Source organism: Callithrix jacchus, chromosome 1 (genome assembly GCF_049354715.1).
Source record: "Callithrix jacchus isolate 240 chromosome 1, calJac240_pri, whole genome shotgun sequence".
Classification (NCBI taxonomy): domain Eukaryota; kingdom Metazoa; phylum Chordata; class Mammalia; order Primates; family Cebidae; genus Callithrix; species Callithrix jacchus.
The window spans coordinates 26,420,283-26,564,461 of record NC_133502.1 but is presented as its reverse complement, the minus strand read 5'-3'; the positions used below and the strand labels follow the sequence as shown (position 1 = coordinate 26,564,461).

Genomic DNA, 144,179 nt, shown 5'->3' with positions numbered 1-144,179 from the left:
CCAGACATAAAAGGCCACATGTTGTATGATTCTATGTGTGTGAAATATTCAGAATAGACAAATCCATAGAGGCAGAAAGCAGAATTGTGGTTGTCAGGAGCTAGGGGAAGGAGGACTGGGGAGTGACTGCTAATGAGTATGGAGTTTCTTGTCGTGCAAGAAACATGTTTAGAAATGAGATAGCGGTGTGGCTGCACAATTTTATGAATGTACTATACTACACTGAGTTGTACACTTTAAAAGGGTGAACTTTATAATGTGTGAATTATATTTCAATAAAGCTAATTAGATAGATAGATAGACAGATAGATAGATATAGATAGATGATAGCTAGATAGATGTAGTTACTACAGGTGGCAATTTCTTTAAAAAAGAATAGTACAATTACCACATGACCATGAGGGAGTGTGTTCTCTTTCCGGGTCCACGAGGGGGCATAGTTTTAAGGACAAGAATTTCCCAGCGCCATGTCCCCCTCCCATCTCTCTCCATCGGGAGATTTAACGGTTTATGTCTGAATTTCGCGGGCGTGGGAAGAAACTAAAAGTCAATCCCCCAGCAGAAGTTTAAAGGAACTCCTTTCATTGGCCAGAGGAACTTGGGAAGGCGGGAAAGTCTCCCAGGATAAACTCCCCTGCTCCTTCATCCACGCTGGATTTCCAGCTCTCTAGGATCCCCTCCCACATGGTGGGCGCTTCGCTTCCTTTCCTCTCTGAGATTTCCCCTCTGGAATCCCCTTCCACGCTCTTCGTGGAAGTCTTTCTCTTCTTCTCCTTTTCTTCTCTTTTCTCTACCTAAATAAAATCACCTTTCTGCAACACCTCTTGGGTCTGGTATTTACTTTTGCGAGTATACAGTGCACCTGCAGTGGTCCCATTGCTTATTCTTTAAGAGACTGAAGGCCAAGAACTCACAGTATTCTCTTGGGAGAGCTGTGCCTCACCAGCACCCAAGAAAAAACACGGTCAAAACCAAACAATTGCACTTGTATGCATTTATCACAGAGAACTGAGGACTTGAGTCAATGGAGAAACCTGCCTACCAGTGCTTACAGCAGTTTTGGTCACGGTAGCCAAAAGCTGGAAACAGTCCAGATGTCCTCAATGAGTGAATGTTTAAGGAAGTGCTGGTGCATCCGCATCACAGAAGAGTAATCACCAGTGAAAGGGAACACCCTACTGATACAGGCAACAGGCTGGATGCAATCTCCAGATAACTATGCTAAGTAAAAAAGCCAATCCCAGGAGCTTATAGCCTGTATGATTCCACATGTAACGTTATTAAGATGTCAAAAGTTACAGCAATGAAGAACAGATTAGGCTGAGGAGGGGCGGGGTGGGAGGGAAGTGGGTCTGTCTGCAAAAGGCACTATGAGGAATCCTAGTGGTAAAGGAAACGTCCTTCATGTTGACTCTATTGAGACGGGGCGGGGGTGGCAGGGGAGCCCTGGAAGCCTCTAGAGCCCAGCCTCCTCTTCCTCACCGGGAGCCCTCGATGCAGTTGCAGGGGGCTGGACTGTGGATGCCCTGATCTCCAGCAGGCGGGCTCTGCTGCCTCCCACTGTGGAGGCCGGAAGGAAGGACACCTGCACTGTTTCCCCTGGATCTACTGGAGAGTAGATCCCTGGGGTCCTACCTACCTATCCACACCTCCACCCTGCAGCGACTTGGCCTCATTTTCTGGATGAAGACGCAGCACCTCTATGGTGGGGCACACCCACCCCTGCCACGAGCTCTCCTTCATGCACAACCCCAGTGTGAAGCCCCCACGTCATCCATGCTTGGCTGTTGTTGGTTTTTGGGACTCTGGCTCCCTAAGGGGCCAGGCTGTGCATTCACAATGACTGAGAGTGGGTCCCAAGCAGCTCGTCAGAGGCCTTGACCCATCCCAGCTCCCACCCTCCAGACCTTCAGGCACCCCCTGGGGTCACACCCCGGAAGCCCTCCATAACCTACAAGTCTGACCTAAGTACTGGTGACTCCTACATTCCAATAGAGTTAGAATCCCTAAAATTGAGGGTGGCGTTTGCTAGGGTGGTTTCTACCCAGGATCAATCCCTGGAGCAACTTTCTGAATAAAATAAAATTAAAGTTGGCTGCATGGTCAATAAACTTGGAACTTTTCTCTCGGAGATAACACAACATGCTGTAATTTCTAGGAAAACCTGCAGTGGAGAAACCTGTTTCAAATTTCTGATTTTGTGAATTTTAAAACTAAAATTAAATTAAATTTTTATCCTAAGAATTTCTGGCTTTTGCCATGGATTCATTTCTGCATGGCCAGGACTCCTGACTGCCCCTTTAGGTTTAATGGGAAACCACACCTGAAGGAGTCAGATGTGGGTTCAGATAACCAAAGCCCCGTGCCTGTGACTTGAGTGGTGCCACTGCCTTTTCTACACCGAAAGTTGCAAATCTAATTTCCTGGTTTCTGATTATGATTAAATAATTTATATGCTATACTACATTACATCGAATCCTGTCAGGCCCTACCCCCCAGCAAATGAACTGTCACTTAATAGAATATTCAAAAAACAACCAATGCGTCTGAAAGATAATTGCTTTCAATTTTCTAAGTTTTCACTTATCCAGCATAAAAAAGGCAAACAGACATGACCTGATTTTTTATAGACAGTTCTCCCCAACATCTGGCCAATAGTATCTAAATATTTCCAAGTAAAAATTAGGCAAAGAAAAAAGAAACTTTCATTGTCCAAGTTGATTTCTTTCTGATGCTCATCAAAAGTTTAAAAATAAAATACCTTGCTAACTTTCTAGTCATTCTCGTTGCCACACTGCTTCAGCCGGTGGTGTCAAGGAATTCCGGTTTGACGATGTTTTTCTTCCACAGCTCTCTTACTCCTGCTCCGTACTATTTTAGAAGTTATCTAGAATGGTAAATTAAATATGTAAGTGTAAACCTTGAAAGGAGAGAGAAAAGAATAAATATATGTAAGATACAAAAATCCTCACACTTTACAACCTTGAATACCAAGATAATAAAATGCTCTCTATATTTTCTGTGTATTTCAGTTTAATTTAATAATATTGCAAAAAACATTTTCTGAAGGGGATACTAAATAATAGCAATGACATTGTGACTTTATAGATGTACGTTTGCCCTAGTTTTTGCTAAAGAAACAGTTCTTTTAAAGTGACAAATATAAGTTATAACACGAACCGCTTAAGATTAAGAAGACCAGCGAATTATGGCATCTTTTAGCAAAGAATCATTCTCCGCTTAGGCCAAGGACAGACGCTGATCATGTCCAGACTTGGTTTTATGAGAATGTGTGCTATAAGAGCAAATCTTGAACGACGACACTGGCTCCTAGCTATAATCGAGCAAATTACATGTCCACAGATGTACATTTTTACAGAATAGACTTTACTGAAATGCTCTTAGGAAAGAGGACTTGAATAGATGAGTGCATTCCTTCGATAATATGTTTAAGCACCTTTCAGTGTCAAGTTCCTGAGTTGAGTGCCACAGGGAACACAAATTTACCTACCACAGAACCTGCTCTCAGGGAGCTCACAGGAGGATGTGGTAAATCAGCGAATGAAGGAGGTGATGAATTATGTGTGTCACCTGAAATGACAGAAATGATCAGAATCCAGTTTAAAAAGCTTATTCTGGTGAAAAGCTGGAAATGGCCATCCAGAAGACAAAGACACCAGAGAAATGGGGTCAGTGCTTTGAAGTTAAATGTTGTTTTGCTTTTATATCTAGTGTCAGCTGAAGAATCAAGAGGTTTATAAATTTGGAAAGGAGAGCTTTATTTCTCATAGAGGGTTGCAGCCTGTAGGCTGGGCATCCTGTAGGCTGGGAAGTGTAGCCTCTGGCAGAAGCTGGAAGCAGGCACTTCAAGGGAGGGAAGGATAAGACAGAAACTTAAGTTGAAGAGGTTGGCTAGGTATAGATATTCTACAGGTTACAAGAGGAGCTCTGAATATTTACAAAGGGGAGGCATGGGCGTGTGTAGTAGACTAACATATACGTAACCTGCATCCCACGTTTACTTTGGGGTGGAGACAACATTTAAGTGTATTATAATTAGATCCTATACAACAAAAGGTGAAGCAGAGGACCTGACGGCCGTCAGTGTGCAGCCTCTTTAAACTGGCCAGAACCACTCTGTGGCTGCTGGTCTCTCATCAGGAAGAAATGTTAATCAGCTGCTGTCCACCAAACCAGGGGCAGTGTCAAGCGGTTGGTTGGTTGAAATCAGCAGTCAATAAGTCTTTCAAGAGGGCTAGTTTTTGTTTAAATCTTAGGAAAAGAAAGTCTAATTGCACTTAGCAAAGGAGGGACTGTCATGAGGCGCATCTGACCTCCTACACCATCATGGCCGAGAGATCAGTTTTTTTTAAGGTTTCTCTGGGGTCCTCTTGGCTGAGAGGGGGGTCTTAGTCACATGGGGGGCTTAAGATTTTATTTTTTATTTCTCATTAGGCAGAAAACCAAGAAGTTTTGGTAGGATTGTAACATTTTCTATGCAAGACTGGATTATTACTTGCAAAAAGTTAATTAGTGCAGTTTGCTTTTTTCTCCAAGTGGCCTGTTTTCTTCTCTTTATGGGTAGCTTTTGTTTCCAATTTAAAAGTGCACATTTAACATTTTATTTTAGGCAACGCGATAGCCAAAGTCTTTGTGTGAGAAAGGTAAGAAGGACACTAATCTACAACGAAGATCAGTAGTGAAGAGGGAAGGGGTCTTTTTGTCACCCTTTAGTCATTTGCAACATTTTCAAAACACTGTAGGTAAGGAAGAAGGCTGATCTATAATCAGACAGATACAGATTAGAGCTGCCTGTTTTATGAGTCAGATCCCATAATCACATTTCCTTAAGACTCAAAATATCTTAAAGTTTCAGCTTTTGAATTACATATTTTCACATGTGAAGCTAAAGTTTTACAAAAATTCAGAGAAGGAAGCTATGATATTATGAAGTACATATATTTGGTCTTTGCCAGTTTTCCTGGCATCTGACTTTTAATCCTTAGAAACTTCTAAGTGCTGTCTTTTTGTTTCCTAATGTTTACTGGTAGCTTCAGGGCATGGTTTGCCACCAGAAAGATAAAGGCATAATTAGAGGGTTAGGACTTTCAATCCCATCTCCTAATCTCTAGGAAGGGAAAGAAGCTGGAGGTTATGTTGATCATCAGTGGCCAGCGGTTTAATCATTCATGTCTACATAATGAAGCTGCCATATAAACCCAAGAGGACAGAGTTCAGAGAACTCCCAGCTCCCTGAGCCGGGGGAGGTCCTGGATGTGATGCCCAGGGAGGGCGTGGAAGCTCTGCGCCCTCCCAGTATTTCAGTCTGCACCTCTTTGTCTGTATCCTCGATGGATGCATCCTTGGAATACACTTTACAATAAACCGGTAAACACAAGTCGATGTTCCCCTGAGTCCTGTGTACGACTTCAACAAATTGAACTCAAAGAGGGGTCCTGGGATCACCAGTTTATAGCCAGTCAGTCAGAAGTTTCAGAGCCTGGATGTGCCACAGGCATCTGAGGGCAGGACAGTCAGGGACTGAGGCTCAACCTGTGGGATCTGAGGTTACCTCCAAGTAGATAGTGTTAGAACCAGATTAGAGGGCACCCAGCTGGTGTCCACTGCTTGCTGTGTGGGGACACCAACCCTGCCACATTAGGTCACGGAAGTCTCCTGCGTTGCTGGCTGCTGTTGTGTGGGAGGAGAGGAAAACCAGGGTTTGAGAGACTTTCCTAAACAGCTGAACACATGAAGGTTCCTGAAGGGCGGCATGCCCTTCTCCCATGCCCTGCCCTGTGCACCTCATCATCTGTATTCTTTGTAATATCCTATGTAATAAACTAGTGAACATAAGGGTTTCCCTGAGTTCTGTGAGTGGCTGTCACAAATTAATTAACCCAAAGAGGAGGCCGTCGGATCGCTGATTGACAGCCGATCAGTCAGAAGACAGGTAAAACAACCCGGGGCTTGCGATTGGCACCAGAAGTGGAGGCAGCCTTGTAGGACTGAGCCTCATTCTGTGGAGTCTGATGTTATCCCAGGTGGTAGAATCAGCACTGACTGGACTGGAGGACTCCCAGCTGGCGTCTGCTGCAGAACAGAGTGATTGCTTGGTATACGCGGGGAAAACACACACATTTAATCATAGGTCTTCTGTGTTGACTGTGGGGTGAGAGCAGAGGAAAAGCAGCCTGTTTTTTCCCCTTCACAAGCCTAAGTCCAAATAGGAACGGTCACTTACTCACTGAACACATCCTTAGCACCTATCACGAGCCAGGCATTGATCTAGGTACCGAGGATACAGCAGTGGACAATTTAGAAACAGACTCTGTCCTCCTGGGCACTGTTTGAGTGGAGAGACAGACAAGCCCATAAACAAAGATGAAATTGGATGCATTTGGCAACCCTGGGCAATGGAGAAAAGCAAAGGCAAGCTAGAGACAGTACGAAGGAAGACGGTGTGTGGAAGGAGGTCATTTTACATTGGGGGAGTCACTTAGAAAGGCTGTGAAGAGTCTGTGTGTGTTTATGTGTCTGTGTGTATATGTGTGTACATGCATGTATGTGTGTCATGTATGTGTGTATGTGTGTTGTATGTGGATGTGTATCTGTGTTGTATGTGGGTGTGTGTCTGTGTCATGTATGTGCACGTATGTGTCTTGTATGTGGGTGTGTGTCATGTATGTGCGTGTGTGTTGTATGTGGGTGTGTATCTGTGTCATGTATGTGTGTGTTGTATGTGGGTGTGTATCTGTGTCATGTGTGTATGTGTGTTGTGTGTGGGTGTGTATCTGTGTCATGTATGTGTGTGTATGTGTGTTGTATGTGGGTGTGTATCTGTGTTTGTATGTGTGTGTATGCGTGTTGCATGTGGGTGTGTATCTGTGTCATGTAAGTGTGTGTGTTTTATGTGGGTGTGTATCTGTAACATGTGTGTGTATGTGTGTTGTATGTGGGTGTGTATCTGTGTCTGTATGTGTGTGTATGTGTGTTGTATGTGGGTGTGTATCTGTGTCATGTATGTGGGTGTGTTGTATGTGGGTGTGTATCTGTCCTGTGTGTATATGTGTTGTATGTGGGTGTGTATCTGTGTCATGTGTGTGTATGTGTGTTGTATGTGGGTGTGTATCTGTGTCTGTATGTGTGTGTATGTGTGTTGTATGTGGGTATGTATCTGTGAGTGTGTGCACACGTGCACACAGGGCATGTTGATGATGTAGAGCCCTTACGTTTGATTGCTGTAAGTGAAGGCTAGTGCTATCCATTATGTGCCACCAATCTCCTTTACAAATAGGCGCACGAATACATGTCAAAATTTGATGACCATAGAGAAGAAACGTCTACATTTATTTTCAATTGACAGGACTAATCTTTGGAGAACAATTCAAATTATTAAATCATTAATTGATCTTTTAAAAAATGTTTACTTCCAAGGTTTATATTCACGTTTAAATTTTAAACAAGTAAACTCATGAATGCTTTGAGGAACAAAGGAAACTACTGTAATTAGGTTATCGCCACTTTAGCGTAATTAAAGAATTTCTGCATTCTTTAAGCTCAGAATGAAAAATCTGAAAGATTATTCTACCACAATCATTGCTTTGTAATCTGCCACTGAACAGATTAGACTAATTGTTTATACGCTGTTTATCTGCTCTTCATTTAAACAGAAGAGCTAGTTTTTACAGACGACACACCAATGTATCTTGGCAGCTGGAATGCAGCCATATTTTTATCCATATGAACAATAAGAAAACATAAACCATTAGAACCTTGGACCGTTCAGACATCTTCAGAAGTTATGAAAGCGTCGCTGCATCTAAGGGCAAAGCGGCACACAGTCACTCCAGCCACAAACACGAAGAGCTTGGTGTGCTTTAGAATATAGTTAACCTGTGAGAAATATGGAGAGAGGGAAGAGCCAAGGTCAGAATCTAATTGCAATATGCTTTTATTTTATTGATGCATTTTCCACTCGTTTCTTTTTTATCTTTATGTCAAACACAGAAAGAATTGAGAAAAAACTTCAATATAATTATATAATAATTTCTCATCAACTGTTGGACAAATGCCAGTGGCTCCTTGCCAAAAGCAGAAATGAAGAGGGCACTTTTCTTAGGAAGGGAATTAATTTCTAAGAATCAGTTCCATTAATACAGACCATTAAAAATTCCAACTTCAATTTGCCCATCATGCAGGCAGCTACCGAGAGATTTCTGCTAAGAGAAATATCCTAGAGAAAATAAAATGGCAGCTGGACCAGGGGAATGGGTGACTGGGTCAGATTCTCTGTACAGCAAAGGACGATTTGCAAGATAAACTTACAAATTATAATATTCTAAGATGGATGCCATAAAAATGCCAAGGCAGTAAGACATTATATGGTAAACATTTGCATTTTTAAAATTATTAGCAAAACAGTAAAAGAAACAAAACAGCAAGAGTCTAAAAGGAATCCGTAGAGATATTCCAAAAAGCAGTAACTGCATTATTTACAGTCCACTGACCTTCAAATTCAAGGATGTTAATTTTTTTAGGGTGTTATTAGAGCATTTAAGTAAACACCTGAAACAGATGTGAACATTTTCTAACTTGAAAGCAGGAGAGCTTGATTCTACTTTCCCCGACTTTTTCTGAAGCACGGATCCTTTTTGTGGGGGTACTTTATCTCAAAATCTCACCACCCTCCTATTTACTTAACACTGAATTAACTTGATCTGTTTGCTTTAGTCAGTTTTTAGGGGTCAGGAACAATGTTAGCTACAAAAAGGCATAAGGGTATGACTTCCGTTGTTTAGTAATGCATGAGAGAAAATGTGGGTTTCTTAGGTAATGCTGCCTTTCCTTCCAAAAGTAATTAGAAACGTCCCCAAATTTTGAAGTGCTTTCCAAATTAATAATTTAGAATACTGCTAAATTTGGATAGCCCTCTAGTTTTGCCTGTCTTTGCATTTCAACATAAATACAAATGTAAGGAATAAAAACAAGTATATTTTCTCACCCTATGCTAGGTTCGTGCCTGAGGCTCCTCCTATAAGATAGATTAACAAGAAGAAAGCATACAAGTGTATTTAACACAATTTGCACATGACATGGGAGTCTTCAGAAATAAAGATCCAAAGAAACAGGGAAACACATTTTTCATGCTAGGTTTGAAGAGTGGACAGTCTTGGGGAAGTATGGCTGGACAGAGGGGGTGTGACCTAACAGTAATAACTTGGGGGGCAGGAGGGGCTTAGCAAGGCCAGTGTGTTCAGATTGTTCTGCGTCCCTGTGTCTTCAGAGACTGGAATGTTTCTTTTCTCTGGGTAAGGGGTATGCACTTTTTGAATGAGGGTCTTAAGATCTGCTTCAGGGTAGAAGGGCAGAGGAGGATGAGAGAGACCTTCCTGCTTCTGCTGTTCTTTCAAATGTCAAAGCGCCATGCTTTCGGTTAGTGTGTCCTGAACCCCATTATGAGCTACAAATAAAATATACACATAAAAGTTGGATATCATTTTCTGCATTGTTGCACTAACAGCCATATCTTTTTGATGCTAAAAAGTAAAATCACAGATGCTAGACTGAGGCAGATTTTAAAGACATCATACCAGAAATGGCAAATCCCAGATGCCATTTGGAAGTTTCCCTTTCATCTTGTGGTTGAAAATTAGCCAAGCCCAGAGGCAGCTGGGCAAGCAGGCAGTGCAGGGCTAAGCCATGAGCTTCCAGGAAGGAAGACAGGAGAAAGCCTTCACACATGGAATGAGCTCTGCTGAGCCATCAACAGAGACACTGAGAGGTCCTTGAGACTGGCAGGAGCCCAATGCAAGGAAGTCCCTGAGGAACAGCTCTGGACAGAGACAGCCAAGAGGAAGACGCACCCCTTCCAGTGGATCCAACTCCTAGCAGGAGGAACTGGAGGTCGAGGTGCGTTCAGGCTTCAGGTCCCTACGGAGAGTGCTGCTCTCACACCAGCACCATGCCCGACTCATGCATCTCTTGTGTTTGCAAAAACCCAGATCAAACAAAAGTCCTGGGTCCCGTTCCAACTTGGGTTCCCTTACCGCAGCCCATGGACAGAGTGCGGCAGGGGACAGGAAGGCGGGGCTGGGAGGGGCTCTGCGAATTTGGGATGAAAAATACTGTCACGTTCATTTTCAACAATCTTTATTTGAAATTTAGCTCTTCCTTCAATTATAAATGCGACTAAGAAACCACGGTATCTGTGCCTTTGTCACCCACAGAAACCATACATTTCACAGCACGTGTTAAGCTGTTGCAGGTGTTTTGAAATAGCCGCTAATCCTTAATGTGTTAACAAAATAAGCCCACATATTAGCACATCACTGACTTGATATTAAGTTTGGAATCACTGCATGGAGCAAAGTTAAGCAGAGTTCTTTCCAAGGGAATTTTTTGGAGCCTGCACTACTGCACAGAGGAGTGTGAGTGCGGAGGGGAGATGAATGTGCGGAGCTGGCATGGAAGGAGGTGGCACTCTGAACTCAGCCCCCTCTCCTGCACTACTGCACAGAGGAGTGAGAGTGCAGAGGGGAGATGAGTGTGCGGAGCTGGCGTGGAATGAGGTGGTACTCTGAACTCAGCCCCCTCTCATCACCTCAATTTTAGAACATACTTTGCAGGTCCCCACCTGACTCTGGGGAGTACCGCAGATAATCAGAGGGTGGGTAGACCATGGTCCTCAAGTTTCACTGCACAGCAGTCCTACCACGGGGCTCTGAGAATCCTCATCCCTGCATCAGTCCACATTAAAACTCCTGCAAGGCTCTCAAGGGTATACAGAGAGACATGCAGTGTGAGAGCCACAGGGCTCCGCTTTACCCCAGTGACTCCATGGTGAACAGGAGCACTTAGACCTAGCAGACAGAGAGAAGCAAGACTCAGAAAAGGATGCTGGAAGCTGAATCTCAGAGTCAGACCAATGACTTGGTCTAAGAGGCCCTCCTGACCTGCAGAAACTTCATGTTTTATTTTTAAGTAAAGGAAGTAGCATTTCTTTAGATAGATGTTCAATAAAATTATCTTAGTCCATTTCTGCTGCTATAACATAATGTCACAGGTTGGGTAATTGAGAAAGAAAAGAAATTGTTCTGATTTTCAACAGATCTGGAGGCTGAGAAGTTCAAAATCAAGGTGCTGGCAGATTCAGTGTCTGCTGAGAACTGCTCTCCGCTTCCAACATGTTTTCCTGGTGCTGCATCCTCACCTGGCAGAAGAGATGGAAGGGGCAAACAAGTCCCTCACACCTCTTTTGTAAGGTCACTAATTCCATTCTTTTTTTTTTTTTTTTTTTTTTTTGAGACAGAGTCTTGTTCTGTTGACAGGCACCAGGCTGGAGTGCAGTGGTGCAATCTCGGCTCACTGCAACCTCCGCCTCCTGGGTTCAAGCAATTCTCCTGCCTCAGCCTCTCTAATAGCTGGGACTACAGGTGTGCACCACCATGCCCAGCTAATTTTTGTATTTTCAGTAGAGACGGGGTTTCACCATGTTGGCCAGGATGGTCTCGATCTCCTGACCTTCTGATCCGCCTGCCTCGACCTCCCAAAGTGCTGGGATTACAGGCGTGAGCCACTGCACCCAGCTGCTAATTCCATTCTTAAGAGCTTCATCCTCATGACTTAATCACCTCCTAAAGACCCCACTTCTTAATATTACCCGATACGTTTTGGCTATGTCCCCACACAAATCTCACCTTGAATTTTAGCTCCCATAACCCCCACTTGCCATGGGAGGTACCTGGTGGGAGGTAACTGAATCTTGGGGCAGGTCTTTCCCATACTGTTCTCATGATAGTGAGTAAGTCTCATGAGATCCGATGATTTTATAAAGGGCAGTTCCCCTGCACACGCTTGCTTGCCTGTCACCATGTAAGACATGTCATTGCTCCTCCTTCACATCCCACAACGATTGTGAGCTCTCCCCAGCTATATGGAACCTCTTCTTCTTTATAAACTACCCAGTCCTGGGTATTTCCTCACAGAAGTATGAGAATGAGCTAATACACTACCCCATTGGCAATTAAGTCCTAAACACATGCATTTTGGAGAGACAGATATAGACCTAACATTTCTATCAAGTGAATGGTTACAATCCACACAAATTGCTATTTAAAATGGACTGTACACTTGAGGAAATAAGATATTTCAGTCCAAGACACCGCCCACATTAGCCATACTGAGGAACAACTAACCTACATAAAAACTGAAAAGATAAAATCCTCAAGTTTTAATTATGTAAAGATCAAACATATAATGCGATTCTCTTTACTAACTTCCTATGGTAAATACATTATTTTGAGTAAATTAAAGAAAAACTTCACTAAAATTAATCAAGACTAAATAAAAGCTTAGAAATGTAGAGCCCATCAGAAAACCAAACAGCAGAGAATTGCAAGTAAATAGGAGAAAGGCCATAGACATTTTAGACACAGAAGTCAGTTCAAATTTGATCCAGTGTTCTTTTTAGATTAATGTAACAGCGGATAACGTACTGAACACTTCCTATCTGTCTGACTCATCCTTACACATACACGATATCCTATGAAATAGGCACTACCATATGCAAATCTGAAAGATGTGGAAGGGAAGGCCCAGGGAGGTGAAGATATTTGTCCAGTATTCGGGAACGAAGGCCAAGAGTCAGATCCAAATAATCTGACTTCAGAAGCCAAATTCTTAACCGTACCCCACAGAGATTAAAGCAGTCAGATGAGTTATAACAAGACAAACTTGTACGTGATGTAAACCCACCAGCATGGCAGTACTAAACATAGCAGGCCAATGCAAAGAACACATGTGCTTTATGTCAAGAAAGATTAATTTTAACTCTATCAATCACAACGCATTTTTTAAACATCCCACAGGTGAAAGTAGTGAGGCAAACAATAGCAGTTGAAGTAAAAAGTGTCACTTGAGCAAAAGACATTAGCAGACAAAATGATGAGGGGTCTGGAACTTCCCAAAGCTCTACCTAAACCCAGATCTTAAGTGTCAGGATCGGTAATTGCAGAACCTTGAGGAAGAGACAGAACAGAGAAGAGCAGAGAGGAGAGAGAGAAAGAATGCTAATGTAGGAACATTTGGGGAATGTAAGGGAAGAGTATTTAGAAAATCTTTATACAATTTTTGCAATGTTTGTGAAAGTCTGAAATTATCAAAATAAGCATTTTAACTATTATGACTTTACAGACAAAGAAAGATTAATATCTTTAAATGAGAATTTGAAGTGCTTAATATTCTGTTGAATAGATATGGACTTTATATAGTGGTTTATCTTTAAATAACTGAAACATGAAAGTTTGTCTTACATTTTTACATGTATTTAACAACGTGTTATAAGAGTTCAAATCATCAAAATGAGAGTGAGCATAATACCAACACATGATCCAGACGTCACCAAAGAAGAAGGCTACATGAGTGTTCTGTTTTCAGGACAAATGGAAGAGCACACACAGCGAGTTAAGGTGGTCAGTACAGCAGAGCACACTGCACAGAATGCAGAAAATAATGTGGGACTGGGAGTGGTGGAGAAAGGGATGGGAATGGACCTATGGAGACCACACCTCACAAGTCAGGGATGAGACCAGAAGCATTTGGACATGAATCAAAATTTTGACACCAATGCTTAGCCAATAATAGCAGGCTCTGAGGTCTTGTGACATACCCTCAAAGAAGCATGCAGAGTTGTTTCATTCCCCAATTGCTCCATGAAACTGAGTAAAGCTGTATTTCCCCATTCAGTTTCAGCTTCAGCTCATGTGTCCTACAGCAAACAGCAAGGGAAATTTTCATACAGAGGTGTATGCTACACAAGCAGACATACAGTGTGCATTGCAGGGGACAAAAACACTTCCTCCACCTGCTTTGGTTCAGTGGCTGGAGCCTGTGAACAAAACTGACAAAAGACAGATTGACGGGAGAAGAAAAGCATAAAGGTAGTATTAATATTTTGAATTTTATGTGCACAAGGGCTTCACACACAAAAAAAAAAAGTTTAAAAAAAAAAAAAAACCAGGCCAGGCGCTGTGGCTCATGCCCATAATCCCAGCACTTTGGGAGGCCGAGGTGGGTGGATCACGAGGTCAAGAGATCGAGACCATCCTGGTCAACATGGTGAAACCCCATCTCTCCTAAAAATACAAAAAATTAGCTGGGCATGGTGGCATGTGCCTGTAATCCCAGCTACTCAGGAGACTGAGGCAGGAGAATTGCCTGAACCCAGGAGGCAGGGGTTGCGGTGAGCCGAGATCACACCATTGCACTCCAGCCTGGGTAACAACAGTGAAACTCCGTCTCAAAAAAAACCAAAGAAGCAGTTAGACTTAAGAGATTGCATACCATTTTAACAAAAGGCAATAAATTGCAAGGAAATGATTAGACAAAGGAGAGAGGTTTTAGTCTTCTAGAGGTGATAACTTTCGGGAAGGTGACTAGGAAATTTATCAGGGAACAAATGAAACTCAGGGTTATTTTAGTAAGGTCTGTTTATACTGACTTGTCTTGGTGCTGGCTCTCCATCTCTGGTGATAAAGGTAGCTCTCTTCATCCTGGTTCAGGAGAGGGAAAAATTCATGTCATTTTCACAAAGACAAGTTTATGCATGGCTTTTAGGCACAAAAGAGCAGAGAATTTTTCCTGCATCTGTTGATTCTCAATTGCCCTCAGCTCAAAATAATCCTTATGCCAAAGAGGGTTTTTTTTTGGAGTGACATGTTCTGGACCCTTCAGCACCTTTCCGCTCATGTCTGAAACTCCAGGTTCATTATCCCTAAATGATTGCACTGGCCTGTATTTCTGGCATGAATTTGATTTTGGAATCGACTTCATTCTTAGCTTCTCACCAAAGTGAAGCATGGTTTTTCCTCCCATGTTCTCGTTTCTTCACCACAAGCCTCAGTTGAATTGACCATGCCAGCCAGCTCTAAGAGCTGGAATTACATGTGCCTAGGACAGATCAATCGAAAGGAAATCAAAAGTAAAAGCCCAGTGTCTTACTCTGTTTTTGCTGCTATAATAGAATACCATAGACTACTAGGTAATTTATAAAGAAGAGAGATTTGTCTGTCTCAGGGTCCTGGAGACTGGAAAGTCCAAGATTGTGGGGCCACAGGTAGTGAGGGCCTTCTTGCCACATCCTAACACGGCAGAAGGTATCATATGGTGAGGCAGGGCGCGAGACAGAGAGAGAAGGAGGCTGAATTCCTGAGATAACAAACCCACTCCTATGATAATAGCATTAATTTATTCATGAAGGCAGAGCCCTCATGACCTGACTCTTAAAGGTCCCATCTCTTAATGCCATCACAATGACAAACTTTAACATGAGTTTTGGAGGGGACATTCAAACCACAGCAGCCAGAATATTTTTGCAGACCTCTTTGTGTAAGACAAGTTTGCACTGAATGCCTAGACTACCTGAAGACCCCAGAACAGCTCTGGATTTCTGTCTCAGGTACACAAAGGCAATGAAGCGAATTTTATGAGCAGAGATTAATGATGAGACCTATTAAAATGAGTCATTTGGTCTAATCACCTCTAAGAGCTACTGGACTTTAAAAAATTTTGGCTGGGCGCGGTGGCTCAAGCATGTAATCCCAGCACTTTGGGAGGCCGAGGTGGGTGGATCATGAGGTCAAGAGATCGAGACCATCCTGGTCAACATGGTGAAACCCCCTCTCTACTAAAAATACAAAAAATTAACTGGGCACGGTGGCGCATGCCTGTAATCCCAGCTACTCAGGAGGCTGAGGCAGGAGAATTGCCTGAACCCAGGAGGCGGAGGTTGCGGTGAGCCGAGATCGTGCCATTGCACTCCAGCCTGGGTAACAAGAGTGAAACTCCATCTCAAAAAATAAAAAATTGAAAATTGAAAATTTCAAATTGTTGGTTAAATGTTCAATTTCAAATGAAAAAAATTCTGCATTTGCAATGGTGTCTCAGTTACCGTTCACTGCCTCCAGTTATCATATGAATTCATTTCAATGTGATTTTAAAATGCATTGCTTTCTCAATTAGCCAATAAGATGTGTAAGGAAGAACTGGGTAACATAAGTAATATTTCTAGAAAAATATTACCATATCTAGCTCAGATGATTGTTCTCTTAGTGCTTAATTAGTACTTAATTTTCTTGAAGCTATTATTTTTTTCTTTTTAAGTTTTAAGCTGTTCTACAATATGTTTTGTGTATTATATTTGGCTTTGTCAAAACTATTTGTTAATATTTTTATTGAATTTCTTATTTTTATTTAACAAGAAGAGACCAGTACAAAACAGAACCCAGAAAAATCTAATTGAGTTCAGTTAACACATCAGTACTGATTTGTCTGGGTAAATCATGGCTTCCTTTAAGAGCTCTGCAACTTTATGTAACTTGTTTTAAAACTAAGTATATTAGTCCATTTTCACACTGATGATAAAGACATGCCAGAAACTGGGAAATTTATACAGAAAAAGAAGTTTAATGTACTCACAGTTCCATGTGGCTGGGGAGGCCTCACAATCATGGCAGAAGGCAAGGAAGAGCAAGTCATGTCTTACATGGCTGGTGACAGGCAAAGAGAGAGAGCTTGTGCAGGGAAACACTCCCTTGTAAAACCATTAGATCTCATGAGACTTACTCACTATCTATAACGATCCAAGATGGCTGATCGCTAACATCTCGGGATTGCAGCTCCCAGTGAAAGCACAGAGAACGAGAGGACGCCACACTTTCAGACAAATTTTTGTTGCTTACAGACCAGAAGATTCCCAGTGGAGGAGACCCACGGGTCGCCAGTGCGACTCTTGTGGCCAGCACACTGGTTTTGCTGGCACCTCAGCACGGCAGCTCTTGGTGCAGAGTAAACAGGACTGCTTCCCCTTCTGACCGAGGTTTGGAGCTCCAGGAAGGCAGAGTTGCCTATTACGGACTCAAGAAGGAAGCCAGACTGGAGATTCCCAGGCAGAAAAGCACCATCAGTCTTAACGCTGCTGTTTTGGCCGGCACAGTGGGTTGCTCAGATTTTGGCCCTGGGAATTAACAACTTGGACGTCCACTCAGAGACCTAATTTGAAAATTGGTAATTACAAAGATGACAGGTGGATAAATTTACAATGATGGGAAGAAACCAGCATAAAAAGGCTGAGAATACTCAAAATCAGAATGCCTCTCCCTCTAAAGAGGATCACAGTTCCTCATCAACAAGGGAACAAGGCTTAATGGAGAATGAGTGCATTCCATTAACAGAATCAGGCTTCAGAAGGTGGATAATAAGAAACTTCTGTGAGTTAAAAGAACATGTTGTAGCCCAATGTAAAGAAACTAAGAACTTTGAAAAAAGGTTTGATGAAATCCTAATGAGAAGAGACAACTTAGAGAGGAATATAAGTGAATTAATGGAACTGAAGAATGCAGTATGGGAGCTCCGAAAAGTATTCACAGGTTTAAACACTTGAATTGATCAAGGAGAAGAAAGGATATCAGGGGTCGAAGACCAACTTAATGAAATAAAATGAGAAGACAAGAATAGAGAAAAAAGGATAAAAAGGAATGAGCAAAGTCTCCAAGAAATATGGGACTATGTGAAAAGACCTAATTTACGTTTGATAGGTGTACGTGAATGCGACGGAGAGAATGAATCCAAGCTGGAAAATACTCTTCAGGATATTATTCAGGAAAACTTTCCCAACCTAGCAAGGTAGGACAATATTCAACTCCAGGTAATACAGAGAACATCACAAAGATATTCCTCAAGAAAAGCAACCCCAAGGCACATAATTGTTAGGTTCACCAGGGTTGAAACGAAGGAGAAAATACTAAGGGCAGCCAGAGAGAAAGGTCAGGTTACCCACAAAGGGAAGCCTATCAGACTTACAGCAGATCTCTCAGCAGAAACCCTACAAGCCAGAAGAGAGTGGGGGCCAATATTCAACATCCTTAAAGAACAGAACTTTCAGCCCAGAATTTCATATCCTGCCAAACTAAGCTTCACAACTGAAGGAAAAATAAAATCTTTTATGAACAAGCAAGTACTCAGAGATTTTATTACCACCAGGCCTGCTTTACAAGAGCTTCTGAAAGAAGCATTACACATAGAAAGGAACAACCAGTATTAGCCTTTCTAAAAATACACCAAAAAGTAAAGAGCATCAACATAAAGAAGAATTTACATCAACGAATGGACAAAACAGCCAGTTAACATCAAATGACAGTAATCCTAAATTTAAATCGACTAAATCCCCCAATGAAAAGATACAGCCAAAACCCAATGGTATGCTACATCCAGACCCATTTCACATGCAAAGATACACAAAGACTCAAAACAGGGATGGAGAAAGATTAACCAACCAAATGGAGAGCAAAAATAAATAAATAAATAAATAAATAAATAAATAAATAAATAAATAAATAGCAGGAGTTGCAATTCTTGCATCTGATAAAATAGATTTTAAAGCAACAAAGATATAATGGTAAAAGGATCAATGCAACAATAAGAGCTAACGATCCTAACAACCAGATACATAAGACCTATAAAGAGACTTAGACTCAACGAGAAAGAAAATTAATAAGGATATCCAGGACTTGAACTCAGATCCGGAACAAGTAAACTTAATAAATATTTATAGAGCTCTCCACTTTAAATATACAAAATACACATTCTTGTCAATACCACATCACACCTACTCATAGGTTTAAATGAAACATTGATCAGCCATTATTAATACCCATTTTTAGTATAAAGCAACATTTCCATTCTCTCTCCCTCTTTTTCTTCCTCTTTCTTCCTCTCCTTCACTCCTTTTTTTTCTTTCCTTCTCTCCTTTAAAAAAAAAAAGAGAGACTTACTCACTATCAAAGAGCAGCATGGGAACGACCTGCCCCCATGATTCAATTACCTTTCTCTGGTCTCTCCCACAACATGTGGGAATTCAATATGAGATTTGGGTAGGGACACAGACAAACCAAATCATTGAACTTCTAAACTTATTAATTGTTGATAATAGAAGGGAGATGCCAAAGGCTTTTGTTTTATTGCACATAGAAATGTATAATCAATCTGATTTCCTGTAACAGCAACATAGTAACCTGATCTTCTCAGAAAACATACTCTATGATAAGAAACGGAAAATAAATGAAGGAAAAAAGGAATGAAGTATGTATAAATGTTTAGATGGACACAGAAAGCTTTTAGATTTTCTTACAAAGCTTCCACTGTTACTTCCTCAGAATAGACAGCATTCCCCCTTGACATTTCACTTTTGTCACCAACACTTAGAATTCCTAGTACAGGAATCTCTGAAATGCAGAGGTATTATGGACCATTTAGGTCAAGGTTGATGAGTTCAAGAAGACGTCATGCACCAAGTGGCCTTGGTCTGGTCAACGGCAGGTCTTCATAGACATTTCTTATGGATCCTCCCTGGGCAGTAAGGACCATTGGCCACAACCCTACTAACCCTACTGTTAGGCCCTCCATAATGGACCTAGCTCCTTCTGTCTTTTGAAGCAGCAGTGTAATGTCTCTGCAATTAATCTGAAAAGCACTAGAACTTTGTGATTCTGATACAGTTAATCATTCCCAGTCTCTCTATTCAATAATTTCTAAAGATAAAAGTTAAAAAAGACAATTAAATGGGTTACAGAGACCAGAGTAAAAGAAGCTTGGAGAAAAAGAGAAACTCAAAGTGCCAACAACAATATAACATAAAGAGACCAGCGAATAGTAATGCAATTTCCCAGCTAATAGTATTGCTTAACACCTGAATACATTCACATGCCTGATTAAACACTAACAACATATACTCATAAAGAAAGATTATAAGTTGTTATATGTCTTTGCAAGAAGCAGCATATTAGCCACTGTTTATACTTCTCTAATTACATTCCTTTAAGTTTTTCATTTAGAAAATAGTTTACATTACAATAGCCAGCATCACTTCTGTTTTTAAAACAATTGGTCACATGTGTATTGCCAAGTTACGGGTCTACAGGATGTTTTCATAAGAAGAAACAAGTGCAAATGTGCTTTGTAAATGATCTTTAATTGAGGAGTCTGTTTACATAAATATGCACAGTCTAATAAGCTCATCTCTTCCCAGTGGGTTGAAACACTCTACTTTTTCTTATCATGTTTTCTGGGAGAGAGATTTGCTCTATGAACTTGGGAATTCAAAAAAATGTGACATTATTACAGCATCTTTTCTTTTCCACCCTCTTTTCCCAACTCCATTTCCTTAGGCCATAGAAAATGAGGCAGTCTATACAATCCAGGCCTCAAACTCTTGCTTAGAATAGGGTATCAGAATGTGAGGAGAAAACAAATCTGACTTGAAGAAGATTGGAAGAGAATCAAGTAGTCTTTCACTGTTTATCATAATAATATCTGAGAGACATGCTCAAATATGAGCAAGGAGAAAAGACATATGCTGACTAGCACAAACTTACTAAAACAATAGCAATCGAAGGAAAAGAATACCAGGCAAAAGGCCAACCAAAACAACAACACAGAGGAACCGTAATGCAAAAGTCAGAGGAAAGTCCTCTCAATTCTTCATGGGATGGAAAAACTGACACATTACAAAGGAGCCCAAAGATGAACAAAACACAATAGAATTGATATAGAGGTGAATAATTAAATTGAGGATCTAATAATATCACAATAGCAATAGTAGAAACTAGAAATAATATAGATATTTCTAGGAATTAAATGACGTGCATAGACAAAAACATAGTAAATAGAAATGAAAATGACAAAGGAGTAACATTAATCGTTGAAAAGCTATTAGACATTGAAGACAGACAAAGTTCACTATAAGAAAAACTAGTGTCCCTGAGTCAAGAACCAAACAGATACCTGATGGTACATGGAAAGATTAAGATAAGAAAAGTTCTTGAAACTAAAAGTTTAAACTTGCACATCAAATATACCCTTTTTTTTCTGTGAAACTTAATAGGGAATAAAAACACCAAGATAAACCCTAATTATGTGATTGAACTTCAAGATAAAGAAATAATACTTCACATGTTCAACCGGCAAAGTAAATCTCACATGGCGGGGAACTGTAATCACATTGGCCTCAGATTTCTCCATACCAACATTCAATATTTCCCTAAAATTTATGAGGAGGCTTATGGAAATTTTTCCTCAATTTTTCTGTAAACCTAAAACTACTCCAAAAAATGAGATACTAATTTTATGAAATTCTGAGGAAAAGAAAGCCTGAGCCAAGTGTCTCATTCCCAGTTGTTTATTTGTTAGAATATAAATTCAACAGACCTGAATTCTCAAGCATCAGTGAAGTCACACATTATAATATCCATGAGCTTATTTCAAGGGAAATTAAAATGTAATAATAAAACATAAAACCCAGTGAACTGATTTTGAATAAAACAAAAATTTCGAGGTGAAAAATAATGTCTAAAATGTGAAAGTCTTTTCAGACCCCCATATCAGCAATTAAAAAAAAAAATGGAATTCGGTGGCTCAAGCCTGTAATCCCAGCACTTTGGGAGGCCGAGGCAGGTGGATCACGAGGTCAAGAGAGCGAGACCATCCTGGTCAACATGGTGAAACCCCGTCTCTACTAAAAATACAAAAAATTAGCTGAGCGTGGTGGCACGTGCCTGTAATCCCAGCTACTCAGGAGGCTGAGGCAGGAGAATTGCCTGAAGCCGGGAGGCAGAGGTTGCGGTGAACCGAGATCGCACCATTGCACTCCAGCCTGGGTAACAAGAGCAAAACTCCAACTCACAAAAAAAAAAAAAAAAAAAAATGGAATCAACAACCCCTGGTGGACAAGCCATCCTTAGGGTCCTGACCTGGTCTCAGGGACACTGTTTTACATTCACAACCACTTCTTTGTCCCTCTGAGATTTGAGAACTATTCACCCGGGAGCTCACTCCTGGCCCAGGCTAGAACAGGTACCCTACTCTGAGCCCTGAACATAGGAGTCAGTCCAGGAATGAGATGGGATCCAGGGGAGCCAACCAGAGTGACTCCTTTGGGGTTTTGTCACTGCACTGATGGAGAAAGCTCTAGAAACTCTAGGAGATAGAGCTGGGAAGATGATAACATGGAAATGCAGCCATATTCTCCTCTCGTGGTGAAAGTCTCACTTCCAGAGAGAGATTGGGCTGATGCTGAGAAAGAAGATACAGGGGAAAGGAGGCTGAACCCTGCGTCATTTGTTTCCTCCTTCATGACCCTGGAACTTTGAGGGTAGGGGAGAGTGGAAGGGGACATGGGGCCACGTGCCTCTGTTCTTCAAGGCTCGATTTTTCAAGGGGCCTTTAAGAAGAGATTAGACCTTCTGGATCTGTCAGTTCTGGCACTTGCTCTGTAACTCAACGACCTCTCCAGCATCCTTCAAATACACCTCCTTCCATGGGAGCAGATTTTGTTCACTTTTGGCCACTGGCACTGAGAGTTCTAATTAGTATCTACCCCTTCAGTCCTCAGGGCCCTCAGGATGAAGGAAGTCACCATAACAAGCAATGAGAGAGAGGATCTCTGTTACCTTGAGATCCCCACCAGCCAACTCCCTCCTTCCCAGTCACAAACTGGATAGAAACCCTGCCCACCCCAGGCAAGATGCCAGCTCCCTTCCTGGTTGTGAGGTCACAGGTCCTAAATTCTTCAATGTCCTGGAGACCAAGGCTAGGAAGCTGAAGACCTTCCAAAGGTCCTTCTCCCTCAGCTAAAGGGAGCATGGCAGTGAGCCAAGGAGACGGGACCCTCTGCTTTGTCCTCCTGCTGTGCTGCTGGCAAGAAGTAAGACCCAGCCAACAGGAATGAATTCAGATAGTGTCCCAAGTAGACGTCTGGGAAGACAGAAAACCATGGGTCTGAATCAGGCCGGTGACAGTCTCTTCTCCCATGAGTCCTTCTCTGCTGTGGTTTGAATGTGTCCCCTCCAAAATTCAGGTTTTGAAACTGATTGTGATAGCATTAGGAGGTGCGACCTTTAAGAGGTAATGGGTCAAAAGGTGTGGTCCCTCATAAATGGGATTAAGGACATTATGAAAGAGGCTTTTTGCAGCATTTGGTTCTCTTGCCCTTCACCATGTGAGGACACAGGGTTCCTCCCCTCCTGAGGACTCAGGAATAAGGCACCATTGTGGAAGCTCAGCGCAACCCTCACCAGACAGCATACAAGCCAGTGGCTTGATCTTGGACTTCCCAGCCTCCAGAGCTTACAAAATAAATTTTTTATACATTATGCAGTCTCGGGCAGCAGAATAAACAGACTAAGATACCATCCTTCCCTATCTCCCTGAATTTTTTTTACCATTGGACATTTATTCCTTGGTCAATGTAGGAATTTAAGAAGATTTTCTGTCTTTGAAGCCCCTTATAATTTCAGAACTCCATGTGTACATTCTATTTTTTAACTTTTTGTTAATTTATGGAAATGTTGTAACTTACGGGAAATCAAGGAAGAATACCATGAACATCCATATATTTGTCCTTCAGTTACAGTAATTGTGCACATTTTTCCATCTTGCTTTTCTACACACACACACACACACACACACACACACTTCTGCCATTATCAGGAATATTTTAGCACTGTTGCAGGTGTCTTATCACTTCATGTAAAACATTTTCTTGCTAACAGATTAAAGCACTGTTTTTTACATATCTACAATGTCATAATCACACTAATAAACTAACAAAAATCCTTATCGCAGCTAATACCCAGTCCATATTTTAATGTCTCCCCATCTCTATCACTTTGCAGTTGGTTGGTTTGAGCCAGGACCCAGAAAGGCCCCAGTGCCTTTGGCTCTCATCCCTTTTGTTCTGACCATTTGTGGAGGAACAAGGATGGGGCAGAAGACACAAAAACAGGGCAGAGCCTCCTTGACCTTCATCCCTCCTCCTTCTCAGGAAGTGACAGGCTCAGGCCCCCTGGCTGCTCCATCCCCTCCATCTTCCACCTTCATCAGAGGAAACCAAAGACTAGAGCTCAAAAAAGTGGCCCCAGTGAAGGTCCCCCAGGTCCAGTTCCCAAAGTGAGGAAAAGAGGTACTAAGTTGTCACCACATGGTTCATGAACACACACTGCTGTGGCTTCCCAAGAGCAGGGTGGGCTGGGCTGGCCCTGAGCTTGGACCTGCTCTCTCCCTCCCACCCATGGCAATGCCAGAGCAGCTAAGGGAGGAGAGTCCAGCCTGGCCTCGGGTCTCTTGGGGGCAGGCAGTCACCAGGGCCTAACAAGGTCATGAAGAACCTTTTCCAACTCCTCTTTCCTAGAGAAAATTAGTTTTGAGGCCACCTCAAAGGCAAGTGCACCGGCGATGCCAGGGCTGAAGGGTCCCTAACAGGCCTGGAACCTTCTCATTCCTGCTCACACTGTCCCCATTCCCAGCTCTGCCTCATCCTGGGACTGGCTCAACCTGCATCTCTCACTTCATCTGTCGATGAGGAGCCCAACTCTATAAAATAATTTTAAAGAGGTTTATGCTGAGCCAAGTATGAGTGACCAAGGCTTGAGCCACATTCCATCCCCAGGAGCAGCCCTGGTTTGGTTCAGAAACGTGGGACAACTCAAAGGGGTCATAGGTGGATTCATAAATGTTTTGATTGGCAACTGGTTGAAAGAGTGAAGTTATTACCTAAAGGTCTGGCTTAGAGAAAGGAGTGCCTGGATCAAGATAAGGGGTTGAAGAGGCCAGGCCTGGAAGAAGGGGAGATCTACTCATGTTAATAGAGATTCTTTCAGATGCAATCTTCCCCCACAAGAACGACTTTGCAGGCCATTGTAAAATATGACTAAGAAGAATAATTAGGGTGAAATACATTCATTTCTTTCTTTATCTGTCATGTGACGTTATGCCAGAGTCAAGTAGGACAGTGAGCCATGTTACACAGCGTTGAACAAAACCCCTCTGATGGGATTTTATGATTTACAGGGTGGACTCTCCAGACTCTTTAGATAGAAATTTGGGTAAGAGAAGAAAAAGGTCAGAGTTTAGTCCTCACCTCCCAAGACCTCACTTCCCATCCAGACAGTTGGAAACAGGTGATCCTCAAGGTCTTCACCAGCTTGAAGACCAATTAAAGGATCATTTCTAAATCACTTTCTCAGGAGAAGCATCTGGTTTTCTTACTCTCCTCGGGCCTTACTGCCTCAGTGGGCCCTTCAGCCATTTGCCACAGAAATTGAGTTGACCGTGTTACATGGCTTTCTTGAGATGCTGAACCTTGAGGGAGAGAAGAGAGCAGCCAGCGTGGTCCTAGTGATGGAGGAGGGTGCAGTGCTGTTTTCCCCAAATTAACCAGAGTGAAATCTCAGAACTCCACAGACACCAGTGTGTGCATGATGTAAATATCAAGAAAGAGCAGTGGATACTCACGATTACACGGCGTGCAGCCTCTTACAACCGGGAGGCTGAAGTCAGAGGTGACACAGGAAGAACATGGCAAAGCCGCTCCACTTGACAATGCACTTTAAAACCCACGCGAATGTTATAAACCCAAATACTTCACTGCACATCTTACTGGCTGACTTACACAACGCTTCCATTATAATTATGGGACAGACACAAAATGAAAAGAATATATTTTTAAAATTTATTTTTACTTTAGGTGCGTACTATATCTGGCATTTCTCCCCATGTTATCCCTTCCCACCCTCCTCTCCCTCCCCACACCCTGCTTTCTCTCCCCTATCGCCCCAACTGTCCCCAGTGTGTGATGCTCCCCTCCCTGAGTCCATATGTTCTCGTTGATCAACACCCACCTATGAGTGAGAACATACGATGTTTGGCTTTCTGTTCTTGTGTCAGTTTGCTGAGAATGATGGTTTCCAGATTCATCCAAGTTCCTACAAAGGACACGAACTCATGGCTTTTTATGGTTGCGTAGTATTTTAACAAAGCACTTGCGCAACGCAGCTGTACCCATTCTTAATGATCATTAATGTCTCATCCAAAGAGAACTGTACTTTGTTTCATTTACTGAAGGTCAGCATAGTGGGAAGCAATTGCCATCACATCTCAGACCTTTTTGCATATTTTCCCGCATTGTTCTGTGCCTGCAAGTGCGCAGACAAGTCCTTTGGTATGCAGATTGTCCGTCATTAAAGCCATTTGGAAATCAGCTTTGTCATTGGTTTGGTGTTGGAACTTCAGATCCTAGCAGAAACCACTGGAAATCTGTGCAGGGCCCTGCGGAGCCCAACCTCAGGGCTGGAGGAGAAGCTGACCTTGACCTTGAGTCTAAGCCCCAGCACACTGAAACACCATGCCTCCAATAAAGAAAGCCCGTGAATGACACAAGCAAGGAACCATTGTGTGGGGGCTAACAAGGCGAAAGCAGTATTCAGAACCACTACCCATTGTTGGGGTCACTCAGCACAATCAGCTCCTGTCAGTGAGGCAGCCGAGGCCACGGGGCCTGTGGACAACCCACATTCCAGACCTCGGGATTTCACCCACATGACTCCACCTCTTATCTGCAAATGGGACCACCCTGAAATCGCTTTGCTTATGAAGGAGGAGAAAGTGGGGTGGTCCGTCTCTCAGAGTCCGGACCTTCCTAAAACAGAGCCACAAAGCCATGGCTTCATGATGGAGCCATAGCATTGCACGCCGTTTTCCCATTTCCCCAGAACACGTTTCGAAGCTTCAGGGTGTTACTGGAAAGGGGTCCTGATCCAGACCCGACAAGAGAGTTCTTGAATCTCACACAAGAAAGAATCTGAGGCGAATATCTAAAGAGAAAGTAGGTTTATTAGGAAAGTAAAGGGATAAAATAATGGTTATTCCTAGACAAGGTAGCCCCAAGGGCTGCTGGTTTCCCATTTTTATGGTTATTTCTGTATTATATGTTAAACAAGGGGTGGATTTTTCATGCTCCCCTTTTAAGATCATATACAGTAACTTCCTTACATGGCATTTGTGAACTGTCACGGTGCTGGTGGAAGTGTAGCAGTGAGGATGCCCAGAAGTCACACTCGTCACCATCTTGGTTCTGGTGGTTTTTGGCCATCTTCTTTACTGCAACCTGAACTGGATCTTGTCCTGACCTCCTATCTCATCCTGTGACTTAGAATATCTAACTTCCTGGGAATGCAGTCCAGCAAGTCTCAGCCTTGTTTTACCAAGCCCTTACTCAAGATGCAGCTGCTCTGGTTCAAACACCTCCAACAATCCCCGCCCCTTTTTATAGAACCCTTAATCCTACGCGTTGTAGAGTGTCAAAGACCATCTTTTGTAACTTTTTTAGGCTGAATGGGGCAATGATCTTCCTGCCTAACTATTGGGTTTCTTGCATTCAGGGTAGAAAGGAGTTTAGTTAGAAAGCACTGGTGTGGCGAGGGCCATTCATAACTTTTGAGGTCAGGCAAAAGGTGATATCTGGAAGATTAATAAGTGTTTTTAAGAAAACATTCGGTAAGGTTGTTCTGCTTTTTACACAAGGAGTACAACAGCAATATATTTTACAACAGTAAAATAAAGTAAGTAAAATTATCCCAAGCAAACTAAGTTAGACGGCTTTTTTGAATGGGGCAATTGTTGAAACTGAGCTGATAGGAGGTTGCTAGCTGATTTTAATACATGCCCAAAGTTAGAATATTGATTCAAACTTTTACATTACCCATCCCTCTTTTTTCTTCTGAGCAGCAGTTAGAGATCACTAGTTGGTTCACAGGAATAAGCAAAGTGAGTCCAAATTGCAGGAAAAACTTAAAACAACTGATGAGACTAGAATTTAATAATGGGTGTACCACAGTTCTTGAAACATGATTTTTTTTTCTTTTCAGTCTCCCATTTTTACCAAAGATAAATTGTGGTATGACTGTTTTGCTTTATTATACTTGGCCTGATTATTTGTATAAAGTGCAGCAAGAATAATTATTTTCCGCATAGGCTTTTAAAATTGGCTTTGTTGGAACTTTGTTCCATAGAAGGAATCTCAGATAAGACTTTTTTTTTTAAAGCAGAGCTAAGACAGGGGTTTGTATCCTCAAATACCTATATGAATTGAGTGATTTTGTTTTTCTTTTGAGGTTTGAAGATAACTTGGGGCTCCTGGGCCTGTCAGAAAGTGACATTTTTTACATAACACAGGTCAGGAACCCTGTACAGGGACTGCGTAGAAAAGGTATAAGGCCAGTTTTACCAAAAGGATATTTTTTCTTTTAAGACAAGAGTCTTGCTCTGTTGCCCAGGCTGGAAAGCAGTGGTGAAATCTTGGCTCACTGAAGCCTCCACCTCCCCAGTTCAAGTGATTCTCATGCCCCATCCTCCTGAGTAGCTGGGATTATAGGCACATGCCACCATGCCCGGCTAATTTTTGTATTTTTAGTAAGGATGGGTTTCACCATGTTATCCAGGTTGGTCTCAAACTCTTGACCTCATGTGATCTGCCTGCCTTGGCCTCCCAAAGTGCTGTGACTATAAGGCATGAGCCACAGCACCCGACCAAGGGGTTTTTATTGGTTCTGTAAGTTAGGTTTGATTCCTTAAAGGAAAGCACAGTGAAAGGCTTTCCAGCGAAAGCCTTGGTAAAATAACCAGTTTCTTTCATTGCGTGCTGTTGCAAAATAAACCATTTTTATTGTACTTACGCAAATAACTATATTGCCGTAAGTTAAGAATACTTACAAATAGTTTCCGAATTCTGGAGAAATCAGGTAGAAATAAGCAAATATGCTTCAACTTTTGTTCATTGGAGTATACTTAATTGTTAAAAACTGTAAATAGCTTAAAAGAAAAGTTTCCTTGACTCCAAAAAACAAAGGATGAAAGACTACTTTAGAGTTCTGTTAGTTCAGTCCATGCATTTAACTCCTGTTTGATATTTCTGAACATTTTAACTGTTCATGAGTCCTGAATTTTTTTTCCTCTGTTCTAGTGTTACAATATTCAAAGTTATTAGAAATCTGCATTTAAGCATATCTGTTAAAGTCCTATACTTGATTATAAAACCACCTTTTGAAGGGGATTAACACAAGATAATTGTTTGTGGATGGCAAAGTCTTAGGGCAGCCATAGTCAAAAACACAATTGACATTTTTTTTTTACCTCTGTGGCACACAATAACTTAACAATTACAATTATTATTGATAATGTACACTAAGTCCTATTAGAATCATAGGAGTTTTCCATAATTTTAGAACACATGCCAATATTTAGTGCATGTAAGATTTTTCATTTGCTCGTTTTTAAACTGGATTACTAGCTTCAGGGTGGAGTCCTTGGAGGAATGGGCCTGGGAAAACTTGCAGTTTCTACAGCCTAATAAAGCAGGCACAGCTGGAAAGAAAACAAAAGTGTCCCATTTTTACATCAAATATTGGATTCCAAAAAGAAAGAATTAGCCCATTCTGTGATTAGTCTATCCCCCATGGGAGTCTTATCTCTTGGTATGTTTATGGGAGGGGGGATGTTTCCATAACTTTTAGGTGGCCAAAAGCATGCTTCTCTGATCCAAATGTGCAAAGAGCAGCATATCCCCTATAACTGCCATTAGTCATTCATAACAGTACATTTTTACCTAGGTATTATACACCAAAGCTTTCTTATAATGTGAAGTAATTTTTGATACCCCCCAAAGTCATAAATATCAGATAACACAGTGCAAAACAGAACAGAGCCTTAGATTTTGAGAGGGGCTTATTCATTCTTAATTTCTGGGGTTTTATGGGAAAACAGATGTTTTTTCCTAAAACAGGGTTTGTGGTGCCTCCTCTGTTTTTCCCAAGGAGTTCAAGGCAGTTAGAAATTGAATATCTGGTTTTAATTAAGCTGACTTTTAACCATAGAGCTCTTTTTTTAAAAGTCCTTTAAAATTTCTTATTACCCAACTTTAGCCAGGCCAAATGGCCAATATTTCTGGCTTTTGAACTTTACCAAAGGTAAACTCCCAGGTGCTTAGAGAAAGGAAAATTTAAGACTATTCATGGAGAGGAAGAGAATTAACAAATGTTTACACAGATATTAAACCAGAAAGGACTCATTTTTTGAGCCAGGAATTGAACCCTGAACCTGGGCTGCCACTGTGAAGAGAAAAAGTCTTAGCTGCTGAGCTGCAACCTTGGGCAGTCTCCATTGCTGTTCCCAGAAAGAGCCCTGAGCAGCCAATTTTGAGTCTGTGAAGGCTTTTAACTGCTTGAGATGATTTTTAGGGCTAACTGATAGGAACCCCAAAAGTCCTATCTCCACATGACAGAGACCAAGAGAAAGTACTGCCATGTGGTCACAAGGCCAAGCTCCCAAGGATGTGAAACAAGATGAGAGGAAAACTTTATTCAGTTTTTTTTCCTCAGGGACCTGCAGCAAAGTTTATTACTGACCAGTTTGCCAGGCTATTGTGAACAGCAGGCTTATGGGGACCTAGGCCCACATTCTATCCTAAGGAACCCCTCTTTAATATAGAAAAACACAGAGAGATACACAATGCTCACCAGATTTACTACAGCTCAAGACTAGCCTTACGAATCCCTTTTCCTATTAATCAAAACTTTGCAGAAGTGATAAACAGTGATTTTTACCATTCATTCAATGGGCACAGAGAGAAAGAGTAGTTTGCACAGAGAGAGAGGGGGACCAAAACTCTGACTGGTAAGAAATCCTTTCCCTTTTGCTGCCATGCCAGGCTTCTGGGTTCCCATTCCCTGAATGGCTCTAGTGACCTGGGTCACTGCTACGTAGCCCTGGGGGCGAAGCTGCAACACAAAGAAAAATTATCTTTTTCTGTTCTGGCCAGAGCAAAATATGTGTGAAAAACATGGACATTAGCATTCAATTCAAAACATGGATTCTGCTTAGCATTCAATATCAAACTGGCTTGAGTGGATTCTGCTTAGCATTCAGTATCAAACTGGCAAAGCTCAAGCTTGCCCCCCATTTGGGCCCCATCACTGTTAATCCAACTTCCAGCCAGGAGTTTCAACTTGTGGTCTCTGGGCAAGATGGCCACCCTGAATAATAGAAAAGATAAGAAAGGAAAAGAAGAGAGAGAAAAAGCAATGCCTGTAGCATGGTAGAGAAGGTGAAGAGCTCAGAGAGGCCAGAGAAAGTCTCAGCCATGGCAGTGACAATGAAAAGTTCAGGCAGCCACTTGTCAGCAGCAAAGGAATCTTTTCCAGCAGTCCCATTAGCTCTCAAGTTGCCCCCTTTAGGCAGCAAAAAGCACCTCATGTCCCATGATTCTGTACATGCTTAATTCTGTCACCCATAGCCATCAGCAAAGAGTGCAAGGCAGATTAATCCAAAGAGCATAGCAGTTAACATCCCTTAGAGACAGACCTGTGCTTAGCCAAGAGGGACTTTACTAGAGAGGCCTCTAATCCCCTAAATCTTAGGAAGGATTCCAACCCTCCTAAGTTGAGCCTCGAACCCAAGTTTCCTCAAGTGTCCTTGCCTTTTATTAAGAGGGGCCTTTAAGCTACTCGGTCTTAGGAGAAACTCTAACTCCCCTAAGCTGGGCCTCTAACCCAACCCCGTCCTTCACCCTGGTAAATGCAAACCACTTCCCCAAAGTCAGCCAATCAGTGTACAGTTTATTTCCTTCGGGTTTGGGGGGCTCCTTAATATCTCTTCCATGGTTCACCAGAAAGATTTTGGCAGAAAGGGGTCCCAGTCCAAGCCCCAAGGGAAGGTTCTTGGATCACATGCAAGAAAGAATTCAAGGCAAATCCATAAAGTAAACACAAGTTTATTAGGAAAGTGAAGACAGGAAAGGCTATTCCATAGAAGTAGCCCTGAGGGCTGCTGGTTGCCCATTTTTCACGGTTATTTCTTGATATATGCTAAACGAAGGGCAGATTAGTTATGCCTCCCCATTTTAGACCATATAGGATAACTTCCTGACATTGCCATGGCATTTGTAAACTGTCATGACGCTGGCGGGAGTGTAGCAGTGAGGACCACCAGAGGTCACACTCAGCCCATCTTGGTTTTGGTGGGTTTTGGCCATCTTCCTTACTGCAAACGATTTTATCAGCAAGGTCTTTTTGACCTGTATCTTGTGCCGACCTATCTCATCCTGTGACTCAGAATGTCTAACCTCCTGGGAATGCGCTCCAGCAGGTCTCGGCTTTATTTTACCAAGCCCATACTCAAGACGGAATTGCTCTGGTTCAAACGCCTCTGACACAGGTGCATGTTCTGCGGGAGCCGTTTGTGAAGGAGGTCAAAATGTGGCTTTCACAAAAGGAGATGTGCTTACCCCAAAACAGCTGGGTGAGCCTAGTCATCCTTAGGACTGAGACATTGTCTTGGCCTCTCAAGGGCTGATTCCAGGGACCAGGAGGGTAGGCTCAGCTCAGAGCTCCTGGGCAATCGTCCTCCATCTTTACAGGTACTCCGGGGGTGGACATTTCCCCCCATTTTCCAGATGAGAAGCCCAAATCACAGAGAACCTTCCCAGGGCCATCTCTTAGGGCCCTACCGGAGGAATGGAACTCGGGCAGGGCTCCTTCCTCTAGAGGGGGCTGGTGGGCACCCACAAAACCATATCCATTTAAAGAGAAGCAAATGCAAATTCAATGAACATTGTTAAACTATAGGGCTTTTATTTCCCCCTTAGGTTCAAGTTCTGGACCGCCGTCAAGTTTGTCAAGTTTTAAAAATATAGATGATGATATGGCCACAGTATTTGGTAAGGAAGCCCCTCCTATCAACCTCTGGCCTGTACATGAAGGGGGCTGGATGGTTATCTGTGGCTGTTTCCCAGATAATCTGGTACATGCTACAGAGAGTGGAGGGAACTGACTGGTTTGAGGCTAGAATCACACCCCCAGGGCCCAAAGCTTTAGTGCTGACATCTAAGAGTCAAACTCAGGAAATTAAGGAAACCATTACACCTAGAAAGTGCCTGGGAGCCTGGCTTCTCAAAGTGAGGTCTGAGGACCCACAGCATCTTCATCACCTGGGAGCTTGCTAGAAAGGCCCAGGGGTAAGCTGGGCCCAGCCCTCCAGCACCAGCACTGCACTCAACCTGACACCCCTGATTCCTGTGCACCCGAGAGGCACCGCGGCTCAGCCGTCCCCTCCTCCACGGCCTCAGCCCTGCCAGCCCCCTGGGGAGATGGTGGAAACCATAGACACCCTGGCCTTATCCCAGGCATGCAGACCGTGCTGCTTGGGCTGGGCCTGGTGCCTCTGTGCTTCTCTAGAGCTCTGCAGGTGATGCTAAAATATGGCCGGCGGAGAACCTCTGCCCTGGGCCAGGACTGCCCATTAGAAACAGCGCAAGCCGCAGATGTGCTTTTCATCATCTAGTGGCCACATTAAAAAGACAGATGAGCTGGGAGTGGTGGCTCAAGCCTGTAATCCCAGCACTTTGGGAGGCCGAGGCAGGTGGATCACGAGGTCAAGAGATCGAGACCATCCTGGTCAACATGGTGAAACCCCGTCTCTACTAAAAATATAAAAAATTAGCTGGGTATGGTGGCACGTGCCTGTAATCCCAGCTACTCGGGAGACTGAGGCAGGAGAATTGTCTGAACCCAGGAGGCGGAGGTTGTGGTGAGCCGAGATCATGCTATTGCACTCCAGCCTGGGTAACAAGAGGCTCAAAAAAAAAAAAAAAGACACAGATGAAACTCACTGTAATAAGATTTTATTTCGTGGGATGATTTCAACATGTGATCAACGTGAAATTATTAATGAGGCATTTTCAGTCTTTCCATCACACGAGATATTCACAATTCAGTGTGTCCTTTGCACTTCACGTCTGTGGACAGCCACGCTCCAGTATGTGAACGTGTGGCCAGGGTCACCTCATGGGCAGTGCCCACAGTCCTGCTCCAATCTCTCATTTTACATGTGGGGAAACTGAGTCCTGGAGTGCTGGATCTCAGAGCATGGGGTCCTGACCCACGCACACATTGGTGCCGGTGGGAAGCAGTCACCTCCCAAGACCTCTCTGCCAGTGTTGCCTGTGGAGTGGGGTCAGGAGTAGAGAGTGGGGCCTCCTTCCACCCGACAGTGTCTGGACTGTGGCTGTGGAGGCTGCATGGCCTGGGACAGGGGCTCCTGTGGGAACACAGGGGACACCAGGTGCTGGGCCCCTTCCAGGAGCTGCCGCGGTCGGGAAGTCAGGCTCTGCTCCATTTCCAGGTCTGGGTGGGAAAGGCCCGCGAAAGCTCTGTCTGCCTGTGTGTTTGGTGGTTACCTGGATGGATGAGTGAGCGCTTGAGTGATGAACAAGTATTCCCATTCTTGCTTCTGCTGCCCCGTCCACCTTCTGGGTACTCAAGGGAACTGCCCCAGGCAGGAGTTAGGCTCCCCGAGGTCAAGGAATGGCTGTGACTGGAATTCCTGGTGAATCTGGCAGTTGCCGGATTCAGAGCATTTCAGTCCTGAGACCAGCACCTGCTGCAGCCGGTCACTCAGCCAACCCCAGAGAACCAAGAGCCTTGGAAAAGGCTTCAGGAAGAGCAGAGTGGCTGGGGTTTCTGATGCTTTTCCTGGGTCCCAACAAACTCAACCTAGAAGGGGACAACAGCTCTTACCCCCATACACACCCCCAAATTTCTTCTAGGTAGAAAGCCAAAAGTGTTGACAGTGAGAATTCAAATCCCTGTGGAGGTCAGTGAAGCCCACCCAGGCAGGCCAGGCCGAGGCTGTCTGTTCAGAGCTTGCCTCAGCCGGGGAGTTGCCACCATCATGTGCAATTTCAGAGCCTCTGAGTCAGGCAGGGGATGGGGCCTCACTAGGGCGAGGGAAGCCCAGATCCTCTGCAGGCTTCAGCTGGGTGTGCTGGGGGCAGCTCGTCAGACGGGCAGGGAGAGGGAGTGTGTGTGGCTTTCTCTGCTCAGCTCTGAGTCGGAAGCAAGGACAAAAGCCAGAGGAGCTGTCAGTGACGGATCCAGCGCTGGCCCTCCGGGGCTGGCTGGGACAGGGTGCGGTTTGGCTGCCTGAGTTGTTGCTGCAGGAGGTCTGACTTCTGCAAGTTTGACTGTGGAGCAGGCGGGTCCCCTGGACTAGCTGCTGTGGATGTTGTCGGCCCTGCTTTGATGGATGGGCTGGTCATTGTTTGTATGTTTCTAAAGCGTTTTTCTATCCCTGACCAATCTCCCTGTGGGTGGGGAGGCTTGTGGAAGGGTCAAGGCAGCCTTTAGCCATGGGCGGCTCACCGTGGGTGGCTCAGCCTCCCGCCTCTCTTTGGCCCCCAGAGCTGTGGCTGCTGCCTGGGCAGGGGCATGCCTCACCACAGCTGGGCCACCATCCGCCCACCTTGAGGACTCCCAGGGTGTCTGCAGTTTGTGGAATTTGGGGTCCCCAGGGGGCCGCTCCTGGCTTCAGGCATGCAGTGGATTGGTTCACACTGAACCAGGTCAGGGACTGTGGGTGCAGTTGTTAGAGATGGAGTGTTGTAGAGACAGCCCGTCCGCCATGGACAGGAGTGACCCCCAGTAACGATGAGGTAACTGAAGCCAGGGTGGGCCAGGATGTTCAGACCGTGCCCCAGAAGGGCCCACTTCTTAGAGCTGGTCAGCTGAATCCCGACCTCTGCCTGCCCCCATCTGCCCTGGGGCCCATCCGCCCCTGGTGGGTGCTCTGTTCCTGCTGACCTGCTGTGCCTGGTCACGGCTGTAGAATCCTGCCCCCTGGATATGGCTGGCTGGAGTGGGACAGAGACCAGGGACCGAGGCCGGGCCATCCTTGGCCCCTAGCACCTGTGCAGTGTCTGGTTCAGATGGGTGCCTAGTAAGTGCTTACCATTCAAATGCGTATCCACTCTTCTCCAGGCCCCCGTATCTCACTGGACACCACGACTGTTTAGGAACTTGGAATTCCTAAGATTGGTGCTCTGTCCAATCCCTGGCTAAGGTCTCCTCTAGGTGAGGTGGAGATCAGTGTTTCCCAGGACAGTGCCCCAGCTGAGACCGAAGCTGGCCCCAGCGGACAGAGCCTGAGAGGCAGCACCCAGCCCCTTGGTTGAGATCCTGGGGCACCTGCAGCTAAGAGGGAGGTGGCGCCAGGCTCTGGTCTGGCAGTTCCACAACATGAGGCCGTGTCCCTGGGGTCATCCTGGCCTCTCCTCGAGCTCATGCCTCATGATCAAGGATGGTGCCTGCAGCGCCTGACGCCTCATCCCCTCCCAGGGCAGGAGGCCGGGGTGCAGGCCGGGACACTGGTTCTCTTTCGTCAGGAGGAGCAAATTCCTCACAGAGCTGGTAGTCCTGCCTACCTTATGGGGCCACAGGGGCCTCCCTGGGGGCAGACATTGCCAAACCCAGCTTCGTAGGTGAGGAAGAGGGAGAACGTGACTGCTGGGCAGGATACCAAGAGCCCAGGGAGGAAGCATTTTTCTCAGGGGTGTTGGTGGCATCTTCATTTCCAGTGGCATTTTCGGCCTCTTCCTCTTTACCCTCGAATTCCGCATGAGCTGGCTGTGGGGTGACCAGCCACCTGCTTTGCCTGGGGCTGAGGAGCTCCCGGTTGAGGGACTTTCCATGCTAAACCCGGAGGGACCCAGCAAAGCAGGACCCACCACCCTGCCCAGCACTGCAGCCTGGCCTGGGGACTGCGCTGCAGAGACAGCGGCGACTCTCAGCTGCTGCGACACCTGGCCATGGCCCAGGCTCCGTGCTGAGCGCCTTCTGCATACACTGCTTCACTTGACCCTCAGAAAAGCCCACAGGCAAACACACAACCCTGCTTTACAGACAGGAAACCGAAGGTCAGAGCCGTGAGGGCACTGGTCCAAGATGACACTCCGGTAGGGGCAGAGCCCGTGTGTGGGTCTGGATCTGCTGGACACAAAGCCCAGGGCTCTCTTGGTAAAAGCTCCCTAGGAGGGGCCACAGGGACGTAAGGAAGAAAATGAGGCCACGCTGATGCAGAGATCAGGAGTGACGCTCGCTCGCACAGGGAGGGCAGCTTCGGGAGAGCCTCAGAGATGGGACAGAGGGACCCAGGGCAGGAAGGAGACTTAGGACCAGGTCTGGGCTGAGCATCATTACCATTGGGGGCAATATTCAGTGTCCAGGACGTCCAGATGGTCTCGGTTGTTCTGAAATTATTGAGGGAGGCAGCGGCCTGCCCACCCAGACAAGGTTCTTTTGAAAGTCAGGTCCCACATCCCCTAGGTTCCTGTTCCCAGTCACTGTGTGCACAGTCAGCCTTGGGGACAGCAGCACGAGGGCCAGCCCTGCGGTCCAACTCTAACATGTTCTTGTGTGCTTCTCCCAAGATGAAATTCTAGTCCAGGAGATTTTGGATCAGAGCAAAACAACATCGACTGAAATGCCAAGTACAGCATCAACATTACTAACAGCAATACGTAAGGAAAAAAGCAAGATTCCCCTTTTTAGCCCTCGAATTGCACTATTCCTAGAGGTCTGCAGTGTTGCATATGTGACCCTGTTATTTGGGCATTAAGACCAGCTATTTCTGGGGCAAGGGCACATGGATATGTGAGCACTATGGTGTCCAACACCGTTTCTGCAGCTTCCCGAGGCGGAGAAAGTCAACCCTAGCCTGGCAGGGATCATTCCCTTTCCTCTGGGATCTCTGGAGAGCACGTTCAGGCAGGTTCTCGCCCTCGGGAGCCACTGCAGGCACGCAGGGCACAGGCACATGAGTACAGTTCAGCACTGAGAGAGCAGGGCAGTTATCAGGACCCCATTTGACAGAAGGCAAACCGAGGTCTAGGAAATGACTTGCCCAGCGCCACACAGTGAGCCACGAACAAACACAGACAATGCACTTTCCCCAAGTGCAGCTTCACGTGGTCAAAGACACATGCAAGTAATAGGACAGCTCGTTTAAAACCAAGACAGCGCATTAAATCAACAGCTGCCCAGGAGAGAACTGGGTATCAGAAATCCCCACTCAGTGCCTGAAAATGCATTCAGCAGCGGGAAAGTTCAGCACTCTTTTGAAATCTTGCATCCAGATGTAAATTCTAGTTCCCAGGACTGGTTCACCCGCCATCGGCCAAAGCCGACCCGACACCACTGGTTCAAGGGGGTCAGGAAATGCCTGACTCTGCTTACACATTAACTTGCCAAGACACATTTCCAAATAGAGCTTGCAAACCGTATTAGCATCCCGTCCCTACACTGTATAATAAAGTATGGGCCAAAAATGTTCATACCTGTGTAATAAAGGAAACCTTTCCCCATTTTTTCCACGTCTTCATCAAAGAAGTCCGTATTAAAGAGGGTTATTCCCACAGCACTCCTCAGAAACATCAGGAAAAGCACCCCTCTTCTGGGAATACAGGCAGGTTTTCCTTCGATGGTAATTTCAGCCTTGCAATTACCCCCGCCCAAGTCCAGATGTAACGGGACAGGCAGGCGGCAGGCGGAAGCAGATGCAGGTGGAACCATATCCTTGGTGGAGGATAAATCTTTGGTGGGAGAACGTGCCTGCTTCCCCAGGTTGGGCAGATCTCCCATTCTCTGTGGGAACTAAAGGACCCCCAGCACCCCTACCCCCTGCCATGGGGCTGACCCTGGAAAAACCACAGCCCAGGGAAGCACAGCAGAAATGTCTCAGGGGCAGGCAGATGCCAAGACAGGGAGGCAGGTGCTGCCACAATGGCTGGCCCCTTCTCCCAAAGCTTCAGCTAAGTCATGTCTCCTCCCCACAACAGGTGCAGAGAGAGCCAGAGTGCCCCTGGAGGGTGGTTCCCCCAGAAGTGGGGAAAAGCTTCCCTCTAATAGACAAGTTTGCTAGGAAAAATACCAGTGTACAAAGGCTCAGAGGGTGAGGCACTTAGACTCCATAGGGTGTGAAATATCTCCTCCTTACCCTAGAGATTCAAATCCAGAAAGGACACATGTGCAGGATGCCTGTGGTATACCCCACATGCAGGACTAGGTCACAGCTCCCAACCAGGGAGGAGAGCTTATTAAATACACAACCTGAACCGGGCATTTTTGTTGGGGTCCAGAAATCTGCAAGCCACTCCATTCCCCAAACAGTCCTCCAGTGAGCCAGCCTCTGGAGCTGAGAAGGATCGAACTGGAGATTGGCCAGGCTTATGCAAGAATAAGATTCTATTTAAACCTACCATTCCTAATATCTCTGAATTACTCCCATTCATTGGCTTGTGCAAATTGCCTGATAGTAATGGGTTAAATATCACTGGGCATCTTCTTAGCAGTTGGCCTCATGCCAGGTAAGGTCACAGGCAAGTCTACAGGAGGGGCCTTGGGACCCATCTCTGTGCATCAGACTCATGAATGCACTGAAGGAATGAGAGGAAATAAGAACAGACTGAAGCCCTGAGGCCGAGGCTGAGATGGAGGCAAGGGGGGAAAGGTCTGAGTCCAGAGAAGCAGTGGAGCAAGAGGAGACAGCGTAAGGCACACCTGGCTGTCAGAGAAGCCATGGAGAATGGTGAGCATGAGGGAAGCCCAGGAAGTCAGCCCACAGCATCCTGAGCCCCACCATGTCGTCGATGCCTCCTCTGCTCAGCCCTACAGGCCGCTTCGAGGCCTCCAGGTAGAGCCTCCCTCTCTACGCAATTCCTGAGCTCAGGATAGCACCAGACTCCTTCAGGCCTCAAACGCCACACTCTAGTATAAATGAATCAACTTAATTGAACTGTTTTGCTCCTAACCACCTAGCCAAGACCAGCCGCGTTAGGGACTGAGAGAAAAGAAAGGTAAGTGAGGAGTTTGGGATGACGAGAAGAACCCCGCTAGGAGGGAAGGTGGGAACACACAGAGGCTAACGTGAGAGCCCAGCAGGCCTGGGAGAGGGAAGGAGCGGTGCCCAGAGATGCCAAGCAAAGGGAGGGCAGGGGAGATTGGAGAGGAGGGTCCCCACATAGGGTCTGCGGTGAGAAACAGATACTCGGTGACATGGTGTATCAGTCTGTTCTCAGGCTGCTATAAGGACACACCCAAGACTGGGTAATTTATTTTAAAAAAAGAAGTTTAATTGACTCACAGTTGTGCAGGGCTGGGGAAGCCTCAGGAAACTTACAACCGTGGAGGAAGGAGAAGCAAAAACAGCTTTCTTCAAATGATGGCAGGAAGGAGATGTTTGAGCAAAAGGGAGGAAAGCCCCTTATAAAACCATCGGATCTCGTGAGAACTCACTCACTATCACGAGAACAGCAGCATGAGGGTAACCGCCCCCATGATTCAACTACCTCCCAGTGGGTCCCTCCCATGACACATGGGGATTATGGGAACTACAATTCAAGATGAGATTTGGGTGGGGACACAGCCACACCATATCATACAGCATCGCAGAAAGCCACCAGTCTGCAACAGCTGCTCGGTGGGCAAATGACAGCAAATGTAAGATGTTAAGTGGCTCTGTGGCTACTTGGACTTTTTGTTTCTCCAAATACGTGATTGCGGTGGGCTCCTCTACCCTCACAGTCACCAGGGACAACAGGCTGCGGGCCCTGGGCAGCAACAAGGCTGGTGGTGTCACATACCTGTCTTACACATGGGGACACATGGCAGAGGCCCAGGCCCACTATGCTGGGGGTGGCCTGCCCAGGAGCACCCATCACAGCTTCCCATAAGAATAGTTCCTGTGGGGACAAGGGAGCAGGTGTAGCCCTGTAGCAGGTGGGCCTGCAGGAGTTGCTGTTGGCATGGTCAAAATGGCCCAGTGCCTGCCACTCCCCATGGCCTGTCCAGCCCTCTGAGGCCTCTCTGGGCAGTGTTCCAGACTCCCCGAAGGGTCAGGTCCCCAGGCCAGTGTCCACTTTGCTTCTCTCCACCCTCGATTCAAGGAGCATCCCAGTTCTGTAGGAGCAGATGTAAATCCCAGTGCTCCCGGCATCACAGACAGGGTGTTTTCTTGGCTGGGCTGCCCCTTCCAGAATCCCACTCCTCCTCTTCAAACAGAAGCACCTGGCAAACACCTGGCATGAGGACGGCCTCCCAGCAGGGGGCTTTGTATCCATTTATTCCACAGGCAGGGCCATCCCAAGGATCTTGGTCCTCACAGTTCAGGGCCAGCCTGAGCTCCGCTAACTGCTCCAGAGAGAAACAGTGCAGGCTCCGCAGCACTGGCCCTGGGCTCCACACCCTGCAGTTATGAGGCAGAGAGGGCTCCAAGGAACAAAAACCTCTCCATTGTCACAGCAGAGAATACCCTACGGACACTGACCCGCCATGCCCCCCAGGCCAGGTGAGCTTCCCTACATGACAGAAAACGCTGAAGACACTGACCTTCTCTACTCCCCAAGCTAGGAGAGCTTCCTTACAGCATGGAAAACCCTGCAGACACTCACCTGCTCTGCTCCTGGGGCGAGGCTGGTTTCCTCACATGGCAGTGAGGGAAGATGAAACCTATCTGTAACTCCTTGCTCCGAGGTCTGGTCTTTTTGGCATTGTCTTTTACATTTGGTTTCTTAATCACCTCAGTCATGTTCGAATGGACGTTCCATGACTGGTCTCGGAAGACAAAGGAAAAGCCGCACACAGCAGTGACTTGCTGTTCACTTGTCGGTGAATAGACAGAGGGTGTTAGATCTCCACTCTCAGATCCAGCCAGTTCTCCTGGCATCTGCTGGAGGTGATGGGAGCAGAACCAGGTTTATGGTGGCTCTCCGGGACTGGGCAGGCTCGAGGCTAACAGCCTGGGTCTAGAGCCCTCTACAGCCTGTTCGAAAGGAAAAACAAGAGCTTGGAGTTCACCCATCACTTTTTGTCAAATCTTGATCGTTGTCCTTAATTTTTCCCACAGAAGAGGAGAGAGAAACAACGTATCACATCAAAAGCCTCACAGCTCTGGGAAAGGTCATTGACGCTCTTTGAACAGCTTTAGGTAAACAGAAAGTGAGACCCCTCTGATGATGGATCAGTGCACAGAATGGTTCCTGCTAGGGGATTTGTTTTCCCACTCAAGGCACAGGTGTGTCTCTGAGCACTCCAGGAAGAGCAAGTGAGCCCAGCCCCCAGGTGGACCCACCTGAGCTCCAGAGGAGCCCCATCCAGATGTTCACCTGACCCAGCAAGTCCAAATTCAAGGAGTTGTGGCCCATGGCAGCGAGAGCACACTCTCCCTTCTCAGCCCAAGAATAATCAGGACTCACAAGGCTGCTGCCACCCATCCATCAAGCGTCTCAACCACATGGTGGCTGGAGCCTGCTCCCTTGTGACAGGCCCAGGAAGGACCCCCATACCCCTTTCAGGAGGCCCCGCACTTTCTCATGAGGTGGACCCCCAGTCCAGCCCTTCCCCACTCCCTGTTCACACAGCTCCACCACTGCCTCACTGGCTGGATCTGAGAGTGGAGACCTAACACCCTCTGCCTGTGGTCCCAGGCTTCTCCTCCGAGCTTTCCAGGAGCCAGTCCGGGGTGAGGCTGACAACCCTCCTGCTCTCCCAGCCACCCTGAGTCACATGGCAGCCCAGCATGCCTAGACCCTCCCCCAGTACCCTGCAGCACACGCCCGTCCACACAGCCCGAGACCATTCATCTGGAGCGCGTCATACCATGAATCCCGAGCTGCTGTCTGTGAATGCCAAGGGCTTTGGCACATGAGCTGTTGCTGAGCCACACGGCTGGCTTTTCAAAGCCCCAGCACAGGGCCAGACGATGAGACCCCATCACCTTCATTCTCCTTCACTGGTGCTTCCCGAGCACCCACCACGTGCCCGGCACTGTCCTAGGCTCTGGAGTTTCTCCCATAAAACAGAGAGCCCTGCCTGGGAGTTCACCCACTAGAGGACGGTGAGGTGGGCCTCCCTGTCCCCTCTTAAGGCATTGGGATTCTGACTTTTCCATCCAGCTTGTCGGCTGCTGCTCCCAGCCCCTCACTGTCCACAAACGTGGGTAGCCGGCCAGCTGGTCCTTTGTTAAAATGCTGACGAGGACGGTCCTGGGACACGTCCCTAGAGGCCTCCCTGCTGCACAGGTTGTCATCGAGCACAGGCCAGGAGCTGCTCTGAAGTGGGGCCCCCAGCCCCCCACATTCAGACTTTGCCAGCCAGTGTCCATCCCAGGACCACAAAACCTCAAGCCACAAGGTCTGTCCGTGTCCGCAGCAGCAGGGACCAGGCCCACCCATGTGGTGCAGAAAGGGCAGTGAGCGGTCGTTCAAGCTACAGACAATTTCCCAGACTGTGCCGCCATCCAGGCCACACTCTGCTGCTTTAGATACGGATTTCATGAGAGACCTTGTCAAAGATCCAGTTCTCTGGGACCTGACTGTTCAGCAATGCTGGACAGTGAAGGACCAGGAGTCTCCAACCTCCTGGTACTGAATCCCAGGAATGGGCCCCACAGCCAGCTGCCGTGAGGGGAGGAGGAGGAGGACCAGCCCCGCCAAGCTCGGAGTTATTGATGGGTTTTAAGGGAGAACCAGGGGGAAATGACACTGGACAGAGTGGACCTGCAGGGAGAGCCAAAGGCAGCCAGACATAGCCAGTGCCCTTACCGTCCTCCTGCCTGGGACACATCCATAGGGCTCTCCCTTTTCTCCCCAGCTGAGGGCCTGGCTCCTTCTCTCCCCTGGTGTCCCCCCATCCTGCTGGTGCCCATCTCCCTTCACCCTGCATATTGCCAGGCTCATCTGCGCCCCCTCCCCGGGCCCGTCAGGGAACAGCCTGGCCCTCTCTGGGCCTCTGGTATTCCAGCACACCCTGAGCATGCCCAGGGGCCATCCCAGCACCTCCCACTAAGACAACCAACCGGCCTTGTTCCCTTCGAGGTGCCTCTCCCTGTCTCTCCTTCCAGTTACCCAGCGTCTTCCTGGGAAACAGGAAAGCAAGAATTCTGCTCCCTCAGCCCCACACCCACCCATGGACACAGAGGATCAGGCTCTGCTGGGGGCTGGATGGGGCTAGAGCGCAGGCTTAGAGCCGGTCTGATCTCGGTTCCAATTCAGCTTGGCCCCTATGAGCTGTGTGACCTTGGGAAGACCTTGGGCAAATGGCCACATATCCTAAACCTCTGCTTCATCTTCAAAGTGGGATAATCACAGCACCTGTTCCGGTGTTGAGGAGATGGAAGGAGATGCTGTCTGCAGGGGGCTGAGCACAGGGCCCGGCACGCAGGGAGTGCTTGGTTCTCACTCCCTGCACCTGGGGGGACCACCCCTGTGCAGCCCTAAGAAGGGGTCTGTGTGGGGCATGGACACTCAAAGGAGGGGAGTCTAATGCCACCAGCCACACGCGCCGGCCTCACAGCCCCACCATTCAACCCCATGCTCACTGGTGGAGTGAGCCACGGTGGTTCTGAAACACAGGCTCTAGGGACAGTCAGTGAAACACCCACACTTCCTCAAGAAACCCTCCTCTTTCCAACAGGAGATCAACAGGAGCAGAAGAGAAGGCCGTGTGAAAGCATGAAAGGTGAGAGCCGGTTCTGACAGGGGTGAGCCACGCCCGGGCTAGGACCAGAGCCACCGGCACAGCCTGCACTCACTACCGACTCCCACCCCGGGGAGTGCAAACCGAACTATGGAACATTCTGTATAAAGGAAAACTGTCTTATTCAAAGAGTACCAAGTAAAATGAACATATTTAAATATTAAGTTAGAGGCAATGTGTTTTTTTCTTAATAAAAAGAAATTAAAACCTAATTGACCCTGAAAAATATCAGCATTCAAAGCTTGCTATTGTCAAATAGTGTAAGCTTTGAAGAAACATAACCTCAGAGCCTACGTATTTGTCAGTGTTCTCCTGGGAAACCAATAGGGTGTGCGTGTGTGTGTGTGTGTGTATGTACATGTATGTGTGTGTGTGTACATGTATGTGTGTGCGTGTGGATGTGAGAGTGTATGTGTGCATGTGTATTTGTGTGTGAATGAGTATGTGTGTGCATGTGTGAACATGCATGTGTGTGCGTGTGGATGTGAGTGTATGTGTGCATGTGTATTTGTGTGTGAATATGTGTATGTGAGTATGTGTGTGCCTGTGTGTGTCTGATATTTATAAGGAATTGGTTCATGTGATTATGGAGCCTGACAGGTCCCAAGACCTACTGAGTCTACACACTGGAGACTCAGGAAGAGCTGATGTTTCAGTTCCCGTCTTAGGGTAGGAGCTGCAGGCAAGCAGGCAGGAGGAGCTCTGCTTATTCAGGGCAGAGCCAGCCTCTGTCCTGTTCAGGCTTTCAGGGGTTGGAGGACACCCACCCACCTGGGAAGGCCCATCTGCTACACTCAAGCTACAAACTCAAATGCTAATCTCTTCCAAAAACACCCTTACAGACACACTCGGAAGAATGTTGACTGAATATCTAGGCACCCTATGGCCCAGTCAAGTTGACACATAAGATTCACCATCACAGCCTGTGATGGATTATGTCTAAGAACAGAGTCCAGGAAAGTCCTCCCTCTCACCCTCTCCTACTGCAGCACGTTGCAAAACACACATACACAGGTGCAGAATACCTGTGCACACAGAGAACGCCACTGCCTCCTGGTGCTCAGCAAGGGCCCTCGGCACATTTGTGGTGTGGAGATGGAACAGCATTAGCAGACTGTCTGGGCTGAGTGCCATGGAAAGCCAGTGTTCATATTCTGCCTGTGCGGTCAGGCTAGTCACAACCAGGGACCAAACTCGAAGATTGTTCAAAATTTTGAATATCAGCCCTGACTGAAACCAAAGTCTCTACAGAGAAAAAAAATAAAAAGCTTTGCAATCCCCAGGAAATGACTCACTTTTAAGAAACTTTCAATGCATTGAAATTCCAGTTTATCAAAAGGGAGCATGCTGTGGTGAAGAGAGAACGGAAGGTCTTGGGAAGCTGGCAGAGACTTGTACAGATAAACCTTGTCCTCAGTATTTCACCTGCAAAGGATTCAGCTCACCAACATTCTCTTTCTTTCAACAACTGTCAGTTTGCTGTAAGTTTTTGTATGCAAACTGGTTCTGGCTGTAGACGAGCTATACCTACCTCTGTTCAACACATCAGTGTGATGGGGCTGGGGGGTTACTTACACTGAAGTATGAGATCTTTCCCATTTCTCCAGAAAGGAAGAAGTTTGGAAAAGCTCATGATAATATCTTAGAGCATCTCTAGATGGAGAACTTCTGTTCCCTATGGACAGTCTTAGCAATGGATTGGTGTTCTTCTAAAACACAATTCTAAAGGCAGTTAGAAATGGAATCAAATGATGCCATTTTATTTTTAATTGCTGGCTGTGCTCTCTTCTGAAGAGACACAAATGTCCCACCACCTGTTTCCACGATGTCATACTATCGACTTACTCAGTAACTGGTGAGTCACTAGTCACTGCCTCAGTTTTCTCATCTGGAATCAAGGGGCTGCATGAAAGGCCTGGAAGGCTATTCCAGTAAAACCATTCTATGATTCCCTCAGTCCTTTGTGTGCCCTTCCAGTAAGTTGGTAGCAGGCAGGATGCAAATATTTCTGATGCCCAACACTATCCTATTTCTACTAAACCATTCCATAATTGTTTAGCAATAAATGAATCAACAAACGAATATTTCACTTTTTATTTTGACACAGAGTTTCGCTCTTGTTACCCAGGCTGGAGTGCAATTGCGTGATCTCGGCTCACCGCAACCTCCACTTCCTGGGTTCAAGCAATTCTCCTGCCTCAGCCTCCCAAGTAGCTGGGACTACAGGCGCGCACCACCATGACCAGGTAATTTTTGTATTTTTAGTAGAGATGGGGTTTCACAATGTTGACCAGGATGGTCTCAATCTCTTGACCTCATGATCCACCCACCTCAGCCTCCCAAAGTGCTAGGATTACAGGCGTGAGTCACAGTGCCCGGCCCAATATTTCACTTGTTTTGTTCTTCTTTTTTAATTTTTAAAAATTTTCCTCACCCTATCCCTCAACAAATGGATATTTCAAAAAATGACTATTTCAATGTGAAATATTTTCTTTGTCTTTTGGCTTTATACTTGACTTTCAAGAAACATTTTAGACTGCTTTGTGATTGATGAATTGTTCCCATGCACATAATGTCACTGAATCCCCAGCAGTGCTGTCAGATAGGCATCACCTCCACTTTACATGAGTAGGACTGGGGACTCAGAGGTAGTCAACAGCTTCTTCACTGTCACAGCACCATGTGGTCAGTGGTCAGTGGGAATCAATATTCCAGCCCAGGCCTTCCAATCCAGAAGCCAAATCTCCCCACTAAATGCTTTTAAAATCATGACCACATCATTGTTTGCCAATCAGGATATTGTGATGAAATCAATTTTCCCACAGAGAATGCTCTGGCACGGGAGCACTAACCCTAGATAAGACTGTATTCGTCAGATTTCATACTGCTGAAAAAGACATATCTGAGCCTGAATAAGTTATAAAGAGGTTTAATGGACTCACAGTACCACGTGATTGGGGAGGCCTCAAATCATGGTGGAAGGCGAAAGGCATGTCTTACATGGCAGCAGGCAAGAGAGAATGAGAGAACAAGTGAAAGGGAAAATGCTTTATAAAATCATCAAATCTCATGAGACTTATTCAATACCATGAGAACAGTGTTGGTGGAACAGCCCCCATGATTCAATTATCTCCCACTGGGTCCCTCCCATAACACACAGGAATTATGAAAGCTACAATTCAAGATGAGATTTGGGTGGGGACACAGCTGAGCCAGATCAAAGACAAACTACACAAATTCTCTTTCAATATCTTGCTATAGGTTGAACAAGTATGCTTGACCATTTCCTTTCCTGTTCTACTCCTAAATCATTTTTTTTTTTGAGATGGAGTCTTACTCTGTCGCCAGGCTGGAGTGCAGTGGTGCAATCTCGGCTCACTGCAAACTCCGCCTGGGTTCAAGCAATTCTTCCACCTCAGCCTCCCGAGTAGCTGGGACCACAGGCGTGTGCCACCACACCCGGCTAATTTTTGTATTTTTAGTAGAGACGGCGTTTCACCATGGCCAGGATGGTCTCGATCTCTTGACCTCGTGATCCACCCGCCTTGGCCTCCCAAAGTGCTGGGATTACAGGCGCGAGCCACCACACCCAGCTACTCCTAAATCTTATAACAGCTCTCATTATAGTAATTTTCAAAACTAAAAGTTTAATAACTTAATATTTTGGTCACATAAAAATGTTTCCAATCTAAGCAACAGTATTAAAAAACAGCTGAATCAACATGTTGGGTCCTTGGCAGCTGAATTTTCATTCTCACCCAGTGGCAATGAAGGAGCAATGCTAGTGGTGATACCAGTCACTGCCAAGTTCTGCTCCTCCTTCCCATACTGGTAGGGCCCAGCAAGGAAGTGAACATCCACCCCCACCCATACCTACATGCAATGCATACATAGGTAAGTGCCTGTCCAAAAAGACTGAAGAGGACCCAGAGTCTTATGACACAATGCTGAAAATGTTCAGGTCATGATTTCTGAATATACCAGGAACTATGATGATCACAACTCAAATAGAAAAGACAATTAATAGATCCTTGAGTGGGTTGAAACAGTGGCCCACAAAAAGATAAGCTATGTTCACATCTTGGAACCTATAAATACAGCCTTATTAGGAAGTAAGAGCTTCATAGATGTGATTAAGTTGAGGCTTTTGAGATTTGATAATCCTAGGTTCCAAACTCGCCAGCACATAGGCTCCTAAGAGAAAGGCAAGGGGAGATTTGAGCCAGAGAAAAGGAGAAGGTCATGTGAAGATGGACACAGAGGCTGGACCTATGCAGCCCCAAGTCCAGAAATGCTGACAGTCACCAGAAGATAAAAGCAATGAATGCAATTTACCATGGAAGACCCTCTGGAGAGAGCATACCCCTGCTGACACCTTGATCTGTCTTCTGGCCTCCAAAACTGTGAGGGAATAAATTTATGTTGTTTTGGGCCACTCAGTTTGTGTTGTTTTGTTACAGAAGCCCTAGGGAACCAACACAGATGTGAACACTGAGATGATATCTGACAAGATTTTAAAGAAACAATTCTAAAAAATGCTTCCATAAGCAATTATAAACACTCTTGAAACTAGTAAAATATAGAAAATCTCAGCAAAACAAATAAATAAATGAGAATCAAATTGAAATTCTAGAATTGGAAAGAATTTTAAACCAAAAAAAAAAAAAACCTCATTGGAAAGGCTCGAGAGAGACTGGAAATGACAGTTGGAAGAACCTGTGACGTCAAAGAACAATCAATAGAAATTATCCAATCTCGGTGACTGAGAACAGACTGGAAAACAACGAGCAGAGCCTCAGAGATCTGTGGCACAATTGCAAAAGCTCTAACATTTCTCCCATGCCATCCTAAACAATAGGAAAAAGAGTATGAGGCTAAGAAAAAATTCAAGGAAATAATGGCTGAAAATTTCTCAAACTTGGTGAAAGACATAAATCTACACACTGAAAAGTTGAGAAAATTTCAAACAGAATCAGCCCAAAGAAATCTATGCAAAAATCACATCACAAGCAGACTTTTGTAAATCAAGACAAGAAAATTAAGACAACCAGTGAGAAACAAGGCATTACCTTTAGGAAAGAAACCATTCAAATAGCAAATTTCTCTTCTGAAACCAAGGAGGCCAGAAGGAAGTGGTATGACATTTTTCCAGTGCAAAAGAAAGTACTGTCAATCCTATATTCTATAAGTAAAAACATCCTTCAGGACTGAAGGAGAAATAAACAAACTAAAGAAATTTGCTGTCAGTAGACATACCCTTAAAAAATGACCAGACGGAGAAAGGAAAGATGAACAGGCAAAGTCCTGAGACTTTGGAAGGGAAGAAAAAACAATGAAACTCATAAAATTAGAGATAAATCTAATCAATGATCCTTTTCCTCATGTGTTTTAAAAATAATAATTGATGGCTGAAGCAAAAATTATAACATTATCTGCTGGGGTATACAATGTATGTAGAGAAAATACTTCAGTTTCATTTTAAAAGTGGGGAAGCTAATTTGCATATCTATGTTCATATACACATTATTTGCAGTAGCCAACAGTAGAAGCAACCCAAGTGTTCATTGGCAGATGAATGGATAAACAAAATGTAGTATATACACAGACTGAAAGAGTATTTAGCCTTAAAAAGTAAGAAAATCCTGACACATGCTACAACAGGATGAACACTGAGAACATTATGCTACATGATGAACATGTCACAAAAAGACAAATACTGGATGATTCTATTTATATGAGGTGCCTAGAGCAGTAAAATTCACAGAAACAGAAAGTAAAATGGTGGTTGTCAGGGGCTGGGGGCAGACAGCTGGGAAGCTGCTGTTTCATAGGTATAGAGTTTTCGTTTTGCAAGATGAAAAACATTCTAGAGATTGGTTGCACAACAGTGTGAATATACTTAACACTACTGAACTATATACCTGAAAATGGTAAAGTATAAGTGTTGTGCATTTTGCCACAGTTTTTTTGGAAGCGAGAAAGAAAAATGGACATAAATGGAAGTAAGGCTTTGACATTTCACTCAATGTGATAATATGATGATACCAGACAACTAGAAAAATTACATATGCATAGTGCTGTAGCTAGAGCAACCACCGTAAAAATACATAAATATGCCAAAACATAATACAGATCAATCAAAATGGAATTCTAAAACATGTTTAACCCACAGGAAGACAAGAAAAATGAAGCAAAGAAATGAGAAACAGAGGGAACGAAAACAAAAAATAAAAGGGCAGACACAACCACTAAATTATCAATGATGCTAAACGTAAATGGTATAAATACACCAATAAAAAGATAGAGACTGGAAGAGCAGATTTTAAAAGTAACCCAAATACATGCTGTATATAAGAGACTCTTCAATTCTGCCAATCAAGTTCAAAGTAAAAGGAACTAGAAAGAGTTTCCGTTTTGCAAGATGAAAAGATACATCACACAAAAATTAATTCTATTAAAAAAAGAGTAGCTATATTAATATCAAATAAAGTGGACTTCAGAGGAAAGAGCTACCATAGACAAAGGGAGACCTTACATGAAATAAAGGGTCAACATATCAAAAAGATGTAGCTATCATAAATGTGTATGAAACCAAGTAAAATAATATAGATACACATTATGCAAAAAGTGATAGGACTCTTAGGAGAAATAAATTTACAATTATATTTGAGAACTCTGACGTTCCTTTCAGAAATTGATAAAACAATTTGACACAAAATCAGCAAGGACATAGAATTGAATAACAGCATGAGCCAACAGGAGCAAACAGATAGTTATAGAACACTACGCTCAATAACAGAAGAATTAACATCCTTTTCAAATACACATGGAATATTCACCAAGATAGGCCATATTCTGAGTCATTAACATAAACCTTAACAAATTTGAAAAAATTGAAATTATAGGCCGGGCGCAGTGGCTCAAGCCTGTAATCCCAGCACTTTGGGAGGCCGAGGCGGGTGGATCATGAGGTCAACAGATCGAGACCATCCTGGTAAACATGGTGAAACCCCGTCTCTACTAAAAATACAAAAAAATTAGCTGGGCATGGTGGCACGTGCCTGTAATCCCAGCTACTCAGGAGGCTGAGGCAGGAGAATTGCCTGAACCCAGGAGGTGGAGGTTGCGGTGAGCTGAGATCGCGCCATTGCACTCCAGCCTGGGTAACAAGAGCAGAACTCCTCCTCCTCAAAAAAAAAAATTGAAATTATATAGAACCATTATATATGGGTCAATCATAATGTAATCTACTTAAATAACAGAAAGATAACAGAAAATATATCTCCAGTTGGAAACTATAAACCACACACTTCTGAATATTCCATCAGTCAAAGAGAAAGTCTCAAAGAAACTTTTTTAGTGCTTAGAAGTGAATGACAATGAAAATATACCATATCAAAATTTGTGGCATGCATTAAAAAGGACAACTGTATTAGTTTGTTCTCACACTGCTATAAAGAATCGCCTGAGACTGGGTAATTTATAAAGAAAATAGGTTTAATTGACTCACAATTCAGCACAGAACTCAAGAAACTTATAATCGTGGCAGAAAGCGAAGGGGAAACAAGGCACCTTCTTCACAAGGCAGCAGGAAGGAGAAGTGCCAAGCAAAGGGGAAGAACCCCTTATAAAACCATCAGATCTCATGAGAATTCACTATAACCAGAACAGCATGGGGGAAGAACTCCCATGATTGAATCACCTCCACCTGGTCTCTCCCTTGACACATGGGGATTAGGAGAATTACAATTCAAGATGAGATTTGGGTGGGGACACAAAGCCTAACCATGTTAACAGTTTATATGATTAAAATGCTTATCTCATAAAAAAGAAAATGTCTCAAATCAATAATTTAAGATAACATCTCAACAAAGTAGGAAAAGAAAAATAAATCCAAGACAAGAAGAAGAAAGAAAATAATAAAGATAAAAGCAGAAATCAGAGAAGTTGAAATGGAAAAATACAGAAAAATCAATGAAACAAAAAGCTGATTGTTGGAAAAGATCAATTACAGTGACAACCCCTAGAAAGACTGAAAAGATCAATTACAGTGACAACCCCTGGAAAGACTGACAAAAATAGTGAAGATACAAGTCATCAATATCAGGAGTAAAAGTTAATATAATCACAGGTCCTGTAGCCATTCAAAAGATAAAAAGAGAATATTATGAACAATTTCATACATATAAATTCAGCAACTTATATAAAAGGGAACAATGTCTCAAAACATACAACCTACAAAAATTCATTAATTATGAAATAATCTACATCATAGTATAACAAAGAAATTGAATTCACAATTTACTTTAAAAAAAATCTCCAAGACTAAATGATGTCCCTAAAGAATTGTAGCAAAGATTCAAAGAATTAGCAGAAATTTTACACTACCTTTTCTAGACACTTAAACGGGTGGTAAAACTTCTCAACTCATTTTATAAAACAAGTATTACCCTGATGTCAAAACCAGATTAAGATATTACAAAAAAAATTACAAATGGAGATCTCTCATGAACATAATCCCAAAAGTCCACAAAAATTTTTTTACTGAATCAAATCCATCAATGTATAAAAACAATAATACACCTCACCCAAGTGGAATTTATTCCAGGTACGCATGGTTGATTCAATATTAAAAACAAGTCAATGTCATTCACCATATTAACAGGTTAATAAAAAAATCACATGATTATATCAAATCAAAAAGTTCTTGACAAAACTCAGCACCTATTAATGAGAAAAACTCTCAGCAAATAAGAAAAAACAAGAAGCTTCCTGAACTTTATGAAAAGCATCCATAAAAATGCTTACAGCCACACCATTAAGAAAAGGAAAAGAGAGCCCAAAGAATAGAAGAAAATTTCTGTATACTGTATATCTTATCAGAGACTTATATCTAGAATATATAAAGAGCTATTACAACTCAATGGTATAAAGACAAGTAACCCAATAAAAAAGGGGGGGATCTGAATAGACAGTCTACCAAAGAAGAGATACAAATAACCAGTAATCACGTGAAAAGATGCTCAACCTCCTTAGCCATCAGAGATGCAAATCAAAACCACAGCAACGTGCTACCTCACACCTGCTAGGATGGATATCACTGAAAGACAAAATAACATAACAGAAAATCAGTGTTGGTGAGGATGTGGAGAAGCTGGAGCTCTCACACGCTGCTGGTACGATGTAAAATGGTGCAGTTACTTTGATAAACAGTCTGGCAGTTCCTTAAACAAACATAAAGTTACCATACTACCCAGAAATGCCACTTCTAGGGAAACCACCAAAAGAAGTGAAACACATGTCCAACAAAAATTTTTCCACTTTGGAATAGTTACAAAGTGAAAGCAACCTAAATTGACGCACAGGTAAAATGTGATAGATCCATACAACGGCATATTTTGTCAATAAAGGTGCAGCATTGACACATGTTACAGCATGGATGAAACCTGAGAACATGATGCTAAGTGTGAGATGCATGTAGCGTACGATCCATTCACATGTTCAAAAGAGGCAGATCCTTAGAGACGGAGAGCAGGTGAGCGGCTGCTTGCGCTGAGAGTGACGGGTTGGAGGACTGACAGCTAAGGGGTGCAAGGTTTCTTTTGGGGGTATGAAAATGTTCTAAAATTGATTGAGGCGATGGTTAAACAACTTTGAATATTTAAAAGCCACTGCAGTGCAAGGTATGTAAATGACCTCAGTAATGAGCTTTTTTAAGGAAAACAACGTACATCTAATATACTAAGTGATGAAAGACTGCACGCTTTCACCCTAAAATTGGAAAGGAGTCCAGCTATTCTGTCTCACCACCTGCATTCCACATGGTACTGGAAAGTCCTAGCCAGTGCAATAAAGCAAGAAATAAAGCAAAAAGCACACAGATTGAAAATGAAGAATAAAACCAGTCCTATTTGCCAATGACATGATAACCTTTGTAAGAAATTCTAAGAATCCTAAAAAAAACCCTACAACTAATAAAGTGAATTCAGTAAATGCACAAGATTCAAAGTCACAGGATAAAAAAATCAATTATATTTCTATATACCAGACAAACACCTAGAAAATGAAATTAAAAACAGAATGTCTCTTCCAATCACTAAGAGAAAAGAGAAAGAAAAACGTTTAAATATAAATCTAAGAAAATGAGAGATTCTGTATGCTGATACTTACAAATTGCTATGAAAGAAATCAAGGACCTAAAGAAATGAGGGACACGTTGAAAGACTCAACATAGTAAAGAAGTCACTCCAGGGCCGGGCGTGGTGGCTCATGCCTGTAATCCCAGCACTTTGGGAGGCCGAGGCAGGTGGATCACGAGGTCAAAAGATCGAGACCATCCTGGTCAACATGGTGAAACCCCGTCTCTACTAAAAATACAAAAAATTAGCCAGGCACGGTGGCGCGTGCCTGTAATCCCAGCTATTCAGGAGGCTGAGGCAGGAGAACTGCCTGAACCCAGGAGGCGGAGGTTGCGGTGAGCCGAGATCGCGCCATTGTACTGCAGCCTGGGTAACAAGAGCGAAACTCCATCTCAAAAAAAAAAAAAAAAAAAAAAAAAAAAAAGGAAAAAAAAAGAAGTCACTCCTTCCTAAATCAATCTATAAAGTGTAATGCAATTTTTATCAAAATCCTCTTAAGATTATTTGAAGATACAGAAAAGAGTATTCTAAAATTTTTATTGAGGTTTAAAAACCTATAGTAGGTAAAACAATTTTGAAAAAGAATAACAAAGCAAGAGAAGTCTGTCAAATTTTACGTCCTATTACATTGATACAAGAATCAAGACAGTGGGATAGATGCATGGAGAAATAGAACAGAACGGAGAACCCAGACCTAGACCCATAGAAATATTTCTAACAAATACGCAAAAATAATTTAATGGAGGAAAGATAGCCTTTTCAACAAATGGTACTGGAGCAATTGGCATCCATTTTTCCAATTCAACTGGCAAAAAGTTGAAACCTGACCTAAATTTCACATGATATAAATACAAATACAAAAATTAGCTGGGTATGATGGTGCATGCCTGTAGTCCCAGCTACTGAGGAGCCTGAGGCAAGAGAATCACTTGAACCCGAGAGGTGGAGGTTGCAGTGAGCCGAGATCGTGCCACTGCACTCCAGCCTGGGGGACTGAGTGAGACTCTATCTCAAAAAAATAAAAAACAAAAAGATGATGAAAAAAAGTTCAGACTAGGAGAAAGTATTTGCAAGTGATATATCTGAGAAAGTCTTATATCTAGAATATATACAGAACTCTCAAGACTCAACAATGAAAAGTTAAATGATACAATTAGAGAATGGCCAAAAGCATAAAGAGACATTCCTGCAAAGAGAAGATACAGACGTCAAACAAACATAAAAAATTGTCAGGATCATCACTAATTAGCAAAATGAAAATTAAGGCCACAGTGAAATACCACTACCTACTGGGAGAAACAAATTTACCTGTTCAAACCCTAAGAACGGACTCAGAGACATGCAGAGCAGCAGAAGCAAGACTTTTAACGACGGTCTTGCAAGATCGGGTGGGCAGGGACGACTCGTCTCCCAGTGCGCAGGTCCTCCCCTAGTTCCTCATAGGCTGAGCACTATGAGGGGGGGGGTCACACCCTTACCAGACGCTGCTTATTGGTTGTTGGGTAGAGACTTTGGATGTATTCTTTAGGGTTGTCTCGCGGCATTCTATTGCAGCCCACGGTGCACTGCAATGATAGTTAGTTCAGAGGCTTTTAAGTGCTTGACTTACAACCTAGGTAGTCAGGCAAGCTGGTAAGAATGGATAAAGCCAGCTATTTTGCAGGCTAGTAAACTTTTATTCTAGACTAAACTTCTTTGGTTCAGTTGAGGGCAACTAAAGGGCCCCGACGAGCAGGCTCTGGCCGATAAAGCAGGGGCTTCCTATGTTCTGCTCCCTGGGAGTTTGCAGACTACCCTCCACCTCTCGGGTTCAAGTCTATTTGATGCATTTTGTCTTGGACGTGGACCACTGCATACATTATTTCCTTCCATTTTCTCCTCTTTTTCTTTTTACACTGGTTGGTCCCATTTCCACATTTATTTTTGTGTTCTTTGGCCCTTAAATTGTTTTAAAAGCTGTTGACTCTCTTTATTATAAGAGAGTAGGTTTGACTGGGTTTGTAATAACAGCACTGGGTTTGTAATGCCCACATGTTATGGGCATTTGTGGATGGCCATTTTTATGAACTTTTGGGTTAACCTTCTAACACAAGGGATAATGCAACACCCTACAGCTGTTACGACTCCAGCCACTATTACAAGGGATGCAAGAATGGAAGCCACCACTTCTTTTTATTTCCCCAACCAACCCTTCAGCCAATCAGTAAATGAATTATTAATTCCGGCACTTTTTGCCAATTCATTGTTAACCCTTAAAACACTTTTGTGACGGTTTCAACTGGAGCGGATTTCTTAGGAATGAAAGTGCAACACTTTCCACCCAGCATAACATACACACTTCCTTTCTCTGCGAGGATGATGTCTAATGCGAGTCTATTCTCCTAGGCCATCTGGCTGGTGGCGTTTAACTGGCTAGCCACTCCTTTGATAGCATTTGGAGTACAGATGATGAATTTTTGTTGATTACAATAGAGCTAATTAATCCAATTTACATTTTTTTAATGGTTGACCACCAGAAGTGTGCTGACGGAAACCCAGCACTATTTGGTTTTGGGCCTTGCGTTCATTAGGTACTCCTCTAGGGCTCCTGTTGACTAAAAGAATTTGTTAAATCTCTCTGACTTCAGTAGCCAAGTGGATTATTGGGGATCTTATGGAATGCCAGGGCAAATGGACTGACCAATTGAACTCAAGCACAAATCTCGGTCCAATTGGACCGTAACAGGTCACGGAGGGTCCTCTTTCCACAGTACCACCAGACATCAGCCCAGCATATATGAAGAGCCGAGGAGTTGCCTTTGTTTGACTCACCAGTAATGTTTGGGATGCGGGCACAGGTTGAGAGTTTTTCCATGGGTTTATTGAACTCTGCCCCTCCTGCCTAGAGAGACAAGAGGAGTGGTTTATACTCCCTATGGAGAACAAGAGGATAGCTTTATAATTTGATCTCCTCAAGGCAGGAAAGAGCAATGAAAGACTTTTGCAAGTCTTATTTCCCCCCGCATTCCTGTCCTGGTATAGAGCCAACATGAAACCGTATTTTTGGTATTGGTATACCATCCTGGGGAAACGGAACCCCTGGTGCCTGAGGCTGCCCAGCATAACAAGCATAACAGTCGCTTTTGTTGAGGGCTAGTACCAGAAATTTAACCCGTTCAACCCAGGCATTTACACATCTATATCCAGTTTTAATTTTTAAAGTTAAAATTAAAAAAATTTAAAGTTAAAAACGCCTCGTTAGTCATTCTAATTATTTTTACTCTTTTAGGGTTATTGCTTGGTGAGTTAAAGGAAAGTGGTGGGACTGGGGGTTACGGTAGCCCTGGGTGAGCTTGAGGTTGAGTTGGTGATCAGCCTGAGAGCTAACTGTCCCATGAGGTCCCTTTTTGAGGTATTTATTTCTAATCCAGACCTCCAAGGTTCCTGGTTTATAGGAGTTGGGTTGTTTATGGTAACTAATATAGGACTGCATTTTAAATTTTCAGAGTTTGGGGGCATGGGTTCCTTATATACATGAATTTTATCCGTTAAGAGTTTGACAGCTGGGCGCAGTAGCTCACGCCTATAATCCCAGCACTTTGGGAGGCCGAGGCGGGTGGATCACGAGGTCAACAGATCGAGACCATCCTGGTCAACAAGGTGAAACCCCATCTCTACTAAAAATACAAAACTTAGCTGGGCATGGTGGCACGTGCCTGTAATCCCAGCTACTCGGGAGGCTGAGACAGGAGAATTGCCTGAACCCAGGAGGCGGAGGTTGCAGTGAGCTGGTATCGCACCATTGCACTCCAGCCTGGGTAACAAGAGCGAAACTGCATCTCAAAAACAAAACAACAAGAAAAAAGAGTTTGTCTTTGGAAGCATGACTTACCCAACTGTGGAACAGAGTGGGTTATCAGACCTGATTCTAGCTAGCACAGGGTTTTTGATAGGGCCCAATAGCAGCCTGTTTCAGGGCATATATATTTGTCTGCACGTTATAACTGCCTTTGGTTTCCTAAATTCCCACAAGGTAACACTTAGCAACCATTGAATATTATAGTCTGGGGGCGGAGGTTTTAGTTATGTTGACTATTAGGTTGATGGGACATTTCCCTTTTACTGGGCTTTATTCAACATCTGCATACCCTCTTACCTTAGGTATTAGGATTAAACCTTAGGTATTAGGATTTAACCTTAGGTATTAGGATTAATTTTAACCACATCTAATAGGTCCCTTTTAGAGTTAACTTTAAGGGATCCTTAGGTAATTTACACACTTCCCATTGGCTTTTTCTCCCTTCCTTTTTTTTTTTCTTACCAGTTCCTTGACCTGAATGTAATGAGTCCAATCTTGTTCAGCTGTTTACATAGCCATCTCGGTGACAGGAGCACTCGATAGGAACCTTCCCAGCTTGAGTGGAGCTTAACTTCCTCTTAAGTCTGAATCAGCACCTTGTCACTAGGCTGGAAGTGGTGAACCCCTTAAGAGGTGGGGTTAGAGTTAGAAGTCCTTTTAACTTAAGAGATAACAAGGCGGAGGATATGGCCAGTATATAGTTTTTTTTTTAATTGGTCTTTGGTTTCCACAGCAGCAAGGTCTGTAGTTCTGCCTAAATACAGGAGTCCACATAATAACTGAATCTTTCCTTAGGACTGCCCTAATTGTAAGGAGTGCTATTAGGAGACATTTGGTCCAAGGCATTTTAGTTTCTAAGATTAGTTTGGTAATAAGCTTTTTGAGAGTTTGATTAATTGTCTTTGCCTTTCCAGAGGATGGGGGATGTCAAGGGATGTGGTAATTCCATTTAACGGGTAAACCCTCCATAGTTCCCCTTAGCACCCTTGAGGTAAAGTGGCTCCTATTGTCTGAATCAGTATTTTCCACCAGGCCAAAACTGGGTATCATTTACTTTAAGACTATTTTGACAACATTTCTGGCAGCTGGGAGAGGGAAGGCCTTCACCCAGATGGAGAAGTGGTTTGCCATTGCTAGTGGACACTTCAGTCTCCTTGTTTGGGGCATTTCTGTAAAATGTGCCTGAATGCTTTGAAATGATGTAAACCTAGGAGGGCTTCCCCTGGCAGTTTATTTTCTGACTACTTATTGTTTATTTTTTGGCAGCCCACAGAACTTCCACACTTGTTTAGCAGGGGTATGAATCCCTATACACACCTAATGTTTGACTACTGCGTCTCTCATAGCCTGGGGACCCCAGTGGCTTCCCTTGTGCAGTGTGGACATTAATTCTCTCATTATGGGTTTGCTTATTATTTCTTTCCCATCAGGGAGCACCCACATCCCACCCTCAGTTTGAATGGCCCCTGTCTTGCCCAGTTCTTCTTTCTCCTCTTTGGAAAATTGGTGCCTTACTACATCAGGTATATCTGGGATTCCACGAAATAGTTGAACTTCCTCCTCCAGGGAGGCTTCCTCAGTGCCTTCATTCACAAGCCTGTTCCCTACAGCTTCTACAGTGTTTCCTCTCTGATGGTTGCAGGGTCTGTCCCACAGATCTGGCTGAGTCATGTATGAAAGGAGTACTCAGACACAGGTATGCAGCCTAAGAGCAGCCAGGGGACTGACTGCCCGTACTAGTGGCTGAAGAGTGAGCGGTTGAGAACAGCTGAAGCTGCCTGCTTTTATTCAGTAACAGACATAATGCCGAACGCCTGGAGCAAACACAGTCTGTGGATAATTAACATTATTGTTCCCTCTGTCAGGGGGCACTCATGCATTTGGATGATCAAAGGTTGGTTTCCAGACAACGTAAGTAAACAAGCTTGTTTTAGATAATTCCCCTACACTTCCTTGTACCTATTCCTCACCCTCTGCCTCAGGGTAAGCGAACAGCTGCCTTCAGCATATTCTCCCCCAAAGTTATGCAGAGCCTTCCGACCTTTCAGAAGGCCTACCCTTTTCCCTAGAGCTTCTCCCACCACGCTGACCCATCTCCTACAGACGGCCATTTACATGAGCTACTGCTACCTCTGCTGGAAGCAGGAGGCTTTTTACGACGTTTGACCCGTTCTCCATGATCCAGTTCTTTCCCCTGCTATTTATTAGGCCCCGCTCTGTCCAGATCTTTCCAAAAGTGTGTACCACTCCATAGGCATATTTGAAATCAGTATATATAGTGCCCTTGCAGCCTTTAAAGAGCTTTAGGGCCTGGTTAAGACCATATAATTCACAGGTTTAGGCCCGGCCATTAGGTAGTCTTTCTCACACAGGAAGTGTGTGTCTTCATTAATGACAGCATAGCAAGGGGATTTCATCACACTTTCTTTTTATTTATTTATTTTTAGAGACGGGGTTTCACCATGTTGGCCAGGCTGGTCTTGAACTTCTGACCTCGTGATCCACCTGCCTCGGCCTCCCAAAGTGCTGGGATTACAGGTGTGAGCCACCGCTCCCAGCCTCACCTCACTTCCTTGCTTTTTCAACTTTTAAATTCAGGGACACATACGCAAGCTGTGCAGGTTTGTCACAGGTAAATGTGCGCCGTGGTAGTTTGCTGCACAGATCAACCCATCACTGAGTTATTAAGCCATCATCCCTTAGCTCTTCTTCCTGATGCTCTCCCTCCCTCAACCCCACCCCCAACAGGCCCCAATGTCTGTTGTTCCCCCTTGCGTCTGTGTGTTCTCATCACTCAGCTCCCGCTTATAAGAGAGAGCATGTGCTGTTTGGTTTTCTGGTCTTGTGTTAGTTTGCTGAGAATAATGGCTTCCCAACTCCATGCGTATCCCTTCAAAGGATATGATCTCATTCCTTTTTTATGGCTGCATAGTATTCCAGTGTCTATATAGCACATTTTCTTTATGCAGTCTATCACTGATAGGAATTTAGGTTGATTCCATGTCTTTGCTATTGTGAATAGTGCTGTGATGAACACTGGAGTACACATGCCTTTATGGTAGAATGACTTACATTTCTTTGGGTATATACCCAGTAATGGGATTGCTGGGTCAAATGGCGTTTCTGTCTTTAGTTTTGTGCGAAGTAGAAAAGTTCCTCTTTAAAAGTTTCCTTTATTAAGAAAAATTCATAAGTGTTAGAAATATTAATTTTAAGCCTTCTTGCTTTTTGCTAGCAGCTCTGTTCATCCCTATCCTATGTAGCTGTTAGACATACTTACAGGCACGTAGAACATTCCATGCCCTTGTACTCTAACCAAGATATCTGTGCTGGACATGCTCACAGGCATGTCCCAGCTCGAAGCCTATGTCCCTTCCTTATTTGGACTTCCTTTTTTTGTTGTCCTCCATTGCTTTTACCTGTTTAGAAAAGTTTTAAGTTATTAGCCAATCGGGTTTTAGTTTAGACTGCAAGGTCTGGCTCTAGCCAACAGAGATCAGACACAGTAGTAAGGACGACCCCAAATGTGTAAGGAATAAATATGTCTGCTTTTCTTTGTTTGTTGTACTCCCATAGCAAGATTGCTAACGAGGGTACCCTTTCTGCAGGAAATAAAAAGAATTGTTTTGCTGAGAGATCCTTTGTCCCAGTACTAATTTTTTCTTTGTGGCACCAAAAAGAAAAGTTTTACCCATAACAAGGTTCATTTTCTATTTTACATATTTCTGTAATATCTGGACTTTGTTACAAGAACCACTATTGTTGCAAAAAAAAATGCTCATTTTAAAAATGAAGCAATATAGAAATCCCAACGTTGTCTCATTCAAAAACTCTCCGGTGAAAATCATTTTCTAGATGTTTTTATGGGGAGAGAGAAGTATAACTATACATACTTAGTAAAGAGGAAGGGAAGAAGGGAAAGAGAGAAGAATAATTCACAGAGTAGAGGATAATGTCAGGTATGGCTCTGCTCCAGGAGCCCAGCAGTGAGTTAGGAGACCTGGCCCTGCTGTTCACTCAGCTGCAATCCATCCTCCTGAGTCTCCTGTGAGTATTTTGCCACCCTGGTTGTGGGGGGGGGTCCCTTTCTTTAAAGACATTTATTTTTTTCTTCAACATGGGCCCCAGGTCACATCTGGTACTGAAACAAAGAAACAGTATTCTCCTAGCAAGAGAAACAAAACAACTAGTTACGTGATTTATTGATAGATGAGATACATATTAGTCACCAATATGCCAGTGCCACTGTATTAATCAGGGTTCTCTAGAGAGACAGAACAAACAGAATAGATGTACATATAAAAGGCAGTTTATTAAAGACTACTAACTCACACCATTGCAAGGTGAGGTCCCACAACAGGCCATCTACAAGCTGAAGAGTAAGGAAGTCAGTCCAAGTCCCAAAGCTAAAGAACTTGGAGTCTGACATTCGAGAGCAGGAAGCATCCAGCACAAGAGGAAAATAGAGGCCAGAAGACTAAACCAGTCTAGTCTTTCCACATTCTTCTGCCTGCTTTATTCTGGCCCCACTGGCAGCTGATTAGATGGTGCCCACTCAGACTGAAGGTGGGCCTGCCTCTCCCAGTCCACTGACTCAAATGTGAATCTCCTCTGGCAACACCCTCACAGACACACCCAGGATCAATACTTTGCATCCTTCCATCCAATCAAGTTGACACTCAACCATCACAGCCACTCAATAAAAATAAAATTTGAGATATCTATAATTTAAACCTTTTCCCTAACCACACTCAGAGTAAAGAGAAACAGGGGAAATTAATTTGAATAATATATTTTCTTTAACCTAGTGTACCCTAAGTATTATCAATTTATTATGTTAACATGTATTCAACATTAAAAATGATTAATAAGCTATTTCATATTCCTTCACTTTTACTAGGCCATGGAAGTTCAGTGAGTATTTCAGAGCACACCTCAATGGGGCACTAAAGATTCATGGAGAAGAGTTCATCTCTACTTAGGCTTCAGACCATTACCTTTGAAAGAGTTCAATGCGGCCAGGCATGGTGGCTCACGCCTGTAATCCCAGCACTTTGGGAGGCCAAGGCAGGTGGATCACAAGGTCAAGAGATCGAGACCATCCTGGTCAACATGGTGAAACTCCGTCTCTACTAAAAATACAAAAAATTAGCTGAGCATGGTGGCGCGCACCTGTAGTCCCAGCTCCTCGGGAGGCTGAGGCAGCATTGCTTGAACCCGGGAGGCAGAGGTTGCGGTGAGCCAAGGTCGCGCCATTGCACTCCAGCCTGGGCAACAAGAGCGAAACTCCGTCTCAAAAAAAAAAAAGAAAGAAAGAAAGAAAGAAAGAAAGAAAGAAAGAAAGAAAGAGCTCGATGGACAGATCTAAGTTGTTCCAAAACCTACTTAAGAATTTTTCCGATAACTGAATCAGGCTTCTGTTTTTAAGTTCACATTTAAATAAATTAAAATTAAATAAAATTTAAAATTTAGTTCCTCATCTCATAGGCCCCATTTCAAGTGCTCAAAAGTCCCTGTGGCCAGAGGTTGCTACAACCACACAGCTTTCTAACATCCTTTAAAAGCAATTGAAAGACATTTGCAAGTGTTACAGAAAAGGGGTCCTGATCCAGACTCCAAGAGAGGGTACTTAGAGTACCCTGAGGGCTGCTAGTTGCCCATTTTTATGGTTATTTCTTGATTATATGCTAAACAAGGTGTGCCTTATTCATGACTCCCCTTTTCAGACCACATAGGGTAACTTCCTGACGTTGCTATGGCATCTGTAAACTGCCATGGTGCTGGTGGGATTGTAGCAGTGACAACAACCAGAGGTCACTCTCATCACCGTCTTGGTTTTGGTGGGTTCTACCTGGCTTCTTTACTGCAACCTGTTTTATCAGCAAGGTCTTCATGACCTGTATCTTGTGCCGACCTCCTGTATCATCCTGTGACTTGAAATGCTTTAACCGTCTGGAAACAGCCCAGTAGGTCTCAGCCTCATTTTACCCAGTCCCTATTCAAGGTGGAGTTTCCCTGGTTCACACTCCTCTGACACAAGGGCAGTTTTGACTGGGAAGCAAACAGCAAATGATTCAAATTTGTCACCCAATCCCTGAACACACGACTCCGCTGTAAATTTATTCATTAAATCATTTAGTTAAATTCTGAGCATCTGCTGTGAAGGAGGCCTTGTTTCTCTGGGCCATCCATCCAAGGGGGCCAGGACAGTTAGTGAGAAATGGGATCATCTTAGAGGTATGTGCTGGGAAGAAAGCAAAGCAGGATGGCTCTGCAGAAGACAACTGAAGTTGGGGTTCAGGGCATATCTTTCCTCTGAGCTGACACTGGAGGGAAGGCCTGAAAGACAAGAAGTCAGCAGTTTGAGTTTCGGGTAACAGTATTCCCAGCAGACAGAGCTGGGTCCAGGATCAGGAAGCCAAAGGCCAGCAAAACCACAGTGAGGGCAAGAGAGAGCAGTGGAACACTGGGCTGGAGGGGCTGCAGGTGCCCAGCTGGGCACCAAGTCTCTGTGCCATTTGGATTTTGTTCTAAGTTCAATAAAAGGCATTGGAAGGTTTTAGGCTGGTGCTATTATTAGATTTACATGGTAAAAAGATCCTCTGGCTGCTGGACAGGAAAGGCCAAGAGGCCATTGTGTCGGTTTAAGTGAAAGAGAATGGGTCAGGGAGACAGGAGGGGAAAAAGAAAGAGGTGTGTGGACTTGAGACATATTTGGAGGCAGGGCACCCCAGGCTTGCAGACAGTTGCACGTGGGAGTCAGGAAAGTGTTGACCTGCAGGTGCTGGACTCAAGCCACTTGATAGGTGGCAGTGCTAATTACAAGCCAGAGAACACTATGTGTGTGCAGGATGGGTGGCAGATGTGGAGAGGGTGACTCAATAATTGCACATGGGGCATGAGTAAAGATGCCCTAAGAGATCCAAATGGAGATATTTACTAAGCTATCTGGAGCTCAGAGGAGAGGTCAGGGCTAGACAAATTTAGGAATCACCAGCAGGTAAGTAGCATTTGGAGGTGTGGGATTAAATTACATTGCCTAGGAAGAAAATAGGTGAATGTATTATGACCCAATAGGAACAGCTCCAGAGTGCAGTTCCCAGAAAGAACAATGCAGAGGGTGAGTGCTCACTGCATTTCCAAACAAGTTTTCACTGCCCACAGACCAGGAGATTCCCAGGCCAAAAACTGCCACAAGTTTTCAGCATGGCTGGTGCCATGGGTTGGCACACAGAAACTCACACAAATCTAGGCAGCCATTTCAACTGGCACCTGGAGCACCTGGGAGACAGAGCCACCCACTGAACTGAAAAGGAGGGGGCTGAGACAGGGAGCCAGGCAATCTGGATCGGCAGGTACCATCCCCACAACACAAGCAACCTGAAATGCTCTGGATTGAGAGTCTTCCAGCAAGAGCAGCTGGACCCAGGACAGTCCAGCTCGGTGTGGGGAAGGGCGTCCGCCACTACCAATGCAGTCCACCAGTGCAGTCTGCCAACGCAGACCGAGACAGTTCACACAGCAGCTGGACAGAGCCTGTGGCAGCTCAGCAATGCCTCTGCTGGCAGACTGTGACTAGACTACACCATGCAGGACAGGGCATCTCTGAAAAAAGGCAGCAGCCCATCAAGAACTTATAAATAAAGCTGACCTTCCTAGGTCAGATCATCTGTGAAAAGCAATTGTGAGTTCCGCTGCAGCAGACTTAAAGGTACCTGACCAGCAACTCTGCATAAAACAATGGAGCTCGCAGCACAGCACTTGGGCTCCTATAAGGGACAGACTACCTCCTCAAGTAGCTCCCCAACCCCTGTATACCCAAGAGACACCTCATAAAGGAGAGCTCAGGCTGACATCTGGCCAGTACCCTTCTGGGACGAAGACAACAGAAGAAGAAATGGGCAGCAACCCTTACTGTTCTGCAGCCCCCGCAGGTGATCCCCAGGCAAGGAGGGCCTGGAGTGGACCTCAGCAGTCCTGCAGCAGAGGGGCCTGACTGTTAGGACAAAAAGGACATCCACTCAGAGACCCCATCTGAAAGTCGCCAACTACAAAGACCACAGGTATATAAAGCACTAAGATGGGAAGAAACCAGTGAAAAATGGATGAAAACACCAAAAGCCAGAATGCCTCTCCTCCTCCAAGGGATCACAACTCATCACCAGCAAAGGAACAAAGCTGGATGGAGAATGAATCTGATGAATTGACAGAAACAGGCTTCAGAAGGTTGGTAATAACAAACTTCTCAGAGCTAAAAGAACATATGCTAACCCCATGCAAAGAAACTAAGAACCTAGAAAAAAGGTTAGATGAGATGATAACTAGAATAAATATCTTAGAGAGGAATATAAACAACTTGATGGAGATAAAAAACACAGCACACTTCGCAAAGCATACACAAGTTTCAATAGCCAATTGACCAAGCAGAAGAAAGGACATCAGAGATGGAAGATCAACTCAATGAAATAAAATGAGAAGGCAAGAATAGGGAAAAAAGAGTGAAAAGAAAGAACAAAGCCTCCAAAAATACAGGATTATGTGAAAAGACCTAATCTACATTTGATAGATGTAACTGAATGTGACGGAGAGAATGAATCCAAGCTGGAAAACACTCTTGAGGATACTATCCAGGAGAACTTCCCCAACCTAGCAAGGCAGGCCACCATTCAAGTCCAGGAAATACAGAGAACACCACAAAGATATTCCTCAAGAAGAGCAACCCCAAGGCACATAATCGACAGATTCACCAGGGTTGAACTGAAGGAAAAAATGCTAAGGGCAGCCAGAGAGAAAGGTTGGGTTACCCACAAACAGAAGCCCATCAGATTCACAGCAGATTATCTCCACAGAAATGCTACAAGCCAGAAGAGAGTGGGGGGCCAATATTCAACATCTTTAAAGAAAAGAACTTTCAACCTAGAATTTCATATCCAGCCAAACTAAGCTTCATAAGTGAAGGAGAAATAAAATCCTTTATGAACAAGCAATTGCTCAGAGATTTCATCACCACCAGGCCTGCCTTACATGAGCTCCTGAAAGAAACACTAAACAAGGAAAGGAACAACCAGTATTAGCCACCCCAAAAACGTACCAAATGGTAAAGACCATTGACACAATGAAAAAAATGCATCAACTAACGGGCAAAACATCCAGCATGCATCAAAATGGCAGGACCAAATTCACACATAACAATATTAACCTTAAAAGTAAATGGGCTAAATGCACCAATCAAAAGACACAGACTGGCAAATTGGATAAAAAGTCAAGACTCATTGGTGTGCTCTGTTCAGGAAACCCATCTCACATGCAAGGACACACACAAGCTAAAAATAAAGGGATGGAGGGAGATTTATCAAGCAAATAGAGAGCAAAAAAAGCAGGAGTTGCAATCCTAGCCTCTGATAAAATGGACTTCAAACCAACAAAGATAAAAGGATGGTAAAAGGATCAGTGCATCAAGAAGAGCTAATGATCCTAAATATATATGCACCCAATGCAGGAGCACCCAGCTACATAAAGCAAGTTCTTAATGACCCACAAAGAGACTTAGACTCCCACACAATAATAGAGGTAGACTTTAACACTCCACTGTCAATGTTAGATAGATCAACGAGACAGAAAATTAACAAGGATATTCAGGACTTAAACTCAGATCTGGACCAAGCAGATGTAATAGACATCTACAGAACTCTCCACCCCAAATCCACAGAATATACATTCTTCTCAGCACGGCATTGCACCTACTCTAAAATTGACCACATAATTGGAAGTAAATCACTCCTCAGCAAATGGAAAAGAACGGAAATCATAACGAACAGTCTCTCAGACCACAGGGCAATCAAATTAGAAATCAGAATTCAGAAACTAACTCAGAACCGCACAACTTCATGGAAACTGAACAACCTGCTCCTGAATGTTGACTGGATAAACAATGAAATGAAGGCAAAAATAAAGATGTTCTTAGAAACCAAAGAGAATGAAGACACAACATACCAGAATCTCTGGGACACATTTAAAGAAGTGTCTAGAGGGAAATTTATAGCAATAAATGCCCATCAGAGAAGTGAGGAAAGATCTAAAATCAACACCCTGTCATCAAAATTGAAAGAGCTAGAGGAGCAAGATCAAAAAACTCCAAAGCTAGCAGAAGACAAGAAATAACTAAGATCAGAGCAGAACTGAAGGAGATAGAGACACAAAAAACCCTTCAAAAAAAATCAGTAAATCCAGGAGCTGGTTTTTTGAAAACATCAACAAAATAGACAGACTGCTAGCCGGATTAATAAAAAAGAAAAGGGAGAAGAATCAAATAGATGCAATAAAAACAAAAAAGGGGATATCACCAGAGATTCCACAGAAATACAAACCACCATCAGAGATTACTACAAACAACTATGTACATAAACCATTAAACCTGGAAGAAATGGATAAATTCCTGGACACTTGCACCCTCCTAAGCCTAAACCCTGAAAAATTTGAAACCTTCAACAGACCAATTACAAGGGCTGAAGTTGAGGCAGCAATTAATAGCCTACCAACCAAAAAAAGTCTAGGTCCAGATGAATTCTACCAAACGTACAGAGAGGAGCTGGTACCATTACTTCTGAAACTATTCCAAACAATACAAAAAGAGAGAGTCCTTCCAAAATCATTTTATGAGGCCAACATTATCCTGATACCAAAACCCGGCAGAGACTCAACAAGAAAAGGAAACTTCAGGCCGATATTCCTGATGAACATTAATGCAAAAATCTTCAATAAAATACTGGCAAACCAATTGCAACAGCACATTAAAAAGCTTAATCATCACAATCAATAAGGCCTCATCTTGGGGATGCAAGGCTGGTTCAACATATGCAAGTCTATAAATGTAATTCCACATAAACAGAACCAAAGACAAAAACCATATGATTATCTCAACAGATGCAGAGAAGGCATTTGACAAAATTCAACAGTGCTTTACACTAAAAACTCTCAATAAACTAGATATAGAAGGAACATACCTCAAAATAGTAAAAGCTATTTATGATAAACCTATATCCAATATCATACTGAATAGGAAAAACTGGAAGCATTCCCTTTGAAATCCGGCACTAGATAAGGATGCCCTCTCTCATCACTCCTATTCAATATAGTATTGGAAGTTCTAGCCAGAGCAATTAGGCAAGAAAAAAAAAGTATTCAATTAGGAAAGGAGAAAGTCAAATTGTCTCTATTTGCAAACAACATGATTGTATATTTAGAAGACCCTATCATCTCAGCCCAAAATTTCCTTAAATTGATAAGCAACTTCAGCAAAGTCTCAGGATACAAAATCAATGTGCAGAAATCACAAGCATTCCTATACACTAATAACAGACTAACAGAGAGCCAAATCATGAGCGAACTCTCATTCACAACTGCTACAAAGAGAATAAAATACCTAGGAATACAACTAACAAAGGAATGTAAAGGACCTCTTCTAGGCGAACTACAAACTACTGCTCAAGGAAATCAGAGAGGGCACAAACAGATGGAGAAACATTCCATGCTCATGGTTAGGAAGAATCAACATCGTGAAAATGGCCATACTACCCAAAGTAATTTATCGATTCAATGCTATCCCTATCAAGCTACCAATGACCTTCTTCACAGAACTGGAAAAAACCGCCTTAAACTTTATATGGAACCAAAAAAGAGCACACATAGCCAAGACAATAGCAAAAAGAACAAAGCTGGAGGTATCATGCTACCTGATTTCAAAGGTACAGTAATCAAAATACAATACTACAAAGGCACAGTAATCAAATACTACAATACTACAGTATTCAATACTACAAATACAGTAATCAATACTACAATACTACAAAGGTACAGTAATCAAAGCTGCATGGTACTGGTACCAAAACAAAGATACAGACCAATGGAACAGGCCTTGGAGGCAACGCCACACATCTACAACCATACAATCTTTGATAAACCTGACAAAAACAAGCAATGGGGAAAGGATTATTCCCTGTTTAATAAGTGGTGTTGGGAAAACTGGCTAGCCATGTGCAGAAAGCAGAAACTGGACCCCTTCCTGACACCTTATACTAAAATTAACTCCAGATGGATTAAAGACTTAAACATAAGACCTAACACCATAAAAACCCTAGAAGAAAATCTAGGCAAAACCATTCAGGACATAGGCATAGGCAAGGACTTCATGACCAAAACACCAAAAGCATTTGCAACAAAAGCCCAAATAGACAAACGGGACCTAATCAAACTCTACAGCTTCTGCACGGCAAAAGAAACAGTCACTAGAGTGAATTGGCAACCAACAGAATGGGAAAAAACTTTTGCAATCCACCCATCTGACAAAGGGCTGATATCCAGAATTTACCAAGAACTAAAACAGATTTACAAGAAAAAAAAAAACCCATCCAAAAGTGGACAAAGGATATGAACACTTTTCAAAAGAAGACATATATGAGGCCAAGAAACATGAAAAAATGCTTATCATCACTGATTATTAGAGAAATGCAAATCAAAACCATATTGAGATACCACCTCATGCCAGTTAGAATAGCAATCATTAAAAAATCTGGAGACAACAGATGCTGGAGAGGATGTGGAGAAAGAGGAACACTTTTACATAGTTGGGAGTGTAAACTAGTTCAACCATTGTGGAAGACGGTGTGGCGCTTCCTCAAGGACCTAGAAATAGAAACTCCATTTGACTCAGCAAACCCATTACTGGGTGTATACCCAAAGGATTATACATCATTCTATTATAAAGACACATGCCACAACATAGCAACACTGTTTACAATAGCAAAGACCTGGAACCAACCCAAATGCCCATCAACGATAGACTGGACAAGGAAGATGTGGCACATATACACCATGGAATACTATGCAGCCATAAAAAACGATGAGTTCCTGTCCTTTGTAGGGACATGCATGAATCTGGAAACCATCATTCTCAGCAAACTGACACAAGAACAGAAAATCAAATATTTGAACGATGAGAACACAGGGACACAGGGAGGGGAGCATCACATACTGGGGTCTGTTACAGGGGGGCAAGGGAGGGGCAGTGGAGGGCTGGGGAAGTCAGGGAGGGATAACATGGGGAGGAATGCCAGATGTAGGTGGTGGGGGGATGGAGGCAGCAAACCACATTGCTGTGTGTGTACCTATGCAACAATCCTGCATGATCTGCACATGTACCCCAGAACCTAAAGTACAATTTAAAAAAAAAAGAAAATACAGTGAATGCAGGATCTAAGACCTAGCCCTGGGGTCTCTGAACATTTTGAGGTCCAACAAGAGAGTTGGTGTGTTATGGAAGTTAGAACAGAGTGTTTCAAAAAGGAGCCAATGGTCAAAGTATTGCATGTGGCAGCAAGATAAAGCCAGATAAGGGTACAGAACTGACCATTTGGTTTGGCGGATTTGAAGGACTGTGATGAATTTCACCAGCTATCCCTGGGAGTGCTGGGGATTGATGTCCAGTTGGAAAGGGTTGAGGCGGGCTAGGGAGACAATGGCTGCAGACAATTCTTTGAAAGGGCAGAGGAGAGATGGGCAGGAGCTAGAAAGGGTTGTGACGAGAGCAGGCGCTTGTTTTAAGTTAGAGAACCGCTGAAAGTGTCATAGCAGGTTTGCCTGGAGGGGGGCTAATCCATTCAGTAGAGCAGAGAAACTACTGATTTCTGAGCATCTTGCTTATTGGACATTTATGTTTCTTTCCAGTAAATTGCCTGTCAATATCCTTTGCCCTGCTGTTCATCTCTCTCTTCTTGATTTGTAGAAGTTCTTTTTATATGCTGAATACGAATGCTTTACAGTCACACTCTTCACAAAACCACGTGGTCAATGACAGGCTGCATATACAATAGCGGTCCCATGAGATGATAATACCATTCATATATTTTGACTGTACCTTTCCTATGTTTAGGTATGTTAAATATGCAAATACTTACTGTTATGTCACAATTGCCTGCAGTATTCTGTATGGGAACATGCTGTACAGGTTTGTAGCCTAGGAGCAACAAGCTTCACCATCTAGCGTTCGGTGTGTGATAAGCTATACCATCCAAGTTTGTGGAGGAGCACTCTAGGATGCTGAAATGAGGAAATCACTTAATGGCGCATTTCTTAGAATGTATCCATGCTGTTAAGAGAGGCATGACTGTATGTGTGTAATTAATCGCAAACAACTTCCCTTCTTCTATAGCTTGTGTTTTGCTTTGAAAGATGTTATTAATAATAATTGAAAGACGTGATTATTATATGATTAATTATAGACAAGTTTGGACATTTTTATGGCTGTGCTTTGTGTGTCTTGTTGAGAAATCCTTCACTCCTCTAATGTCATAAAGATGTTCTGCTACATTTTCTTCTAAATCTTTTTCCATTTTGCTTTCACACTGAAGTCAAATCCACATGGAACAGATTTTTCAGTGTGTTTGAGCTCTAATTCTTCCTCTGTTCTTGTCCACTGCTCCTCGGAGTCAGGCTGGAGTGAAGCGGGGGGATGCATGTCCAAGTCAACAGGAGCAACTCTGGGTCTGTGGTCCTGGTTATTCTCTGTGGAGTGACACATCCTTGCCAGCACATCGAACCTGCAGTAAGTAAGGATCAAAGTCACAGGATGATGCAATTAGGAAATGAACAGGAAACATCCATCCTACACTTGGGATGAACTCTCCCCAGCCAAACGTCAGAACCATGCAGCCTCGGCAGCCTATGTAGCGGACAGCACCAGGTGAAACAGTCCCCTGGGACACCGGGTCCAAGGAGCAGAGCGCAGGAGCCAGGCACACTCTCGGCAGCTGGCCTGCACTCAGTTGCATTAGTTTCTGACAACAAAGCCCCTAGCAGCCATTACCACTGCAATTTAGCCTTCAAGAAAAAGCAAAACAAAACAAAACAAAAACTCTAATAGCAATACCTAATATCAGAAAGAATCAGGGACTGGGATTTTGGTGAATTGCTGTTGGCAGTGTAAATTCATAAAGGCACTTGGGAGAGCAATTAGTACCCAGCATCTTCTCGGTCTAGAGATCCTTCCACACCCAAAAGCTCACCTGACCTTCACAATGACCTTTACCTGGGCAGGATAATTACTGTTTTCCTTTAATAAAGGAGGAAACTAAGGCAGGGCAGGAAGGAAACCCATTCTCCAGCAGAGGAACCCTATGCAATATTATTTTCAATATTCATCTCAACCCAACCTTCAGAAACAGGGACAAGAAAAAGAAGGCTGGTCGGGCGTGGTGGCTCACACCTGTAATCCCAGCACTTTGGGAGGCTGAGGTGGGTGGATCACGAGGTCAAAAGATCAAGACCATCCTGGTCAACATGGTGAAACCCCAACTCTACTAAAAATATGAAAAATTAGCTGGGCATGGTGGCGCGTGCCTGTAATCCCAGCTACTCAGGAGGCTGAGGCAGGAGAATTGCCTGAACCCAGGAGGCGGAGGTTGCGGTGAGCCGGGATCGCACCATTGCACTCCAGCCTGGGTAACAAGAGCGAAACTCCGTCTCAAAAAAAAAAAAAGAGAGAGAGAAAAAGAAGGGTGTCACAACAAGAAATTAAACTGTCTCAGCAGTCACCCTCGAGCTCTGCATCAGGACCAGAGCTGTGCTGTTTTCTCCAGCTTCCATCCCGGAATCTGGCTGCTCCGTAAACACTTCCCCAACCTTATGGAGCCAACGGTCAAGTTTAGAAGAGCCAGGAAGGGTTGTGGAAGCTTCTAGATGCTATGGAATAAAGGGAGGCCATCAATCAAGTGTTTTTCTGCTAGGCAGAGCCCACACTGTGACACCAGTGATTTGATCTCTTTTGCATCCCACGCCCTGGTGCTTCTACATAGCTAGGGCTGTCCCGAATCACGCAGTCTTGTGCTGTGAGGTATAAGTGGTTTTAAGGTGGCATCCACCTCCTCTCATAACATGAGATAGGTGGATTATTTTATACTAGGTCATGAAGATTCCTGTCAGGGTAATGCTTTGTTTCTAGAATGCTCTTACGGAATAAATAGCATCGTGGCAATTTCAGGAAGCGTGAAGAAGATGTAAATCCCCTGAGTCACACCAGGTACCAGGGCCTGGTCCAGCCAGGAGAGGGTTGTGGCCTCTGTCTGGGGGCTGGAGACTCAGCCAGTGGAGGAGAACATGTGTGTGTGGGGGGCGCAGCAGCACCTCCCAGGAAGATCAGCAGAAGCCATTTTAATAACAGCAATGACTCACTAGGGACTTTCCTCTATGGTACCCACGTGGGGAAATTAAGGACCTGGTTGAAAACATTTTCAAGGACTGCATGCATTATTGCTAAATTAATGGTCAAGTCAGGAAATCACCTGCAGGTCAGCCTCCCCCAGCTGCTCCTCCCGCAGCCTGTCACCTTTTCCTTCCCGCCCTTGTTTCGGAGTAGAACTGGGGACTTTTCTTTCCTTTATTTTTTTAATGGGTAATCAGTTTTGCTAATGATTCTTTTAACAATACAAAAACAAGACACAGAATGATTAGTAAGATTCTAGAATCTTCAAGTTCTTTATACTCAAGATCCCTGCTCTGTGGTGTGTTCTTCCTTTCTGAAGGGGGCTATCAACTGATTTGAAGCTCAGTCTTCCATTTGAATTTCATGTCATTCAACAAATAGGTAGTAAGGACTTAATACGGGCTGGGCAATATGCTACCTCCTACATTCGAGGGATAAAGTAATGATGTAAGACAGAGAGAGACAGAGATCCGTCTGTGACACTGCTCAGCATAACACGGCGCATCAGCCAGAGTATTTAATATTTTCAGAGCAGGCTCCTCTACCTGCTTAAGGGGCTCACCCAGAGCTCCCCTCCAAAGCAGAGAGGGGGCAGCTGGGAAGACAGACGCTGGCTTCCACACTTAAAGCCCCCAAAAGTAAATCTCTGGGATGTTTCTGTGACATGGTAAAAGCCCCATAAACCTGCATACCTCAAGCATACCTCGGCTTTCTGTTGAAACTGCTCTGTAACCCTGATGTGACAGGCAAGCAGTCCAAACCCACGCCATCTTGGTCACTGCGACTTGTAATAAGTAATTAAGGTCTGTGATTTCCACCCTACCCAGCAATGTATAAACAAATGCTTATCTTGACTTTCGTGAACCACAAGTAACAATCGGAATGTCGAGAAAATCCCCTCGCCCTCGGAATGTCCGGAGCCCCTCATCCTTATCTCCGCCCAGGAGGTGATTTACGGAATCCACTAGCCCTCGGAATGTCTGAAGCCCCCCCCACCCCCACCCCTCACCCTCACCCCAGAGGTGGTTTTAAGGGCACAAAAGGTCTTGACACCCTCCTTTTGCGGCCACGGGTTGGAGAGACTCGAGTCCTCCGTGGCTGCCGGCAATAAAGACCCTGCAATTTGGCACACTTTTGTCTTGGTGTTGACTTTCTATGCTCAGGCCAAAACAGCATTTCTAATCACAAGAGTTTATGAATAGGGGATGCAGTCTCAGGCATGCCACTCCAGAGTTTGCATTTTTTAAAAATCCATCTCTTTCATTATTAGAAAAAGACGTGACATTTGCTTGTCCAGCTTTTCAATTGTTTCATTTGGAGGTGGCAGGAAATCCTGTCAGGGTAAATGCTTTGTTTCTAGAATGCTCTTACGGAATAAATACAATAGTGGCAATTTCAGGAAGGGTGAGGAAGATGTAAATCCCTTGAGTCACACCAGGGACCAAGGCCTGGTCCAGCCAGGAGTGGGCCAGTGGCCTCTGCCTGGGGGCTGGGCACTCTGCCGGTGGAGGAGAGCATGGTGGGGCCACCAGCACCCCTCCTAGGAAGAGCAGCAGAAGCCATTTAAATAACAGCAGTGACTCACTAGGGACTTACTTTCCTCTATGGTACCCACATGGGGAAATTAAGGAATCAGTTGAAAACATTTTCAAGGCTAGATTCCTGTCTGCAGGGGACGGAAGCTCTTGTCCTAACGTGGGAAATGGCTTTGGAAAGGGAAGTAAACAGCGTTAGTGCACGGGGGCGCCCAGGGGACAGTTGGGGTCTCCCCAGCCTCAGGCAAGTGAGGTGGAACCCAGCAAGGACCAGTGTATTCTTTTCTGGAGCTGGATGGCTTCCCAACAGAAATGGAAGACCCAGAGAGAGATGTCAGCAGGGCTGGTTCCTGCTGGGGCTGTGAGAAACGAATTTGCTCCAGGCCTATCCATGGCTTCTCGTGATTTGCCGTCGTCTTTGGGGTTCCTTGGCTTGTAGAAGCATCACCCCCATCTCTGCCTCCATCTCCATGTGGTGATCTTCCTGCATCTGTGTTCAAATGTCCCCTTTTTATAAGGACACCAGTCATACGAGATTATGGGCCCACCCTACTCCAGTGTGACCTCATGTCAACTAGTTATATCTGCAATGACCCTATTTCCAAATAAGGCCACATTCTAAGTTCTGGGGGTTAGGACTTCAATGCATGAATTTGAGGGGGACGTAATTCAACCCAGATCAAAGAGAATGGACTCTGGGATAGGGCAGGGAGCAGCCTTCCAGGCAGAGGTAGCCCTAGTGTCAAAGATGTGCCCTGGACAGCCCTGGGCAGTGACATAACAAGAACTCCAAAGACAGGCAGCCAGCCCTGGGCAGTGACATAACAAGAACTCCAAAGACAGGCAGCCAGTCCTGGCTGTAAGGGCATCACTCAGCCAAGGGTCTGCTCTGGGACTTTGTCTCCTGGGAGCATTTTCCCAGGTGTGGTCTGAAAACCTCAAAAGGCAGGAGCCAATTTGGGAGGTTCACGGAACAAACTAGAGAGAAAATGTAACTAGCACCACAAACTCACTAATGTTTTATGAATGAAGAGGATGCAAATGAAGTGGGGTAAGTTTAAAAAAGTGAACCTGTTTGAAGAAAAAATATCAATCTTATGTAGATACAAAAATCTATATAGGGCCAGGAGCCATAGCTCACTTGTATAATCCCAGTGCTTTGGGAGGCCAAGGCAGGAGGATCCCTTAAGCCCAGGAGGTCAAGGCTGCAGTGAGTCATGGCTGTGCCACTGCACTCTAGCCTGCCTAACAGAGTGAGATCCTGTCTCAAAAAAAAAAAAAAAAAAAATCCACATGTAGATAGTATCTGAACAACAAGTTTTGGAAACTGTTCTTACATCAATTTTTAAGCAGATCTGCCCTCTCGAAAGATGGACCTGCCAGCATGGTGGATATGGATAGAAAGGGAGGAGGGACCAAGGAGAAAACAGCAAGGCTCGGAGGCCCACGCTGAGTCCTGACGGTGTCGTCACAGTGGGCTCCCTGACCTCCATCCCCAGAGCCAAGCTGCAAGTCTGACCTGAGTCCCCCCACCCTCCACCCAAGCCATCACTCCCTCCCTTAAATGACACAACAAAACCCCTCATTGGTTCCTAAACTTTTTGAAATTAAAAAGCCACTCCTTCGCATGGCATGCTTAGTATGGAATATCAGCTGGGGCCTGCCTTTCTCTACAACCCCACGTCCCTCAGGGTGCACTGCTCCTGGTATAACAGCACTCTAGAGATACCCAACACGTATAGACACTGAATCACTGTGTTATTCACACAACTGAGCCCTGCCCACCTCCACAATTTCTCACACAATGCAATCCTCTTTTGGAAAAAAAAAAAAAAAGTCCAATCTAAAGGCAGGGTTTTTTGGACTTATTTTTTTAAGTACATGGGTTTTGAGTTTTCCTGTTTTCTTTCACGGATTTGGATCAGATCTGCAAATGCCTAAGTTGGCTCCTGTATGGTTGCCTCATTAGATGAAAAAACGTTATGAATCTACTCTTTTTTCTTCTCTTTGGAGCTTTTTAGAAATGAGAGTCCCAAAGAAAACCTGAGGTTGGTAATTACTGTGTTACAGGAAAGGGGTCCCAATCCAGATCCCAAGAGAGGGTTCTTGGATCTCACTCAAGAAAGAGTTGAGGGCGGGTCCACAAAGTGAAAGTAAATGTATTAGGAAAGCAAAGGAATAAAAGAATGGCTACTCCACAGACAAAGCAGCCCTCGGGTGCTCAGGGATGCCAGAGAAAGACTTGCCCATTGCAGCCAACACTGAATCCAGAGTTCAGGCGGCTGCTTGTCAGTAGCGAAGAGATCTTTTCCAACAGTCCCAGCAGCTCTCGAGTTTTCCCTTTTAGGGAGGAAAAAGTTCCCCACATCCCACGATCCTGTACATGCTTAATCCTGTCACCCACAGCCATCCACAAAGAGTGCATGGCAGATCCATCCAAAGAGTATAGCAGTTAACATCCCGTAGTGCCAAAACCCTTCTTAGCCGAAAAGGACTTTACCAAGAGAGACTTTACTGAAGGGCTGGTAACCCAAGGTCAGTCAAGCATCCTTGCATTTTATTAAGAGGGGCCTCTAACCCACTCTGTCTTAGGAGAGATTCTAACTCAACCCCTTTCTTCAGCTGGGTGCCCCACCACTTACCCTGTCGGTGGATGAGTGCTGCAGTCTATTTCTTTTGGGTCAGGCTGAGGATCTCCTCAGTATCATCCCTTTGGGGTTTACCAGAAAGATGTTACTGGACCCCACCACTTACCCAAAGTTAGCCTTTAGGTAGGGGGTTTCCACATTATATAGTCCCTTTGTGGACGCCAGAAAGCTGTTACAGGAAAGGGGTCCCCATCCAGACCCCAGGAAAAGGTTGGAAAGGGGTCCCCACTCAGACCCCAAGAGAAGGTTCTTGGATCTCATGCAAGAAACAATTCAGGGTGAGTCCATAAAGTGAAAGTAAGTTGAGCAGGAAAGTAAAGGAATAAAGGAATGGCTACTGCACTGACAGAGCTGCCCCAGGGCGGCTGGTTGCCCATTTTTATGGTTATTTCTTGATTATATGCTAAACAAGGGGTGGATTATTTATGTCTCCCCCTTTTAGACCATATAGGGTAACTTCCTGATGTTGCCATGGAATTTTTAAAGTGTCATGGCACTGGCGGGAGTGTAAGTGTCACGGCACTGGCGGGAGTCTAACAGTGAAGACGACCAGAGGTCACTCTTGTTGCCATCTTGGTTTTGGTGGGTTTTAGCCGCCTTCTTTGCTACAACCTGTTTTATCAGCAAGGTCTTCATTAACTGTATCTTATGCTGACTTCCTATCTCATCCTGTGACTTAGAATGCCTGAATTGTCTGGGAATACAGCCCAGTAAGTTTGAGCCTCATTTTACCCAGCCCCATTTAAAATGGAGGTGTTCTGGTTTGAACGCCTCTGACAATTTTAAGAGTTGGGCAAAACCTGGGTGACCAACCAATTAGATCACAGGCATTGTGAATAGTCAGTAGACACCATCCCATCCACAATCCTCCTGCCACAGTTATAAGATCTGTCTTGGGGCTCCATCACCATATACATATGTCAGTTTACTCCTATACAGCTACATAAATATGTATACAGTCTAAATACTCCGGAAAAAAAACCCCAGCCATCTGAAGTGAGGAAAGACGTACACTAAGTATCCTATAACTATCATCTATTTCATTTTCCTGGCCCTTAAGACTCTCTGCAAAATAAATTCCAAAGTTAAAAAAAAAAAAATCTTAACAGTGGGTTGGAAACTAGGTCTGGATATTATTCTAAGCTCTGTCACAGTCATGCAGTTTGCCCTTGGGCAAATTCCTTAGCTTATCAGTGTCTCTGTTTCACTATTCCCAGAATGTAGCCTAGAGAGTAAGCCCTCCCTTTAATTAGTATGGAGGACAAGATACACTCTCTTTCCTAAAATGGAAGTCATTATGGGGGGGGGGGGGATATATTTTAAAGAGATTAGATTAAAACAACACGGCAAGTAAAAAGAAGAAAGATTAAATTCCAAAGTAAACAAAGCCTGCAATGAGTTTATAGCCTATTCTCACCCTTTTGGTCCAAACAAAAAAGTATTGCTTGAATTATTATTCTTTCCTGCCTCACTAATAGATTACAAGCTCCTTGAGAAAAGATAGATTCTATTTGTCATTCATATTTCCCATTCATTAGCAATTGCTCACTGAACTGAAATATCTGATACTTTCTCACTAGAGTGTTTCTCGGTGTGTTCCATTCAGCAGTATACTCAACAAATGTTTTCTATGAATAGATGTCTATGTTGGGTGTTTATAACACTAGTTAACAATTACCCTTTGTTAAGTCTTAGGTTTCTATTTATTATTTTATTAACCAATGCTGCAATATGCTTTCTCCTGTATCAGTGTTTCCCTAGACATCTAATTGCTTTGTTAAAGTTCAATCTCTGTGACGTAGAATTTTGTAAAACGTAAGGAAATTTACACAGGGGAAAACAATACTTAACAATGAAACAAAACACATGATTTAAAAAGACCACATATTTAGAAGGAAAGGAAACTTCATAAACATTAAGGGATTACTCAGTGAAATTACTGATGCTTTCATAATCAGAATAAAATTACATGTCATAAAGCCCATGATGCTGTCATTTGAAACAGGGAATTCTGTATTCCCTTACAGTTACACACACAGTTCTCAACAAAAGCCGTTTTTTAGCTCTGTGTGGTCTTCTGCCTTATCTTTTAAATTTGTAAACGTATACTTCTAACCCACTGCACTCGGTTCCCAGGAAGGAGTCCCTCGGACAAAGCCGAGGAATTTCTCCTGCTCCGTAAGGAACTAGAGCTTGTTGATATTCAGATTTTAATAAGAAGCCCTGCCTCCCGCAGGCGCTCCATAAATATTAACTGGACAACTTCATTGCGCGCTGCGGGGCCTTGGGGAGACCCGCGGCTCCCACCTACTCGGGGTGGGGACCCGCGGAGCCTCAACCTGCACCCCCCGACCGGCTCCCAGACTGGAGACACCACGGTCCGCAACCGGAGTGCGGCCGAGACGTACCGCGTTGGCAGACCCCGGCCCCACTTAGACCTGCCTTGCCGCTCTAAGCCCCTAAGACTCCAAACTTTCAGCGCGGTGCCCCCGAGCTCCGGAAGCCCTGGTAGGCGGTGGTCCACCCAGGCCCCGCCCCCTGCGCGGACGCTCCCCGCGTCCTCTCGGCCCAAGCCCCGCCCCGTGCCCGTTTGCTCCGGACGTCGGCGGCTCCAGACCCCGCCCCCTAACCCGCTACTGCAAACGTCCTCTGGGCCAGGCCCCGCCCTCCGCCCGGCTGCTTCCAGGCTTCCTCTGGTCCAGGCCCCTCTCCCTACCCGGCTGTTCCAGGCGTCCTCTGGGTTAGACTCCGCCCCCCATCGGCCGCTACAGGCCCCGCCTCCCGTCCGGCTGCTCCAGGCGTCCTGTGCCCCAAGCCGTGCCCCAAGCCCTGCCCCGTGCCCCGCGGCTCCAGGCCCCGCCTTCCGTACGGGTGCTCCAGGCGTTCTCTGGCCCAGGCCCCGCCCCCTGCCCGGCCGCTCAGCCATACTCGGGGCCAGGCACCGCCCCGCGCCCGGCTGCTCCAGGTCCCGCCCCGCCCCCTCAGAGCGCGGTCGGCTCGGCAGCCTGTGGGACGCGATCGCCGCGCTTGTCTCGCTCCTTTGTGCTCGGGCGGCGGCGACCTCTCGGGTCCTCCCCGACGCATCCTCGGCCAGCGAGCTCCGCGCTCCCCGGTGACGGACCATGTCGGCGTCGGGAGCAGGCGCGGGTATGGAGGCGGGCTTCTCCAGCGAGGAGCTGCTGTCGCTCCGCTTCCCGATGCACCGCGCCTGCCGCGATGGGGACCTGGCCACGCTCTGCTCGCTGCTGCAGCAGACACCGCACGCCCACCTGGCCTCTGAGGACTCCTTCTATGGCTGGACGCCCGTGCACTGGGCCGCGCACTTCGGCAAGGTGGGCGGGAGAGCTTTAAGGCGCCATTTTCCGTGGCTGTCCAGTGGGGATCGGGGAAAGCGGGTCTGCGGTGCGGGGGGCGCGGGGCGTGCCGGGAGCGCGGGCGGAAGCGGGGTCGGTGGCGCCTGTGCGACAGCGCGCGGGCTCGAGGGCCGCGGCGGGGCAGCCGGGGGGTGCGGGGCGTGCCGGGAACGCGGAGCGGAAGCGGGGTCGGTGGCGCCTGCGCCCCGAGGGTCCTAGGGCGCATGTGCAGCGGCGCGCGTGGCAAGTTTCTAACTAGGCGGTCACTGGGTGTCCCAGTGCCTGTCGGCCGGAGCCTGCGCACGGATGGTGCGGGGCCCTCCAGGCCGGGCCAGGGACTCGGGCGATTTCGCAGAGCGGGATGTTAGGCCGCTTCGTCGCCCGGGGGCTTCCGGGGAGCGGCGCCTGGGGTCGGAGGCGACGTTAGCCTTTGCGCTGCGGGAACTAGGCGCGAGGGGCAGGCGCGGTCGAGCTTCTGGTTCGGCACAGCCTCACCGGGAGCCGAGGCCCGTGCTGCGGACGAGCTCAGCCCAGGGGCTAGCGCCCCGGCCGGACTTGGAGGCCCGGGCAGCCCCGTGGGGTAGAGGCCGGCTCTCCAGCTTCTGGGTTCGCTTTAAGGCTCGTAGCTGGCCCCGGTTCAGGAAAATTAGTGACGGCTGTGTTTATCTTGGATTTAAATGACTGCAGAAATGGTTGAGCAGAATTCTCTTCTTGTGGAGCCTTTACGTTTCTCTCTTTTTTACCTAAACTGAAAATTCTGGGGAACCCAGTACTGCTTTAAGTTTTTAAAGGTTGGATAGCCGCAGTTTCTTGGTATTTGCTCACATAAGTCTTAAACGGAGATTTCACCTTGCCTTTCGAAAGAGGCTTTAAATGATTAGTATTTTTAAATTCGCTAAAATTCAGGGATATTTATAGTGTTTTTCCTCGTAAATTATGATGGAGTTAAATGGTTTTGCAGAAATACACAGGATAACGTGAAATAAGTTATTTTAAGAAGGCCTGGCCACCGTGATGTCGTTTCCAGCTGATGAAGTTGCAGTTTACCTTGCTACCCCCGGTGCTGCGTTCACAACGCAGTCGTATCTTTTGGGAAACAGTTTCTGATTCTCCTCTTAAAGTGGAAAAGTTACTTTTCTTTAAGTAAAAGAAATGAAAAGGAGTTTTGACGATGGGGTGGGGAAGCCGGTTAACCCTCAAGGGCCGTTAGGTCCCTGTGGCACTGTCTCTAAAGTTGTGCGCCTGTGTAGTAGCTGGAGAAAACAAGTCCTCAGGGGAAATGAGTTTCTTAACAAACAAAAGTAAGAAAGCCTCCTCCCTGCGCTTTTGCATGCAGCCTGAATTAGATTTCCCGAGGCAGTCAGTAATCTGAGGATTCCCTCTTGCTGTGGTTTATTTTTACACTAAACTTTAGGATTCCGTCCTTTCTGCTCTGGTTGAGAATGACACAATACTGGGTGACAGTGAACAACAATCTGTAGAATGAGTAAAGCCTCGTTTCGGATGGTCACTTAGAATATTTCACCCAGTGGTGCCTCCAGTTGTCTCGGGATTAAAATAGCCGTAACTACTTTAAAATAGTAACTTTTCGTATGTATTTTATCCCATTAAAAATAAACCAAATAACTTTTCAAAAGCCTACTTCCATGGAACTTTGAGCAGTCGCTTTACCTTAGTCATCAAACGTAACTAGAAGCAGTTATCTCATTGTTGCCAGCTGTCTGAATCATAAGGCCGTTTGGTCTTAGATATGGAAAGGGCCTTAGAAAGCCCCTGTCCAGTGTCCAGACATTGCCTTCTGAGAAGCTGTTGAAACAGAATCAGGCCAGGACTCAGGGCTGCAGCTTTCCAGTCCAGGCTTCCCCCACAACCCTGCTAACGGCTGCCCTTTACGCAGGTTTCAGGCCAGGGTTCTGAGAAATGTGCTAGTGATGCACAAGATCCCTCAGTTGGTAAGACTCCTTTGTTCCCAGAGGACTCAACGTTGTGTAAAATCTCTGTCGCGCCTTTTATGATACGATACTGAACAGTATCTTTCCGGAAGTCCAAATCCAGGTTGCTAGATTGAACCCGAGGGTAACAGCTTTGAGTCCAGCGAGCTCTCAGTAGATGATTTTTGGTACAAGTGATTTTCATCCGTTTTATTTTTATTTGATTTGAGACCTGTTCATCTTGTCACTAGTTAATACTTTCATTTTCACCCAGTAAATTAATAAAGGCAGTAAATAAAAATAGACATCAGCCTTTCCCCCCAGATCCAAGTTGGTTGAAGAGCGTCTTTTGAGTCTGTGTATTCTTTTCACAGACGTGTTTATTGATACGATCCGTCCTTTGCAAGGAAAGCCTTAAAGTGCTAAGAGAGATGGGAAAGGAAGCCTTGAAGTGAGACGGGAGGGTATTAGGGACTTTGTCTTCAGGTGCAGTCTGCTCTTGAGAATTGCTTGCAGTCAGGCATAGCTTGTTCCCTAACTGCATGGTGATTGGAGTGGAGGGAAAACGGGTAGTCTAGGATTAGAGAATGCGGGTCGAACAATTGCTTGGTACATGGTAGGCACTTGCTACATTTGTTGAACGTGGTGAATTCTTTAGCCAGAGGCTAGCATAGTATTGGTGCCTGGCCACAAAGCCTTAAATTGCCATGTTAGTCACCCACCAGGTGCATTGCTCAGTTATGCTGTAAGCTTTTTTTTTTTTTTAACATGGGGTTTTTAAATATAAATCATTTGAAAAGAGTAAAAAGCTAATGTGGAGAATGGGTCCTTGAGTATTCAATGAGTATTTAGTGCTGACTTGTTTCAAAGTGCACAGTTGTGTACACTATAGAAAATAGTCTTTGACTATGAGGAGTTGTAGTGACAAAGTTTGTGGGGGTTTTGTTTTTTTAGACAGGGTCTTATTCTGTTGCCCAGGCTGGAATGCAGTGTTTTCTTGGCTCCCTGCAACCTCTGCCTCCTGGGTTCAATTGATTCTCCTTCTCGGCCTTCTGAGTAGCTGGGATTGTAGGCATGCACCACCACGCCCGGCTAATTTTGGATTTTGTATTTTTGAAACCCCAACATGGGGTTTCACTGTGTTGCCCAGGCTAGTCTTGAACTCCTGACTTCAGATAATCCGCCCACCTTGGCCTCCCAGAATGCTGTGATTACAGACATGAGCCACCGTGCCCAGCATTACACAAAGTTTTGTTTGTTTTTTAAGTTGGAGACTTGCTCTGTTGCCCGGGTTGGAGTGCAGTGGTGTGATCTCGGCTCACTCCAACCTTTGCCTTCTGGGTGCAAGTAATTCTGCCTCGGGCTCCTGCCACTATGGCCAGCTAATTTTTTTTTGTTTTTGGTAGAGATGGGATTTCACCATGTTGGCCAGGCTGGTTTAGAACTCCTGACCTCGAGTGATCCACCCAACCTCTCAAAGTGCTAGGATTACCGGAGTGAGCGCCTGGCCTACCCAAAGTTTTTTAACCCACCAATCCCTTTAACATTTTTGTTTAGAATAGTCTGTGCAAAAAACAGTTTTGATAGAAGTCTTTGAACAGTGCAGTCCAGTCTTTTCTGATTTCGGCTTATTCAGTTGTAAGGAAACCAAAATATTTAAATCAGTATGGTGTTAGTCTTTTTGCGTTTTTTTATTTGTCTACCGTCTTTTTCATAAGGACAAGGAAAAATGTTGTTTTAAATGCCTTTTAAAATTTGCATGGCATTGGGAAGGAGTGATTTAATTTGCTCTATTAAAAAATTGGTAACAAAGCCATTTTGTCACCATTATAGACTTTACATTGTTTGTACTGACATGTCTTCGTGTTTTCATCCCCCCTCCTGTTTTCGAAGTTGGAGTGCTTAATGCAGTTGGTGAGAGCGGGAGCCACACTCAACGTCTCCACCACGAGGTACGCGCAGACGCCAGCCCACATTGCGGCCTTTGGGGGGCATCCTCAGTGCCTGATCTGGCTGATTCAAGCAGGAGCCAACATTAACAAACCGGTAAGAGTGCTGGATGGACTTCGTTCGCTCCTGCTTTTTCTTTTTGCAGTTATAATTATACACATGGTATTGCTTTAAATCGAGGTCCTAATTAGAGTTTGATATCTTTACCTGAGGACAAACCGGAATTTGTTTCTTCAGTTGTCGGTGGAGGATAATAGGCCAATGCTGTCTGTTTATAGAGTGCTTTCACCTGTAATGTGACTGCATCATAAACTGTGATGCAGGGTAATGTGCCCACGGTTATAGCTGGTAATGAAAGGAGCCTGGCCTTGAGCCCAGGTTTTCTGGCTTTCTACTCACAGCTGCCTTAGCCTCATTTCCACAGATAATTATAAAAACACTTTTATCCCAGAAAAAGCATGGCTATTAAGTTGACTCCAAAGTGAGCTTCAGCTGCGAGTTGATGCCTTGGTGCAGATAAGCAGCTAAGTATCATTTACTAAGTGGGAAGCGTAAGTGACTTGGGGACTTGGTATTTAAGATTAAGCATACAAACAGGAACGTAAGTGTGCCACATTTTTTCCGTGGTGTGTTTTCAGTGGCATTTCACCTAAATGAGAGTGTTCAGATTGTTAGGGACTTGGTTGTTTCTGATAACCAGTAGGTTGTCTGACTTGGAGCAGTCCCCACACTCGGCATCCTTTGCTGCAATTGGATTAGTCTGAGAGACCTGGGCGTGGGCTCTGGGAGCTGTTTTTCATGCCTTTCTCTTTTTCTCCTTTTTGTAAATGCTTTTGTTATATACAGTCATCAAGGCCTTGTTTTGTGCAAAGTCTTCTTCCTACTTTTCTGTCTTTCCCAAGATTCAGTCCTTGACGATAACCAGGTATAAAGCAGTTCTAGTCTCTCCTGGAAACTCAGCTACTCGGCTAAGGAGCAAGTAATTGAGAAAGATGTTGTTATCTCTGATTTAACACAAGAATCAATGGGAAAGTGGCATAAGTGATTGTCCCCTTAAGAGATGAGAAGTGGAAAAGACAGTGTAAGGGAGGGTGGCCAAGAGTTTAGGCCTGTTTGTTTCTAAACTGAAACTTGGGATATTGGACAACTTTTCAGGTTGCCATGCTGTCACTTCCCTTTCCGTCTTTGCATGTATGACTTTACATATGTAGATTTCTCTGCTGCTCTGTTGCTTGTGTTCACAAATTTGAGAGTTCTGAATTACCTACTGTATACCCTTATGGTGCTGGGCATCACCTTGTGTCTTTCCTTCTTCCCACCCCTGTCCCCTGGTAGAAAGGGCAGTATCGGCTTGATTCCTGCTTCTGCCACATCTCTGGCCTTGGGCAAGTCATTAACTTGGTCTATGGCTCAATCTCCTTTATCAGTAAAATACGGATAATTCATGAATGGCAATAATTAATACCTAGTACGGAATTTATAGAGTTTTTGTATGTTAATTTTCGTTGAATTATTACATAGCATCTAATTTAGAGAGGACTAGAGAAATTGTCTATCACTGCTTTCCAGACCTTTATAAATCGAGAAGCCCCCTTTTCAAAGTGTCATATTGCAGTTCAGTATTTCCAATACAGAAAGGGGGGCAGAAAGTGTGCTTCTGTGTCCCCCACCTTCCTCTCAGGTGCCTCTAGATAACACCTCTTGGAAACCTCTCCTGCACTCTCGCACTCTGCTTCTTCCAAGACAGGATCCTACAGTCTTTTTCTTTGCAGCCCTCCCTGCGTTTGAAGTATCTGGGTAGACATTTCTAAGTCCTCCCATGTGTCTAGGGCGTGTCATTTGGCATTGTTAAGCGCTGTGGAATTTCTCCTTAGTGGGTCTTAGGTTAGGTAGGTGTGGTTTGCATCCAAATCTCAGACATCATCTCCCTCTATTATGTAGTAGTGAGTGAATTTCCACACCTCTTGTGATGGGCACCCAGTGATGTTGAGGGCACAATAACCCTTTTGTTAGCTCCCTCCAACCTCCGCCCACCTGCTGACTCATCTCTAGGTAGAAGGTTTCTCATTTCTCATATAAACTCTTAGGACGCCAGATCCAGGTCTTTTTCCTTTGTTGTTTGTACGCATTTAATTTTTTTAACCTGTTAATACTGTGTTTTAACCCAATTTCTAGTATGTCAGTCCTTTGGCTTGTTAGCTACTAATAGTTCTAAGTTCATGTTCCTCAAGGTTAATACCACAGACTTTCTTGGCAGTCTCTAAGGTGAGCCTATGAGATTACCAAAGCTCATATGCTGTCTGGAGGCCCATGTTCTCGGTTTCCTCAAGAGGAAATGAAGTCAGCTTTCATGTTATTTGTTTTTAGTGAGTCTATATTGACTGTCCTTGGTGTATGATTAGCAAGCTTTCTCTTTCATATGGCTTTTCTAGAATTTTGCTGGCATTTGATGTTGCCTTTAATTTTTTTATATCTAGATTAGAAATGAAATTTTTCTTTATTAAAACCCAAGGTGCCCAGCCTGTCTTGAGCATTCCGGCACTGCTCCCAGTTCCCTTTATCACTCAATTTGCTGTGGTTGCCATGTGACTGGGCTGAGCTGGAGGCTTGGGCACCTTCATCTGGCTCTTGGCTCTGAGTGTCTTCTCTTTTGGCTACCTTCTCTCAAGGTGCCCGGGCCTGCCTTTAGTGCTTGCTCTGCCCTTAAAGATTGTCTCGACAGGCTGGGCATGGTGGCTCACACTTGCAATCCCACCAGGAGATCAAGACGATCCTGACGACTAACATGGTGAAACCCTGTCTCTACTAAAAATACAAAAAAAAAAAATACATATATATATAGTGGGGCGTGGTGGTATGAGCCTGTAGTCCTAACTACTCAGGAGGCTGAAACAGAATCACTTGAACCTGGGAGGTGGAGGTTGCAGTGATCCGAGATTGTGCCACCATACTCCAGCCTGGGCAACAGAGCGAGACTCCGTCTCAAAAAAAAAGAAAAAGATTGTCCCTACAGAGGTTGCTTTATATCCTCTTTAGACCTTTGTTTAAATAAATGTGCACATTTTTCCCTCCACCAAGCACTTGAGGCTTTCGTACCCTTTATTTTTTTGTAAATTATTCTACCACTGTTTTTTTTTTTTTTTTTTTTTTTTTTTTTTTTAAACTTTGGGCTGCCCTCACCTCGTTTTTTCTCCTGTGAGTTAGTATGTGTTGGTGAAGGAGCTCAACTATTACTGAGTTTATGAATGAACTGTTTTCTAAATGACCCACAATCACTCACTCCTTTTTATCTTGATCTCTTAATTCTGTGGTTGTCTTCTGCCAAGTTCAGCTACCGGTGAGGTTGCGGTGAGATTATTCAAGAGGTGTTGCTATGGAGCCCCCAGGATTTCCCAGTCTTTGTTTTCCACCAGAAATGACCTCCTTCTCTTGATCGCTGTGTCTGATTGGCTTTCCTCTCTCTTGCTTGGCTGATAGCCTATGAAGACGGCCTTGGAGGTGGTTTCAGTCCTGTAGTGTAGACCTGGGTTGACCGTGCCGATGTCCACAGTGGCTTTCCTGGGTCTACTCTCTCTCCTGCTTCCCTGTGTGCTTCACCCCCTCCCCCATGGCCCCCACCCTTTCTGAAGCAGGAATATGAGTTTTATATATATATATAATATATATATATAAAATAAATATTTTTTTAATTGCATTTTAGGTTTTGGGGTACATGTGAAGAACATGTAAGATTGTTGCATAGGTACATACATGGCAGTGTGGTTTGCTGCTTTCCTTCCCGTCACCTATATCTGTTCTTATGAAGCTTGCTTTGCTTTACCTTTGTGTTCCTCTATCTTTCCTCTAATAAATACTGAAAATAGTTTGGGAATATTTAGTAAATATTCCCTCTAGTAAATACTGAAAATAGGTCAACCATTGTGTCTCAGGCCATCTTGTCTAAGCTGTGGTCCCACTTCAAGTTCAAAGTAGAAGATTCAAGGTAGGCATTGATGATGTTGACTTTGGTTAGCATTGGGGTGGGCACAGAGGAAAGTGGGTAGCTGAGACCATATGTCAGCTATTATGTGCTATTTCTTGGCCTTGATGACTATTTTAATGTGTGTGTGTCTGTGTTTTAACTTCTTCTGGGTTTATATGAAACACACGTGTGCTAAGATCTAGCATAAAGTGATTTATAAATCACTGTTGAGAGCATTCACGGTGTCACTACTGGAGAAGGCCCAGAGATACTTGGTCACTGACCTGTAGCTAAACATATTAGAGAACTTGCCCCTCCTGGTTTGCTCTTATCCTCTGTTCATGTATTGATTCTTTGTGTTCTGCTTCAGACTTGATCAACACATTTTATCTCAAGAAGGATGAGAAGGTCTCTGATCTGTGCTAATGATGTTGCTTTAAAAGGCCAGACGTTTTGTTCTGAGTATGTGTATATTTGCTTTTTGTTGTTTCAGGATTGTGAGGGTGAAACTCCCATTCACAAGGCAGCTCGCTCTGGGAGCCTAGAATGCGTCAGTGCCCTTGTGGCGAATGGGGCTCACATCGAGTAAGTGTCTTTCATTTATTCTTTGCAGCTAAAGATGTTAGTCGAGGATGTTTTGTGTAAAGGCAGTACATAAGTAGGCAAAAGTCCTATACCTTTGTTTTCAAAATTAGTAATGTAATTTTGCCTTTTAGAACAGTTGGTATTAGTGAGGAGAAGTGTGTGGATTCAGTTGGTCTCTAACAGAAGGGGGCTTCATTTCAAGCAGCCTCAGTATTTTTGTTGAGAGCATATTTGAACTGAAAGAACAGTTAACTAATTAGATTCGGAACTTGGCATCATCACTTTGCCACCACTAGTTGTGTCACTGTGGTCTTTAAAGTTTTTTTTGCCAAGTTTTAATTTCAAAACAAGAAGCTTGGGTTGGATTAAAGAATCTTTTCAGGTCTCTCTGACCCAAAAAGTTTCTGAAGAAAATTAGCTCTTCTGGGTTTCGGTTTCCACATCTTGGCAGATGTGAGAATGTTATGTTTTAAAGCCTGTTACAACTTAATAATTGATAGTTCCTTGTAAAATAGGACTATTTACATTACAGGCCTCAAGCTTGCTATAAGCTTCTCATACCGGTGGCATTACTTTAAAATACCTATTGTTTAAGCTCAGCGTACATCAGTTAGCTTATTTATGCTTTGATAGGACAGCCTAAATGTTTACATGTATTCTTTCAGAAATTAGATCTTATATGCAAATCATTAGCTAGCCATGGCATTATGCGTTTATTTTAGCTATTAAATTTATTTGTTATCAACTTTCTCTTAAAGATTTATATTATACACATTTTTCTTCTGCAGTTCACAGCATTAACAAAATGGATGCGGTTTTCACCCTTAAATGTTGAGTGTAAGCTATAGAGCTGGAATAACCAAAATAACTGATAATGTCAGCTTTTTTGTTTTACCTTAAGTGTTATGAATAATTCATAAAGATTAATTATAAACCACATTATTCTCATCAGAAATGTGAACATTTAGACTTTGAAAGAAAACCCACAAAATAGTTTAACCCTTTGGTTTCCATTTCATTGCTTTGACTCTGTATTATAGTAAATATTGAAAGTAGATCTCAGACAGCAAAACCATACACGTTAATGCACAACACGTGTAGGTACCAGTGGCTGTCAATAACCTGTGAATATCTTAGCTTCTGTTTTGTTAAGTATATTGGCAAGATTCGCCATTAGTTTGGGCCATGATCCTTATATAGTTATTTAGTATTATAAACATGGCCTGTATTTACTGTTACATTGCAGGGACTCTCGTGACTTCTTGTATAGTTGTGACTAAAGGTAACGTAGAAACAATTGATAATATATTTAATACAACAGAAGAAGATTGAGGTGATTCTCAGTGGATTGCTTTAAAGCAAAGTTATTTGTGCATTTTTCTTGGCTATAGTTAGATTAAAAACTCATCTTTAATAACAGAAGCTTTCATTATAAAATATGGAGTCATATATAACATAATTGATAAAATTGCTTGTCATTTATTGAAACAGTAGATAATTAGAAGTTGATATTTTTAATGACTTTTCTAAATAATACTCTTAATTGGTCCTAAACATTTTATTACAAAGATGTTTTATTGATTTTATGGATAGCTTAATCTTTTCAGCCAATAAATATCACAATGTCCTTTTTTTAGTAGGTGTCTTTTTAAAAATGAGAATCTTTTATTTACAATTCTGTCCTTGGTTACAGGGCCCTCAAGTGTCTCTTTTCCACCAGGTGTGGCTGAGATGGGCTCAGGTGCCAGTCTGTTTTTCCTTCTCAGTATAAGAGCCACCCCTCAAGACCCTGCATTATGGTGACTTCCCTGGACTGAGCTTTCATTTTTTTTTTTTTTTTTAGAAGAAATACTTAGCCTGAGCTACCTAGCCAAAAGCGATTCTTAAAGTTCCAAGTCTTTGGCCTGGAGATAGAGCACAAGTAATCATTATATATTGCTATTGTATATGTGGTTATTTAGTTTTAACATCTAAAGTGTCAAGTTTTGTTAATTTGTAAGTTGCTTCTTGATTTCTGCACATTTTTATAATTACCCCATTTAGTCTACCAACGTGTAACAGTTTGAATCTCCAAAATGGTACTAGGTCTATTTTATCCCCTATAATGCTGCTCATGGTAAAGTGTAGTCCTAGCAAATCATAACTCTTTTTTTAAAGACGTTCAAGGAGCATAGAATTAACGTCCTTAAAGTTACTTATTTTTTCATTCAGAATGGACCAGATTATTAATCATATTACATGCTGTAATATTTAGGAGATAATATAAATTTTTCCTGTGAATAGATTAAAAGCTGCCTTATTTCAGTATTATTAAATTAATTTGCTCTTAATTCCTGCTTTGCTTTTTATATATCTGCTACATAAAGTGCCCAAAGCCTTAAATTGTTGTGCTGTTTCGGACATCAGGTACATGATAAGGGCAAGTACACTAAGTGTCTGTGGCTAGAATGGTTTGTTATATAACTTACTTGTTAATGTAGGTTGCATCTGTAAGATAACGCATTTCAGCTGCTGTGCATCGTATTAAATTTTCTAGCACCACACGTGAGTATGTTAATGGACTTTCTTTTTCTTTTTTTATTTTAAATCTTGAGTTTTGGTGCCAAGTTTTCTGTGAGATTCTGTTTCTGGCTTATGTGTTGGTCACGATTGTTTGCCATTATTTACATCTCAAAATTAAAATTCACAGGATTAAATCTAAGTTCTGTGATCAAACTGTATGTTTGTGTACTTTAAAGGACCTGAATTTCTGTGTATGGAGTTTTCAGCAAACATGGGAAGTTTTCACCGTCCTCAGTCTTGCTCACACAGTAGTTCCATTTTCCCGTTGCAGCCGGTGTTTGCTGCTTGCTTGACACTCAGGTTTGATTGGAAGAAGAGGATATACTATTACAAAGAGGTCGTCATCTTGCTTTTCTTTTGGAGCATGTAGCAGCATAACACTAAATCTTCATATGATTTTGGAAGAAGACTTGAAAACTTGCTGGCTGCTGATAATTAAGATCTTTTTGCTACCAACATTGTATGTAGCAGATTTTGAGCCTTGGATTAGCTGTACTCTTAGCAATTCGGCACCAATTAATGTTGGCTACTTCATCTTTATTTTCTTAGGAGATACAGTGGAGGATGTTTCCATATCAACCAGCTATTAAAACAGCTTTATGCCACTGAGTAGGAATAAAGAGATTTAGAATGAGACCAGCATTGCTTGCCTCTCAGGCAGATCTGTGGGTCAGTTTTCATACTACATTATATAGATGCCAGTGTTTGACGGCAAAGTCTGAGAACCTTTTTATAGGAGAGGATTTTTTTAGAAGCCATTTATTCTGTGGTAACCAGATCCTCAACTGGGCTACATGTATTTTAACTTAATTACATTAATTTTTTATCTTAACTGGGATCATTAGATAGCTTGAGAAGCATCTATAGCCTTATATAAGAAAATTCAGTGACTCACTCTAGAAAATTCTCTTGCCTAGTTTAGAAAGTGGGCACAATTGGCCATAATAACAAAAGCGTAGAATGTGATGTTAGTAGACTTCGAATGCCGAAAAAATACTTCACTTATAAAAATTTTTAATTAAAATGGAATTTGCTTAGTTTGGATCAAAATTGACTGTTTAGACCCACCTTTCTTTGATTGCCATAGAGCCCTGTCTAGAAGCCAGATTTTCATTAGGGCAAATACAGATGATGAGCATATTTAATTTGAGTGTTACATTTATTTGCAACTTTTGCCCGTGTCAGAATGTTACCGAAATTTACTTTTAGCTGTTCATTTTGAAATCTGTGGTTTATTTTTGTTAGTTTATTTGCCTGTCAGAATAATAATGCAGTTATGAAATCTACCAGAATTATGACTCTGAATTCTTATTTTCTGATTTTAGGTCCTCTGAATTCTAATCCTCACATTCTACTTTTTGCCGCCTCTTTTTTGTTTTAAGAGACAAGAGTCTCACTCTGTCATCCAGGCTAAAGTACAGTGGCATGATTATACTTCACTGCAGCTTCAAACCCCTGGGCTCCAGTGATCCTCCTGCCTCAGACTTTTGAGTAGCTGGGACTACAGGCACATACCACCATGCCCAACTAATTTTTTAAAATGTTTTGTAGAGATGGGGTCGTCTTGTGTTGCCCAGGCTGGTCTCAAACTCCTGGGCTCAAGCCATCCTCCCACCTTGGCCTCCCAGAGCACTGAGTTTGCAGGTGTGAGCCACTGTGCTGCCTCCTTTTATCTAATTGTCACCACCGCAGATTTGGCTGGTCTTGGCTATTTTCTGGTTAAGGTGTTTCTGGATGGAGGAATCACTTTCTGATTAAGTTCTGCCTGCTAGACAGGGCAGTAAGTGGGTTGACACCATTCCAGACTTGTTAAGAAATGAAGTTTAGAATTTTGATTGTTTTTCATAGCAGCTTGATTAAAATACAGATTTTTTACTGCTTTTATAGATAGTGCTTTAAATGAAACCAATGGTTTCCAAATCCAGACGTCTTTGTCCCTTGCTGCATTATAGCAGGAGCATGTTCAGTACTTCAGCAGACTCTTGGAATGCTGCTTTTACATTTTAATGTATGCAAACATAATTGTGCTCAATTGCAATGTAAAACTGTCCTCAGTAACTTTGAACTTGAAAACTTGGCACCAAATTTATGTAGGTAGAAACTTTAAAAATAGTTTCTTCCTATTATTAACTGAAGAATATATTTAAGAAAGTCTTCATTATTAAATAAGAGTTTGGATACCAAAGGGTTAAAAATACACATGTATTTCTTTTGCTGAAGATATCTTAGATGTTTGCTAATGTTCTGTCTGTACAAATGGACAATTTAGTAATGTTTTTTATCTTTTTTTAATGATTCCATGTATTTGCTTATTTCCATCTAGGAATAGTTACTAATGTATTTGAGATACAGCATACCAAATTTTAAAGTAACCAGAATCGTGAGTTGATGGTTTTTAGTCCATACTGTTAAAGTTTTGTTGAAATATTGACATATTTAAATTGGCTTCATGCTAAAAAAAAAAAAAAAAAATTACCAGAGGTACTTAAAAGGCAGTGTTTTAGAGCAGTAGCTCATGGTCAAGGTGGTCACATGACAATGGCTTCAGCTCAGTCATTGTGCTTCTGCACCTTATGTATGTCTATGTATTTTTAATCCAAATGTTGCCTGCAAATATGTGATCCCTTATTATTTAAGTTTCCTGTATTATGAACCATTGCCCGTTTTAAATCACACAGAAGGTTCTGAATCTGTAAAAACTACACATGTCAATGTCTTACAGCTACGTAATTCGAATTGACTTGATTTTTTCAAGTAATCCTAGAAAGGGGGAGCATTCCATATAGAAACTGCTGAAACTGCCACAGGTGCTTCTCCGAAAACCTTACAGCTGTGGCATTGAATGTTCAGTATGGCTTCCTTTCTGCACACAAGGCATACTGTTGAGGTATTTGTTGCGGTGATTGGTTTTAATGCTAATCTAGGAATTCAGATATAGATTCTGTAGATTTGCATGCTTTGCTTACCCTAATTTATGATATCTACCTTTTTATTTGTAAACTAACAGTAGCTAAGTTGAGATCAGAATTTTAACAGAAATAGTATTTATATAAAAACTGTTATCTTTTATTGTCACATGGCATTAACAATAAGAAAACATCCTGAAGGTGATGTGACAACTTGGATTCTAAAAATTATACTTCAGCTCTTTCCTGATCAGTGGTTTTTCAAAATGAAAACAAAGCTGTTCTTATCGGAACACCTTCTCCTTTGTTCTGGAATTGTGGCACTATAAGTGGAAACTGGTGGGACCCTGGCTGGCAGCAGAGTAGAGCTTGATTTTTAAAGTTCTTTGGTGGACAATTCTTAGACATAGATAAATTTTAGTGTTTGAAGAGTCAGGGTCTTCTGTGTTGCCTAGGCTGGTCTCAAACTCCTGGCCTCAAGTGATCTCTCTGCCTCTCCCTCCGAAAGTGCTAGGATTATAGGGCTGAGCCACTGGGCTTGGCCTAGAGGTAATAAATTTTAATATTCTATTCAGAATATTCTTGCAGAAAACATACAAGCATTTATGTCTTTAGTAAAGTTTATGCCAGTTTGATTTGTTTTTGTCAGTTATTCAGCAGAAAATGTAATTTACAGTAAAGATGATTCTGCGTCATCCCATGTTTTAATATTCCTGTTTCAGAAGAATAGTAGAGAATGGGTGGCCTGCTCAGGGACTGCTTTTCATAGTCTTGGTGAATGTTACAGGATCTAGAATTTGTAATAGAAGCACAGTCATCATAGTTTCCATGATAAATTGAATCACATTAGCTTGCTAGCTTAAAAATTGGATCATGCTTTCTTATAAAGTTAATTTTAGAACTTCAAACTAGAAGCAGTTTGAATCTCGAGTTGACCATTGACTGAGTTTTAAAAATCTCTTCCCATTTTCAAAGACTTTTCAAATGGATGTTAGAGAGGACCAGGGAGGGTAGGCTAGAGCTGGAGAACAACACGCTCCCGTTTTCAGAAATGAAAAGACAGACATTTTAGGTCAGCCCATGTATTCAGGTGCATCAAACTGGGGATGTTAAATTCAAAAGTGTGCCTGTTTTGAAGATTTCATCTAAAAATAATGTGTATACTTTCATTACCACCATTTGCATTCAAAATCGTTTTTGAGACTCTTTCAACTCTACTCTGAGTGCCTGAAATTTCCGTGGAATAGTCTGTGTAAACACAGGCTGGGTGAGCTTTGTCTTTATTACTGATACCTCACTTGGGGTTGACAGGAGTGGCCAGCAGTTAGTGCTTATGGTCGTGTAATACACTAAGTAAATACCTGTAGGGTGAAATCTGGTCTCTATAAACACTACAGAAAAACATCTGGGCACTGTGCCTCATACCTGTAATCCCAGCACTTTGGGAGGCCGAGGTGAGTGGATCACCTGACGTCAGGAGTTCAAGACTAGCCGGCCAACATGGTGAAACCCCGTCTCTACTAAAAATACAAAAAACTAGCTAGACGTGGTGGCTAGCGCCTGTAATCCTATCTACTCTGGAGGCTGAGGCAGGAGAATCGCTTGAACTTGGGAGGTGGAGGTTGCAGTGAGCCAAGATCACGCCATTGCACTCCAGCCTGCGCAAAAAAAATGAAACTCTGTCGTCCCCCCCACCCCCCCAAAAAAAGCAACAACAACTAGTTGGGCATGGTGATTGATGCATGCCTGTGGTCCCAGCTACTTAGGAGGCTGAGGTAGGAGGTGCACCCAGGAGGTGAGCTGGGGAGGTAGAAGAGGATATAGTGAGCTGCGATTGCCCCACTGCACTATAGTCTGGGCTACGGGAGTAAGATCCTGTTTAAAACACAAACCTATGGAGTGAAAGGTAAAGAATGGACTATTTTTAAAATACCATGACAGAGCAAAGTACTGAAGTACTAGATTTGAGTGTAGAATGTAACCTGTAAATCAGGTGTTTCATTTATGTGCCCAACTCTTACTGAATTTTAGCATTTAAAACATAAAAATTGAAATACTGCTTAACAAATAGAAAAGCATATATGAAAATAGAATTAAAAGACCTGAACCTTTTTTGTTAATAATTATTTGTTCTAATCTTTGACATGGAAACCCAAATTATTTTCAGTCTAACATATTTTAAATATAATTATTTAAAAAGTTTGAGGAACTTTGAAGCTAGGGCTCCCTTGGTCTAGATTAAGCACACCACCTGGTTTATTGTAAGACACTCAGAGCGTGGAACCAGGAACACTCAGTTGTGGAAGAGGAGTGATTGACGGCCAGGTACTCTCTCGGAGTCTTGTTTTATACCCCTCTCAAGTTTACCTTTAGATATTTTTCTAGGCATTTAATATATTGTGACAGATATGGCAACCTTTTTAAAGTTATTTTATTTGAATTGAATAGTGCATAAAATAGATGTTTTTCACAAAATCCATTAAGAGAGAGGAATAATAAGAGTAGAAAGATTGTTCATTCTAAAGAGAATGACATAGATTCTATGTCATTCTAACTGAAAAAAGTTATCAAAATAACACATGGTGATGAGAATGCAGAGACGAAGAAACATTTAAACACTGTTAGTGGGAATGTAGACTTGTGCAGCCATTATGGAGAACAGTATGGAGGTTCCTGAATAATAGTCCTAAAAATAGAACTGCCGTATGATTCAGCAGTCCCACTACTGGGTGTATATTCAAGGAAAGTTCATATACCGTGACAGCTGCACCCCCATGCTCATTCCAGCACTGTTCACAATAGCCAAGATTTGGAATCCAGCTATGTGTCTATCAGCAAATGAACAGATAAAGAAAATGTGTCATGTATACCCAATGGAATACTATTTGGCCATAAAAAACAAAAAATTCTGTCATTCTCAGCAACATAAATGAGCTTAGAAGACATTATATTAAGTAAGCCAGGCACAGAAAGATAAATACTCCCAGTACTGTGCTCACTTTGTGGAAGCTGAAAAAGAGCTCATAGAAGTGGAAAGTGGTGGCTGGGTGCAATGGCTCCCGCCTGTAATCTCAGCACTTTGGAAGGCTGTGCTGGGCAGATTACATGAGGTCGGGAGTATAAGACCAGCCTGACCAACATGGTGAAACTCCATCTCTACCAAAAATACAGAATTAGCTGGGTGTGGTGGCGCATGCCTGTAATCCCAGCTACTTGGGAGGTTGAGGCAGGGCAATTGCTTGAACCCGGGAGGCTGAGGTTCCAGTGAGCCGAGATCGCGTCATTGCACTCCAGCCCGGGCAGCAAGAGCCAGACTCCATCTTAGAAAAAAACAAACAATGAGGTAGAGAGTGGCTCATGCCTGTAATCTCAGTGCTTTAGGAGTCTGAGGTGGGAGGATTGCATGAAGCCAGGAGTTTGAGACCAGTCTGAGCAACATCTCTCTCAAAATAAAAATGAAATAAAAAGTAGCCAGGCATGGTGACACATGCCTGTATCCCTAGCTACTCAGGGGGCTGAGGATAAGGAAGATCCCTTAGCCCAGGAGTTCCAGGCTGTGGTAAACTGTGATTGTGCCACTGCACTCCAGCTGGGGCAACAGGGAAATACTCTGTCTCTTTAAAAGAGTGGTTACTAGATGGAAAGAATAAGTTCTAGGGTTACCTTGCACTGTAGGGTGACTGGTTAACTGTAATTTTTGATATATTTTTATATTGCTAATTCAGTACAAATGAAAAGTGTTTGAGGGGATGTATATGCTATTATGCTGTTTTTTATCCCTATATATTTTATTGGAATTTATAGTGTACCCCATAACAATATGTCCATTTAAAAATATTAAAAAGGATAGAAGAATATTTACAGTATTGTCTGTTTGGTTAAATGTTATTCAGCAGTTCTGGCCTGCTGCCTTTTTTTTTGTATAACCTATGGACTAAGAATGATTTTTAAATAGTTGAGCAAAAATCAATGGAATGATATTTTCTAACACATAAAATTAGGTGAAAGTTCAATATCAGTATTCATAAATAAACCTTTATGAGAGCATAGCCATGCTCAATTGTCTTGAGGCTGCTTTCAGCCTACATCAAAAGAATTGAGTAGTTAGGACTGAGAATGTAAGCCTAAAATATTTACTGCACAGTCCTTTTTAGAAAAGAGCCTTCTTCTGGATTAGGTGATGCTTAGTGATCACGTCAGGCCGGTTTCTATAATGTGCACTACGCAGTTGAGCCACCACTTGCAAGGCTTTTCATGTGAGCAGAGGCAGTGGAGGTGATGAATGTAGGGAACGAGAGGAAATGAGAATGGGGACGTTCAGGGGCAAGAGATGATGGTGGTGATTTTTTGTTGTGTCTCGGAGTCAGATACTAATAGATTTCCTCTGAGTAGAATTTAAATGCTCTCAAGTTAAACTGTATGTTGTATACATTCAGCCCTTGGTAACAAGGGAAATGATAGAGTTGAAATGTTCTTGTACCTCACTAGAAGCAGAGAAGGGGTGCTAGATATTTCTGTTTCTGATAATGCTGCATAGATACTGCCACGGAAATGTTGAGCAGGATTCCAGTTTTCTCTAATAACTCCACCGTTACCATGTGTCCTAGATTGTGATGCCTGTCCAATACATTTTCTAGAATTTTCATCTTCCCAGCATGTCTGCCCCCAAATTATGTGACATGCCAGAAGCTGTTTGACCTGTGATTATTCTTGCTTGCTTGCTCCTAACGTACAAGTACATAGCATGAGTGGGTCGTAATCCTTTTGAGCTCTTGTAGTAAAGTAAGTTTTGGAATGGTACATAAAACCACAAGAAATTTGGTCAGTCTAAGTAGAGGACAAGCACATGTTTAACTACTTTTGGGAGGGAAAAAAGTGAAGTGGGAGAGCTTACCATTGCTACCTGTGTGTAGGCTAACACTCTCATACTTGACAGTGTCTAGGAATCTCCATATGTTGGCACTGGTTATTTATTTTGAGCCAGAGTCTTGTGTTCTGTCTTCCAGGCTGGAATGCAGTGGTGCGATCTCAGCTCACTGCAGCCTCTGCCTCCAAAGTTCAAGTGATTCTCCTGCCTCAGCCTCCCAAGTAGCTGGAACTACAGGCACGTGCCACCACACTCAGCTAATTTTTCGTATTTTTAATATAAACGGGGTTTCATGATGTTGGCCAAGCTGGTCTTGAACTCCTGACCTCAGGTGATCCACCCACCTCGAGCCTCCCAAAGTGCTGGGATTACAGGCGTGAACCACCGTGCCTGGCATGGTATTTATGATTCTAAATGCCGTTTCAAGAATCAGTGAGCTTTTTTTTATTCTCTGGTCCACTAAAGGGTAGTCTTTACTGTGGGTTTGTTTTATGTTTTTATTTGTCCTAATAGTAAGTGGTAGCTTCTCATTTTTCTCTTCTTCGACTTTGGAGAGCAAGTCTGCTTATCTATAGAAATAATCCGTTTATAAATGTATGTTCTCCTCAGAGTTTGAACTTTCATGTGGCCACTGACTTCTCTGTTCACTTTCTTGGCAGAGTTGACCTTCCCAGGTCATCTGCTCTTCTGATACCGTTTGAAAGTGAAATACAGCATTAAAAAAAACTTCAGCTGTATGATTAAGCTATCACTTAATATTAGTGTATTCTATATTTCAATAACAAGGTATCTGATTTTGTACAAGTGTAATTAGTGTAATTCAATCTGCCCAAACTTTGGTGCTTTCTTTCCATTTAATTCATAACCAAAATAAAAAGATGATGAAATACTAGAAAGTATTCATCATTCATTCACAGCCATGAAGTCTTGCGGCTAACAGAAGTGACTTCAGTCTCTAATAGTCCTGCACACAGCTGCCTTGTATTTTCATCAAGAATTTTGTTGGTTTCTGAGATTCTCAATTCTCTTTTATATCTGATGAAATAGGATTTAGATCTTCTTTCAAAATGTATAATACGGTTTATCTTATGCTTTAAAAAGTAGGGACATGGTTAGTGAGTGTCCACACACTTCATTTCTGAGGTCAGAGCTTTTTATGATGGCTGGAAATACAAATACAAGGCTATTGTTAGTCCTTTTTTTTTTGAGACGGAGTTTTGCTCTTGTTACCCAGGCTGGAGTGCAATGGCGCGATCTCGGCTCACCGCAAGCTCCACCTCCTGGGTTCAAGCAGTTCTCCTGCCTCAGCCTCCCGAGTAGCTGGGATTACAGGCACGCACCACCATGCCCAGCTAATTTTTGTATTTTTAGTAGAGACGGGGGTTTCACCTTGTTGACCAGGATGGTCTCGATCTCTTGACCTTGTGATCCACCTGCCTCGGCCTCCCAAAGCGCTGGGATTACAGGCGTGAGCCACCGCACCCGGCCTATTAGTCTTTATAAATAGGATAATATTATTTGTCCCTAATTCTGTAGTTTTCATTCTTAAATGCAGGTTGTTTTTTGTTATTGTTTTGGTTTTTTTGTTTTTTAGTTTTTTTTGGTCTTGTTGTTTTCCCATTAACAGTAACTCCAAGAAAAGCATCAGGGTTCTGGATTGGTTATTTGATGAGTGACACAGCATAAGGCCTTTGTTTCATCATGCTTTTGCTGTGGATGTCGTGTAGCTTGCTGCACAGGTATGGGTGCTGTCTTTGCTGTTACGTACTTCTCCAGTTTGTTTATCAACCTGCAGCTAACAGGATGTCTGCTTTTTTACAGGTTTATTTCACAGAGCAGTGTACATTCTTGTCTTCCAGGGGAACTTCACCATGGAGTTACTTTTGATCCCTCAGTTTAATTCAGTGTCCTAAAGGTTTACAAGTTCAACTTACTCTATTTTATTCAGCTCTTTCACTTACTCTGCCATCACCTCCTACTTTACCTAGGAGTTTTAGCTACTATAGAAGTCCCAGACCTTTCCTTTGAGTATTATTAGCCAGGTAAAAGCTTGGTTCTTGTGAGCGGTGGGGATGTGTATTCAGCGTGCAGTGATAGGGTACTTAAATGTCAGGACATCCTCCTGAACTTCCACTTACAGTGTCACATGTAAGCAGAAAGTCTGGCTTGTTGGTAAGCCATTACTTTTGCTTTTAGGAAGACAGTTATGAATGCCATGGACAATTTCAGTACATGTTTGTTTGTTATGATTTTATTCACGCTAAAGGAATGGGTTATTACAATTCAGTGCAGATAATATAGAATTCAGTTTTAGTCTGAAGTTAGCATAAATTTAGATTCTTCAGACTAACATAAAACATGATTTTGAGAAGTTAAATAGGAAGATGTCTTTTTTAAAAGTTTAGCATATTTATTTTTTAAAATTATCTCCCAAATCTTGCTTAGAAATCAAATGTGTGTAAGAGAAGTTAGTTACAGAGCTAGATTGATTAACTACTTCTTTAATGAAGATTTGCTATGAATTTGTTTACTCTTTCATACCACCTTCAGATAGCTAGTCAGTTCAGCAGGAGCAGAGACCAGGTGAGCACGTGGATGGGGTGTAATTCAGTGTTTTTGTGTTGTACAGCCTGAGAAATGCCAGTGGCCTGACAGCAGCAGACATTGCACAAACCCAGGGTTTCCAAGAGTGTGCCCAGTTTCTCTTGAACCTCCAGAATTGTCATCTGAACCATTTCTATAACAATGGCATCTTAAATGGGGGTCATCAGAATGTATTTCCTAATCATACTAGTGTGGGAACCAATCGAAAGAGATGCTTGGAGGACTCGGAAGCCTTTGGAGTAAAGAAAGCTAGAACTGAAGGTGAGACCGCTGTGGGTGGGAAGAGCATGCTGACTTTTCCCTCTTAATGTGTTTTCTTTTTATGGCTGAATGCACCTTCGAGATGAGACCTTCACTTTGGTAATTGTGCCTGGTGGATTGTGTGGTGACTGTGGAGATTTCTCCTGTACTGCCACTGTGAAGATGGGACACTTAACAAAAGGGGATGTGAGGGAAATACAGCCCAGATATGAATGTCTGTGTAGAACCTATTGAGCAACTATGTTTACCTACCGTGAATTAGATTTTTTAATTTGTTGTATCTGTTTGAAATATGTCTATTAAAGAAAATCTGCCACTGTGCCTGATTTTTTTTTTTTTTTTTTTTTAATTTGGTTCTAAATGTTCCTGGGCTTACAAAAATTGCTGATGGTCTGGCAGTAAGACATTTTCACATTCGGGAAGGTGAATGTTTTCTGTACTATTTCTGTGCTGTGATTTTACAAACTCAGGTGGTCTCTGTACCCCACATGGTAATATGTGTTCATTTATCACTGCAAGATCTGGTGTATAATTTGATGTTGAGGATTTAAGTCCCTAAGGTAAGTTATTTTTGTTAAGTATATTTCCACCTTTTTTTAAAAAAAAAAAAAAAAAAGGGGGGGGGTCTCGCTCTTTACCCAGGCTGGAGTGCAGTGGTGTTATTTCGGCTCACTACAACGTCTGCCTCCCAGGTTAAAGCAATTCTCCTGCCTCAGCCTCCCAGGTAGCTGGGATTACAGTTGCATGCTATCACACCCAGCTAATTGTGTGTTTTTAGTAGAGGAGAGACTTCTCCATGTTGGCCAGGCTGGTCTCAAACTCCTGACTTAGTGAGCCACCTGCCTCAGCCTCCCAAAGTGCTGGGATTACAGGCATGAGCCACTGGGCTTGGCCCTTTTTTTTTTAAAAAGGTAATTTTGGAGTTTGCAAATAAGCAAAGTCAGCAAATCACTCTTGAAGTTGGAAACACCTCCCTTTCCTATAGGAAAATCATCTGTAGCTATATATATGATGTCTTAGTCCAGGTGTCATGGTTCACACCTATAATGCCAGCACTTTGGGAGGCCGAGGCAGGAGGATTACTTGAGCTCAGGAGTTCAAGACCAGCCTGGGTGACACAGTGTGACCTCATCTCTAGTTTAAGAACAAAAGTCTTAGTAGAAGACAAATGTGATAGCTTGGCAGGAATGTTTAATGAACCTAAAGGGAAAGAGGTAGGAGTGTAATGAACCAGATATGAGTTTAGATTTGCTGAGGATAAGCACAAAGTTTTGCCTGTTTTGTTTTGTTTTTTAAATCAACTGTACTAGTTATAGCATGAGGAAAACTGGCTGTCAGTAAATCACTTAAAAATCTAGAGGTTTTAATTAACTTTAAATTTTATGAAACATCATGCTTTCTACCTTAAATGTGTTGAAGCATTTTTTCCCTATAAAGTTGATAAAATGTCAATGTTATGTACTTGACAACTGTTTAAATCTTGTCACCATAAAAATTCCTGTGATAAAAGACTTTTTGTAGTAATATATAGACTTACCAGTTTTATCCAATTCAGGGTTTTTATGAGTTAACGTAATAGGCAGAACTAACACATTGAGGACTTGGACAGGTTGAGCCACTCTTCCAAGTACATAGTAAGTGACTGATGTTTCTGTGATGCTCACAGTAGAAATATTTAAGCCAAGATGCACATTACCTGAAAGCTGCTCCTCCCTGATTTTCCCAGTGTGTATACTGTAACTATTAACACCCTGGAACTTCTAGTGGCTCAGTCTTTTACATAGTTGACAGCCCTTAGATTTGCCCCACATGTCACAAGGGTGTGTTTACATTACTTTATTTTGTGTTCGTGTGAGCATTGATAGGCTCATCATCTTCAGCTCACCTATACTCCCACCACACTCTTTATGGGAAGGGTGCTTCCCTCCCCCCGCCCCACCTTTTACCATTACATACTGAATGTGGTATGTCAGATATTGGGAGTAATTGTTGATCATTAAAACAGGGTTTTGGTTTTTTTTCTCAATTACCCGGATATTCTATGTGAAATTGTTATTGGTTTCAGTAGATACATAATTATTTTCATTATTTGACCAGTTTTTCAGTTTTAAATTAAAGATATGTTGCTCTAGTTTGTTTTGATTGTAGTTTCTGGCATCTTGATTTTCTGTTTAAGTGTGTGTGTGTTAAGTTTTGCTCAATCTGAGTTATTTATTAGGTTTTTGGTTCTCATGCCAGAGTAAAAATATGATAAATTATTCTTATTTAACACATGGTTAAAAAATACTTTGAGTAACTTCACATATAAAAATATGATAAATTATTTTCTCATTTAACACATGCACATAAAATACTTTGAGTAACTTCACATATAAAAATATAAAAAGTTTAAGCTAGGTTTTATTTATTTATTTATTTGGCTCTTAAAAAAAAGTTAAAGGTGCCAGGGATAATATCTTGGCTGCATAGAGATGCCAGCTTGGATCTTACCAGTAAAATAGTCCGTTCTGTTTTCCTAGTATTTAAGAGTTATAAATATTGATGATTTTAGTGTGGAATTTGTAAAAGTAATTACTTCCAGAAAGTTTCCAAAGTCAGCCCATAAGGATGTCCCTGTAAATTCATTTAAAAAGCAAAAACACTGGATCACCTGAGGTCGGGAGTCAAGACCATCCTGACCAACATGTAAAAAGTTAAAACAAAACAAAACTGGAATCATGAGTCTGAATATTAACTACTCTTCCCTGCAAAAAGTATCTCTGCTTTTAGTAAACTACTTTGAGTATTTGAAACTGGAGTAATTTTCTTTTGGAAACGATGTTGATGTAGATGATGTTAGGTGATCAATAAAAACTGCCTTTTGTAGTTCTTGAATATTAACTCCTTTGGAAGGAAGTTATGCTACAAGAAGTAATACTTTTAACTTGCATAAAGTTATTTGCATCTGTATTAAATGTGTTTAATCAGAATATAGACATAAGTGTGGACATGAACTCTGGAGAGTGAAATAAAATCCAGTTACTTAAGCAGTTTGTTTTGATGGAAAGTACCTTGGGATAATACTTTCCCCAGTGGGATTTATTTCCTTTTAGATGGTTCGAGGAAGTGTCAGTCATTAAATTTTTTTGTGTGTTTTCTGTTTATCAGCCATTTGCTCAGATGGTATGATGCATGGGCTTTGAGACTCCTGCTGTACCACTCTGTATAAAATTCAATTCAGGTTTCTTAGCGTTCTTGGTTAATCTTGGGAAATAACCCAATGCAATTATTTTTATATATACTCCTTGGAAACTCGTCAAGTTTTTCAGTGATCCTGGTTCGAAAAGAATGCCCGTCCCTTCCATGAGTGAAAACTTCGTTTTGCTGATTGGTACTTGTTTTGGATGGAGCTCCAGAGTCACGGGGAAGAAGCAGGGGAATACAGTGGGAGTTTAAAAGCTGACCCAATAACTTCGATTTCATAATTGGGACAATTGCCCTAGAAATAGGCTGTAGTGACAGCAGACCTCAGGTGTCACACAGCCTTGTTCTAATCACATAGATTATTGATCTTAGAATCGCATTCATACTCCGATGCTATTGAATATTAAAACACCTTATAGAAAAAAATATCTGCAACATGATGCTTTAAAGGTAAAATTACTGGTGGAAAATGTTAACACTTTCCCTAGAGTGGATTTAACCTAAAGTATCTCTTGCCTTCTGTCCTTAACTGTTGGTGTTGAGCAGGCTTACAGACTTGGTAAAGGAGGGCGGAGATGACCAACAGGTTTGTTAAATAATGTTAATTGCTTGACACTTGAGAGTCAGAAAATAAAATGCCTCCCAGGAGTAAATTTGTGATTTAGTTCCTTCTAGTTTAGTTATATATTATAGCACCTTTACTGCTGAGGTCCTTACTCTTTTCAGATTGCCAGTATATTTGCTTATAAAAATTTGGCCAGAATGACAGAACACACCTACCTAGTTCTGTTCAAATGAGTGATCTTTTTCTTGATCCCTAGAGCTGTGATATCCCTAAAGACATAACATCTTAAAATACAGTCTGAATTACACTTACAGTCCAGGCAGTGTCTGCATTTTCCACTGAAAGTCTTACGTTGAGCAAGCCTCATTGGCCTGATTTGTCTTCAGCACAGTTGTGGACACGGCAGTGGGAAGCAAAACCAAGACTGGCACACTTAAGCCACTTGTGTATTCTTGGAGCCAAACCCCCGGTCTTTCCACAGGGCTCACTGCCCTCCTCCGTCCTTTGTTGCTTCACGTTACCTGGAGTCATCCCAACCCTCTGCTCTGCTGGAATGTGGGCCCTGGCGGGTCCCACGAAAGATCGCCTTGTAATACAAAAAAAAAAACGTGGTTTTAACAGGGCCTTTATTAGAAAAAAGTTGAGTAAAATGTGCTCTACAGCAGAATAAAGAACAGTTGTAGGGAATGGCTGGTGGGAAATCATGAAGGCAGAGCGTCTTCCCTTTAATGAGAGGACATTGAGGCTTCCCCAGTGAAAGCAACAGCGGGATGCGCTCAGTTCAGTGAAAAGGCCACAGGCCGGAGGGCCCTGGATCAACACCTGATCCCCTTACAGCACCCAGAGGCACGGTAAAAGGTAGATTACTAATGTAGGTCACAATCCCAAGCTTCACTTAAATGTGTTGTGTGAAACTGGCAGTTTTTGACTTGTAAAATGTCTCCTGCTTTATTTAGTCTTAGGGAATATAACCAGTATGGCTCAGGTCTTGGTAGTAATGTCCTGTTAACTAATTAGAGCGCCTGTATCTTAAAATACATGACTGCTTAGAGTGCCTTTTTTATTTTTATTTTTTAAGCTGTGAAGATTAAAGCTATGATCAGGCATTTTTCCTAAGCCCCAGATGTATCTGCAGGTGTGCCTGGCAATTAAAGTCCTCTTGTGCTTCAGTATGAGCTGTGCACCAGCATGTCTTAACTCCCACCTGGTCAGCACTCCCACAAGCCTTTGTTGTGGCACCACCTTGGTGTCCAGTTGCATTCCTTCTGTAACGCTGCAGACCTTCTTGAAACTAAGATTTTTTTTTCATGGTTCCAAGCTGTTTGATCCTGAATAGCTCATATAGTTACAGTTACTGGGAACTGCCTTTAGGGGTTTTGTGCAACCCCCAAATTTCAGATGAAAATACAAATGCAAACCGTTTAGTTGCCCTGAGTGTCAGCCCAAAGTGGAGCATCTCCCTGTGTCCCCCAGGGGCAGGAATGCAGGTTTCTCAGTCAGCCGTGCTCTGCTGGCCAGTTCTCGCTTAGGAGGGCAGGCAGTGACCACAGTTGGGTGTGGCTGTATCTCTTAGCAGTGAGGCTGGAGGTTTTGAGCTAGGTAGTTTTCCACCCTGAACGTTGTGTCTTAGGTGTACTAGAAGCCTGTCTTCCCAACAGACACCTGCTTTTGCAGTCAGTAGGTAAGGACCCTTTGTAAAAAGTGGTCATACTGACATTTTCAGAAGCCTTCAATCATTGTTTAAGAGTCGATAGGAAAAGATAGTGCTTCCTTTCACAAACAGTAAAAACTGACGATCTTAGGAGATACTTTTTCTGAAATGTCTGTACAGGCCACCTTTCTCAAATGCAAGGTGTAGCATTTAAATGATGCCTTCAGCAGTGGGAACAGGTGTGTGGGAGGAAACAGTTCCAAATCCATAAAATTTTGAGAGGCCAATTTTAATTTCATGGCTTTAAACAATTTAAAGAGAAACAATTGCAGGCTTAATGCCTCCACCGGCCAATTGAGAACTTACAGTAGGAATGAAGAAATGAAGAAGGCACTTAGGTAAACAGCATTACCCAAGGCTCTGGGACAGCTGGTTGTGGGAACTACACTGTATAGAGGGGCTTTATCTAAGGAGAAGGAATGTAATTCTAGGATGTGTGATGTCATGATTCCCACAATGGAATCTTGATTGGTAAAATATGGAAGGAAGCCTTTCATTGTGACCATGCTTTCTTAGAGAAACTATCTGCATTAACAAAAGATGCATCTACTAAATGGAGCCGTTTCTGAGAGGCTCCTGGTCACTGCGAGGCTTCTAGTTAACAGGATTAATTGCTGCTGGGAGATAGTGCTTTGCCCACTTCCTCTTCCTGGGCTGACCTTGCCGCGGCTCTTCCAGCCCCCTAGTGGTGCCTCTGCCCTCAGGGCCCGCGTCCCTGCACCTCCCATTGCCAGGCCTTCCTGGATGGCCGTGATTCCTCAGGTTGTTTTACAGGCTAGACCAGGTACGAATCATTTGTTTTTGTTTACCTTGTGTTTTTATTTCTTCTGGCTAGTGAGTGGGCTTCATCTGTTAATAGAACTAGTCTAGGCACTGGGCCTAGTGAAAGAGAAGGCAAATAACCCAGCTTTTGTGAAGCTCTTCTCCTTTGAGGTTTTCTAACCTTGTTGGAGGTGTGAAATTGCAGTAACCTCTTTTGCCGCTTTATCGGGGAACACTGGCATCTGAATGCCAGTTGACTGTGTAGGTGTTTTAAGCTGTCTGCACTGTATTCCCATAAAGTCCATCTTTTGGTACAAACCGTGTTCATGGTTGGCTTTGCAGGATGGCAGCCCGTGGGAGGAGCGAACACTGACCTGCTCTTGACTGCAGCTTCCGTCTGCATGCCGTAAAGGGCTCCTGGCGTTGGGAGGACTCTGACACCCAGCACGCTGTGGGGATCTGCTCTTCCACCAACCCCTCCCCACCCTTTTTTTTTCTCCAAAAGATGTCCTGCTTGCCACTGATTTCTTAAAAGTGTGTGCCTGAGTCACAGTAAAAGTGAAGCCTGGCCTGTGGAAGATTTCTTAAAGCTTTAACTAGATAAGACTAAAACCCACCGTTTAATGCCTGTGGTTTTAAAGGACCTGTATTTGAAGAATGCTTTTGGCATCCTACCTGTTCAGACTTCTGAGTACCTCCCTACCCCCTCCAAACTACACGAATCACACTGTTTTGTTTCTCTCCCACATACTAATTTAGAAATCAGGTTTCTCATTCTGTACATTAGCATCTTTGTAGAATAATCCAGAACTAGTATATACAGTATAATCAAAAATGACTCGTGTGCCTCTAAAATTAGAGCTAATTCAAGCTGCAAAGTTCCATTCTCCCTCTTTTTAAATGTTTCTATGAAAGAGGTATTTAGCACTGGAAGTTGCTATTCGTGGTGTGTATTCTTTGGCCCAGAAATAATTCTAAGTATCTGAGTTAACCAGAAATACACACAAAGATGTATTTATGAGTATGTTAATTGTGACATTCATGATAGGAAAGAAAACTGAAGTAGCCCAGACAGCTGCAGGGAATTTGGTTAGGTGAATTGTGACCAGCCGTATGACAGAGTAAAGCTCATTTCTACATTAACCGATATGACATGCCATGGCAAATGAATAAAGCAAAGTGTAACTGTGATTGTTCAAATCCGTTTTTGTAAAAAGATTCTTAAACACTAGAAGCTGTTCAGACAGGTGGAGCCGCTTGTAAGAAGTGAGTCTTGCTAGGAATCAGAAGTGGAGGTTCTTGTGTGGTGTGTATGACATGGGCCGTTCACATCGCAGTGCAGAGAAGGGTAATCTTGTAAGTGAAGTGCCTGGGTAGCTTTAGCTTCCCGTTTCTAATGTTTTCTGTATTTTGATGTGATAATTTTCCATAATTTGGTGCTCAGGTCAAATATCACTCTGGGACAGTGCTGACGGATTAGTCTTGAATCTCAGCCTTTACCTTATTTTTTGTTAATGGAAATAGTGAAATTTTTGTTTGTTTGTAGAAAGTGATTTATTTACAGAGAGAAAGAAACAGGAGAAGGAGAGAGAAAGGAACGGTTGACTCTCACACTGAGTGAGATAATCCAGAAAGATGGAATCTAGGAGAGAAAAGCAGCTTCTACACTGAGTGGAAGGGAATAGAGAGAGATGGAATTTAGGAGGGGAAGACAGGCTTCCACGAGAGTGTGAAAGGGGACCCAAGAGGGAAAATCCAGGAGAGAGAAAGATGGCTTCCACTAGAGTGTTCGTGGAAGGGGATCCAAACATGGAATCCTGGAAATAGTGAATTAAAAAAAAAAAATCAGAATTGTTTTAATTGTATGTGGATTTAAAATTGTCTTAGTATTTTTTTTTTTTCAAAAAACATGCTGAATTTGAAAACAGAGTTTAGAATTGTTTCCAGGTTATATAACTACTTTATGTCCTCTCAGTGGCCAAAAAATTAGAATTTTTGCCATCAAGTAAATCTATAATAGGTATCTGAAATTCCATGACTTCAAACTCTGCACATGTCAGGGAATTTTTTTATTATGGAAGTTTTCAGTCATGTGCTAAGCTCATTGTGACCTGTCAATTTTTTTTAATGTGACTGTTTTAGAGTGTTCAGTGCTCACACAGAGGAATGTAAACTGTTATGACCCAGCAGCTATCTCATTACAGACAAAGGAATCTGAAATCGTCTTTTTTTTCTGTACAGCTCCAAGCTTGGATTCTGCCGTGCCACTCATGAATGGCGACACAGAAGACGATGCTGACAAAATGCACGTTGATAGGGAGTTTGCTGTTGTAACAGGTGGGAGTGGACAGTTTCCTGTTAGCTGCAACAACAATCCAATGGTCGAAGACACCAAACAGCAGGAGAGTGGTTCTGTTGGACCAAAAGAAATAGAAATATATACTGTGTCAGCAATGCAGACCCCCTGTCGTTGCAAGAATCAGTATGCGTATTATTTCTGACACCAGTTTCTCTCAGACGTTTTGCACTGTGTGGTTCAGTGTCTTTTTTAAAATGTCATACTATAATTTACATATCTTGGTTAAGTTTGTAGATAGAAGGATTAGTGTTTTGGGTATATTCTATGGACACGAAAAATGTAAGTGCAATCTTTCTATTCTGATTTGAAGCTGTTGCTTAATGTGCCTTGCTTATTTTTAATGAGGTTTGCATTTTTAATTTTCTGACATACGGCCTTTGGGTGAATATACCGAGCATGCTATGGTTAATATTTTCAAAGCAATATACTGCAAAGAGGACGACTAGCAGTAAACGTTGAGAACTAGGCAGTGTGGTTCAGACTCAGCCCGGTCACCCAGCATGGAATCCTTTACACAGGACTTGGTCGCTTTGGTTTCCGTGGCCTTCATTCTGAGTCTGTGAACATGGTAAACACTGTGTTCACAACACACATTCTCGACATTAATGTTTTTAGTGTATTAAAACAGGACTCCTATTTCCAACTTTTAAAAGATAGAAGCAGCTCAGTTCTTATAGCATTTAGAATAACTAAAATGATTTGTCTATTTAGCTGTTGCTTTTTTCTGATGTTCTTTTATTTAAGTGACTAAAACATTTTTCTCCATTTTGTTAACATGTTAATATATTTAGGAATAGATTTTTTTTTAATTTATTATGTCTTTATGCAAAATTCTTCACTGGGGATGAAAAAAAAAAGTATGTATTTTGTTTCCCAAGCCCACATGAAAAAATAACTCAAAACGTGTTCATCTTTCTAGAAGCCACAGATTGCTGGGGTCACCTTTTTCTCAGTCGGGAAATTCTGATCAGTTAGCATATTTAAAATAATAGATTTTCTGTAGTCAGGGGCTGTTTGACCTTAGCTAAAGATCCATAACAAAACTCAAATCCTGTGTTTTTTGAAAAAGACCTTGCTCCCTGCTTTTGAGTAGGCAGAAGTGGCCAACCTTTATTCCTCAGACATTAGTTCCTTGTTAAACTCGATCCAAGCTGGAACATACTTTTAAAAAACCCAGCCCATCTCGTATACCAGATGTCAAGTACATACAGCCCATGTTTCCTATCATTTGATTTATGACACTCTGACCAATAAACAATGTGTTAAATCACTAGAGATCACATGAGGGTTTCCTCGTGGGACATGGCACTCCACGTCTACTGGAAGCTTGAGGGAGCTTCCTCCACAGTCCTTTGAGAATCAGACCGAAAGACAGGCTGCTCTCCTTTAAACACTTCTGAGTAACTCGAAGTTTTGTTCTGCCAAAATTATCTTCAAGAATTTTACATTTTTGAACAACTGTGTACAGACATCTTTGTATTTTAAATGCCCCTAGTTTGAGACTCGGGAGAATCAAGTGTCCCTACCCCGGGAAGGGACTCAGGCAGGAAGGTACTTGCTTAAATCCTGATCTTTATGGAGTTGGCTGGAAGGGAGGGAGGATCTTGCCTGAAACCTCATCCCCAGTGTGGTGTTTGGATGTTGGTGGGTTCCGAGGGCTGGCCAGGCAGCTGGTGACCAGGAAAGCGGGTTTTGGCCAGCTGGGAGCAGCTTGTTTATTTCTGTTTTGTCATTGAAACACTTATTTTCTAATCTTAGATTTTAACCAAATAGAAAAGCTATGGTTTAATTTGGAAAAATGAATCTATTGTCCTTTGAAGAACTTATAGCAATTATTAAACTATGTCGCTTAAATATCCAAGAAATTGACAATGAATGGAATATTTAGATAATGTTTTCATTCACTGAACAAGCCTGATCTTTCCTTGGCAGGAAGACTTGCAGGGCATAACAGAAACCTCTGTTGGAGGCATCCAGGAGGTGAGATGGAAGGGGAGGCCTCCATGGGAAGAGTCACATGGTGTGTGACACGTTAGGGTAATCAGATGTATTGCAACTGCCTCCTTATTCTAAAAGTTATTAGAACTGAGCTCTTCTACATTTCATATCATGCTTTGCTTTGGTAGCGAAGAACATTGAGATAAAAACTAGTATAGCAAGAGATAATTTCAGGTCACCCCTTATCTGTTATGTGAATTCCTGTGAATATGAACGTTACTGCTTCTCAGGTTGCAGTATACAGAAGAGTAACTTGTTGTTGCCTGTCCTGATGTGCCCAGATGTTCCGTAATGGACTTTCTGTCCCGTAAGACATCTCCCTCCTAATGGATGTCTGTATATGCAGATTAAACTATCAACATTTTTTCCAGCAGAGATGGTTTTTGAAAGTAACCTAATAAATGAAACCCTGGCTGCCATGGTCATTTTAATTGCTGGACTGAGAAGAAGCGACTCCGTGTTGTGCTGTTGGCCCAGGCTGCGTGCGTGAGGACTGTTGGCAGTCACAGTTCCTGGCTCTAGTCGCCGCTTTCTCTGTATTCTGCCAGTGCTCTCGTGGCATTTTGCAGAAGTACTAGGTAGATTTCTGTGCTACTGAAGAAAAAAAAAGTGGTTTCTTTTAACAGTCCTGATTTGAGACTCGGGAGGGTCAGGAGTCCTTACCTGATTTATGAGGAGAGAGGTTTAAAAACCTTATATGATGCTGTCATATCTAGTTCAAAGAACTTCCTTAATTCACCACTTGATTTACCTTTTTTCCCCTTTTTGCTTGAGAACTAGAGAAGTTTGTGTTCTATTGGAACCCTTCGTAGAACACTCTACATTCAGTTCTGATGGATCTTTTTAGGGGCGATTTTAAAAAGCTGCTCTCAAAATATTAAAATGAGAGCACTTTGTTGACGGCTCTTCGGGACCGTGGTGGTATTTTTCATGCAGTGTATTTGTCAGCTTACGTTTTTCAGGTTAGCCGCTGGTGCTGCTGACACGCATCCAGTTTTCCTCTTACCAGGCGAACAGTGCTGTTAACATTTCAATTTTAAGTCTACCTATGCACGTTGATTTTACTTTGAAAAAAGAACTGGTTTAAAAGGAAAACAAAAGAAACTAAGTTCTTTAAACTGGTAATGGCAATGAAGCATTTTATAGTTTCTCCTGCCTCATTGGTTCTGAATTTTGGTGACAGGTGTATTTCTTAATGCAGATATGAAAAACACTAGCTCCGTATCGAATACATTGACAAATGGATGTGTCATCAGTGGACATTTGGACTTCCCCTCCACGACCCTGCTCAGTGGGATGGAAAGCAGGAATGGCCAGTGCTTGACAGGAGCTAACGGAATTAGCAGTGGATTAGCCCCAGGACAGCTGTTTCTGCGTAGCCAGGGTTCTGTCTGCGTTAGTGGGAATGAGGAGCCGGAGGAGACCGTGAGAGCTAATCCTGAGTTGTGTGGTTCTCTGCACCTGAATGGGAGTCCAAGTAGCTGCATAGCCAGTAGGCCTTCCTGGGTGGAAGACATTGGGGATAACCTGTACTACGGACACTACCACGGGTTTGGGGACACTGCTGAAAGCCTCCCAGAGCTGAACAGTGTGGTCGAGCATTCCAATTCCGTGAAGGTGCAGGAGCGGTACGACAGTGCTGTGCTGGGCGCCATGCACCTGTACCACGGCTCCTAGAGATGCTGCCGGGCTCTCGGAAATGCAGGAGTCCTTCCTGGTAGCCTGCTCAGAATCCTGATGTAGCAGCAACTTGAACGAATGTCACAATTTGTACCGTTTTTTTATACTTTAACTTTCTGAAAAAGTTAACTTCGACGGGCTCCCAGCGAGTACTTGTTTGTGCATGAGTAGGGCTTACTGAGCGCGTAGCTGTTTCGACAGTGAGGTGTCCTTTTTGTAAGATGCACTTTTGGAGTTTTTCTGATGCCAGTCTCAACATTGTCTTTTTAATACTGTCACCAAATATTGCTGTTTTCCCTTTTGTTAAAAGATTAAATTATATGATCAAGATAAATTGGAGTGGAAAATGAGGTGCCTGGTAATTTCTCTCTCTGTACATGGGCATCATTTTAAAAAGCTTGGTTCTCCTGTTTTCTGTAGAGTTTGGCAGAACACAGCTATTTCCCTATGCAAGGTACAGCCTTACAAAGATTTCCGCAGTGATTTCTGCACAGAAGAACATTTGTCTTTTCCATTAAGCTTTGCAGATCGCCATGTGGTGGAAGGTTTTAGTTGTAGACACAGTGGACTCTCCTTCAATGATGAGATCACTGCCTTGGGCTGCATGGAAGACAGTCCCCACCTGGGGCTGCGTTCTGATTTCCTGTTTTATTCCACATCTCCTGCTTGGTTCTGGAACTGTTACCACACAGAATAGATTCCTTTGTATTTAGTGGAAGTTACTATTTGTAGGAATTGTCAGGCCAAAATATTTAACTGACTTTTGACATATTTTCTTTTTTCCTTGTTTTGTTTTCTGGGGTTTTCTGCTCTAAGATATATACCACTCTATATATCCAGTTAACCGAGAGAATTTTGACTCTCTTACTAAAACTGCATTAAGTTTTTGATTTTGTAGAAGTTAGCTTTTGTCTAGGCAACTAGTGGTTATACTGTGCAAATATTGTAATGAATTTTTACTTTGTTGATTTTTGTAATAAAAATTGGTGCAGATAGAGAAAATATCAAATGAACAAACCAGTGTTCTAAGAGTGTTAATAACATTTTGTTTTAAAACTGTCCTTCACAAATGGAATAAAAAACTCTCACACTCAGTTTGTCCCTGGGGTTTCTCTTGGGGCTTGAGGGGTCAGCCGGGGGTGGTGGATATCAGTGGAAGGAATGGGAAGGGAGGCGAAGTTGACTGCTGTGTTTTCATTTTGCTTGTAAGATTTTACTGGACTCTGCTGACACTCTTCATATGGTGTTTTTTCCACTTTCGAGTTTCTCCTCTAGTTTTATGGCACTGTTAGTGCCGAATCTCCGTGGAGGAAGGATGAATTGCATGCCAGTTCAGTATTGTGCCTGAGTGCTGATTTTCATGAAAGACAGCAACCATAATGTTGTAAACTTCTTTGGTTTTAGCAAATGTTAATTAGGCCTTTTAAGAAAATTACAGTTTTAAATAGCACCAAAATAGCCATTCTGGCATGCCTACGTATGTTGTTTAAAACATTCAATATTCTTGCATGTTCTTGTAAAAACTTAATAGACCATGATGAGGGAGCATTAAGCTTTGGAAGTTTTGCAAAAATTACACTGAGAACAGGAAGAGAAGGCATAGTGCTGTCCAGGCCACTGCCCATGGTATGGCGGACAGTAGTAATCAAGCTTAGAACTGAGATTTGGCCTCAGACTGATCCAAGAAGCCACCCACACTGCTGAGGTTTTAAGACATGAAACTTGATGGCATCCTGTTTGGGCTGTTTTCTAAGATATTCCAGATACTCTAGAGCGAGTTAATATTTGCTGAAAAACGTTAAGTGAATCTCTGAAAATACACTAAACATACTTTTGATTAGTCTTAAATTTTTGGACAGAATGTGACTGCTTAGGAACAAAAATATTGCATAGAACCTACAGGAGGGCAATATTGATGCTTCAGCGGAGGATGGAAGCAGTTTGACATATTCTGGTTTAGAGTCATTTACACCAATATACTCAGTTCTTATTTAGAGATATATAAGGAAGTTGTGATGATGGAATCAATACCATGCCTGGAATTTGCATCGAAATATAAAAATGTGAGTGGGCCCACACTCCCTGACGAGTGGAGACGGATCACACACAGTTGGTGTGAGCTGATGTTGGAGCTGAGTGGTGGATGTGTGAAGGTGCATTCGTTTGTCTGTTCTGTATTTCTTTTTTTTTTGAGACGGAGTTTCGCTCTTGTTGCCCAGGCTGGAGTGCAATGGCGCGATTGCGGCTCACCACAACCTCTGCCTCCTGGGTTCAGGCAATTCTCCTGCCTCAGCCTCCTGAGTAGCTGGGATTACAGGCACGTGCCACCATGCCCAGCTAATTTTTTGTATTTTTAGTAGAGACAGGGTTTCACCATGTTGACCACGATGGTCTCGATCCCTTGACCTCTTGATCCAATGCCTTGGCCTCCCAAAGTGCTGGGATTATAGGCTTGAGCCACCGTGCCCAGCCTGTTCTGTATTTCTTGAGCCACCCCGCCCGGCCTGTTCTGTATTTCTTTGAGACAAGTTGTTTTTGGTTTTAGGACTTGAAGAAAAAATGCTGTATTAATTAGAAAATACAGTTGTCAGCCAGGCGCAGTGGCTCACACCTATAATCCCAGCACTTTGGGAGACTGAGGCAGACAGATCACAAGGTCAGGAGATCGAGACCATCCTGGCCAACGTGGTGAAACCCGTCTCTACTAAAATACAAAAATTAGCCGGGCGTGATGGCACGTGCCTGTAGTCCCAGCACTCAGGAGGCTGAAGCAGGAGAATTGCTTGAACTTGGGAGGTGGGGGTTCCAGTGAGCTGAGATTGCACCATTGCATTCCAGCCTGGGGACAGAGCAAGACTCCATCTCTCTCTCTCTGTCTCTCTCTCTCTCTATATATATATATATGTATACACACACACATGTCATTTTAACATTGAGAATAAGCTTACGTTTTTCTGTGTTCACCAGAATTGACGTTTATACTGAAAGACTAGCTCACTGAGTCTTAGTCTTTTTGGCCTGAAGATCCTTTCCCTGCATGCATTCTTTTGTACTAGTAGAAACAATTGGAAAATGAAATAAAGCCCATTTACAGTGACACCCAAACCATGGAATACCTAGGAAAATACCTTTTTTTTTTTAAATGTTTTTTTTAAGACAGGGTTTCACCATGTTGGTCAGGCTGGTCTTGAACTCCCAGCCTCAGGTGATCGCCTGCCTTGGCCTCCAAAGTGCTTGGATTACAGGCGTGAGCCACTGCGCCCGGCGGGAAAATATCTTAACAAAAGATGTTCAGCATGTCTACACCGAAAACTATAGAACATTGTTCAGAGACGACCTAAATACATTTTTGGTTGAAGTATGCGGAGAAAATCTGGCCTTACACAGATAGGTAATTGGAAAAGGGGATATTTGAATCATCTTTGCAGTTAATTGTGAGTACCTGACACCACCACCCAACTCTGTAGCGGTTGTGGGGCAGGAGAATAGGAAGTTAGGGTAACCAAGGGCTAAGGCAGAAGCAAAAGAACAGCAGGTGCAGCCAGTTCTGGGCAAGATTAGGCAGCACTCAGGCCACAGCCTCCTTCCTGTGTTAACCAAACAGTCTCCAGCCTCTGGTCGCAGCCAATTGGAGGCCTTTAAAGGGCACCTAGGGGTATTACCAAATTTTTTATTATTATTATTATTTATTATTATTTTTTGAGACGGAGTTTCGCTCTTGTTACCCAGGCTGGAGTGCAATGGCGCGATCTCCGCTCCCCACAACCTCTGACTCCTGGGTTCAGGCAATTCTCCTGCCTCAGCCTCCCGAGTAGCTGGGATTACAGGCACGTGCCACCATGCCTAGCTAATTTTTGTATTTTTAGTAGAGACGGGGTTTCACCTTGTTGACCAGGATGGTCTTGATCTCTTGACCTCATGATCCATCCGCCTTGGCCTCCCAAAGTGCTGGGATTACAGGCATGAGCCATCGCGCCCGGCATCAAATTCTTTTAGCTCACTAAAACAGGAGGACTCTAGCCTGGCTCCAGTTGACTCCCACTCTGTGGAGTGTAGTTTTGCTACAGTCAATCTGCACTTTTGATGCATCTTTTGTTGTTTCATTCTTTTGTTGCTTCGTGTGTTTTGTTCAGTTCTTTGTTCAACTGCACCAAGAACCTGGACAATGCACTGTCAAGACCTTCCATCCGGTGACAGTAGTTTCTTAAAGGCTTGTTCCAGTGTTGAATCAGGATCCGTATCAGTGAACTTGTCTTCAGTTACAGTGGAGTTCATCTATCTTTCACCTAGAGTGGACCTTTAACCCATGCATGATTTTGTAACTTTATGCATTAGTTACTTGGGAAATACCTTTTAACTGAGTTCTGCAAATCTTTCAAATATTGAAACTTCATTAATATTAAAATATTGATCAACAATCATGAAAGTCAAAAGTTGGAAGTTGTCAAGCTTGTGGTACTGGATACAAGTTTTACAACATTCTGATTGTTGCTGAAAAACTCAAGTTTTATCGTTGGGCAGAAAATACAGTCAGTTTTCCTTGAAGTAGAAGGCTCACTTGGTAATTTTTAAATTTTGTAAATGGAGACAGGATGTCACTCTGTCACACAAGCTGGAGTGCGGGGGTCCGATTGTGGCTCCTTGCAGCCTTGACCACTTGGGCTCCAGGGATCCTCTTAGCCTCACAGGTAGCTGGGATTACAGTCATGTACCACCATGCCCGGCTAAGTTTTTTTTCTTTTTTTTTTGAGATGGGGGTCTTACTATTTTACCCAGGCTGTCTCAAACAATCCTCCCACCTTGGCCTCCTAAAGTGCTGGGGATTACAGGCTTGAGCCACTGCACCCACCTGGTTTTTTTTTTTTTTTTAATCACATCTTCCAAACATGCAAGGCTTAATCACGTAGCTTGTCAATCATTTCAAATGAAAACGAAGTTTCTGAAAAAGCGACTGGATACACTTTTCACATAATCAGCCAGAGACATGCTTTTCCTGGAGACAGCTGTACACAACAAATCCTTTACATCACACAGAACATGTGCTGTCAAAATTGACTCATTTTTCCTGCATTGAGGACATTGTGAAGTGAAATTGGCTTTTTTCCTTTTTCTGACTGCATAGCAGTGAAGAATGTAAAGGTGACCAGGCCGGGACAGTTCTTGGCGAGGTGCTAGTAGCCTTATCCAGCGTTTCTTTTGAACCCTCCGTGCAGATGTCAACACTGAAGAAGGCAAATCACATCTTGGAATGAGATGATTTTGATCTTGGAGACCCCCTGAAATGGGGTCCTGGGGACCCCGGGGTTCTGCAGGCCACCGTGGGAGTACTGCTGGAGTGTTTTGAATGATGATCTCTAAGCAGCTAGTGATAAATACTGGAAAATGTAGACAGGGTATTCATTGAATTACTCTTTTTGACTTTTCCATAGGTTGGGTTTTTGGGGTTTTTTAAGGACGACAGAACGTAGAAAACATTGAAGAGTCTCCAGGAAAAGGGAACCAAGGAATAGGCAGCAGGTGGAAGGGGACCAGCCATCAGGAGGGTGGGAAACGGGGAGAGGCTTGAGGGACGGTGGGGAGGGGGCTGAGCTGGGAGGTCTTGGGGTGGCTCTGCCTGGGGAACGGCAGCTGGAGTTGGGGTGAGGCCCTTGGGTGGGATGGTCCAGGGCAGGTGAGAGGTCCCGGGACAGTGGGAGGGTAGTGGGGGCTGCGGCAGGACAGGGCTGGAGCTAGAGAATTGGAGGTGGGCACCACCCGAGTCAGCACCGAGCAACGTGAACAGTGACCTTGGACACAGCTGCAGCCAGGAAGCCCCCGAGTGTGCGGGTGTGTTTGAGGATGTGTGTCAGTGTGTGCAAATGCATGTGAGTGAGCATGGAAATGTGTGTCCATGTATGATGTGAGTGTGCGAATGTGTGCAAGGACACTTGTCAGTGTGGGAATGTATGAGGGTGTCACTGGGAATGTGTGAGTGTGCAAATGTGTGCAAGGACACATGGGTCACTGGGAATGTGTATGAGGGTGTCACTGGGAATGTGTGAGTGTGCAAATGTGTGCAAGGACACGTGTCTGTGGGAATGTGTATGAGGGTGTCACTGGGAATGTGTGAGTGTGCAAATGTGTGCAAGGACACATGGGTCACTGTGGGAATGTGTATGAGGGTGTCACTGGGAATGTGTGAGTGTGCAAATGTGTGCAAGGACATGTGTCAGTGTGGGAATGTGTATGAGGGTGTCACTGGGAATGTGTGAGTGCAAATGTGTATGGGAATGTGGAAGGAAGTGTGAGTTGAGTGGGAATCTGGTGTGTATGAATGCAAACGTTTATGTGTGAATGTATGTGATGTGTGTGGATGTGAATGTATGTGATGTGTGTGGATGTGTATGAATGTGCACGTGCGAATGTTGATTTGTGTGACGTGTGCAGATGTGTATAAACATGTATGTGGATGTGAATGTGACTGCTGTGCATGTGTGAATGCTGCATGTGACGTTTGTGAATGTGTGTGACGGTACATGTGTGAACATTTTCTATGTGTGGCTGATGTGCATGAGTGGATGTAGTGTGTGTGATGTGTGTGCATGTGTGAACGTGTGTGGCTGTTGTGCATGTTTGGATGTGTGTGTGAATGTTGCATGTGGGGGTTATTGTATGGGCATGTGTGTGAATGTGACTTGTGTATCTGTGGATGTGTGTGAATGTGTGACTTGCACATGTGTAGATGAATGTGTGTGTGAATGTTATGGGTGTGATTTGTCGATGTGGATGTATGCATGTTTGTGAATGTCATGTGTGTGATGTGCAGATGTGGAGGATGGATGGAAGAGCGGGCATGTAAGGATTGAGGAGGGAGGAGGATCAGTGGCCATGAGGGAAAGCGGAAGGAGCACCTGTGTGAGGGGGAAGGGAGGAGGAGTGGCCACGAGGGAGGGAAGGCCAAGGTTTGGGGAGCCTGCACACTATGAAGAGGCCCCCAAGGCAGCTTGGCCTTCTATTGCAGGGTGGGAGGGAAGGGCGAGGGTGGCTCTGGAGGGAAGGCCTGGGCAGTGCAGAATCATGGAGCTCAGGGATTCTGCTGGGGGCCATTCAGGGGCCTAGGGGCGATGGGCCGGAAAGGGGCCATGTAGACAGAATAGGGTTGAAATCAGAGTCTGCGGGGCAGGTGGTCGCTGGGAAGGTGGGCATGTCAGCCCCCTTGAGAAGCTTCCAGTCTGTGGAGAGGCAAGAGGACTGGAGCTCCCGAGTGTCTGGGGTGAGACACAAATGGGGTCACATTTTTCTCTGTTGGGACTAGCATGTGCAAGGTGTGGGCTCTGGCTTTGAAGGTTTGCAGGGTGGGGAAAGGAGGCTGGTGAAGCTCTGAAGCCATCCCAGAGGGGACTCTGAGTGACTGCTTTGTGGTCAATCTGCAAGGAGAGCTGAGGATGAGGCGGAGATCCCACAGGTAAGGGCCAGGTGAAAAGCCCTACAGCTGCTGCATGACCGAGCCTCATGGGCAGGCGGGGAAGGGGTGGGCAGAGGAGGGGCGCCATGGGTCCCCCAAGTCTCTGGGCATTCAGGAGAGAAACAGGCAGGGCTCAGCCAGGGAAGCTGAACTAGAAGTTTCTAACCTGTGCGAGAAGAGCCACACAAGTGAAGAGGACTCTGGGAGGAGAGCAAAAATAAATAAATAAGAAGCAGGAGTTGCAATTTTCACATTTGACAAAATAGATTTCAAAGCTACAAGGATACAAGGGTAAAAGGATTAATGTAATAATAAGAGATCTTAACACCCAGTTACATAAGACCCATAATGAGATTTAGATTCAACGAGACAACAAATTGATAACGATACCCGGGACTGGAACTAAGATCCAGAACAAATAAACTCAATAGAGCTCTCCATGTTAAACACACAAAATATACATTATCCACAAAATCTAACGATATATCTGAAGATATACAAAGACTCAAAACAAGGGGATGGAAAAAAACTCACCAACCAAATGGAGAGCAAAAATAAATAAATAAAAAGCAGGAGTTGCAATTCTCACACTTAATAAAATAGATTTCAAAGCTACAAGGATGCAAGGGTAAAAGGATTAATGTAACAATAAGAGATCTTAACACCCAGATACATAAGACACATAATGAGATTTAGATTCAACGAGACAACAAATTGATAACGATATCCAGGACTTGAACTCAGAGCCAGAACAAATAAACACAATAGAGGTCTCCATTTTAAACACATAAAATATGCATTAACCACTTTAAACACTCAAAATATTGATCGGCCATTATTGAAACCCATTTTAGGAATGAAGTAATATTCCTTTTTCCCTCTTTTTCTTTTTTTCCCCTTCTTTTTCTCTTTTTCCCTAAAAAAAAAAAAAAAAAGAGGACTCTGGGAGGTCCCAGGGCTCAGGGAGGAGCTCCAGGAAGGGCAGTCTTGGGAAAGAGGTCTCTACCTGGAGTTCAGACCTCATCCCAGCAATGGCCACAGCCCCTAGATGTCCAAGTGCCTGGTACCTGGGCAGGCCACAGTGCAGCAAGAAGGGAGGTGCCTCCTGGGTAAAGGCTGGCAGAGGCTGGGGGTGGGCGCCCTGTCCAGTACCTATGCTGGAGGGGCACCTTGAAGGGGTCCCAGGCCGTGGCCAGGCCTGAAGTGTCCCCAGGGTTACAGCTAGTCAGTGCAGCACTGGGCATCCCCTCAAAACACAGCACATCCCACCCAGGAGGAGCCAGCTCACGTTCTCATGAGATACTGTGCAGTGTCAGCCAGGGCTGCAGTCTCATCTGAAAGCTCCCCCAGAGCCTCTGCATCCAAGCTCGCGTACATGGCTGGTGGCTGGACCCAGTTCCCCACAGGCTGCTCAACTGAGGGCCTGAGTTCTTTGATAGTTGTTGACCTGAGGCCACCCAGCTCCTCTCCACCAGGCACCCCAAGGAGTGCTCACCTGGGGCAGGGAGGGGTGGGAGGGCTGAGGAAGGGCAGAGGACAAGTCAGGTTTTTCATTTCATTGCCTTTTTTTTCTTTTTTTTTTTTTTATGAGACAGAGGTTTTTTTTGAGACGCTCTTGTTACCCAGGCTGGAGTACAATGGTGCGATCTCGGCTCACCGCAACCTCTGCCTCCTGGGTTCAGGCAATTCTCCTGCCTCAGCCTCCTGAGTAGCTGGGATTACAGGCATGCGCCACCATGCCCAGCTAATTTTTTGTATTTTTAGTAGAGACAGGGTTTTGCCATGTTGACCAGGATGGTCTCGATCTCTTGACCTCGTGATCCACCAGCCTCGGCCTCCCAAAGTGCTGGGATTACAGGCTTGAGCCACTGCGCCTGGCCTATTGCCTTTTTTAAAAAACAAAACAGGAAGATCTGAAGCCAGCTACATTCAGCAAGGTTTCTTAAGAACAAAATAAGAAAGAACAAACTGGAACAGTCCTGCTTGGTTTATCTCGGCCTCGTCTTAGCCCTCCCTTCCGTGTCTTTCTGTGGCTCTCCTCTGCCAGGTGCACCCTGAACTTTAAGATTCCAGGAGGGTCTGAGAACAACTTCGATTTTTCTGTTTTCCAGTTTATGAAGGCCACTGTGCTCTCACCAGTGAATTAAATTATAAGGTTTTTACAAACAGCTACAAAAATTGCATCTCAGATGCATCAGTCCCATTCCCTGTCTGCTGAGGGATATCTTTTCATTACCATCATTTGTGGTAGGGCTTTTCTGACAGTTCATATAATTCAAGATAATTGAAGCCAATTTTGCAAGCAAAATGGCAGGAACCACTACATGAAATAGCACATTGCGTCTCCGATTCATAACAATGACACTATTTCCTTAGTGGTTTTAAAATTCTCTCGGCTGGGCATAGTGGCTGTGGTCCGTAATCCCACACTTTGGGAGGCCAGGGTGGGCAGGCTGTCAGAGCTTAGGAGTTTAAGACCAGCCTATGCAACAAAGTGAGACCTGGTTTCTACAAAAAAACACAAGAATTAGCCCAGCTTGGTGGTGTACGCCTGCAGTTCCAGCTACCTGGAAAGCTATCAATCGAGAAAAATGACAAGTCCCAATCGTTTTAGGAGGCTTATTTGCCAAAGTTAACCAGGGAAATAGTTTGTAACAGTCTGAGCACCCAGGAGACAGTCTGTACCTTTCTCCGAAGATGATTTTGAGGGCTCCAAATTTGAAGGGGAAAGGGCCTGATATCAACAAGTACACAATTTTCATGTAAGAGGCAGGTAGAGAAAAATAGTCATGGCTTTGGCTCATTGAATCTGCATTTTTTAATACAAGATGATATAGACAAATGGGGAACAATCAGGTATGTATTTGTGTCTGGTGGGCCATGGGTGACTAACTGCACCTGTAAAGAAGAACTATCAGTTTACACTGCCATGGTGAAATCCTAACAGAAACGCCCTAAAGATCTCAGAGCTCACTAGGAATTTCCTTGTGGGCAAAATGTGGGGGAGGCATGGAGCTTTACATGTTGCAGCCATCTTATTTAGGGACCAAAAGGGGAGGCGGGTTTGCATGACCCAGTTCCCAGCTTAACTTTTTTCCCTTTGGCTTGAGTTTGGAGTCCCAAGATTTATTTTCGCTTTACAGGTGGGGGGATAGTGTAAGCCTGGGTGGCAGAGGTTGCAGTGAGTCAAGATCGTGCCACTGCACTCCAGCCTGGGTGACAGAGCGAGAGCCTGTCTCAAACAAAACAAAACAAAACAAAACTGGCCAGGCACGGTGGCTCACGCCTGTAAATCAGCACTTCGGGAGGCTGAGGTGAGTGGATCCCTGAGGTTGGGAGTTCGAAACCAGCCTGACCAACAGGGAGAAACTCTGTCTCTACTCAAAATACAAAATTAGCTGGGCATGGTGGTACATGCCTGTAATCTCAGCTACTCAGGAGGCTGAAGCAGGAGAATCGCTTGAACCTGGGAGGCAGAGGTTGTGGTGAGCCGAGATCGTGTCATTGCATTCCAGCCTGGGTGACAAGAGCGAAACTTCATCTCAAAAAAAAAAATCACCACACCTCTCTCCCTCTCTCTGGAAGAGAAAGGAGGGACTGTGAAGCCATCGAGGGAAGAGGCAACTTTCATTACCAGCAGTGTGGGAGCCTCACCCAAGGCTGGGAAAACACAGGAGTGAAACGACTGCTATAGAAGTACGCTCCATAGGCTGCATAAATGGGACAAAAACAGTAATATACACACCAGTAAGGAACAGCACTGGCATGCTCCGCCTCCTGTGGGCAGCCTGGCAATGAGGTCATTTTCCAAAACAGGGAGCTGACCAGCATTTTCCATGTGCAGAGCAAGTTCCCCTTGATGGAAAGCACCTAATGACCAGTGCCACTCCCTGAGTAGCTGGATTACAGGCACCCTCGACCATGCCTGGGATAATTTTTTTATGTTTAGTAGAGACAGGGTTTCACCATGTTGCCCAGGCTGGTCTCGAACTCCTGACCTCAGGTAATCTGGCTGCCTCAGCCTCCGGAAGTGCTTACAGGCGTGAGCCACCATGCCTGGACTAAAGAGGGTTTTGTGGACACAGGACTTTTAATGCTAACACTGGGACAGTCTCTGTCAGACTGAGATGATGGTCACTCTTTAGCCAAACACCTCCACCACTGCCCCCCAGCATCCATAATATCAACACTTTGAGTAAAGACACAAGTACCACTTGCTGTCCAAATACTTGAGTGTGTAAACAGTGTGTTGGGTGCACGGGGCAGTGCCCAGAATCTCCGGGCATCATCGTGGGCTGAGTGGGGCATGCAGGGAAGGAGGGGGAGCTTCCTGCCTGTCTGGGAGGCTGTGCGCTCCACTGCAGAGTTTGGTGGGAAACCAGTGTTCACGCAGTTGTGATACACGAGCAGGGTTTCTTTGGACGAATAACGGGACTCAGTTGTTTCTGTAGAAAAGGGTGGCCTGTCACCCAGGACCAGGCAAGGGGGAGGCGGCAATGGCAAAAGCACCTGGTGGTGGCTGAGAGGAGGCACAGAGGAGAGTCAGGGGATGGCCCTCATGGGCTGAGTGTGGAAGACAGAACCACAGATGCAGTTGTAACGACATGACTTTATTTGGGATTAGATTAGGGTGCACATCACAGAAAATCCCCAAACCACAGGGAATGAAATGGAAATTTGTTTCTGTCTCTTGTAAAAGAAGTCTGAAAGCCGCAGTGTCATCAGATCCACAGCGCTGCGTCTCTGCCACACCCCACCATCAACCTCCCATCCTCCCGGCCTGTGGCTTCCAGAGCTCCAGCAATTCGGGAGAGACAGAGACACTGGGATCTTCTGCCATGGAAACAGAGAGGGACGCCGGGGAAATACATGGGCACTCACTGCCACAGGTGCCTCCTGGAAGAGCGAAACCCAGTGCCGTGACTGCCTCCCTCTGGCAGCACCAGCACGAGTGAGCCAGATCCCCACCTGTGACAGTCAAGGCCGAGAGGTAACACCTGTGGTCGGCAGATCTAGAACCGGAGATAAGAGCAAACCACACTTACGGTGGTAAAGAGCGGGAACGACCGTAAGATTCCTCTGAAAAGTGGGACTGCAGGGAGTCTCTTCCTGGTTTCTGGCTGCACGTGTAAATCTGTTGAAAAATGAATAGTAGGTGAACATCTACCCCCAGTGACAATGTTCAGCCTTCACCCAGCATCCACTTCCAGGGGACATTTTCACAGAAATATTCACGAGTGCACACAAAATACACGAAGGACGATGAGGGTTGAACACTGTTGTGACAAAACTTGGGAAGCAACCTAAACGTCATGTGTGGGATGGTCGTGGCGGCGCCCAGGGCTGTGGGATGCTGTGAGCAGGTGAGAATGGAAAGGCGTCTCCAAGCACCAGTGGGTTAAGACGGCCCTATCTGCCTTTTCAAAGGAGAAAAAGAACAAGTCCCAAGCTATGAATTTACATACAAACATGAGTGCATCCATCTGTCACCCCACAGCGGGAGGGGTTAGCTCTGCATGGGCAGAGGGTGAAGATGGGCTTTAACCTTGTTCTACACTGCCTGAGTTTAAATCGTGCTCCTACATAGTGCTGTGCAATTTGAGCAAAATGCCTAAGCCCCTCTGTGACTTGACTTCCACCTCTCTAAAGCAGGGTCTGTGACAGTGCCCACTCCTCATTTGTAAGATGTTGATGAGGATTAAATGAGCTGATGCCCTCATTAGGTGTCTGTCCATCAGTGATAGGCTTTGATGGCGTCCCCATCCAAATCTTATCTTGAATTGCAATCCCCATAATCCCCACGTGTCGAGGGAGGGCTGTGGTGGGAGGTGATTGGATCATGAGGGTGGTTTCCCCCATGTTGTTCTCGTGATAATGAGTTCTCACGAGAGCCGCTGGTTCACAAGGCAGGTTTCCCTCCCTCTCGCCTGCTGCTGTGTAAAACGTACCTCTTCCCCTTCTGCCATGATTGTTAAGTTCCTTCAGGCCTCCCCAGCCATGTGAAACCTTGAGTAAATTAAACCTCTTTTCTTTATAAATTACCCAGTCTCAGGTAGTATCTTTATAGCAGTGTGAGAACAGTATATAATCAGCGTCTACACTGTTTGCAGTTTTACCGTGAGCACATTCCTATATTCCTTCTGAAATTTTCTTCAAAGTGTAAGTTTCTGTAGAGAGTCTGACACGCACAATCATTCCCACCCATAAAAGACAGTGGGGTGTGAGTTCACGGGGCAGGAGGCAGTGGTGGCAGCCCAGTGACAATAGCAGTGGATGCCGGGAACTGCTCAACAGAAGGGCGGGTTGAGGCTGACCCAGTTCACTCAATGCAGGCTCCCCACACTGAGTGATTTGATTTACAAATCAATATTATTTATTTCTGTTTTAATGTGTAAATAGAGCACCTGAATTACCCAGCAATATAACTCAGAAAACTGCTAAATTTCCACCTGACTTTATGCCTGGGAGAAAGAGTCTGGGAGCTGAGGACCACTCGCCCCACAGTGGTTGCAGCAGAAGGAAGGGCAGGCAGGGACATCATAGGGCCCCATGGAACAAGGGGACTCTGGCCGCAGCACCACCCAGTGAGGAAAGCAGGAGAGAGGTTTTGACAAGACGCTTTCTATCAAAGATGAACTGAAAAATATTAAGCATTTTATCTTCCTGTCACTATATGGAATACTCCACATTAAAGAAAAAAGCCAGGCATGTAACACCCCCGCTGCTATGGACACCTGGAGAGGACAGGTCACTCACCAGGCCTGCGAGTGTGAAGAGTGGACGCAGGTCACAGCGGAAACTGGAGCGGGCCTGCAGGGTTGGACTGGATCTGGAAGCACGGGCATGAGCTCAGGGCTTCAAATGCATAAAAACAGGCAGAGCACTGAGCATAAATGTGCAGACACGAACGCTCACACACACCATGCGGCACATAGAGATGTGGCTCCCAGTCTTATCAGAGGCACAGACCTGGACCCTGACTCACAGCAAACACCATAAAAACCCAAGCCGCGACCTTGACCCGGGAACTGGGGCACTGTGCCAAAGTCTGAAAGGTTAAAAGCAGCTGAGGAGCACCCAGGTGGCAGGAGACTGAAGCGACCTGACCATGGTGCACCCTTCCTTCTGAACCAGGTTTTTTCTTTCATTTTAGGTTGTGGAGTCCATGTGCAGTTTTGTTATACAGGTGAACTCATGTCCCAGGGGTTTGCTGCAGAGATTATTTCATCGCCCAGGAATGAAGCCCAGTACTCAATAGTTCTCTTTTCTGCTCCTCTCCCTCCTCTCACCCTCACCCCTCAATTAGACCCCAGTGTGTGTTGTTCCCTTCTTTGTGTTCATGAGTTCTCATCATTTAGCTCCTGCTTGTAAGTGAGAACATGTGGTATTTGGTTTTCTGTTCCTGCGTTTGTTTGTCAAGGATATGGCCTCCAGCTCCATCCATGTTCACACAAAAGACATGATCTTGTCCTTTTTGATGGCTGCAAGAAAGTCCTTTTACAGTGAACCAGATCCTTCACTGTAGAGGACATTATTGTGACAGCTGGAGACGGTGAATAAAGCCTGAGGGTGGGTGGGGTGGTGGTCAGCACAGCCGTCATGCATGGTGGCTGCGGTTGGTCAGGCAGGAGAGTGTCCTTGTTTCTTAGAGTCACACACCAATGTTTTGGGACATGTTAGGGAAGGAACTTCAGAGAGTTTGGAAAGGAAAAAAGTGTAAAATCAGATCAAAATAAATAAACCAGAAGCTGACCAATGAAAAGGAATAATTTAGGTAAAGTGTTATCAGAAATCAGTAGAGAAGGGACTAAATACCACGACTTAGTACGGGGGAAGGAAGTTTTAATCACCACCTCACACCATGCTCTAAGGTATATTCCACATCAAATAAAAACATGACCATCACAAGCTAGAGCACGGGCTGATGTCCTGCCACATATATGTGGGAACCCCCCACAGGGGCACCGAGGAGGGAGAACTGTGCAAATCCCGGCCACAATTAGTGCCTGAAGAGTGTTTTAGTTTATAGTGTTATTACTCAGTTATTTCCTTTATATAATCCTTTATAATCATATATTAGTTTATAGAATGAGTGCCTGAAGGAGAACTTACTGCTTACATATATCTAGCTTATAGAATCATACTTAGTGCTTATATCTACCATGCTTAGTTCCATATACTCTTTCTATGTAGTCTTATAAATATTGTAGTCTGTATAACCATATATATATATTCTATATAATCATACAGGTGTTGTAGGTGGAGCCGTGCCAACACATTTAGTGCGGATTTATGTAATCCTTCTATATAACCACATAGAAGTACTTTGTAGGAGGAGGAATGCCCAGAGCAGTCACAGAACAGAAGCGGTACAGCCAGACCAGGACAAGAACCAAAGACCCAGGCGGTGGCGTCCCCGCCTGAAAGGGCGTTCGCTGTATGGTAGGCTTGGAGCAGGGGCCTCTACTCCTAAGAAAGGACTTGTAGTATCTTGTATCCAGTCCATGTGAAAATTAGGCCTCAGGCCTGAGATCGCACAAATAATAGAGGGAGAAGAACCCTCTGGGGTGACCAGGTCACAGCAGCCGTACACCCTGTCAGCTTTTTCTCACTTCTGTGCTAGCTCAAATCATCCTCCCATAAAATATCTGGCAAGCTCTGGCAGCTCCCACTGCACTGGCTTACAATATCCTTCTGTAGGAATCCTTTGACGTGCCCAGCCCCCAGATAAGAAGCGTTGTGCACAACACCTGTTGCACACAGCCCACCTCCTTGCCTCTGTGACCTAACGGGGGCGGACCCTTTTTCTGTACACGACCCTCTACTACTGCGCATGGCCCACCTCTCTGCCCAGGTGACCTAACGGGGTGGCCCCCCTGCTCGTTACTCACGTGATTATGTATGCCCTATCACTAAGCCTATTGATGATGACCTCACTTACGACCCTTCCCCTACCTTGTACCTAATAAATACAGACGCTTCTGGACGTACAGGGCCTCGCCTGTCTCCACTCATAAGTGGCATGTCTCCCCCCAAGCCCAGCTGTCTCTTCCAGTCCTTCTGTGTCCTGTCTCTCTACTTCTCAGATCCTGTGCCTCAGCACAGCGATAGGGTACACCCCAGGACCCCATAGGGCTGAGGCTCTACACATATAAAGAATACTTTTAAAATGGATAAGAAACCCTATCAAATCCCAATGGCATTTTTGCAGAAATAGGAAATCCACCCTAAAATTCAGATGAAATCTCAAGGGACATTGAATTGCCAAAAAAATCTTGAAGAAGAACAAAGTGGGAGGTCTCACGCTTCTGGACTTCAAAACATATTGCAAAGCTAAAGTAATTTTTAAAATATGGTATTGGCATAAAGATATACCTATATACTAACGGAATAAAATACATAGCCCACAAATAAACTCTTGGGTACATGGACAAATGATTTTCAACAAGGGTGCCAAGAGCATTCAGTGGGGGAAAAGACAGTCTTGCCATCAAGTGATGTTGAGAAAATCAGAGAGGCAAGGAAATAAGAAAGACTGGATAGGGAAAAAATAAAACGATTCAATTAGTGGATGATATGATTTTGTATGTAGAAAGCTCAAAAGATTTCAAAAAGAATTAGTGAGTTTAAATAGTTTATGGGTGCAGGGACAACTTTGTTTTTTTTTTTTTTTTTTTTTTTTTGAGATGGGTCTCACTGTGTCACCAAGGCTGGAAAGCAGTGGCATGATTAGAGCTCACTGCAGCCTTGACCTGTGGGGCTCAGGCCGTCCTCCTACCTCAGCCTCTGGAGTAGCTGGGAGCACAGACACACGCCACAGTGCCCAGCGATAGTGTCAATTTTTTTTAAAAAAAAAAGTAGTTGTATCTCTATACGCCAGAAACAAACAGAAACCCCAGTTGAATCAGCAGCATCAGTTTTAAAAACGTCAACTGTCAAATATATTTAGCAGGAGGTACTCAACGGTTCTGTGCAGAAACAGCCTTACTGTGAGAAATAAATACTAAATAAACGGAGAGAGATGCTGAACTGAGAAGATGAGGTCATAAAGGGGTAAATCACCCTGAAATGATGCGCAGGTAGCTGAAATTGCAATGGAAATGTCAAAGGATTTTCACAGGCCGTGGTGTGGGGAATGACCTTGATGCAAGCATGGTCTCAAGGTCACTCAGACAGGCGGTCCCAGAGGCCACAGAACACAGAGCCCCAGAGAAAATGAAGACGAATGAACCGATCACTTTATTATGCCCATTTAAAGCATGTAGTGAGAAGAAGGGGACACTCTGGGCTCAGCACAAGCAGCATGTGGGCAGGGTACAGAGGCCCCACCACCTGGAATCTCTGCTGCCTCAACCTCCCCTGACTGTCTGGGCGTGAGTCCAGGGCCTGAGGTTCGTCCTGGGCAGAGGAAGACACTTGCTCCCAGACAGCACAGATCCAACCTGGAGTGACTTAGGGAACAAGCAACTCGGTTTCTTCAGCAAATAAATTGCTGTGGGAAATGAGTGAGCAATAAAGGTGAAGTGACATTAAAAGAGCCTTCGGAGACGGGCCAGCCAACAGCAATGCAGAGAGCTTTTCTGGACCTCACTTCAGACAGACTGAAAGCAAAGTATTTATGACATTAAGTGGGGAAATCTGAACCCTAGATACTTAATGAACAGGTAACGAAATCTGTGCAGAAAGAAAAGGGTTGACGTGAACACAAGTTAGAAAAGAAAACGGAAGGGCTCACAGGGAATGTATTTACCATCAGGGAAGACCTACACCTGAAAAGAAAATTTTTAAACCTGTAAGTAGGACTTTAAGTAGATGAGGGGAAGCAGAGAGAGAAGAGCCAATGACAGAAAAAGGAATTCCCAGGCGGACATGTCCAGGAAGACAGGACGGGTGTGGTTCCTCAGAAGCTCACCATTGCTTGGGAGAGAGAACCCACAGCGAGGCGTGACAAGAGGCCTTGAATGTCCCATCTGTGAGCCAGCAGCGGGGGAGAGGGGGTTGGGGGGAAGGGGGGGGTTGGGGAGGAGGGGAGGGGCTTCTCTGCAGAGCCAGCAAGGAGGATGTGAAACTCCCAGCTGTTTCTTTCTTCCTGGCAGTCATGACTCCAGCTGCCCAGCCAGCAGACTCTGTCAGTTGCAAGGCCGGTGGTTGGGTTTGGTCAGTGGTGCTGTGTCCTTAGGCCCAGAGGAACCAGACTTTCTGTGTAGAACTTACCCCACTGCTCACCCCGTGGAGCTCCCAATGAAACACCAGCAAATCCCACCAGGCACACAGGTTTTTGGTGAAGGTGAGTTGGACATTTTTTTCTTTCAGAGACAGTGTCTCACTCTGTCACCCAGTTTGGAGTACAGTGGCGTGGTCACAGCTCACTGCACCCACAACCCCCTGGGCTCAAGCAATCCTCCCTCTTCAGCTTCTTGAGTAGTTGGGACCACAGGTATGGACCACCATGCCCAGCAAATATATATATAATTTTTTTTTTGAGAGACAAAGTATTGCTGTGTTGTCCAAGCTGATCTCAAACTCCTGGTCTCAACACTTTACACTGTTGGTGGGAGTGTAAACTAGTTCAGCCATTGTGGAAGACAGTGTGGCGATTCCTCAAGGACCTAGAAATAGAAACTCCATTGGACCCAGCAATCCCATTACTGGGTGTATACCCAAAGAACTATAAATCATTCTATTATAAAGACACGTGCACACAAATGTTTATTGCAGCACTGTTCACAATAGCAAAGACTTGGAACCAATCCAAATGCCCATCAGTTATAGACTGGATAAAGAAAATGTGGCACATATACACCATGGAATACTACGCAGCCATAAAAAACGTGAGTTCGTGTTCTTTGTAGGGACATGGATAAAGCTGGAAACCATCATTTTCAGCAAACTGACACAAGAACAGAAAACCAAACACCACATGTTCTCACTTATAAGTGGGTGTTGAACAATGAGAACAGATGGACACAGGGAGGGGATCATCACACACTGGGACCTTGGGGGTGGGAGGCTAGGGGAGGAATAGCAGGGGGTGGGGGGACTGGGGAGGGATAGCATTAGGAGAAATACCTAATGTAGATGACGGGGTGATGGATGCAGCCAACTGAGGGAAGGTGTTCTCTTTCTGGGTCCAGGCACACAAATGTTGCGAGTAGAAGACGTCCCGAGAATCCCCGAGTGATGGGCTTTGTGACCACGGCCTCACGGAGGGACCTCTGGAGCTGAGGGTACCTCTTCAGCTTGCTTTTATGAAATAGTTTCTTCTGTCAACCTCCATGTTACTTACAATTGTGTTTCTGACCTCTCCTTAAGTTACCAGGAATGTTTTACCAGGAATGTCAAATTCTTTATTTTCTACCAATAACTCGTTTGTAATTAAATTTTCTATATCGATCTCTCTACCTGCCTAGCCTTCCATGATGCCTTTGTGAGATCCTTACAAAGATGGTCACGTTGCCCTCAGAATTCCACATGCATGTCCTGGGACGCAGCAATTCTACTGCTGCCATATTTTCAATAACATTATGTTATATGGTTTCCCACCAGAATGTAAGCTCTCTAAGGGCAAAGACGTTTTGTTCATTATAATCCCAGTGCCTAAAATAGCACTTGACACTCAGTAAGTGTCGACTAAAATGAATGCATGGAATAGCACATGCACAACTGCAGTAGTTGTTAAAAGGCTGCTCATGGCAGCTTTAACTGGAATAAGTAGAAACCTGGAGCAGGGAGACTACATTTTATCAATAGGACATTGGATGAGTAAACTATGTGACCCATCACACAGTGACAGATACGTAGTTGTTAAATGAAACAGTAAATCTATGAAAAATGGTCAGTTCTCCAAAGTAGGAGAGTAATATGCATAATTCCATTTTGCAAAAGTAACGACAAACATGTGCCTGTGTATGTGGAAGGATGCATTTTTTAATTCTTTATTTTGAAATAAGTATAGATTCACAGGTAAGTGCAGGGCAAATGGACCACAGGTGCTATGCTCCCCTCATGGGGCCTCCCCAGGGGCACATTTGGCATAACTGGAGAAAAGAATCGGAGCTGGGGAATGGACATTGTAGCTATGCTCAGACTTTCTTTGGGTGTCACCAGTTTCAAGAGTGTGTGTGTGCGTGTTTCTAGGCAGTCTCGTCACTTGTGGAGATTCACGTGGTCACCACCTCACTCAACGTACAGAATGTTCTGTCACTGCGAGGCTCCCCATGCTGCCCCTTCATAGCCACACCTGCCCCTAACCTCCTGGTATCCAAACCCCTCATAACCACAGATCTGCTCTCCATGTGTGGAATTTTCTCATTTCAAGAATGTTATGTGACTGGAATCATATGGCATGTGACCCTTTCAGACTGGCTTTTTGGCTCAGTGTAAGGCCCATCCTGGTTGCATACACCAACAGCCACTCTTTACACCACTGGATGGTTGTATACACCCATACAGTCTCCCCTCTCATCGCCAGGTGGTAGTGTAACACCAACAGTCACCCCTGTCATCACTGTACACCAACAGCCACCCCTCTCATCACTCTACACCAACAGCCACCCCTCTCATCACTGTACACCAACAGTAACCCCTCTCATCACTGTACACCAACAGCCACCCCTGTCATCACTGTACACCAACAGCCACCCTTCTCATCACTGTACACCAACAGCCACCCCTCTCATCACCGGGTGGTGGTGTACACCAACAGCCACCCCTCTCATCACTGTACACCAACAGTAACCCCTCTCATCACTGTACACCAACAGCCACCCCTGTCATCACTGTACACCAACAGCCACCCTTCTCATCACTGTACACCAACAGCCACCCCTCTCATCACCGGGTGGTGGTGTACACCAACAGCCACCCCTCTCCTCACTCTACACCAACAGCCACTCCTCTCATCACCAGGTGGTGGTGTACACCAACAGTCACCCCTCTCATCACTGTACACCAACAGCCACCCCTCTCATCACTGTACACCAACAGCCACCCCGTCATCACTGTACACCAATAGCCACCCTTCTCATCACTGTACACCAACAGCCACCCTTCTCATCACTGTACACCAACAGCCACCCTTCTCATCACTGTACACCAACAGCCACCTCTGTCACCACTGTACACCAACAGCCACCCTTCTCATCACTATATACCAACAGTCACCCCTCTCATCACTGTATACCAACAGTCACCCCTCTCATCACTGTACACCAACAGCCACCCCTCTCATCACCGGGAGGTGGTGTACACCAACAGTCACCCCTCTCATCACCGGGTGGTGGTATGTACCAACAGTCACCCCTCTCATCACCAGGTGGTGGTGTATACCAACAGTCACCCCTTTCATTGCAGGGTGATGGTTTACATCATACAGTCACCTGTTTCATCGCTGGGTGGTGGTGTACACCAACAGTCTCCCCTTTCATTGCTGGATGGTTGTATATACCCATCCAGTCACCCCTTTCATCACCGGGAGTAATGTACACCAGCAGCTCACTGTTCTCGTTGCCGAGTGGTGCCCGACCTACATATCCTGATTCAACCATTTCCCACCGAGGGACATTTGGGTCAGGATGGTTTTTTGAGACACTAATCTCATTTTCTTCCTGTAGTCTCACTCTTCTTTCTCCAGCTCAAGGTGGCCTGCTCAGGGCTTTCCTGCTTCCAGGGCACTGCGGCAAGACACCCAAGCTTTGGTGTTCAGCAGTTCACCAAGGGCACCGGGGTGAGGAGGGAGGTGTGATTCTGTGGGAAATGCTGGGAGTGAGGCATAAACCCCACAGCTGGCTCTGTGCCAAGGCACTGGTGCCCTAGGGAGTGGGATTCTGCCCCTAAGGTTGCTGGGCCCTGGCTGGAAGCAGAGGATAAACCTGAGGGACCCCAGTGCCAGTGCATGGTGGGCATCTCAGCAGCACCCGGTGTGGATCCAAGAAAGACCCAGACAGGCTGTGGGTGGAGGCTCCAGAACTCAGTGGCTGCATTTCCCGCCTGCCCAGTGAGATCCACGTGCAGAGTCAGAGTGAAGTGGATTTCTAGCAAATCTCCAAAAATACTTCCGACACCGGGGAGATAATAGACTGAGATTCATACTAAAAATACACAGAGCTCATTCCATGTGAAAGAAGCCAAATCCAAAAGGCTACACACGACACGATTTCCTTTACATGACAGTCCGGAAAAGACAAAGCCATGATCACCCTGTAAACAGAGCAGCGCAGGCGGGTCCAGAGGGATCATCTACCAAGAGGCACTGGGGCAGGCGGGTCCAGAGGATCATCTACCAAGGGGCACCAGGGAATTGGGGGAGGGGCTGGAACTTTTCTGTCTTGATTGTGAAGGTGGTTTCATGACTCTGTGTGTTTGTCAACACTGAACTCAGACCTGCACATTAAAAGGGTGAATTTTAATACATGCAAATCATGCCTCAGGAAACCTGTCTTTTAAAAACTTGATTGAACAAAAGGATTTTATGGAAAAATATGTTCACTGTGCAGGCATTTTACAAACCTTCCCATCTCATTTGAACACCCACCATGTAAAAATGTGTGGCAACCTCGAGAAACTATTTTTAATTGTGTGGAAAATGCTCACAGTTTAACTTACGTTATTATATCTGATAAGGGACAGGTATGTCGGGAGGGACTTTCCATTTTTATTAAGTGTGTTTCTACGTTTGCCTTTGGACAAAGAGCTGAGGTTACTTTCAACAACGAAAAGAAATAAAATGAGGCCGGGCGTGGTGGCTCACACCTATAATCCCAGCACTTTGGGAGGCAGAGGCGGATGATCACTTAAGGCCAGGAGTTTGAGACCAGCCTAGGCAATGTGCCAAAATCTGGTCTGTACTTAAAAAATACAAAAATTAGCCAGGTGTGGTGGCGTGGGCTTGTAATCCCCCGGCTACTCGGGAGGCTGAGGCTGAGGTTGCAGTGAGCTGAGATTGAGCCGCTACAATCCAGCCTGGGTGACAGAGCGAGACTCCATCTCAAAAAAAAAAGGCTGGGCATGGTGGCTCATGCCTGTAATCTCAGCACTTTATGGGGCCGAGGTGGGTGGATCACAAAGTCAGGAGATCAAGACCATCCTGGCCAACATGATGAAACCCCATCTCTACTAAAATACAAAAAACTAGCTGGCTGTGGTGGCGTGGACCTGTAATCCCAGCTGCTCGGGTGTCTGAGGCAGGAGAACAGCTGCACCACTGCATTCCAGCCTGGTCATCAGAGCAAGACTCCATCTCAAAAAAATAAAATAATTTTTAAAAAATTAAGAAAACAAATAGAAATAGAATGTAAGCAAGAAGGCTGTTTCTAAAAATGTGTCTTCCCCTTTCCTGTTAGCTCCGCAGTTCCGAGGCGCCCTCCTTACCCTCCAGTCTCTTTCCCCAGCCTCCCCAGTGTCTCCTGCAGTCAGAATAACACCCCCCCGCCCTCCCCTGTCCACATCCTAATTTTTAAAACCTTACCTATAGCAGGGACTTGGTAGACTGAGTGAGCTGGGGACCTCAGGGTGGGAGACTCTCCTGGGTGATGTACCGGGCTCCCTGGAGTCACACAGGTGGGAGGCAGGAGGATCAGAGGTCAAAGTGACAGAGGCCAGGTCCCAGGGATGCCGCACCCCGTTAGAAGCTGCAAGAGGCAGAGAGAAGGATTCTCTCCGGGAGCCTTCCTGATGCGGCTCTGACCTCCTACCGCCAGAGCTGGAAGATGATAAATTTGGGCTGCTTTAAGCCTACACAGCTGTGTCACGGCGACTCAGGGACCCAGCGCAGCAAGGAGCCTCCTTGGAGTTTGGCTCCGTAGCTACCAGGCCCTGAGCTCCACTGGAATACAACCTGGTTTAGACGGGATTTCCTGGGCTGACCTTAGCGCCCTGCCCTCTCTAGAAGTCAACCGTGTTTGCCTCTGAGTCCCCAGAACTGGGTTTCACTCGTGTTGGCAACAGGATGGCAGATACAACCTATTTTTTTAAGCCGTTTTCTCCCATCCCCCTTGCTAATCTGGCCTCAGGGACGTCTTCTCTGAGCTGCCCCATGGCAGTCCTTAAACGAGGCCTCGTTGCCGGTTTGAACACGCCACTGCAAGGCCTTCTTTTTGAATGGAGCTGTTTTATTACCCACATGTTCAGATCGTTCGCTGCCTGTTTGTGGAAAGACAGCTGAGTTTTGTATGCTGACCTTGTATCCTGCAATCTAGCTACACTCATGGATTCCAGGTGGGTTTTTTGTGTGTGTGTGGATTTTTTAGGATTCTCTACATATGGGATCAAATCATAGGAAAATAAAGAACATTTTGTGTATTCCTCTCTTGAAATTTGGTTACATTTCTTTCTGTTTTTTTTTTTTTTTTTGAGACAGGGTCTTGCTCTGCCCCCTAGGCTGGAATCTAGTGGCAGGATAACAACTCCCTGCAGCCAACCCCCCAGGCTCCAGTCATCTTCCTACCTCAGCCTCCCAAGTAACTGGGAACAGAGGCAAACGCCACCACACTTGGCTAATTTTTTTTTTTTTTTTTTTTGAGACAGAGTTTCGCTCTTGTTACCCAGGCTGGAGTGCAATGGCACAATCTCTGCTCACCACAACCTCCACCTCCTGGGTTCAGGCAATTCTCCTGCCTCAGCCTCCTGAGCAGCTAGGATTACAGGCACGCACCACCGTGCCCAGCTAATTTTTTGTATTTTTAGTAGAGACGGGGTTTCACCATGTTGACCTGGATGGTATCGATCTCTTGACCTCGTGATCCACCCGCCTCGGCCTCCCAAAGTGCTGGGATTACAGGCTTGAGCCACCGCGCCCGGCCGTCTCTTTTCTTTTCTGTGTCAGTCTTGCTAGAAGTTTGTCAGTTGCGTTGATCTTTTGGAAGAGCAAGTTCTTTCTGTCATTGCTTGTATTTATTGTTTTTCTGTTTTCAATTTCACAGATTTCTCTTCATATTTCCTCTATTCTCTTTGCTTTGAGTTTATTTTGTTCTTTGACTAGGCTCTTGAGTTGGCAGCTTAGATTTCTGATTTCGGGTCTTTTTTTCTAATACGTGCATTTAGTGACTTTAATTGATCTCTCATCATGCTATATCTCATAAATTTGGATACGCTATGTTTTCATTTGCATAAGGTTTACTGTGTGACTTTGGATGATTTTCAGAGCACTGAAATGGTCGTATTCGCAGTTTTGTCCAGTTTTACAGTCTCTTTTTGGAGGAACAATCTGCTAAGCCTCGCTCTGTCATTTCAGAAGTGAATCTCCCAACTTTTATTTTATGGCTTTAACATAACTGTAAACATAGTATATTACTGGAATACCAATGAAGTTTTAAAATTTTTAGTTTATAAACACATTCTTGTGTTATAGTTTTATCTTCATTAAATTATTTTAATGGCTGATTAATGTTTTATCCGCTAGGTAGATGGTTGGCTTGCCATTTCCCAGCTCTTGGACATACAGATAATTTCACATTTTTGCTTTTATCGCTGTATTCATTTCCCTCCCCACCCTGAACGCTGCCTGGCTTCCCTCTGCACTGCCAGCCTCCCGGCTGCTCCTCCAGCTCCAGAGCCACGGTCCCTGCCAGGGTGCTGGTCCTGCTCCCGCCTTGCGTGGCTGAGTATCCATTTGCTATTTCTTGTTCTTCTCATCCTGCTGAGTGAGCACCTGAATTCCAAGCAGCCTCAAGGGACAGAAAGACAGGTGGTGCAGCCAGGAGGGGCAAGCACTGAGCAACGGGAAACAGCGATCAGAGGGCGGCCAGCAACTGGACCCCTCCATTTTCGGGGCCTGTGGCTGCTCTGGGGTGTGACTTCTTGCAGCCCTCACACCAAGTGGATGCATGCGTGATGTGAGCTGCAGCGTGCATAAGGCTGCGTCACTCCACACGGCCTCCTCATCTCCCTGCCTCCAGCCGCACACCCTCGCCCTTGCTGCCCCAGGTCTGCACCTCCCAAACAAGGCATAACTGCTCTCATCCTTGCCTCCGTCTGCGTTTTCAAGGGAACCCAAGTAAGGAGGTCCAGTAACGAAAGAAGACATTTCTACTCAATGAATCGACATGTATAGAATTTAAAGGACTGGGAAAATTCTTTGCTACCTTTCCCCTTGGGGCACCAGATCACTGGGGTATCTGGTCTACCTCCCTCTTTTCTGCTCTTCAGTACCTGTGGTTTCCCATCGCGCCCCCAACCCCCTTTTTTTCATCTCTCGGGATCTTTTGTGTTCTTCTTTAACTTGGTTCGTGACAGAGCCTCTCGGCCAACAGTTTTCTTTCTTGAAGAAGAAGGGCTTCAAGTTCTCCAGTATATGGTATAGGAGGAGAAGAGGAACACACTCCCATTGGGATGAGACGGCCATGAAAGCGATGACTCTTACTGTCATCTGCAGTGTGTTGTTTTGCTAGAAGAGTCTCTGTTGCTTTCTCTCTTTTACAAAAGACCCATGGTATTATGCTTTTTTGGAATGGCCCCAGTTCCTTGTAGAGGAGTGGACACATGTTCTGCCTCAAAGGCAAGGGAGGGTAGACGATCCTCTCTTAGTACAGAGACAATGAAACAATTCATATCTTTGATTGTGTGGATTCTTCCATATTTGGTATCAGCTCTAAGATAGATCCCCAGAAGTAAAATGATTGCATTATAACACAGGAATATTTCCAAGCCTTTTGACACACACAACTGATTTAATCTCCAGAAGGAAGATGACATTTAAATTCTAGCACCCTCATTTTTTTTTAATGTTTATGTCAGGAGGAGGGATTGGGAACAGAGGAGTCGGGAAGGCAATCTGGGTGGAAACCGTAGAAGGCTGTGATCAGCTAAGGCTACTTTTGTGCTCACAGGCTCTCTAAAAATGTGACAACAAATTCTTCCTTTTTCAGAGACCTGTGGCATGAATATCCTGCCATGCACCTGGTTGGTGTTTGTTGCTAGAAATTAAGTGATCCAGGAAATGTGCATACTGCAAATATTTAAGTCTTAAAAAGAGATTGAGAGTTCCTTATGCCTCCCCAAACACATAAGGGTTCTAATATATATATATGTATATCGCATAGGGGTTCATCTGTCTAATATATATATATCACATAAGGGTTCATCTGTCTAATATATATATATCACATAAGGGCTCATCTGTCTAATATATGTATATCACATAAGGGCTCATCTGTCTAATATATATATATATATCACATAAGGGCTCATCTGTCTAATATATGTATATCACATAAGGGCTCATCTGTCTAATATATATATATCACATAAGGGTTCATCTGTCTAATATATACATATCACATAAGGGTTCATCTGTCTAATATATATATATCACATAAGGGTTCATAAAATAAATCTCTTTTAAAAGACGCTAAAAACTGGCAGAGATAGGGGGAAACAAGATGACAGAAAAATCAGTATATCATAGGAAGTTCAGGAACAGATGGGAGCCAAGACTAATTTTGTTCCAGGAGGACAGAGTCAAGGACAAGATCCGTAAACAGAGGTGTCTCTTTCATGATCAACGGTGCTGCCCAGAAAGCCCTGGGGAAAGTGTGGCTTCTGATTTACCCCAAATGCCCACCGTCATCTGGTCCACCCTTAATATCATCATTTTATTCAAATTGCTTCAGATACCAATCCTGGAAACCAATGTTAATTAAATTGGCCCATGGAATGTGTGAGGATTTTTCAGGCTGGAATGGTGATCTTTAAAGTATTAGTGGCTATTTTTGAAACTGCCAAGGGAGCAACTCATTTAACCTTGAAAGAGGCAGCTCATGGAAAAGAAATTAGAAACACACTAAAAGAGAAGATGAAATGCAATTTGTGTCCAATCACCAACTTTCCTGACGTGACACAT

The 144,179-nt window shown here is 44.0% G+C and overlaps 2 protein-coding genes and 1 long non-coding RNA gene across 12 annotated transcripts; 1 reads left to right on the top strand and 2 right to left on the bottom strand.

Moving 5' to 3' along the window:
* Positions 1 to 2,761: 2,761 nt before the first annotated feature.
* Positions 2,762 to 7,896, bottom strand: LOC118151508 (uncharacterized). Its single transcript, XR_004739861.3, has 3 exons — positions 7,776 to 7,896; positions 3,512 to 3,591; positions 2,762 to 2,887 (listed from the first exon to the last, which is right to left on the bottom strand). It is a non-coding gene; the product is annotated as an uncharacterized LOC118151508 (long non-coding RNA).
* Positions 7,897 to 62,409: 54,513 nt separating this feature from the next.
* On the bottom strand, positions 62,410 to 82,188 carry LOC144577008 (uncharacterized). 4 transcript variants are annotated; one of them, XR_013520151.1, is made up of 3 exons: positions 81,931 to 82,188; positions 71,629 to 72,817; positions 62,410 to 64,562 (listed from the first exon to the last, which is right to left on the bottom strand). XR_013520151.1 is itself a non-coding variant. In XM_078331986.1 (3 exons), the coding sequence occupies exons 1-2, from the start codon at positions 81,783 to 81,785 to the stop codon at positions 72,595 to 72,597; spliced, it is 939 nt and encodes a 312-aa protein (XP_078188112.1). In that variant the 5' UTR covers positions 81,786 to 81,800; the 3' UTR covers positions 62,410 to 64,562; positions 71,629 to 72,594. The 4 variants fall into 4 exon arrangements, 2 of the variants coding, with proteins under 2 accessions (XP_078188112.1, XP_078188161.1); XR_013520159.1 differs by having other exon boundaries at positions 72,176 to 72,817; XM_078331986.1 differs by lacking the exon at positions 81,931 to 82,188 and adding an exon at positions 81,070 to 81,800.
* ANKRD10 (ankyrin repeat domain 10) lies at positions 76,884 to 116,993 on the top strand. 7 transcript variants are annotated; one of them, XR_004741108.2, is made up of 8 exons: positions 81,645 to 81,993; positions 85,839 to 85,991; positions 90,350 to 90,441; positions 103,406 to 103,641; positions 112,104 to 112,199; positions 114,154 to 114,201; positions 114,594 to 114,797; positions 115,421 to 116,993. XR_004741108.2 is itself a non-coding variant. In XM_035294166.3 (7 exons), exons 2-7 carry the CDS (start codon positions 85,851 to 85,853, stop codon positions 115,894 to 115,896), a joined length of 1,089 nt encoding a protein of 362 aa, XP_035150057.1. In that variant the 5' UTR covers positions 76,884 to 77,064; positions 85,839 to 85,850; the 3' UTR covers positions 115,897 to 116,993. The 7 variants fall into 7 exon arrangements, 5 of the variants coding, with proteins under 5 accessions (XP_035150057.1, XP_009001278.1, XP_017825975.1 ...); XM_035294166.3 differs by lacking the exons at positions 81,645 to 81,993; positions 114,594 to 114,797 and adding an exon at positions 76,884 to 77,064; XM_009003030.4 differs by lacking the exon at positions 114,594 to 114,797.
* Positions 116,994 to 144,179: the final 27,186 nt, after the last annotated feature.

Coding starts and splice junctions, on each gene's coding strand:
- ANKRD10 (XM_009003030.4), top strand. CDS start 81,784: ATGTCGGCGTCGGGAGCAGGCGCGGGTATGGAGGCGGGCTTCTCCAGC. Junction 85,992..90,349: donor GAGCCAACATTAACAAACCG/GTAAGAGTGCTG, acceptor TTGTTGTTTCAG/GATTGTGAGGGTGAAACTCC. Junction 112,200..114,153: donor GGAGTTTGCTGTTGTAACAG/GTGGGAGTGGAC, acceptor TTTCCTTGGCAG/GAAGACTTGCAGGGCATAAC.
- LOC144577008 (XM_078331986.1), bottom strand. CDS start 81,785: ATGGTCCGTCACCGGGGAGCGCGGAGCTCGCTGGCCGAGGATGCGTCG. Junction 72,818..81,069: donor GGCCGGGGTCTGCCAACGCG/GTACGTCTCGGC, acceptor TACTTACTGCAG/GTTCGATGTGCTGGCAAGGA.